Here is a 144,179-nt window from a genome sequence, read left to right on the forward strand (position 1 = left end):
AGTTGACACGTAAAATTAACCACCACTAAATGTTAGCTGTTTGGTGGGCAAGGCACTGTGCTTGATGCTGGGATAATGCATAAATACAACAGAATTCCCTCTCACAGAACAAGGCAGTTCTGCGAAACTCAGGTAAGTAGTCATCGCTGGGATTGTCTCCATAATCCCAACTCTGTACTTTGGGGTGAGTACTAAGGGGAAACAATGAGAGGCATTCATTTTATATCTCATTTGCATAGAGTTATTAAGAAATAGGAGAAGTTTGTCTTGAGGAAAGAGCTAATTTGAATGGAAGCCCAAAGAAAAATAACTTCCCTTCAGTCAATGTCCACCAGCCCTCTGGAAAAACACATGCCCTGGGAATTGCCTTTTCTGGCCTGTGTTGTAATTGCTTTCCAAGTGGCGTTGATTCCTCTCACCAGAAAGGGGATGGAAAACATTAATTCATTTCTAGTCCCTTTATACTTGAGATGAAATTAAAATTTAGAAGTTCAAATTTAAAAGGTCAATACACATTTCCAGCTCAACATATCTTCTCATTTCAAAAAGGCTCTTCGCAAGCATCGAGTGGCTTAGTTGAGTGGCCCGTGTCATTTTTTGCAGGGGCCACTCAACTGAGATATGAATACAGCCCTGAGGGCTATAGCAGGTATAGAAGGGGGGAGCACCCAGCATTATTTGGGAATTTTTAGAACTGCGTTTTCCCTCTACCACTCAATAACCTTTCTTCTCTCAGTGAGAGAAATTCATATGTAATTGGCTTAAGCAAACAAAAGGAACTTACTGGCTCACATTAAAGCAAAAACCAAAAACATCCTGAGGTAAACTGAATTTAGGGGGTAGCTGGACCAGAGCAAAATGCATATTATTAGAGCTCCATACTCTGCACATGACGGACGGGCATGATGCTCCCTATCAGTTCAGGTGCCCCACCCTGCTGGCCGTGAAACCCCTGCGGAAGATACCAGGTACGCCTCTCCACCTGAACCAGCTCCCTCTTCTTGGGCCACATGCCCAGCTCTGGACTAATCTCTGCGTCCAGGGGGCTGGGGCAGAGGTCATCTGCCTACCCTGAGACCAGCACTAGGGTGTGCTAACTATGAACAAAAGGTCTGAAGACCCAGGATTGGATCTCAGTTCCACCACTCACTAGCTGGGTGACATTAGGCACATTCTTTAGTCATATGCAAGCTGTGCCTTAGTTTCTTCATCCGGAGGATAAAGGAACTAAATTGTACCTATCTCATCACTTTGCTGCACAAGTGAGTTAATACACATAAGTGCCTGACACCGAGTAACCCCTCGGCAAGCATCAGCAGTGCAGCTTCCTGGGAGGAAGAGGGGGAGGAAGGGGCAGGAAGAACCGGTGACTGGAGCCCTCACCAGAATCACATGGAGCAGAGGAAGGGAAGTGTTCAAAGGAACCGGTTCAAGGCAAAAAATCCCCCCAAACGAGCAGGTACTTGCTTCTAGCCCCTTCATCAAGCTGCTATCCTCTGCTTTGTTCCCTAATAGACTCCCACATGGTCTGGGTGCTAGAAAGATAACCTAGGCTGTAGTAAGTGAATTTATGTGGGTGTCCTGCCTTGGTGATAGAAACAGAAACGTGTTGCTTCTAAGCTTTTGAAAATGAAGCACTTTGACAAGGTAGAGATAGGATTTCAGGCTCCTGCAAGAAATTTTTCTATTTGTAAATCTTGTCAATATGCACATGGCTAAAGCAATGATGCTACACATGACGGTGTTGCAGGGTGGGGGAAAAAACCCTGCATCAGACATATCTTTATTAAAAATAATGTTACTCTCCCTAAAAAGTTCTCTCTTGCAGAAAATGGGCTGCACCTTAGTTGTGCAGGCAGGGAGGCGAGAAGCGAAATAAAGCCCCTCCCGCCGGCGCGCTGGAGCCGCGGCGCTAACAAAGGCTTCCCGTCCGCACGCGGCGCGCTGGCAGAGGCCCGGCAGGCCTGTGGGTGTGCTCAGCTGTGCGGGGCTGATTATAGAAGATGAAAGGGCTTGGCAATTTATTTCATCTCACACTGAAGCACTGCTGACAACTGAAAGTGAGGACAGAAGGATTCATTTGTTCAACTTCTGTTTTAAAAAGCAGACTTCAAATGATACCATAGAGAAAAAGGAGGAAATGCTGTGCTGTAATAAAATGTCTTTTTTTTATTTAAAGCCACTAGCTGCAGCATTTGTATTTTGTAGATGGGTTTGGAAGGCAAATGGGGTTGGCTTTTTTGTGGTCGTTATCAATTCCAGGGAATGAAATGTATGTACTCAGGATCAGTGACCAATCGGAAAGGCCAAGTTCACCTAAGCTGACCAAAGCACTCATGTCCATTCATCCCTGAGTCCAAAGATCAGGCAGAATTTAAAAAACCCTCACTCTGCAGTGTTTAAATAGCTCTTAGGAAATTGAAAATGGAAAAGATTTTATGTATGATCTTTATCTTAAAAGTGAATAAATATATCCTACATGATAGAGAATATATTTTAAATTTTATAATCCTGGTCTTTTTAAATTTTAATTCAAAAACCCAGATTTTCTTCATTTAACTTTATCATTGTGTTTGCTTGAAATTTTAGGAAAAAATGTTCTACTTCCTTTTAAATAAAGTGTGGTATTACTTTTCATCAACATATTTAGTGTTTGAGAATGAGGAATATTTTTCAGTTCAAAGACTCACATAAATTATTATGAAATCTAATCTACCTAGCAAAGTAGTCTTATCCCAAAAGATTTATAAAGATGGGTAATATCCCATACTGGTAGCACATTAGTTATTTACGGTTAATACACAAATACAGATGCAAATGTTAATGACAACGATAAAGAAATACATTCTGCCTGTGATCATTAATATCAAACTAAAGCATCAGCAACCTGTGCACATCATTCCTAAGCAATTTCTTTCTTAGGCAATTCAGTTAAGTGACTGATTCTTTTCTTTGTAATTTATATTAGAAATTTGGTTCTTTTCACTGTGTTTTCAATTTAGGGTGGTTGTTTTTTTGCAAGAAATCAGCAAAGCAATAAAAAATAGAAAAGATTATGGCTCAAATAAACTCATTAGCTACTTTAACCTCTCAAAACCATTGAATTCAAGAGTTCATTTTTCAACAAATACTTCTGGAGCACCTGCTGTGCCAGGCACTGTTTTAGGGACTAGGAACACCAGCATTTAGAACACCCCCGGAATTGTGAAATGTACAGCCCTGCTTCCAGTCTAATAGAGGGAGACAGAATATGTACAAGGAAACTATCAGGCAAATTAGATAAGAGTTATGGGTTCAATAAATATAGTAACACAGGTAACACTATAAAGACCGACTGAGGCAGGAAAAGGGAATTGCATATGGGAATTTCAGGAAAGGTCTCAACAACAAAAAGGGGGGGGGGGGGCGGATATACTGCCATCTGCAACAATGTGAATGAACCTGGAAGATATTATGCCAAGTGAAATAAGCCAGGTAAGGAAAGACAAACAATACATGATCTCAGTTATATGTGGAATCAGAAAAAATCAAATTCATAAAAGCAGAGTAGAATGGTGGTTGCCAAGGGCTGAGAGGTGGGGAAAATGGGGAGATGTCAGTAAGAGTACAAACTTTCAGTTATGCAGGATGAATAAGTCTTGGGGATCTCATGCACAGCATGGTGACTATAGTTAGAATACTCTATTATACAGTTGAAACTTGCTAAGAGAGTAGATCTTAAGTGTTCTCACCACACACACAAAAAAAGTGGTAAATGTGTCAGGTAATAGATTCGTTAATTAGCTTGATTGTGGTGTTTATTTCATAATGTATACATATAACAAAATATCATGTTGTGTACCTTAAATATTAATTTTATTTGTCATTTATACTTCAATAAAGCTGAGAAAAAGTAAAAAGAAGTAACATTTAAGCTGGACTGAGCGGTAAGAAAGATCCAGACTCTTGAAGGTCTGAGGAAGAATGTTCCCAATACCCACACAGAAGAATGACTTTGTCACTCTCCAGGGTCAGAGAGAAGGCCTGAGCAACCAACCCGAGTGGTGAGCAAGGGGGAGAGAAGCAGCACAAGGTCAGGGGAACACTCTTTAGGGGGCCTGATGGGCCCAAGAGTTTGAAAGTTTTCTAGAGACCAAGGGAAGCCCCTGAAGAGTTCCTTCCATTCAGAAAAGTGTCATTAGAGTTCTGAGTAGCAGGAGAACAGCTAGCTCAGATCGAGGCTCCTGGTCTTGTCCTAGATGATTCAGAGCATCAGATGATGGAATTTGAAAGTAAAAAGAGCAAATATGAAGATACATTATAATTAAATGATGATTATTGTACCGATGTTCTAACTGTAAAGTCACAGTGATTAAAACCCGGTAGGGGCAAAACTCAGGCGGGGGACACTATAGATGTGTTTGTGTGGCTGAGTAATTATTTTTCAAAGACACTTGAACACTAAATTGTACATTTTTGCTCTGCCACAATGAATGTTTAAACCAAATAGAAGACAACATAGTCTGAAAAGGGCCTGTTACAGGAGGTGGTCCAGGCACCAGTAAGCTCTGATAAACCCAGCATCTTTTACTTAGGTTATAAATAGATTAATATTGAGTACAATACTGAGTACTGAGTATACACAATACTATTTCAGTATTGAGTATAGCCTTATTACATACAGCCTAATGTTGACTTTTGTACACCACATCATATAAAAATGCAATCACTTTTCTATACAAGCTAATATTAATACTGAAAAGACCAAAGATATCCAGAAATAGGTAAAGCACATAAAATCTTATACCTTCTCTTACAGTAAGTAGTTAATAAATGATGAATGAATAAATGAACACCTAGACTTCAATCATTTGTCATTCAATAAAAAGGCGCTATTTAATTGAAATTACTTGAGTTACAAGTTAGTTTGAATAATGTCTCTCAATTTTTATGACAAAATTTAAACCTATTGATATAAGGGATGTGTGATATTTTATTATACTTTATAGATAAGGAGAAATTATAAAAAGTAGGCTTTAACATTAGCAACTCCGTTCTAATACATACAGTGGTCCCTCGGTTTTCAAATGTGATCCATTCGGGAGACTGCTCCAGCTCTGAAACGTTCGCAAACCGAGGCATCCACAGCCCACAGCTGGGCCTCAGGACCTTGCCCTCAGCAGAAGTTGTGGGGCCTGTTCGACTTCCAAGGCGTGTTCGAAAACAGAAGCATTTCCTTCCGCGTTTATGGCATTTGTAACCCAAAATGTTCGTCAACAGAGACATTCAGAAACCGAGGTGCCACTGTAACATATTGGGCTTAATTATAGTGATACTTAGTCTGGGGCATAGATTTTACTTCCATAAAGACAACTTGGGGGAAGTATTGATTGATTTAGTATTTTGATAAAGCCAGTAATAAAATACACTTTTTAAAAATTTGCCTTCACAAAAGAATTAAATCGGAGAGACATGCTTTAAATATATGCCTGAAGATGTTCCTTACGAATAACCAGAGACGTTATAAACAAGTCATTGACTCAAGCGCCTAAGAATATCAACACACTACGGGGGCAACTGGGCAGCGCTCCTGGTCATTTTCCATGCCCTGCCTTTCTTCTTTTTATAAGGTATAAATTACACATAATAAAATGTGCTTTACCTTAACATTGTAGTTCAATGGGTTTTGACAAATGTATACGCCCTGTAAACATCACTGTACCACAGAAACTTCTCTCAAGGTCATTTCCAACAAATCTCCTCACCCTTCCATTTAAGGCAAACATTTTCCTCTCACCACAACTTAGTTTTACCAGGTTTAATAATTCATCAGGAAAATCATATTACTTAGCAATAAAAAGGAATAAATTATTGATAGACACAACAACATGCATAACCCTCCAAATAATCATGTTGAGTTAAAAGAAAAACCAAACAAAAAAGTACATACTGCATTATTCCATTTACATAAAATTCTAGAAAATGCAAGCTAACCTCTAGAGACAGCACCCAGATAGATCACTGGTTGTCTGGGGACCAGGGAGAGGATTAGGAAGAGAAATTACAAGTAGACATAAGGAAATTTTGCAGGTATGTTCATATGTCAAAACTTACCAAATTGTACACTTCAAATATGTGTAGTTGATTTTTTTCAGTTATATCCCAGTAAAATTTAAAATCATAACTCAAATAGTAAAGCAGGGCTGAAGAAGAGAAGTTTACTTTGCAAGTCACACTGAGCTGTTATATTCAATAGGTAATTAAACTTTCTTTTTTTTCAATTTGGAAATTTTTTTCTCTAAATATTTTTCTCTAATGCAATTTTTTCTCCCCCTTCTATGATTCAACTTTATGTATATCCTATGTCTTTGTATTGTCCCACAATATAAAGGTCAATACAGCTCTTTGTATTTTTCTCACTCTGGGCTATGGTTTGGCTTATTTCTATTGAGTTATCTGCAAGTTCACTGATCTTATCTACTGTCCAATCTGTTGTTACGACCTCCAGTGAATTTTCCCATCTCACTTCTCAAATTTCTATTTGATCCTTTTTGAGTTTGTATTTCTCTACTGTGAACCCCTATCTGTTCATACATTACATACATCTTGACCTTAAATATTTGTAAATATTTATATTATCTTAAATCCTTTGAGCCAAAAGTCTGTAAATTTTATTTAAATTCCAAAACAAATATGAACACACAGTCTTAGTCTGAGTAGATAACTCCTTCGCTTAATGTTTTATGTAGTTTTGATGTACTACTCAAAACACAAACACTCTATTCTTTAAACCCAAACCTTTGCATCCTGTTTATCTAACAATTTGAATACATGAGATGTGCACTTGACCTAAAATTAAAAGTTCTGTGAGAACCACCATCACTGAAAGAAGAAACTCACTGATCTTCTAAATATTTCAATGTGGTTTCAATCATATATTCAATTATATGTTACTGATTGGTCTACTAAAATAGGATAGCAAAAAGTCTTGCTCTACCTTCAGAACCTTCTTTTTTCTTTTTTTACAAGTTGCATGTACCTATTATCTTCTGTTTTAAAGACACAAACAAATAAAATAATGTCTTAGTCCAGATCTGTTTTGAATGATGCTGCACTTTAAACTTTTAAGGTATAAGTCACATAAAATATAATGCATATACCTTAAGTGTGCAGTTGCATGACTCTGACAATTGTATACCTTCATATAACAACCACCCAAATTAATATAGAGAACATTTTCATCACCCCCAAGATTTCCCTCTTTCTTCCTTTCCAATTAGTTTGCTTTGCCCCAGAGATAATCACTTTCTGATTTCTATTAATATGAAATAGATTTGCCTGTTCTTGAAACTAATTTAAAATGAAGTCATACATAAATGTTCTTTTGCAGCTAGATTCACTCACACAAATAATATTTTTGAGGTTTATCCATGCAATTTCATTAATCAAAAGTTTATTCTTTCTTATTGTTAAGTAGTATCCCATTGTATAAATATACTATAATTTCTTTATCCATTTTTATGTCGATGGACTTTTGGATTGTTTTCAAATTTTGGCTATTACAAATAAAATCTGCCATGAACATTCTTGTATATATGTTTCTATGGACATATGTTTCCATTTCTCCTGGCTTAATATCTAGAAATGGAATTGCTGTGTCATAGGATAGATATATTTCACTTTATCACCAGCTTACTTATGCTTCATTTTTTTGTGGTATATCTTTTTCTAGTCTTTTAAATTTAATTTGTGATTTTAAATGTTATAGAATGCAGATGGATCTCGCTTTTTATCCAGTCTTATAATTTTTATATATTTTTTACTTATTTATCTTTATTGTTGAGAGTATTACAGATGTCTCCCCTTTTCCCCCATTGCCCCCCTCAGTGTTTAATTTCTTTCTTTCTAATGGAGTGTTTAATCCATTTACATTTAATGTAATTATGGTTTTGTTCAGATCAGTTTAATACTACTTTTTTATTTGTTTATTTTTTACATTTTTCAATTTGTTTTCTATTTGTCCCATCTGTTAGTTGTAGCATTGTTCATTTATCCCAGTGGGGTGGAAGGTGGACAAGGAGCCACAGCACTTCCTCCTACAATTCCAGAACTCTTACCACTGTCAGAACATTATTTAGCCCTCTGGTGAAGCTGTAGGCTGACTACTATTAGGAACTGAAAAAGTCCCAGACTCAAGACATCACCATCAGGTGGGAACTGGGCTGAAACAAGAAAATCGCCTACTTCACTTGGCCTAAGACTGATTCTGGTAATGAGGAATTAGTCATACTTTGGTTCAGAGATGTGCAGGTCATACAGGGGGTGATATGTGCCAGCGGTACAAAGGGGACCTAGTGCCTAAGTGGAAAGGGATCGGCCACATCATCAAGGTCTCTGATAATTATGGCAATGAGATCGCCATTGAGCTGCAAAGGAGTATGGGTGCACCTGTGCAAGTGACTCATAACTTCCGGGTGGATTTCGTACGGGAGTCAACTTCATTCAACAGCTTAATTTCAACCTTCATTGAAAACGTTTGCTGTGAACGAGACCTTGGTGTGGGGCCAACTCTACCACAAACTGCTTGGCAACAAGGAGGACATGATCATGAAGTGCCAGCTGCTTAAGCCCTTCACAGCACAAGGGCTCCCTGACCTCAACCACTCTAGAGTTTACTCTGTGAAAAATGAACTGCAGAGACCTCTAAACCTGATGCAGAGACCATTCCAAGACCACCAGGCCACAGGGAAGATGGTAACCTTGGCCACCATCATCTGCCACCTGGCTCAGCAAGACAACCCGCCTCTGCTCGTCTGCTCAAAGTAACAGAGTAGTGGATGAGCTGAAGGAGAAGATCCACCAGACCCGGCTGAAAATCACTTGGCCATCGACTCCCCAGTGTCATTCCTGACCCTGCACTAGATTAGGAACATGGATAGCATGCCAGAAGGAGTCCCACAGGCTGCAGCAGCTGAAGGATGTGACCAGGGTGCCGTCCTCTGCAGACAAGAGCAGTTCCCAATCTTGAAGCACATTGCCGAGGGAGCAGCTCATGAGAGCAGACATCATCTGCTGCATGTGTGTGAATGCAGGCAACCCCTTGGGTCACCAAGATGCAGTTCGGCTCTATTTTAATAGGTGAAAGCACCCATTCCTGTGTTCTAAGAGGGTTTTTATTTACAGAAAATGTGGTGTTTGGAGTTTCCAGTTTTTCACGATTCTTTCAAAGAGTACTGAAAAATATTCTTTCCTTGTCTTTCAAATCTTAATAGTGGATGTGGGAGAAGGGAGAAGCCTCCAGAAATGAAGTTTATAAAAGCCAACACAACTCGAATTAAGGATCAGCACCTGTGATGCAGTTGCAGGAGGATTTTTGTTTTCAGTTTTAGCTTCCAGCTGCTTCTCCCTGCACTTCAGGGTGGTGAGTGGTGAGGAAGCACCGTTCAGGCTAGGTGGTGCCAGGTCCTCCCCTGGACCCTGACGATCAAAGTTCTTCCCAGTGCGGTGGGCTACCCTCCCCACCCCCCACCTCCCAGCCTGCCAGGGGCCTCAGGCAGGACTGGCCATGAAGCAAGAGGGCAGGAAGGTGGCTATTCTCAAGGATTTGATTCTCAAGAGGGCCAGGGATCACTCATAGTCCCTGTGGCCCAGTGCAACCTTTTCTCCACCACCCCCAAGTTTGGAGCTCTACCTGTGGGCACAACTTCAATGAAGTGTTTATTTCTGCCTTTTAGGGGAAAGGGAATAAAATTCAAAATAAGCTGGTTCTGTATAGAAGGAGCTGGGAGGAGTTTGTCACATCAGCTGGTAGAGGGGCCACCCTCCTGGTTATTGTAGCTGGGAGAGCCAGCCCCCAGCTCCTCACACCCTGGTGATGGGGTATTAGTCTCCCTGGCCACCACCTAGTTGGGGACTGTCCCCTGCCTACCCAGGCCCAGGTGATCTTGAACCCTCGTGTGCCTGACAATGGCCCTTATCACTGAGCCTCCAGATTCCAGCTTGTACACAGGAGAAATGGGGACACACAGGCAGCCTTCCTTCTGGAAAGGACTCCTTTATTACCACTGCATTACCATTTGGCTTTCCCTTCTTTTGGTAGGACAGGCAGAGTCATGCTTTGCCTCAGCTCTGTGCTGTTTTCTTTGTTCTCTGTCTTTGTTGCAGCAGTTACTTGAGTTTGCCAAATCCAGGGACATCTGTACCAAGGCAGCGCAACTTTTGATTTTTGGTCAATTTGTTCTAAGCTCTTTTGTCACCAATAATATGATAAACAAACAAAAGAGCTACTTACAATGACAATGTTATGAGTGACAATGACAAAGTAGAACCACCAAAATTCTTATACATTGTTAGTGGGTGTACAAAATGGCAAAACCACTTTGGAAAAAGATCTGACCATTTCTTATAAAATTAAATTACACATTTTCCCTATGATCTAGCAATTCCACCCCTAAATATTTAACAAATAGAAATGGACATATGAGCACAAAATGACTTTTACAAGGAAATTCATAGCAACTTTGTCATAGACCTCTAAACTGGAAAGAGTGCAGTTGTCCAATAACAGAATAGATTAAAAATAAACTGAAATATTCATACAATGGAATATTATTCAGCCATAAAAGGGAATAAACTATTGTTACAGGTTGAATTGTATCCCCCCCAAAAAGATACTGTATGTTGAAGTCCTAAACCCCCAGTACCTCAGAATGTGACCTTACTTAGAAATGGGTTTTTTTTTAGGAGTAATCAAGTTAAAATGAGGTCTTTAGGGTAGGTCCTAATCCAATGTGGCTGGTGTCTTTATGAGAAGGGGAACTTTGGATATAGAGACAGACACACAGAGGGAAGATGATATAAAAATATGCAGGGAGAAGATAGTCATGTGACTGCAGGATTGATAAAGGTGGCTGGCAAACACCAAAAGCCAGAAGAAGCAAGGAAGGATTCTCCCCTGGAGCTATCAGAGAAAGCATAGCTCTGCTAACACCTTTATTTCAGGTTTCTAGTCTCCAGAACTGTGGGGCAATACATTTCTGTTGTTTTAAGTCACTCAATCTTTGGTAGTTTTTATGACCACCCTAGGAAATTAACACAACTACTAATATAGTTAATAACATGGGTGAATCTCAAAAGCCTTAGATTATGTTAAAAAAAAAAAAAAAAAGCCTTACATGAAAGATACATACTGTATTATTCACTTTATATGGCTTCTAATCTATGGTGGAAAAAGTAAGAACGGTACTTGTTTATGGGTATAGAAGTTGGGAGTGACAGGGAAGAAACATGAGGAAACTCTCTGGGGTAATGCTAATGTTTTATATCTTGACAGGGGCTTGGGTTATAGAAGTATCTGTATTGGTCAAAACCCAGCAAATGAATATGATTTGTGTATTTCATTGTATATACATTCTACTGCAAACAAAACAAAAACTACATAAATATAGAACTCTAGCTAACAAGATACATGCTGAGGTATTAAGAAGGATGGTACTGATGTCTGAATTTTAATTTGAAAAGCATTAAAGAATAAAATGGATTGATGAATGACTAGAGAGATGGATACATGATGATCCAAGTATAATATGATATTAATGGTAGAATCTAGTTAGTGTATATATAGGTGTTCAATGTAAAATCCTTTTTGACTCTTCTGTATGTTTGAATATTTTCAGAATAAAATGTGAGAGAAGAAAATAATGTAATATAGGAGTTTACTAGCAAATTAGACCTAGCTGAAGAGAGGTTTAGTCTAACTGAAGCATAGAGTTTTAAAAAGAATTGAGCCCACCCGGGCGTGGCTCAGTGGTTGAGCGTGGACCTGGGATTCAGGCGATTGGGGTTCGATTCCCGGTCAGGGCACATGCCCGGTTGCAGGCTCGATCAATGACTCTCTCATCATTGATGTTTCTATCTCTCTCTCTCCCTCTCCTTTCCTCTCTCTGAAATCAATAAAGATATATTTAAAAAATAAAAATAAAATAAAGTAAAATAAAAAGAATTGAAAACATAGAAAGAGGCACAAGTGAGAGTAGACTCAGTGATAAAGAATAACATAGGTATAACTGGAGTTCTAGAGGCAAAGGAGAAAGAGAATAGGCTAGAAACAATTTTTTAAAAATTATAGTTTTTGAGAATTTTTAAAGCAGATAAAAGACTTCAAGCCACATATTCAGTTCATGCAAAGAACACAAGCATTTCCTTTGAATACAAAGGGAAACAAAACTAGACACATCTAGTTGAACTGATGAAAAACAAAACCTCTTAAGGCATGCGGAGGAGCAACAATAATACTGAGAACTGACTTCTAGACAGAATGACATCTTTAAAGTGAGACACATGGATAGAGGAAGCATTTATTAGCAGTTATGTGCCAGGCTCAAGGCTAAACCCTTTACAAACATTATCCTATTTAACCCTTACACTTTCCCAATGAAGGAAAATATCCCATTTTAATAAAAAAAAAAAGCAAGGCTTTGAAAAGTTAATTATTTGCACAAAGTCAGATAGCTAACCAGTGGCAAAAATTTCAATTATTTGTGACAGATCCCAAAGATATTTATCTTAGATACTCTGCTTTCTCCTGTATTATAAATGTTCTGCTTTTTTTCTCCATTCCTGTGTATCCGCCTAGGCTCTAGGTCTCAGTATTCCCTCATTTGGGAAATCCCCCTGCCAAGTCTTGTAGTAATTTTGACAGTATGCTTGGGGTTAATATTTTAAAAGGAGAGGGGGGGAGACTAAAAGTGGTAGAACACTAGTATCTAATATTGGATATCAAGAAGACAGATCACATTATTGTATGGTACTGGGGCACTGACTATAGAAAGAGTACACTTAATTGGCACCCCTTCTTTGAATGCAGTATATCTAGTCTCCATTTTGACACTATAGTGGATGACTGAAATGCTACCTTGTGTCTTGTTAGCATCGTATTATAAAGTGTATATTATTATAGAAAATTGACAAGGTGATGAGCTGTCACTTTAGCTAAAAGAATATCCTATTTTAATGAATATTATTTCATAAGGAAATGTGCTGATGACAGCTTATCTCAATGGAAACTGTTGATGCATAACCTTTTGCTAGACATTATATCAGTAGTGATATACCTAAAAAAATTATACTAGAAATGTTTGCAAGAAAAAAATTTGAAAAATGAGTACATAAGAGTAAGCAAAAATATTTTAATATATTATGTTAGTATATATATTATGAGAGATTTCATGGGGGATATTTTTATGATAAAATAGTAATTTATACCCCAATAGTATTTTTTACTTTTTTTCTTTAAGCCTGTGATAAGATATAAGAATATGTGTTCAGAATAAATTTACATGTGTGAATAAATGCACAAATGTGTATAAGTATTTACTGATACACATATAGATAAAAATTCTAAAATCAGTACTTATGTATCATATAAACACATTCATCTGGCATATAAGCACTGATCTTCCACTGGTTACTGGAATTAGAAGAGCTAAATTCAAGTCCTGGTTCTGTCACTTTTATTGTATAATCTTGGGACAGTCCCTTAATCTCTTATTTAAGATGATTTTACTTCTCAGTTAAAATGAAGAAAATAATATTGTCCTACATACTTCACAGGGTGGTCAGGAGGCCTTTGAAAGAAATAATGTGTATGAAAGAAATTTGATATTGCAAAAAGATAATACAATTAGGTATGTTATGTTATAAATATATAATATAAATTAAATATAATTATATATATAAATACAAGTATTAGGATGACCTGAGCTTTTCTAGGAATCACTAACCTGTGAGCTCAAATAAGGTCATGTTAATAATAGAAAATGAATTTCACCATTCCACTGCCCACATGCCAATGAAACACCTCAAAATCTGACCTACTTTGTTCTAGGACAGTGAAGGGGACTGAGTTTTTGTGAGTTCATCGAGAATCTTCTTGTTCCTGCTCTTTAATACTTTCACGGCATTAGCGAAGGAACTGTGCCACCGCTTCACAGCCCACCTGCTCGTGGGCCAGCGCATCCAGGCCGGGGCTGCCCTGAGCACGGACGACTGGCACCTCACCACTGACCACTTTCTCTGAAGAGCTGTCCCTCACTGTTCAGGAAGAGCTTTGCCCATAGTTACAGCTCCCTCCTCCCACGGCATCCTGCCATCAGTGACTGAAGTGCACACAGCACCACTGCCCGGGCCCCATGGCCTCAACCTGTGATCAGCACGGGTGCACCCACGCCCTGAGCTCCCCGAGGCCAGCCGCGCGAGCACTCGCACCCGAGGCCGCTGCAGGCGCCGCCTCTGGGGCACCAGGCCCGGGGGAACGTAACACACAGCGTTAAAAACCCTCCCGCCCGCACTGGCGTGAAACATCTTAGTTTATTGCCGTGCTTTTCTCTAATTAAAATATATTGTTTGTACTGTAAAAAAAATAAATTATGAAAAGTTTTAAAATACTAATGTTTCTAAATTATTCTGTATAGGCTCTTGTGTGGTACAAACTGGAAGTTAAATTTAAAAATATACAAAATAAAAAGTTTAAAGGAAACATTTAACGTATTTTGTTTTAATAAAATCGTAGGTGTTTATTTATATAACACTAACATTATTTTGTACACTTCAAGTGAAATAATTTTGAATGCGGGTCCTTGCAATTTTCCAAATTATTAATAATAAATTATTTCCTGACACTAGTTCAGGTCTCTTATTAGCACTAATTCTAGAGTTTTATATTAGACAAAATATAAATATTAATTGGAATATTATTGATCCTTTCCTCCTTTCTTCCTATAATTGCTTAAATGAGCATATATTCACTTCTAGATACACTTGAAAGGGCATATAATAATATAAAGCAAGAAGGGCTTCATTTTCATTGTCATTTTTTTCTGTTTAGCCATATCTAAATCACACAAGTCTACACAAAGAAAGGCTTGAAAATTTGTGGAAATTTTTAGTGTTATCTATCAATACTTAAAAATTATTTGCTTTAATATTATTTACTTTTTCGATTACACATGCGCGCGCACACACACACATATCTCATATATATATATATATATATATATATATATATATATATCTCCTAGGCATATTACACTAGTTTTTCACTTAATCCTCACAGCACCCCTTCAACATTATTTTTATTCAAAATTGAGGTCAGAGATACTAGGTACCTAGGTAAGATCTTATGCCTGAGGATGCTGTATCTGTCCTATGGTACAGTGATCGCCCTGGACAGCCCCTTCCTTCCTTTATAGTGTTTAATAGTCAGATTTGCTACTTTCTCCTACAATATCTCTTATGCCTTTCTTCATCATGTCTAATAACCAAAACTGATAGTTTTCCCTAAATAAAATGGCAAATCCTTATCTAAAATAACCAAAATTCAAATAACTTATAAAGGAAAGCTTAATAAAGGATAACATTATTTTAAGGGCATCCCTCAGAGCTATAATGATAAATGAAATTATATTACATTTCTCAATAAAGAGGAAACTATGTTATCCAAAGTGCATAAAATTAGTTCCGAAATTAAAAATTCAGAAGTTAGACTTAAATGAACGCCATCAATTAATTTTTATAAAAGAACTAGAACCATTTTGGAAAAGTTCAATTGTCTTCTAAATGAAAATTAGATAAATAACTTCATTTTATTGAGAAAAATTATTATGATCTGAGAGATAAAAGTAGCTGGATTTTTAGCCTTCAATTAAAAATATCAGTCCTCCAGTGTAGTCTCTCAAGTCATTCATTCAAAAATGAGAACTCAAAGAGAACTTCACCTAGAGAGCAAAGAAGCAGCAGTTGAAAGAGGGGCTGTTTTTTATTTGATTCTATTGTTTTCAATGATAATGAGATTTTTAAAAATACCCTAATATGATCAAATAAATACTTACATTTTAAAAGCTCCAAGTAGTGTCTTGTAAGTTGTACCCTACCATCTGACAGAACCTTAAAACAATAAACATATTTCCCATGTATTTTAGGCTTTTTTAGATATAAGTGCAATCTTATAGACATTTGAAAAGTCTCTGCCTGTTCAATTCTTCAGAAAGGGAATAAAGAATGAAAAGAACTTATCTCTTGGTTTTTGGCAAGAGAGCTATAAAGACAATGTGTGGGTTCTTAATCACACAGTGAGACTCTGACCAGTAATTTGGGAAGACCCAGCATTTTGACCTTTGTATAGTGTTCCACATTTTCATTGTCACTATTTTTCTTTGAAGTACATTTTAGAAAGAAAACAATATTTCTGTGTCTCTGGTCATCCTGTTCATTGACTCTGCCTTTTCACTACCAAAAAAAAAAGCACCTGTCAGCGTATGGAACTGATATAAGAAACTAAAACCACTTATGAACACTACAAAACGTTGACAGAGTTAAAAGTGACCAACCCATTTGTATTTGTCACCATCTTCTCAACGGCACAAATGGCCTAAATATCCCAAATATCATAATGTAATCGAAACAAGACAAAATAAACCATTTTCTGTACAGTATCACTTTTTTTTTCCTCCCTTTTTAAAGACATGGAAGCATTTGCCCAAATGTGGTATCTGTAATAACAAGCCACAGGGAAAAGGGAAGAAAGCAAAACCTCCTTGCCCAGGGATGCCACACTCTTACATTTAGCCTCCCCACACAAATTGGTCCCAGCAGTTTTCTCTTTAATTCAGGATTTATGGAAACATCTGAGATTATAAAATTAACCAAACAAAAACAGATGCTATAATTGTGAGGGACTCAATTCTTGGATGCATACCAGAGCTAAACATTAGTATATGGAGTGGAAACATTTTAACTTAAGTTTTTATATATCAGTTTACAAGCTGATGTGGCGATTTCACATGAAAATAACTATCTTAAACAGCTTGGAGAAATGAAATTATGTTCACATAAGTGGCTCATTTTCCTCCCTTTCAAAAAGACTACAAGGGCTATTAAAATGATAATTTCCTCAAGTTTCTTAATAATATAAAATCTCCCACCTATATTTACAGTTTCTAGGAAGAACTGGGGGGGAGTCATGTCTTAGATATAGCATCTTTATATTTGAAGTAAGAGTAACTATTTAAAGGTAGTAGAAAATACCCTTCGATACTAGGCTATACTTAGACCTTTTAAAAGACCTAGAAATTATCCTTTGGAAAAAGAAACATAAAAAAACTGAACTTTGCTAGTCATATTTCCATTTAAGGACTGAATGAGGTTGTAGCAACTGACTCCTTGTGGCTATGCCTTTGCCCAGACTGTTTTTAAGGTAAAAATACAAAGAAAATTAGAGACTTAGAGTCAATAAAAAAATGTCTTCTTTTTAGGAATGAAGGGCCTTTAAGTGATCTTAGATGCTTTTTCTGTAAAGTAGTGGGTTTCAAGAACACATGGCAAAGGCTATGGTTGGAGGAGTGGGTAAAAGGGCTTTGTAAACACACTTAGAGAAATGTCAGGGAAATACCTCCCAGGGACCTTGGCCAAGACTTGTTTATTGGATTTACACAATTGAACCAATCATGATTAAATTGCCTCAGGGCAAAAGTTCAAAGGCATAACAATCAGAATGTATAAAAAGTAGAGCAACAACTGGCATATATTAAAATAAATAAGATGTCAATGGAAAGAGATGTGTCTTTCAATTCCTTACAGTTCTCCTTGTAGAATCTGGTCATTAGACGACTATGGTGAACAAAGAATCCCACAAACAAGGGCCTAGACATCTAATTTCTTCTTGAGTTCTTTAGGGATGAAATGTGTAACTATTAGCTGGAGCCCTCCAACTGATTTATAGTTCTATGCAATTGAATAAGCAGTGTTCCCACAGCGTATTCCAGGGAACACAAAACTCATGGAATGTTAATAAGTGTTAGTTAGCCAAATGCCCTACTTTCCCACCAAAGTGAATCATCTAGTAAGCATGGATGAAAATCTGGTTTACAAAATTGCCCATTTTCCTCAAATCCAGATTTCCCAAATTTATTTGACTTCAGAGTCCATTTTCTGAGGCAAATCTTGCAGGAACAGTGCTCCTTTGGAAAACCCAATTTCAAGCTAATAATGTACAAGCTCTGTACGTAGTCCTGGGCCCAAAGGTAAAGGAAGCTTGTTGCTTGGTCCATACTGGCTCCCAAGTCCCAGTCAGCCCAATATTCCTTCCATAATAGGCAGCCTTCCCTCCCACTTAAGAGCTTAGCCCCCTCCTATTCTTCTCTATCAAATTCTGACCTGACTCTCCTTAAAATAAGGTAAAAATGGTTGATAAGAGCTTGAATGTTTTCCTTCACATATACATTTGCATGCAGCAGAATAGAGCTTTGATGTGAAAGAATATAATTTTTACCCAGATATTTTAGGGGAGAACAATGTTTGGAGCACTAATGAAGGTATTTACAGGATGCTTGAGCCCATGTGCCATAGACAGTCATGCCTGACAGTGACCCAGCCCAAGCTATTGAGGGTTTGGAAGCCTGAAGTTAGCATTTTTAACTGGCCTGAGAGGTCTCTGAAGCATTTATATCTCAAATCCCCTGTATCTGACGAATTCCAGGAGCTATCCAACAACAGCCTCACCGTGACTTCCACATTTAATCTTCTAAGTGTCCAACCCAGAAGAGAGCAGTACCATGCCTGATATTGAAGACCTCCCCTTTTCACAGAGTAGCCCTTAAGAATTAGTGATTCCACTCCTAGGAATGTATCCTAAGAATCCTGAAACATTCATCAGAAAGGATATATGTACCCCGATGTTCATAGCAGCACAGTTTACAATAGATAAGATCTGGAAACAGCCCAAGTGCCCATCAGCAGATGAGTGGATAAAAAAGCTGTGGGACATTTACACCATGGAATACTACGCAGCTGTAAAGAAGAAGGATCTCGTACCCTTTGGGACAGTATGGATGGGCCTGGAGAATATTATGCTAAGTGAAATAAGCCAGGCAGCGAAAGACAAGTATCACATGATCTTGCTTATACGTGGAATCTAAAGAACTTAATAAACTGATGAACAGAATAGATTCAATGACATGGAAGCATAGATGAGACTGACGAATGTCAGTGGGATGGAGGAGGGCGGCTGGGTGGAGGGGGAGAGAGTAACTAAAGAATTTATGTGCATATATACACAACCCAAGGACACGGACAATGGTGGGGAGAGGGACTGGGGAGGGGGAAGGAACGGGGTGGAACAGGTCATTGGGGAGAAAAAGGGACATCTGTAATATTTTAAACAATAATAAAATTAAAAAAAAAAAAAAAGAATCACTTACGACAGAAATTTCCCCAGAATAGCCTTCTGATAATTTCCCCATATATCCTACTTATCAGTTCTAGTTCAAAATTTATTCTACCCACTGGATGGATAATTGCATAAAAGAGAGATCACCTCTCATTTCATTTTTTCTTCTCCAAGCACAATATCTCCATTTGCTGTATGGCAAAGCATCAGGGCCCTCATGATTCTGGTTATCTTATTTCAGATCTTACCTTGATTGTCAATATAACTCAAGTTTGGCATCCAGAACAACATATGTGATACTCAGCACAGAATAGATGAGCTGCACTGTATTGAGTTGACAATCCTATAGATTCTTTATTCATTTTTTAAATTATTTTTAATTGCAACTTCACATGTCTCGTTCTCACTTTCTGGCACCTCTTCAATTCTGCATGACCTTTCAAAAACTGTTTGGCTCTGAGTTCACACCAATGTGATTGTTCCATATCCTTGACTCATACTCATCTGATCCAGAATAATTTAATTAATAATTATCTCCTCAACTAACCTGAGCTGGAATTCCTTTCTTAAATTTTTGTTATATCCTTTCACTAAAGAACAAATCTTTACAGAGCACTGCCTGTGTCCCAGATACTGTGGTAGGCATCAGATAATGATGTCACATGTATCACTAAAGAGCTACAGTCTATATGGGAGAGAAACATGTACACAACTAATCATAATGCAGTGATATGACATTCACAACAGAGATGGGACAATGGGACAAGAAGGGGGGGATGGTAATTAGTGGGAAGATCGCTTTGTGTCTCAGTTTCTTTATCAGTAAAATAGTAATAATATACTTGTTCTGGGGATAATTGAGATATTTTTCAGTACTTATAGCAATGCCTGTCATATACTAAGGGCTTAATAAATATCAGCTCTCATTAATAGTTAAGACTCTTGATATTAAAAGCATCCAAAAAACTTTAATAAATTAAGAATTCTATTCTTTGCCCATCAAGAAGGTAAAACTAGGACTCATATATGGATGGGCAGATTTGGGGTCCACTTTAGGGGATCTTCCTAAAATTTAGTATTCTTCTAAATGCTATTCCTAAAATTTAGTATTCTCTTAAATGCTAAGAGTAAAAGTGATGATCTCCTTCTGTAAATATTACTCAGGTAGATGCTGAATGATCTGTATGGCTTTCTGCATTCAGTTTGAGGGTGGATTAGCTCTGGAATGACAAAGATGTCACTTCGGGTCAGTTGGTTTTGGCTAACTAAAGTACTGTGTATGCGAAGCTGTGTTTGGATCAGTGGGAAAGAGTACTGAACAAGTAGTCATGTCATTCTTGGGAACAGGAGGGGAGATGATGGCATCAATATCATTTAATTGGTTATCTTGAACTAGATGTTTCCTACTAGAAAGGCACCTGGTACCAGAGCCACCCAGCTGGCTGAGGCTCAGCTGACAGTGGATGCTCTGAAGTTTGTCTTGGCTTCCAAGGGCACTGCACTCTCCAGGCAGTGTTCACGCAAGCTGTTAGCACCAGAAGGCCATGAAGTAACAGTTCCCCAAGGTATCCAGAAAGTCAATACTCAAATGCCCACGCGGAAAGCCAATGAGCATCTTGACTCTTTTCCTGCTACACGGTTTATTCATTCTCTAAACAGCTACTGAGCCATGTGGTTCCAGGTAATGGAAATGGGATAAAGGACAAGACGACTAAGGCCCAAACATTCCCGGTGCCTGCATTTTCGTTAAGACAAGACCGTCGTAAAACAAATAAACAAGGGATTATCAAGCAATGCTTAAATGAAACAAATAAAATAAAACCAACTGACGTGAAATATAGTGACGGGGATATTGGACCAATGTTCAAAGAGAGGACTCTAGTATCTAGAGATAAAAATGACAGGGTCTTAGAAGGAAGCTGAGATATCTGGTAAGAGAGTGGGACAAAGGTAGGAGTATAGGTAGGATCTTAATATGTGACCACAAGTGACCACAAGTGGGTGAGGGATTCAGGAAGTCAGGCACTTAACAGAATGGGGGCGAGGGGTGCAACGTGGCTGCTACTCATTGATCATCACTGAGCATGCGAGGAAGGTAGTTGCAGATGAAAAACTTATAGGTCAACATGGGGCAGCAAATGCCATTTAAAAAGCATGCAGATTAAACCTCTACACCAACTAAAATCCCTATACCAAAGGGTTGCTGTTTGATTTTTTTGCCCCTGTTAAGATAGATCTGGGATCAGAGCTAAAGATATCCCTACGGCTTGAGAAGATAAATGAAGAGCCGGAGCCAGAAGCTGGCATTTTATAACTATCAGATCAAGTGATTATATCCTGAGGATTCAGCTATGAGAGAGCCATACCTCATTTGCTTATGGTGATAGCAGCCAGAACTCAGCTGGATTTTCTGACTACAAATTCAATCCTGGCTTTATATATTTGATATATTTCCTGGGCTGCTGTGATGGTTATTTTTATGCATCAACTTGACTGGCCTAAGGGGTGCCCAGATAGCTGGTAAAACATTATTTCTGGGTATGTCTGCAAGAGTATTTCTGGAAGCAATGAACATTTCAATTGGTAGACTGAGTAAAGAAGATCCACCCTCACCGTGTGGATGGGAGTCATCCAATCTTTTGAGGACCCAAGTAGGAAAAAAAAAGGTGGAGAGAGGGCAAACTTGCTCTCTGCTCACCTTCTCTTACTCTCTGACATTGGACATTGGCACTCCTGGTTCCCAGGCCTTTGGACTCAGACTGGGACTTAAGCTATTGGCTCCCCTGGTTCTCAGGCCTTTGGGCTTGAACTAGAACTTACAACACCAGCTTTTCTGGTTCTCCAGTTTGTGAACAGCAGACTATCTTGAACTCTATAAATGTTAAGCTAATATCTCATAATAAATAAATAAATAAATAAATAAATAAATAAATAAATAAATAAATAAATAAAAATATATCCATATCCTATTGGTTCTTTTCCTCTGGAAAATCCTGGCTAATACAGCTGGTATAAGAAATGGCAATTCATCAGCTTCGGAGAGAATATCACATATGACAAGTGGGCTAGGTCAATATTTGATAGGACATGCGTTGTCTTTTGATGCAAAAACATTCATCATTCAATCTCATTAACTTAGCAGTTATTTGTATTTAGGCTATAGACTATCTCCTGTGAAAAACAGATAGTCAAAAATAAGTTTTCTACATATAAAGATTCTGGAAAATTCTAAATTTTCTAACTGGTGAAAGATAATATTTATAGAGATTATATTTTATGAATATTTAAATGAAAGTATATAATTTTAAATACTGTCTTGGGAATATTATTTAAATCCAAAAACTCAGACTAGAGATTAAAGCAGGAAGATAAATTAACTTCTGAGGGATTCTACATTACAACCCCTTGGCCTCATCCGTAAACAGCCCAAGAGAACAATAGCAAAATTAATTGAAGCAATTGATTAAACAGGATTTAAAACCTGTTTATGGTATGTCCCTAACCCTCTTTACTTTGGAGTGAATTAGAATGGAAACAAATTTTTACCATCCATGTCTTACTCTGCCTGTCCATGTAATAAAATGTGGACCTGAGAACTTCAGAAGTCCTACCTAGAAATTATCTTAAGGGTCAGGTTTTATCTGACCTATGTCCTAAAATGGGAGGGGGGAAGGCAGGGAGAGAGAGGGAGGCAGAGGGGGGATGGAGAGAGGGAGAGAGGGAGGGAGAGGAGGGAGAGAGGAAGACTATTATTTGTGGTTAAAGTATAGAATAAAATAGAAAACAGATTTAAAATTCACTTGACCAAAAACTTGATTGCACTTAATGCTTTACACCAAACATTGATGTTTTAGAGCATTAGTGTTTTCAACATTTGCTCAAAGTTTACTTTCTATTTTCAACAAACATTTACTAAATGAAAGGCATTACTTTCTGTTACATTCCATGAAAGATAAAACTCATGCAGTTCTGAACAGGCCCTTTATATATGTTTTATAGGGTACAAACCCAATAGTATAAAACATACTTGGTGCTATCAGAGCAGGCCATGGTGTAGCTTTAGCCTCTACATAATCTCCACCAGTCCCAAAACCTGGTCTGAAAACTCACGATGTGAATAAAAGTAGTATGCTTCCTATGCATATACAATTTTAGTACATTCCCTTGCCCTCTGTTCCAGTTTGCTGCCTTTAAGTTCCTCCCTGTAGAAATTCTAGACCCTCCGAAGGATCCTTTCCTGTGCAGCAGAGGAAGGAAGATCAGCCCAATTTTGGAAAAAAGAGCATGAGCAGAATGTGAGAAATCCTCAGAGAGGTGAGATGACCTGAGTGTTCGTTTATGGCTCTGTTAGGTTTCCACAAGCGGGGAAGAGCATGGCATCTGATGTGGAATGAGGAGGGACTGTGAGTGAGACCAGCCAAGGCATCTGCAGTGTTAATTTTGTCTCAATAAAAATTAATAACCACCTCAAGCAGAACACTTATCGTGGGAGCAGAAAAGAATGGGAAAATAAAATGGCCGGAAAGAGTTGAATTAGTGAAATGCTGCAACTGAATGAATTTGGAAAGAGAACATGATCTGAAGTTTTTTTAAGTCCTGAAGATCATCTGCCAAGATAGTACACACATAAAGAAGATGCATTTTGGGAAAGTGGTTGGATGCCGACCAGAGAGTCGAGATGACTGGCTAGGTTTGGATATCAACATATCCTAAATATGTTTAAGCAACAAGTGACGTACAAGTAAATTTAACACTCACTCGGGCAAATGCAGGTGAGATCTGGAAAGCAAGAAAAGATTTGAATCCGATCTTCTGTCTCTTATTAACTTCTAGCAATTCCAGATCAGGTGAATACATTATATAAATGAATTGATGTCAGGCTTGGAAACATCTCTACCGAGATTCATCTTGGAAGCCTTACTCACTGGGCTACTCTTATGTAAAACACATTTCCAGAATTCCCAGCCACGCCTTGGGCACCAGGGCCCACTTCCAGAGCTGGGGGTGGGGGTCTACTTCCAGAGCTGGGGGGCATATCTAGTTCCTAGAGAGTCTCTGGAAGAATCCACCCCAGTCTTTCTGTCTGAGTAAAACTGAAGGCAAACCAACCTGGCATCAAGTCTCCACACAGCACAAGCAGAACTGTTCCTGGACCCAGCTCACAGGGCCCTCCTGATGGTGCCCCTAGCCGCTTGAGTGTAACTGTCAGCAAGCAGCAGCGTTAGCTAAACAGAGCTTGTAGGGGATCCAAAATGGGGAGGTAGAAATTATGCATGGATTCTGACATTTTATGGTGCTTATAAACAACTTGGAGGGAGGAGAGCAGTTAAATACTTGACCAGCCATTAATGACCCCCATTTAAAAAAAAAGAGTGATTGTATGGACAGTCTCTGACTTTGGCACTGCTTTCTAATTCTTGCTTTAGAGTAACTCACTTTTTACTGTAACTCGAATTCCTCCACTATGGATAGCAATATTGATTGCTCTGCATGGGTCTACATTTGAGAAAAATAAAATAACAGCTCTTTCCGAATACAAAGTACTCTGGAAAGACTAAATAATGATAATGTCCCCTCCAGCCTGTGTGCTTTGGTGAATGCTTTCTGACTTTGCTATTTTTCCTGGGGGGCTATTCAGAGAGACTTGTATATATGTGTCATTTTCTATGGCTTCATTTGTCTTTCTCTTTCTACCGTAATAGCCCTGTCTCCAGTTCTCACTTCCACTGATATCAGAAAAATGTCTCCCTGTTGCTGGGTCTGCAGCTTCCGTTCTGCAGATCTCTCCATCTCTGTTAGTCCATCTTATTTAATTTCATGCTCTCTCCAGACCTTCCCTTATGCTGTCATAGATCTTACTTTGAAAAATCTATTGTGCTTTTCAGGTTCTCTCCTCAACCCTGACTTGTCCACCTCTCTGACATCTCATTTTCTTTCACTGCTCTCAATGTACCTTGCTCTGCCTTTATTTAATACTCCAGAAAGGGTGGGAAAGGAGTGAGCTTATAAATTATAGCAAGAACCAATCTCTCTACTACTAAAATGCTGTTCTACTGATCCAATTTGTCAATATATTGCTTAGTACCTCGCAAAATCAGACATGCACAATTGGTAGTAAAAATTGACCAAATTGGAAGACGTAAATTCCCTCTGATCTCAGGTCCAGGAAGCGTAAATCCATAGGCTGGAGTGGAGAAATATTGATGGAGGTGCATCTATTAAGGGCTTACAATCGTATCACTGACATTCCATGAATGTGTTGGGTGCCAACTCCCTGGGTGCATTTTGAAGAACGTAGCAGTGCAATTGTGACAAATGAAACCTCTAAATATGCCTCGGTATGTACTTATCCTGAGCGGCTACTGTGTGTCACGTGAGTGTGGGAGAGATGGACAGACACACTCCCAAGGACAACATAAACCAAATGTATCGCAGCTGAGCATGATACAGACTTCCTACTGGAAGTGAGTATTTACCAAAAAGACAGGTGTTTATCCCAGGAGTTGCTATGGGTGTGCCGGGTGCCCCTCATTTATGCACCGTCTTAAAATGCAAAAGTAGGTTTACAGTTGTTCATATGGAAAATAATGCAGTAATTAACAATACTACAAACTGTGTTTTGCATACTCACAACTGTAAACCTACTTTTACCCTATCCTGTATGGGCCTTGCACATAAATTATATTTTAGCTAGCTTTTTGAAACAGTGAATGCCTTCACCGTTAAAAAATATATATACATACATACATATCAGTGAGGAGTTCTAAAATGTTATGATCAGGAAAATTACCACCACTGTAACTTTAGAACAGCTGAATGTTCTTTTTTGGACTGTGATTACCCACACAAATCGATTTCACCATTTTAAATGACTTTGTACGCCATAGATTATGTAAAATATGACAACAAAAGTAAACTATTTTACAGTGGCTTACAGGTGAAGACCAAGCCTGGATCTTTCTTCCCGTCTTTACTTTTCTCCTTACTGCTTCCTTTTTATTTCCTTTCCCCGTCCCCTATTTTACACTCAGTTTCTTGATAAACTTTAACTACATGGACACGAGTTATCTGTGATCCAAAGTTACAATTCTTAAATCTTTCCCAGAAGATATTTCCAGGGAATTGTATAAAACAATGGCTTGTTTCTCTATAAAACATGTTAATGGTATCTTCTAACTCCATGTTTTCACAAGCTTTCCTCTCATCCATTACAACTAATCAATGATTTATCAGATTCAGCATGCTTGTAGCGTAAGCTTTCCTGTTTCCACTAAATGCTACAGTGTGCCCTTTAAAATGATGCCATTTGGTCTGTCCTAAGGCATCGAATTGCTGAGAACCAGAGAAGCCCTTCCTGTTTAAAAAAGAAAAGAAAAAAAATGTAGGTAAGGAAAATAAAGGAGCACGTCTCAGAAAGATGAAGAGAGGCAAAAATATCATGTAATAAATTATTCTTCCAAGTCCTTATTTCATTTTGTGTAGCTTCCCTGAGCTTCCAGTTTCTTGAAGACAGAATATAAGAAACAACTGGACCACAGTAGAGAAAAGATTAAGTGAGGCCATTGTACGTTCATGACTCCTATATATAATAAAAGCATTTTCTGGGCAAAATGAGGACTGTTATCAGATAGAGATGCACATGTACATATATATATCTCACAGGGTGATCTTTACACACCCTGACTTTTCTACTACTTGATTAAAAGACTAGACATTCCCCCTTGAGATTTGTTCCCCTGCCTAATGTGCAATAATTGCACCAGAGTGCCTGGTACAGCAGCCACGGGCACCGTTCTGTGATAAATCTGGGTCACTGCAGAGTTCAGCACAGGCCTTGGCGACGCGAGATAAAGCGCTGGTTGGCGCCTCGCTAGCGCCCAGCCGCGGCGTCACTGGCCCTCCTCCTGATGAAGCCCATAGATCTAAATGTACGCAAGTTGCCCACGTCCTGGGCCTCTCCCTGCCCGCCGTCTCCATACTATTCCATCCCTAGGAAACATTTCTTATAACAGGAATGCGAATCAGAAGTGTGGAAGTGTGAGTTGCCAAGAAAAAGATAATCACCCTTTTACTGGCTCCTTTTCTTTATTACCCTGTATTTCTTGAAATCAATATTTTAAGAATCTTTCAGTTCATTTGTTTTTCTGGTGGAAAAACAAATAGAGCTCAGTGTAGGATTTTCTAAAGTGCTGACGGCAATAGCCAAGTGGTGGAAAAAGCTTAGTGAGTTCTTTTCTCGGGAGAAATGTTCCTTCGCTTACTTCATCACTCTCACACTTCAGAGTTTCCTATTTTCAGATGGCGATTCACAGGAATTAATTTTCGCCACCTCTAAACACAAGCGCAACCCTGTGTTCAGTCCGCAAGGCTTTCCACTCATTCCCTTCGGGCTCTTCTATGACCCTCTCGTCCCTCCACCCTGTGCTGTGCACCAAGAAATCAGCAGGCTTTCATTCCCAGGATTTTCTTTGTAAACTTTTAAAAATCATTATTGTAATAAAATTGAGGGGGGAATCAATAAAAGGGATAAAAGCAATGGAGCAGAAATCAGAACCTCACCCCCACCCCCCCAAAAAAAATAGAGGCTGAACGGCTTCCTTTCAACGCCAGTCATGGATTTCAAATTGGTGAACTCCATGCACCAGGCTTCAGACCCAGGGCTGAGACATGCGTTTTGCTTTTGAAGATCTTTGCCTTAAAACGCGTTTGAAGCATTTAATAAGTGAGTTAGGACTGTGTAAATCTTGTTAAAGCAAGTGAACATGAAGTGCACAGCCGAAAAGGCAGCCTGTTCACGCTTGGAGGGAAATAAGTGTCCTGATTCTGCTCTTACATCAATATCGCGGGTGAAGCAAGAATGAGCGCTTATTGCCTTGCTCCACAGTGGTGAAAATTCCCCACCTCTCAGAGAAAAGATGCTGCCGTCAACAAACATCCCTGCCTGCTAGTTATTTATTTATTTTTACAAGAACCTTTTTTTTTTTTCTTTTTATAGGGCATTACAAGATTTCTTTAATCCTATGTAAATGCAGAGTATAACCTCGCTGGGCTGTGACCAGGTGCAGAGAAAATCCTCATGACTCAGACTTGCAATTTTGAATAAATCCCTCAAAATGAGGGGATAGGCTGAAAACAGCAAAGGACCATCCTCAAGTGCTTTGTCATCAAGAGCAAGCACAGGAAAATGTCCCAAGGCTGTGAGTACCCAAAGAAACCAAGAACCAAAGCCTGGGGTGTATGGAAGTTTATCAAGGTACCAGAGAACCAAGTTCCCAAAGTCATATGTGTCACCAGATTTTCCCCCAGACAAAAATATCCACTTGGTCCTAATTCCAGTTGGCACCAAATGTTCTGAAATGAGCACAAATCAGTAACAATTTTCTGTAAGCATATAACCACAAGTTTTGATGACTAACCATAATTTTTTAAAATTTATCTTCATTGTTGAAAGTATTACAGATGTCCCCTTTTTTCCCCCCATTGACCCCTCCACCTCACACCCATCCCATCACCCCAGGCCTTCAGGACACTATTGTCTGTGTCCACGGGTTATGCATATATGCATATAAATTCTTTGCTTAATCTCTCTCCTTCTCAGCCCTCTTCCCTCTGAGATTTGTCAGTCTGTTCCATGCTTCCATGTCTCCGGATCTATTTTGTTTGTCAATTTATTTTGTTCACTAGATTCCACATATAAGTGAGATCATGCGATACTTGTCTTTCTCTGATTAACCATAGATTTTGAAGACAAGAAAACTTATTACTTACAGGTGACCTTGAACAGGTATCCACTAACACATTTCAAGTCCCTGCTCTGAAACGCAAAAACCAAACCGTGTCTCATCTGGAGAAAATACATTTTAATAATATTGGCAATGGACTTGGAATTTTATCAAGACATAGCCCACTTTCAACCCTTTGTAGACTCTTAGAGTGCTTATTGCAGTGAGTCTTCTTGTGTGTGTTTTCCTTTTTCACCAAAAGAGATGCTGGAGTCATTTATTTCCTTGCAGGAGCACTGTGGATGTCTTTGTAAGTCTGATAGCATTATCTGACAAATAATCAATGTTTGGCTGTAACCCGAAGGCCTCCAAAGCCTGAGGACATTACTCAGCATTGTATCATGGGGAAGGAGGCAAAGTCGGTATCAATTGTTTTCTACATAGAAATTATCATGTGATTCTTGCCCAGGACTCTCCATCATAACACTTCCTATAGGATTACATTCAAAGCTCAGAATTATTTTGATTATTCATCATGTCACCCTTTTTATCTCGACAGCTTTTCTTTCACAAACCTACTACAGCGTGAGCGAGGCTGAATGTTTTCTGACGGGTATCGGCAAAGTGACAGAAAAGCCATATGTCTTCATGCTCTTCATTTGGCAGAGAGGTTAAAGTGACCTTTTAACAGACCCACAATAAAATTGGAATGTAAAAAGACTGGAGGGCCCAGGTATAAAACACTCTCCAACCTAGCTGACATAAATACTAATAGGATGGAATAATTTGAGTGAACACAGTAAAAAGAAATCAAATTCACTCACACTTAAATATATAAAACTACTGTAGAGACACAGACCATGACTAAAGATGTGATTTACTTCTGCCAGAGCCCAGGACAATTAAAATAACATATTCTAACCACCTTCAGAAAAGCACGTATGTTTACAAATTTTTCCTTGGTCCTAAAATGTTTTTTTCTCCGTTAACTGCTAACAGGGAAGCATAAGAAAAATTCCCTGCTATATTCAGTGAACTGTAAGAGGAGTGAGCATGTAATTTACATAAGGTCTTGTGTTATAAATACATGATCTTCTCTTGTCTTAACTATCTGATTTTATATAATGTACTGCAAATAGAGAGCTGGAGTTAGGCAGGAAAGTCTTTAAACTTGAATATGAATGGGCATAAATAAGCACTGCATAATGAGTTCTTTTATACCTTGTATACATAAGCAGATAATTATACAGATCTGGGCTGTTTGGGGGACTGCAGCTAGTGTTGTGATTACTTTGAGGGACCTGTAAAATCAGAGCCATTGTTGAAACGAGAATTGAAAGATACAATAAGACATCCCTACTGAGATTCGATAGTTAGGGAACAGCAGAGGAGTGGGGAAAGGAAAGTTCAGGGTGTACTGAGGTCATAGGAAACCCCAGAGAGATCAGTAATTATTAAGAATTAGCACGCCAGGAATGATGGCTGCACTTACAAGACTATCCTACACTACAGGCTTAAGAATTTAAGTCCTTGATCTAGAAGATAGCGGTCTGCAAACTGAGCTACCTTTCAAATGTTAACTTGATAAATTAGGTTCTGAATTCCTACTCTCTCAATGCTGCAAACCATACAAGAGAGACTAAAGTGCTAAGCACCCCAGATGCAGACTCCACTCATGGACTTTCATGCCGGGGCCTGCATTTGCAATTCAAAACAAAGGCTGTTCTCAGGGCAGCCAGGTTTCAGCAAATAATCTTGGCATTTTAAGACATGTTTAAAATGTTTTGTACCATTAAAACTCTTTTATTGTTTGAACTGAGAAGAGCATTCTGAAGAATATGGGAAGAATGAAGCCAGCTGTGCAGCAAAGTCTAGGTGACATAAGAGGCTCTTGGAAAGTCTTAGATTGAAAAATTCAACATGGAGTGTCCTGTAGAAACTACAGAAAATGGAAAACTTAATTTTTTTTTTTCACATTTTGAAAACAATGAAATTTATAAAAGAAGACATGTAATCTCTCTTAACTCTGGGAGCAAATCAAAAAAGGTGATTATTTAGCCCAGCCCGGTGTGGCTCAGTGGTTGAGCATCGACCTAGGATCCAGGAGATCAGGGTTGGATTCCCAGTTGGGGCACATGCCTGGGTTGCAGGCTCAGTCCCCAGTGAAGGGCATGTAGGAGGCAGCCGATCTATGACTCTCTCATCATTGATGTTTCTATCTCTCTCTCTCCCTCTCCCTTCCTTTCTCTGAAATCAATAAAGATTTTTTTTTTTTTTTCAAAAAAAGGTGATTATTTAACAAAGAAAATATAGATGAATTATCTCAAGAAGCCCATCTACCATGATTCATTTGAGAAAAGGCACTTATTAAGCACCTACTATAAATGTTTATTGAGCATCTAACATTACACCTGAAGCAAAACTATAGAACACTGCTCTCGTGAGAAACAGCTTAATTACAAATGAATGACTACACTCAACAGTCTCTCTCTCCTGGCTCTTGATTTAAGGCACGTGCTTGAATTCATTTTTGGTCTTCTCTGTCCACAGCATCTTAATTTGTGTTCCACGTCCTCCCTAAGGCAGTCACACAGGTGCACTTCAGTTCAGCCACTCTAAAAATGTGCAGATCTATTTGAGATTCTAGAGGCTCCCAAAATAAATTGTGCACATGCCACAGAGCGTATACTTTAATTGACTGTCCCAAATATACCCTTTGAATTCAGTAAAAATCCATGTCATGGTCCTATGTGTTATATAGCATGAGACTAAGAGACAGAAAGTAATATTTTATTATATATGGATATCTCCCGTAAGGGTGATCGTATTTGACATCTATTCACTACTATGTCTTTCTTCCACATGCAGAACCAAGTAAGGTCAGGAAATCTATAAAAGTGATTTCTGCATCACATGGCCAGTTGGAAGAGTATGTAGGTTATTGACCCAAACATTAGCATTACCTGGGCTCCTTTGTGAAAACACAAATAACCCAGATACCTTCTCTGGAAACCTGGACTCAATAGGTTTAGGGGTCAGGCCAGGATATTTTTCTATTCTCTAGTGCTATTGGTGTGCAGCCAGGGCTGAGAAACACAAAGCCAGGAGAATTCTTCAGTTCCACGGAAACCTGTCACGCATAGTTCCATGCTATGTGTGTCAGAGCTGCCTGGGCAGAGAGGCTGTGCTGGAGGGCAGTGAGGAAGGGGACTGAAAGACACAAAACATGGACTTCGGCCCCGGAGCATCTGGGTCCCCACAAGGACCCTAGGGTTCCCTGGGTTTCTAAAGGGGTAAAAGGAAGTCATCATCTGCCTCGGATGGGGTTAAAAAACACCAAAATTAATTGCCTAGAGGTAGAACAGTCATCTGCAGATTAATCCCGAACACTCAGGTATTTGGTTAGTGCCTGTCTTGCCCATCTAACACCGAAACGATAGCAGAGGGAGGCTAAAAGTGTGGGATAGGGTGCCACAACCTGAATCAGCTCTGAGCAAGCACGACTCAAATTTGAGCTTTTAGAATTCTTCAGGTTCTTTCAAAAAAAGACTGCGGACTCTGGAAAGGTCTCTGCAATGACCATGGCCTTTATTTAGTTGTTAGTTGCAGCAAGGCCCGCCTGTGTTCTGTAGCATGCAGCATATACACTCAGAGAATGTGGCAAACAGGAACAACTGGTCCCCACCGCCACACATCAACTTGATGGCAGTGGCTGAAATGGGCTGCCGATGTCCGGTCTCTACCCACTGCGACCCAGGGCCAACTTCCACATTGGGCACAGTTTGGGGCCCACAATAGTTTTAGGGCCTATGAAAATGATTTAATTTCTTTTAAAAGCAGAAGAAAATGAGGTCAAATGAAATGTTTAATATGTGTATCTTTATACCAGTGCAGTTGTAAAATACAATGTTTAATGTTTTTAGGGAAGAGGGGGGCCATGAAGGCAAAAGTACATAGGACCTGGGAAGGTCACAGGCAGAACATGTTGTCCTTGATCATCGCTAGCTATATAATTTGAGGGCTTTTATGCAAAATGAAAAGTTTAGGGCCCCTTGTTCAAAATATTATGATTTCCAGGTGGTAGCGTTGAGCACTGAATCAAACATGGGGCCCTCAGAGCTGGGGCCCTGCGGGTCTGCCCTTGTTAGCTGGCTGAGGGCACCATTATATTGATAGGCACCAGTACTTCACAAGCTAAGACCAGGGTCTTCAGTTTTGTTTTCACCCTGTCTTTCTCTGTTTCCAATTCCTTTCTTTCTCCATGCAACTCCTTCAGCCAGAGCTAGCCAAGAACATAGGAGTACTGAAGAAGAGTGTGGCTGTTCTGGGCACTGGGTTGAGAAAGTTCATTCTCTTCATCACTATCATTACTTTGTTGATACTTTAAGTTCCACCCTGTCATTAGGCAGAGGATCTTTCTTTCCTCTTCACCCACATATATTATCTTTGGTGACCTTGAAATATAAGCCTTAAAGGCACCATACCTTTTCTTAGAATATATCACTGTCACCAGGTAAGCATCCCACCCCTTACTCTTGCTTTGAAACATACGATGGTGGTAAAGGAACTTCTGCTGTTAAACCTACCTCAACACGACGTTGGCGTTATTTATTTATGATGTTACATGAATCATCTGCACTTTCCCTGATAAGCCCTGGGCGGTGTGTCTTTCATTTCAACTGACATTTGGCTGCCATTTGCCAGGCTAAGTAACTACTGTGCAATCACTCTGAGCTGATGCATGGTCATTGTTTTGCACAAAATGGATTTTTAAGTCAGCTGAAAGGCTTTCTGAAGAATATAATTTGACAAAGTAAATTTTTGCCCATACAACAGAAACCAGCCAGGGCTGCACCAAATGTATTTTTTAAGATAGCTAAAAGGATTTCTGCAGAGAGTTTGACAAAGTATTTTACTTTTGTGCACAAAACAAAAATTGATTAGTTTTGAACAAAAAGGATTTCTCGGGGCGCAGAAAGGCTTTTCTCTGGAATTAAATATATTCTTCGGCTTGCAGGATAAGATATTTGAAAGTAGTGTCTTTGAGAAGACAAATAGTTGTCAGTGACATTTCTTTTTTTTCAGGAACATGCTAAAAGAATCTACTTAAATGACATTTTCAACCACCTAAACCTGGTTTGGCTGCAGATGTCTTGCTGCTCACAGAAAGATGACCCATTTTCCAGTGGATAAGGCTTATTGCATGATTCATCGCTTGTTTGATCCTGCTCCTAAATGGATAGAATCACTGAGTACATTCCACTGAACACTTTCCCCCTTCACTTCAACTATAGAAAACTAGACATATGAACAAATTGGAAGGCACAGAGTTTTAACTTAAATTGTTTAGCTTCAGGGAAATTTTGCTGACAATTTTCCTGGTATCCACAGTGCTTCTATTTGAGGAGAGGAGGTGATATGAAAACATGCAACTTATACAAAACTGAATCAGTTTTTCTAAAAGCATCCGTCTGCTGCCATGGAAAGTTTTAAAGTTAGAAGATAAAGACTATGACCTACTTATCTGAAGCGTTACAAGAGTTCTGTACTCATATTGAGAGGGTGGGGTGGAGTATAAGCAAGTATGTAGTGTGGCTGACACCAACCAAATGTTTGAGTAGTGGTCCTTTCCTAAAAACAAACAATTTTTTGGAGTACACATAAAAGTAATAATTTACAACAACTATATTTCTGTATATAGCTTGAATCTATCTATCCTTGAGCTTTTATAATTCACTGGTATAAATCTGGTATTTCTTTTTCCAGCTCACTTTGTAGTCTCTGCCTCAGATAATACAGGGTAGGGTCATGTTATCACTGCCCCTCATTCAGTGGTTATGTCACTAAATGTTCTTTATTAAGAATACATTGCTGGCCCGGCTGGGCATGGCTCAGCGGTTAAGCGTCAACCTAGGATCCAGGAGATCGGGGTTCAATTCCCTGTCCGGGCACATGCCCGGTTGCGGGATTGATCAATGACTCTCTCCTCATTGATATTTCTATCTCTCTCTCCCTCTCCTTTCCTCTCTCTGAAATCAATAAAGATATATTAAAAAAAAAAAAAAAAATACATTGCTGAAGCTTTAGAAAGTAGGTATGCTATTATCTATTTAATATCTAGAAATTAAGGTCAGCTTGTTTCTTAACAGTTTCATTATTTAGCAAGACGGTATTTATATTTATTAAATGACTGAGATTTGTTTATGTTTAGTTGACACAGAATTTCGAAATATGTTATCCTATTTTTGTCCTTTTGGGGGGTTCTGAAATCAAGGTTATTTAAAGTAAATAGAATCCTCTTATCTATGAGATGTTCTTTATCATGATTTTTTAAAAAGCAAAGATATTTAAATAAAGGAAATGAGAATCAATGTGTCACCTCCTTTTCATTGTATTACTCGCCAACAGGAAGGGCACACACCTACCCACCTGTGTTCATCAGCATTATTACAGCTCCACTTCCCTGAAGCTGGACAATGGACAGCAAAAACCATTTCTTTATTTGACCAAGTTCTTCAGCCTACTACCAAAATAAAAGTATCGCGAACCTATGGGACTTTGATCGCTAACCTATTTTTCTGAAGAGGCTAACACAACATACCATTCATCTAGCGTCTTGACTAATTTCACACTACGTCCTAACCATGCTGTAGCACAAGCGTGTTCAGGAGTGTTTCCTGTTCACGGCTAATCCAAATAAGGCCATTCGCTGTGGACGTCAAATGCAGGGGACCACAGATGAGTGAAGTACCCTGGAGGGTAACCCTTGGCAAGTGGTTTTCCTGGTGTGTGGGTGCTTTACCCCAGAGACAACAACAGAATGATGATGATGCACAACAGGCATCTCTAGTTTCCCAAACTACCTGAGAAGTGCTGGGGTGGGAGTCCTGCAAAGCAACACCAAGCTGTTACGTTCAAATGAATATTTGACACTGTATTAATTATGAGAGTGAGTCATAAAGACCAACCCTTCAAATTGAAAAAGCAGAAAAGGAGGCATATATCTTTAAATGTGTCAGAAACTGAACAACTTAACAGCAACATGAAAGCAAGATGAGCTTATAAGAGCCGAGAAAGAGCTGAGCACTGATAGAAACACAGGGAAATGTAACTGTCCATGAGGGACTACTTCATGATGACAAATCATAGCATTTTCTTGGGAAATGGGAGAATATAAAGCGTCTGATTTGCTGAGGAATAAATAGTCATGGAAATGCTAGATCATAACCATTGCTCACTCAGAAGCTGCGACTAATGTTAAGAAAATCACCCCGTGGAAGTCGGGGCTTTCTCCACTCAAATTCACAACTGTAAACATGTTCAAAAGCTGCAGCTGCTTTTAGAGGTGCTGGTAGTGAATTAGTTTCTTTATAACTTGCGTGATTTTTTTTCAGTGCCGCTACCCTCAAGGATGAGTGTGCATTTCCACCTTTCAAAAAAGTGACATTAACTCATATTTACTCAAATAGAATGGCCTTGATATCTCTACATACCTGGGGCAAAGGAGAAGGAAATCTCAATGAGATAGTGAATTTTCTGCCAAGTCTTCAAAATATGGGCTAGAATCAGACTTAGCTTGATTTTGGAAAAAATAACAAATTGGGTATTTCTGCACCGGAGCATGGAATTTGCAAATGCATACCCATCACACTTAGATCATTGCGTGCCAGGCACGTACTAGGCCCCATGATGCAGAAACTAAGACTCAGAGACGTTAAGTAATTTGGCAGAGCCGGGTCTCAAACCCAGTTCTGTCTGAAACCAAAGCCTCTGCTTCTCATTTTGATGCTCTAATGTGACAATCCCATTGCTAACACACATTAGTTATGCGCCCTTAGAGGAGTTCTTCATTCCTTCTCCATTACATAGACACTTTAGTTTACTCATTTAGAATGTGGTAATAATAATGTTTTCCCCATGGGATTGTTATTCTGAAGATTAAATAAGAAAATGCACATCACCTGGCACATTGAAATGGTGGCACTTCCCATTTGCTCAGTTATGGTTCGGCCAGGCCAGGGGTCCCTGATCTGGGCCGAGGGGAGCATAATAAAAAACAAAGGCTAGAGCTGAACGGGTTAAGTTGTGTAGGTGCACACATGTGCATGTTTATAGTCCATAGCTGGAACGTGGGCAACAAAGAGCTGACTGAGAAAATAAGAACCCTACCGTCTAGAAAAGTATGTGCCAAGATTTCATTGAGGCGAGAAGGCATTGATCCTTCAGGGAGCCCGGGATAGTTAAAGAGACACTTAGATCACTTTAAAACTCCTTTTATACCAATAAAAACCTTAGAGCAACCATTAGTCAATTTTTCCAATTGAGGACCAGACTACTTTTTAAAAATTAAAGAAAAATGGCAATCAGAACTGATTCTTCAAATTTCCTAGATATGACATTGAGGCCCAATTGATAAGATTCTATTGTTGATTAAGCTTCATTCTCTTATTCCTTGTCAAATGGCCTTTCTATAAAACTCCAATTTTGAAAGGGGGAAAAAATGTCCACGTCAGGTTTCAAAGTTCCAAGTCAGGTTTGAAAAATCTCCCACACTTTTTCAAAGTTCTGCAAATAATAAATAAGATGGAATTAAGTTAAATTATTAGCACGCTGATTTTTATTTGGAAGTTGCAAAATAGTGATCTACTTTATTTTCCTCCTGCACTGTGTTATTAAAATCTGAAGATGGCACAGAAAAATCCTGTTTTATCTTCCCTTGAAACACTTAACCATCTGCTAACATGCCAACACAAGGCCCACATTCTCAAGTGGCAACAACTGGCTGGAGTTGAGGGGCAGGTGCCTCTATTAGTGTACTCACTCTCCAATTTGCCACCCTCCCCACCATTCTCTTATGTCTTACACTATTTCACTTCACCTATTTATGCTACCTGCATTTGGCCTCTGGTAGAAAAACTAAAAAGGATTTTTTAAAAATAGCCATGGCTTTTCCTACATTGGGATTTGGTTCATCTATCTAGCTAATACTGCCTTAAGAATTGAACTGTCATAAATTTCAGTTTAGGTGATATTCTTTCTAGATTGGCAGTTAGGAAATAAGGAGCAGTATCTATGCAGCAGTAGCAATAGAGATTAGGAAAGTATTGACAAATGATTTTTTTTTTTCCTAGCATTCCATACATGTTTGCCTAACACCAATGTGGATGATCATTAGATAAAACTATTTCACCACTGACAGTAGAAGATAAATCTTGGACTGAGGTTTTATGTGCTTCCTTCCATAAAACTGGACTCTGGTAGCACTGAACACTGAATGCACATTTTCTCCGCAGTTAATTCATTTACTGAGTAAATTACCTAAATTACCCTTAGGTAATAGATACTGGGGACAGAGCAGGAATAGGAAAGATAACTAAGACATGATTTCTTCTCTCATGGAGCTTTCAAAGTAGTGGAGAAAACTGACATGAAAACAATTAAATGTAATTGGGGACAGATGGACGTACCATGACTGATGTGAAGGAAAGATCAATGGGGCAGGAAAGATAGATTGGATACTGGAAGCTGGATACAGAAAAGGGGGATGGTGTACACCTATTGGAATACTTCAGAGAAGAATTGAGAGGCTGAACTAGACTAGAACAAGGCACTAGGAATGGAAGGAAGTCTCAATGTTTTTAAAAAGTCACTGGGGAGCTCATTATTCAAAAGAAAGGCCATTTTATCCAATTTTCCATAGCAGAATGCTGGTCATATTTGGAGACAATGTGAAAGGGTGGTCCTTTAGACCTTTAGAGCTAATCATACCCCCACCTATTGCACTTGCTCTCCAGTTCACTCCAGTCCCCACCATTCTCTAATGTTCAACACCAGTTCACTTCACTAACTTAAACCTTGTTTAAAACAACCACATTTAAAATCAAACATGTTTGGTTTTTTTAAGTACTTTGTCAAGTCCCAGAATGAATCATTATATTTTGACCTGAAATGTCATTCTCTATCAGGCTTCCTGGGCATCTACATCCCCTCATCCCAATGTTCCACTCCTCCTCTGTGTTCTGACAGCAATTTTGCCATGTCTGTTTCCTAGCATTAACTATACTATGTTATAGTTACTTAAATGTCTTTCATACCAGCTCAGGTTCAAAGCATCCGGAATATAGGAGTATAGAGGGATGAATGATGTTCACCACTAATCTGATCCACCCAAAAAAAGATTATGTGCACCCAGACACTGTGAATGTGATCTTATTTGGAAAAGGGGTCTTTGAAGATGTAATTAAGTTAAGAATCTGTACATGAGATCATCCTGGATTATCAAGTGAGCCCTAAATCCAATGATGTGTCCTGTGAGAGGCAGAAGAAGGCCATGTGAAAACGAAGGCAGAGATTGAAGGGTCAACAGCCACTAGAAGCTCGAAAGGATTCTCCCTTAGAGCCTTCAGAGGGAGTGCAGCTCTGTCAACATCTTGATTTCTAAACTCTGGCCTCCAGAACTGTAACTGAAGAAATTTCTGTTGTTGTAAACCACCCAGTTTGTGGCAGTTTGTTATGGCAGCCCTAGGACATACAAGGTGGTACTCAATATATTTCCTTTAAATAGTCATTTGATTAATTGAGTAATCAAGGCTCAAGCTTCTCCTCAGGCCAAGGATTGTAAACTAAGGGAAGAAATTGTCAGTGCCTCAAAAATAAGGATGGTAAAATCCAGTGTCATAATCAGATAAACATGGGTGCTCTCTGCAGTAATGAAAGCCTGGAGTATCTCTGCCTTCCTCTAAGACCTTACAGAGGTACAGAAGTGGAAAACTGAGCACCAACCTAGGGGAAATTCCTGAGTTGGCTCTTACAGTTCCTAGGGTCACTGTGCAATGACTGGTGGCCCAACGTTGGTGTCCAAACTGGCAGCTACCACCTCTCTCTACTAGGGGCCAGGAAAGCCTCTCTCCACTTGCTGATGCCTAAGAAGAGCTACACCTAAAGAGATAATAATTATGGGTTTTCTAACATCTTTTTGTTCTCTGGGAAGGACTCTTACTCTCCTACCTCCACTCTGATATGAGTCTCCTCTTAGACCTAACATTTGGCTTTCAAACACATTTTTCAGAAACATTTCACTTAGAAAATTATGGAACTACTTGCATACTGTTAAATGACGGGGGGAAAGGTAAGTTTAAAATAGTATGTTCAATTCAGCATCACTTTAAGAACTTTAAATAGAGATTAGATGGACAGTAGTGAGAAGTAAAGGAAAAGGGAACTGAAATAGTGACTATTTCTAGATAGTGAGATTGCTGGTTATATATATTTGGAACTGTCTGTTTTTCATATTTTTTAACTGACTATATTTCTCTATTAGGTAAAAACAACAAGCATTTTAAAAATATAATGAAAACACAAAGTAAAGCATATGACATCTAAGTACTCAGAAGCTGAGATGAGCATTGATCCAGGAGGCTCGTGTTTGTATACAGGTTGCCCAGATCATGAGCACATAGATTTAGTACAGTGTGTAATGTAGCATCAATCCCCTGAGGGAGGGGAGAGGAAATGCAAAGCTCTGGTTAGAAGTTCAAGTTGTAGAGGAAAGCAAACCTGACTTGGAATTTCAGTCTTTTAATAGCCATATGACCTTGGGCAAATATTTTAACCATTCAGATTAAATAAGATAATGTATAAAAATCACCTGGCATAATATCTGATAAATAATAAGCTTCAAATAAATATCAGTAATCTACTAATTATTAATATGTAGGTTATCTGTAGTTTAGTTTGTCATAAAAATTAATTTCCAATTGATATTCCCTCATAGAATATTAATTCATTTCATATTAAGATAAGCAGAACAAAATTGGGAAGGTAAATAACATAAAGCTAAACCTTAATATCTCAGAGCAACTCATACTTTATCTCATAGTCTTATTCTGGTCTGTGAGAGTAGATATTTTCTAGCTGACCATGTCATTACATGACATTATAATCAAATAACCAAACTTTAACTCATGAGGAGAAAGTCTCAGGTTAGGCCTTTTATAATAACAGGCAAGAATAATATTTTTTTAAGATGCAATGTCCATATTGCATTGTTCACTAGGGAGGAACTTTTGAAACTTTTTAATACAATTCATTAACTAATTTTACAAAGGAGAAACTGAAGACTGGTGTGGTTAACTGATGTCCCCACAGCCACCCAGTTAGATGCTGGCAGGCAAGTCAGCCCTTGCATTTTCTTCACCAGGCAAGATCTTTCCATTGGGCCATTTCTGTTTATCTTTGTCATAGAGGCAATCACTGTTCCCATTCTGTTGCTATAATACTGATGGGAGTGGGGAACAGTCAGCGCAGTCTCCCGGAGACGATTCATGCTCAGACAAAGAAGTTAGTTACTTGAAGTCAACCAAGCCTCAGACGATTAATTGGTAAACAAGTGACTAGAGAATCCATAAGATGTTCTCTGAGATGTTTGAGGTCTGACTTTTCAACTGTAAGAATATAATCTTGTGTTTTTCAAATAACCTTTACAATAAATAACCAATATTGAGATATCCTAAGCCCCACTTTTGTAAGCTGAAACATCCTTACTAAAACAATTTATTGGTATCATTGCAATTGGTTCCATTCTAATTTCATAGTATATTTTCCAAGTACTATATGAGCCTGTTGAGCATCTCTATTCCATAGCCCCACTTTCCCTCCCACTGAATGCGCCGAATAATTGATGACTTCTTTACTCCAGGTCTGTTAACATTCCCTGAAATCATCAGTATAAATACTTTATTAATAATTTGTATTTATACAACATCTGCCTCCCAAAGAGCTCAGAGCTGTTTACAAACATCATCTCATTAATCCTGATAGCAACCCCTTTTCTATAAGGTGGGAATGTGTACCAGCTAATGAGTATTGTCATCTCCACTTGACTCAAGGGAAACTGAAATCAAGGGAAAAAGTAACTGAAGAGTTACTTTTTCAAGGCCAAACAGTAATCGGAGAAATAGCACAGAAATATAATCCAGAGCTTCTGCATTCTAGTACTTTATGTTCTCCCCTGGAAAAACTCTCATTTCATGTCATACACAATTCATTGGAAGGCACCAGTATAAATTTTTTTTAAAGGCAGCTTCTTTTATTGGGGGTAAAAAAAATCCCATTAACTCAAGTATGAAAACTCAGTGAACTTTGACTCAACTTTTCAAGAGGTTATCATGACAGTCAGAGCCTTGAGGAATGATTACATTCTAGAACTAGACAGCATTTCTACTGGCATCTTAAGCCAGTAAAGAAGTTTCTGCTTGGCATCTGACTGTGCTCCTTCTCCATATTAGAAGGAACAACTCCAAGATGACAAAAGTCAGAGCAATAAGCATTTTCAAGAAGAATGCAAGCAATGGCACCCTCAATAATGTGATTTGTTGAATAACTGTTGCATGCCAGACACACAAATGCATTATGTCGTTGCAACCCTATGAAGCTAACATGTTATCTTTATTTTGCTGGTGAGGAAATTGAGGCTCGATGCAGTTAAATAAATGGGGAAAACTGACTTTTTAGCCCCCTAGTCTCTGCTTCTCTTATCTGGGTTTAACTAACACCACACAACTAGTACAAGCTGCTGCTGCTGCTTTTATTGTTTTGAATGGTGCAATCCTGGAATCAGAGGGCCAGCTGACTGTAGCATGCTGCAGCCACCCTAATTCATGCTTTATGTCAGTTACAGAAACATCTAAGAAAGGTCATTAAACAGCAGTCTTTGATAGTAAAAATTCTTCAACACTATTTACAAACCTAGACCCTGAAATGTAATTGAGCTGCATGGAAAAGCCCACCATTAAGACAATTCTACACCACAATGGTATGGTTGGTAAAATCAGAAAAAATGGAAACTCTCAACTGATTACTTACCACTCATGAAGTAAGAAAGGGTCCAAAGTTTACTGTGAGCACACAGATCCACATGAGAATTTCACAAGACACCTAGAATATATTAAGAGAGTACATTTGTTAACATTTATAAAAAATTTCCCAACTCCACAAGCTAGATATATAGTGAAAACCACTAGGCGAGTCTTCAAAAAATTTCTTAAAGCAGGAAATTTTTATTTTAACCATAGTTTGCTATGGACAGAGAAAATCTAAAGACTAAAATAATCATCGCTAATATTTACAAAGTACTTACCATTTGGCAGTCATGATGCTTCACAGATACATTCATTTAGCTTATGAAATAGGTGCTACTATTATTCCCATATTACAGATAAAGAAACTAAGGACTACAGAGGTTAAATATCTTATCAGTCCTGGGATAATAAAGCCAGCAATTTCGATTAAGAGCCAGACACTTATGTATTAGTTTCCACTTATCTTTGGGAAGCCCACAGAATTTTTATGAATATGCTCTTTACATAATAGGCATTAATATTATATAAGTGAATCCCTGAATAGTGAATAAGGCTTAATAATATCATCAGAAATGCAGAAATAATTGTTGATAGTGTCTTGTCTTATAGTAAAAGCACAATAGTCAATGATACACTAATCAAAAGAAATTAACCAAGTCAGAATGGCCCTTGGGACGCATGGACCTATGGTGAGTGCGAGGCAAGCTGTGTCAGATGACCATTCTCCTTCGTGTGATCTCTGTAGCTCTGATTACCTGCTTCTGGTCTCAGCAAGAGGACCTTGAAGTCAAGGAAACAGGTTGTATTTTCCAGCACCAAAGAGAAAAGAAAACCAGCTCTGTTGAGTTTACTGAGGCCCACTATCCATCTAAAACCCACCTGGGGGTCTGACCAGGAAGGCCTGTGAGATGGTGGGATAAGCCAAGAAAAAACATTGTTGACTTTCAGTATTTTGTTTTTGCTTTTAATAATGACCCTTATTTCAAATATATGTGATAGTATAAAAAAATTAAAGAACTGTATTCATACCATGTAACCATCATTCTGATTTAACAAGTATATTCATTTTGCCAATCTTTTCTCTCAGAAATTAAATGCTGCTAACACAGTGGACCCCTTCCTCTGATAGTCTCTATTCCCTTTTCCCTTCCCAGAAGGGCCATTGTCCTGAAAGAGATACGTGTTCTTCACAGCGATGTTTCCTACCACTCCTGCAAGTATCTATAAACAATACGCAGGGTGGTTTTGTGTATACATGAAGTTTACATAAATTTTCTCTAATTCGTCCTTCTGTAACTTGCAATTTTACTCAGCTTTTCTTTTATTGTGGCAAAATATATATGGCAAAATTTACCATTTTAACCATTTCTAAATGTACAGTCCAATGGCATGAAGTATATTCACCTTGTTATTTAACTATCATCACCATCCATCTTCTCTCTGATTCTGTGTACCTACTAGACAATAACTCTCCATTCCTACCTTTTACCTAGCCCCTGGCTACTACATTCTACTTTCTGTCTCTATGAATTTGGTTATTCTGGGAGCCTCATATAAGTGGAATCATACAGTATTTTGTCTTTTTGTGACCGGCTTATTTCACTCAGCATAATGTCTTCAAGGTTCATCCACAATGTAGCATGTGCCAGGATCCCTTCCTTTTTAAGACTGAATAATAGTCTGTTATATGTATACACCATGTTTGTTTATGCATCCATCTGTTAATGGACACTTGGGTCCCTTCTACCTTTTGGCTATTGTCAATAATGCTACTAACAGGTGCATAAATATCTGTTCAAGTCCCTGCTTTCATATCTCTTGGGTGTATAACCAGAGTAAAACTGATTAATGATACAGCAATTTCTATGTTTAATGTATTAGTCAGGGTTCTCCAGTGAAACAGAACCAATAAGACACATATAGGTACATGTATAAGAAGATTATTATAGGAATTGGTTCACATGCTTTTAGAGATCAAGAGGTCCTACAATCTTCCATCCACAAGCTGCGGAACCAGGAAAGCTGGTGCTGTAATTCAGTCTGAGTCCAAAGGACTGAGAAGCAGAAGAGCTGGTGGTGCGAGTCCCAGTCCGAATCCAAAGGTCGAAGAACCAGGAGCACTGATGTTCAAGGGAAGGAGAAGATGGATGTCCCGGCTCAAAGAAAGCAAGCAAACTTGCCCTTACTCAAATTTTTCTTCCATTTAGCCTTCAACAAATTGGACGATGCCCACTCACATCAGCGAGGGTGATCTTCTTTACCCAGCCCACCAATTCAAATGCTGGTCTCTTCCAGAAAGGCCCTCACAACACACCCAGAAAAAAGGTTTTACCAGCTATCCAGGTATCGCTTAGCCTCATCAAGTAGACACGTCAAATTAACCATCACTCTTAATTTTTGAGGAAGCATCATTCTGTTTTCCACAGCAACTGTGACATTTTACATTCCTGCCAGCAATGCTCAAGGGCTCCAGTTTCTCTGCATGATCACCAGTGTTTTCAGCTGTGTTTTTGAGATTTGTCCATATCAATACAGGTGGATCTAATTCATTCATTTAACCTATTGTACACTATTTCATTGTATGACTATGCCGTAATTCATTATCCATCCCCTAAGGTAACATTTAGGTTGTTTCCTAGTGTGTTGTTATTGCCATCGATGCCACATTAAACATTTCTATATATCTCTCTGTCCACAGATATGAGAGTTTCTCTGAGCTACATACTCAGGAATGGAATTTCTGAATCACAGAGCCTCTGTAATTTAAACCTTAACATACAGTGCCAAAATTCTCATCAAAGAGGTGTTTCCCTGTTTACACTCCCACCAGCAGAATATGAGGGTTCCTGTTACTCCACACCCTTGACAATAACGGCTGTTCTTACTGTTTACACAGCATTTCTCAGCACTTAGAGCAGGAAGGAATTCTGTGTCTGCTCAGTTCACAAGTTTACAATGATTTTCTTTGTTAACGCTTTTTCGTTTTTGTTTTCTCTCTTCCTAGCCCCAGCTATATACCCTTTTCCTCTTTTGAGGCCAACTTTGTTATAACACTAATCTTAGATCTTTTCTTTTTTTCCCCCACTTGTAAAACTGTCAGAAACTCAGCTAATAATCTCTTTCTTTACAGGAAATATAAAGTGAAATGATTTAAAGACCACTTGGGATTTTCTCGGTGATGAACTAGCATCCACACGTTTCCCAGCCAGAAGAGTAAGCCTCTAAGCCATTCTTTGGGAAAGTTATGAGGGAAAGTCTAGGAAATGGACTCATGGACTGTAGAAGCAGAAAGGGTCTGGGAATCTTGTCTACATATTCAGGACTGGGACTAGGGTGAGGAAAGTGAGGCACTCGGGAGCAAAATTTAAGGGATACAAAAAATTCAGGAATCAAGAAAAATAATACTTTAGAAAAGTATTTTTTAAACCAAATTAATGCAAAATCCAGGATAAACAAAAATCAAAATTATAAATGAAGACAGGATCAGTATTATTATCACCTCTCTATTGATTATAGCCATCTCAGTCTAATCTGATAAATCCTTGCTTTATATTAAGAATGCTTTTCACATTTTTTAACAAGAGTTGATTAGGAAAAATAAAATTCACATAAAGTCCTCATTTAAAAAATGCAAAATAAAATAGTTTTATGAATCCTCTTGAACATAAGACTGCCAAGGAGATAATTGGAACAAATTTTTAGCCAATGAAACAAGGACATGTTTGAAGATTAGCATCACAGAAGTGGTTTTCCCATCTATCAACTTGAAACTAACATTGACAGCCATTTATAAACTTGGTGAACTAATGGATTACTCATCACTAGTCTATTAAGATTATGATTGTAATAGAGATTTTCTATAATCAAGCAAAAGGTAGCCCATACTATCCAAGCAAGGCATATGTATTTGTTAGAGACACTATAATGAAATACCACATCTAGGTGGTTTAAACATCAAAAACTTATTTCTCACAGTTCTAGAAGCTGGAAGCCCAAGATCAAGGTGAGAGGGTTGGTTTCTTCTGAGGCCTCTCATCTTGGCTTACAAATGACCACCCTCTTCCTGCCTCTTCACATGGTCTTCCCCCTGTGGGGGCATCCTTACTGTTTCTCTGCACATCCAATTCCTTCTTCTTATAAGGATTGGGGTCAACCCTAAAGGCCTCATTTTAAATGAATCACCTCTTCCTAGGCTCTATCTGAAAAAGCAGTCACACTGTTAGGGATTAGGGTGGTTAGGACTTTAACAAATGAATGGGGGTGGGGAATAAATAGAATTCAATTCATAACAAGGGAAAAATAAGACATTTACCAGAACAGAGATGAAATTTTCTCCTTTAGCACCTAACCAGGGGCTGAGAGAGGAAGCCCGCCCTTGTTCTAAAATAGGTATTTCCTCAATTGTGCAACCAATGGAACAACACAGCAGTGCACTCTGGTTCAAAATGAGTACATAGAAGCCAGGAAGCCTGCAAAACCTCTGGAGCTAGCACTATCATCTAATCCAGTTCCCTGAGTAGCACATGGACTTTACCAAATAGCATTCTGTAGCAGGACAAAATCCCCAAAGACAATTCATACAATCCAGCCAGTCTACCAAACAGCGCAGTGTCACTTACATCACAACTCTGCTCTAAAAAATGGGAGCCTGCAGGACACCCCAGCAGCTGCAGTGATGTAATCCCAGCTGAACATAGAACCATAGCTTCACGTAACACAGCCCATTTGTAAATGGCTGGGGAATTCCAATGCTTAAAAGTTCAGCTCTTTCTTTCTATATAAAAACATTCTTTTTAAGCAAAAGTTTGATACTTTCTGTAAATCTAAGAGATAACATCAGAAATATTAAGGGACCTTTCACTCAGCAAGCCAAATTACCACCCAAAAGAGCTTGTGCATCTTATTTAAGCAGCATTGCCTGAAAAAAAAATAAAAACAAGAACAATATGTAATGGTTTCCCAAGTCCCCTAAATCTAATGGAACAAGCAGTTACTTGAGGACTCCTGTTGCTGTTCTTTTCTAAGACGCCATGTAAACTTGACATTCTTGAGCCACCACGCTTGGGAGGTAAGGCTCCCATTATCAGTGAGAATAAGAAAGTCTGTGGGTGGACTGACTGCTCATTTATAAACTTCTTCGATGCTTTAGAAGACAAAGGGTTGTATGAATCTGGAATAATAGTTATTACAGCTTCCTTTGAACGAGATATGTTTCAGAAAGCCAATTGCAGAAGTCAGTGTTAACAGAAACCATTGCCCATTTTGTTATGTTTGCCCCCCTGTGAGATACTGGAATCCCGAAGTCCAAGTTCATGGGGTGTGAATTTGGACTTTGTTAAGGACGGAGGATGTGGCTTGATTGTTGTTTCTAAAAATAATGGTTATTTCTCCTTTATGCAGTGTCTGGCATCTTGATAAATGTGAACATGGCTTAATAGTCAGGCTGCAAAATCCCTTCTAATGTCAGCAGTAGGGAACAGAAAACTGCTTTTCTTATTACCATTCATTCTTAATGCTTTTTAAAAAAATTAAAAACCTGGAATAATACTCCCTACTCGTCTCACCTACTTGTTAATCTGGAGTCTGGAGTCGGTTAAAGGAAGCACAGCGTGGAAAGCACATTGTAATGGGTGAATAGCTGTTGTAAAAAAACGAATGGGGTGGGGGAGGCAGGACGTTAAACTACAAATGATGCAGGCTTTTGCTCTTCGGAACCTGGGGCAATGTCTTTTCAATGTCATTCTTTAGAAAAAGTCTTTGAGACCCCTGCATGTCCTTTTAAACAAGGCAGGCCAGGAAAGAAAAAGAAAAAAAGAAAAAAGAGGGAAAAAATAAAAGAAACAAAAAGGGGGAAAAGATAGGAAAAATGGGGTAGGAAAAAAGCTTTTATTTTGAAAGCAAACAGCTAAGTGATTTGCTGCACACTTGCCATGAATAATAACGAGCTGATTGGTGGTGTGTTCCTCTTTTTAATTAGCACGTTGCCTTCTGCAGCAGCACCCTGTCTTATTACAGGGCACCCAGAGAGCCCCCCTTGAAGCAATGCGCAAAGATGGGCAGAGGCTCCAGTGAGTCACCGTGCAGTAGGCTTAGAAAAGGCTTCATTTTTCCTCTCCCCACCTTCACTCTCTTTTATTTTTATTCTTTGTCCTGAAATGAAGTACACTTACCAGTGTCTAAGAGTTCTGACTAGATTATTTTGTTTTGTTTTATATAGAAAACACCATAGACATCCAGGAACCTATCTTAACTTGATAACCTCTGAATTACTGCTTTGCTCTTCCAACCATAGAGCTAAAAGCCCAAGCATTTCAAAAGGCAGGGAGAGTGCACGGCCAGAGATGGAATGCACTCTAGCAGGATCAGAGGTGGAACAGAGCCCTCCACACAATCTGCACTCAATAAAACAGTGTTAAAATGGGAACACAAACACTTCCCACACCAAAACAGCTACAGTGCTTCTTAAAGACTTCTGTTCTGGAATCCTTATATTTGGAAGAGATTTAGCGGTCTAAAGTAAGCATCGACGTAGAAGAGGCAAGAGAGACATTTGGCTAACTTTGGACAACTTTATAACTTCTAGCAAGGGGAACTTTTAAGTGCAATGTGTCAGAAATAAGTAAAAAAGAAAGCAGCTGGAAAAATGAAAACCAGTCTTGCAAATCATACTCCCATCTGTAATTAAAAAGCATTAGCAACCTCCCTGTCAGCAAGCCCTGAAATGCACGTTCAAATGCCAGCCAGCTCCTGCGTTGCTATAGGATCCTGTTTGCGCGCATACATATCTAGTGCAGAATGCTAATTTGTTTTCCATCACCAGGAACGGCAAGCATGCTGACACAGCTAGATGAGGCAATCTAAAATTGTGCCAGGATTTGATTTTCATGTGAATGCAGCCTCCAGCTGCATTTGATAGCGTACCACATTGATATGACACCTTTCCTACAAGGTCTTTGGTGGAATACATCTGCGGAACAGAACAGAAACAAAATATGTACCCTGACTCAAACTTGTGGCAGGGAGCTATCAAAGTGGAAACCTGCTCAAATTCATTTGCATAACATGCAGATGAACATCTAATGAGAAAGGTATATTGACAGGCGTTGCTTTGTTAGCTGGCAGTGCTGTGCATAACAGTATGTGGTACCCAGACATAATCTCCGGTAATGGTATTTTGCAATTTAAATGTTTTTTCCCTCCTCCAAAAGAAGACACACATCAATAAGTGCCAGGCATCAAAAACTGACATTTGAGATAAAATAAACTGCACTGGCTCATTCAGAGAGGACCAGCCCAGTTTATTTCGGGACACAGCTCTCCGTGTCGTGTGCTATTTACGGGCTGAAGAGGAGGGAAGGGCGGTGGTCCCCAGTGCTCACTGATGCCTCATTTTTTACTTGAGTTCCAATGGCTGCTCTTTCAGCTCTGGTGACAGTTCTGAGTATATTTCAAGGAACATTACTGAGAACAAAATCGAAGGCCATCAATATTAATGATCTGAACCAGGAAGATAGCTTTTAGTGTGCAAATTAATTACCCTAATCACAGGGTTTTTTGTATCCATTTTAATGAAATAACTATTTATTTCATTGAATCTGTGCTTTTCTTTTGCAAATAAGGCACATTTACATGATAAATACATGAAATTTAAAAGGATGACTAAATTAAATTGAGAGAAAAAAAGACCTTTTTAAATACAATTTTCTTAGGAAAAACAGCTAGATTAATGGGTTGGTTAGCTGACTGGCATCTGTGATTAAATCTTTTTTAATGTACGTCAAATAGAATTTAATGGACCTTGAGAAATGTCTACACAGTCAGTAATATTCAGGGAGTGGGGAAGATTCCAGTTGTCTCCTGTCATTTGTTGCTGAAACCCTGAAGCCTTGGCCTTGGGACACTGCTTGACACGGGACACACTTCCAAGTCCCTGCTTTCTCACCAGTTTCTCTTCCTTGCCCTCTTACTCTCTTTTCTAGACCAGGGTGTCTTTCTTCTCTTACAATGTAACCAACCCATACACATTTTAGACATGTGGGCAAAAAACAACGACACTATCAACAAAAGCATTAAAGTAGTATAAATATGTCTCATAGTTAATCATCTGATTCGTATTTGTTTCCAGTTGTGCTGGCCTTGGCAATGAGAGAGTGAGAGAGATGGGGGGGTGGGAGGCAAAGAAGAAAGGAGAGAGAGGCTGCTTTAATTCAGAGGAATTTTCAATGAATCTTTTAGAGTCTATGGGTTTTGAAAACTGTATTTATTGTGGGTAAGCTTTGAAGGGCTGCAAATTCAACAGAAGAGAGATTTGAAACACATTCTGGCTCTTTTTTTTTTTTGTCTTTTTTTTTTTTTGATAACAGACCGAAAGAACAGGGCATCTTTCTGTGCTGTTTCCCCCCCCTCCCCTCCCCTCCCCGGTTGTGCCACCAGAGATGTCTCCCTTCCCTTTGATTCGAAATGATCAATTGCAGCTGTGGCAGCCGGGCAGGCGGCCCCAAGAACACCAGCTCTCTCCCCAACACTAGGATTTACATTTCAATGGCTGCCACCATTTTAAAGATAATTATAACCTTTTTAGATTAATAATTTTCTGGGGCTCCTCTAATATTTTAACAACATAAATATTAATTTAGCTGGTTTAAAAGGAAACATCTCCCTCCCACTCACCCACCCTCACTTCTCTCTCTACCTTGGAAAATGCAAAACAAAGGCTTCAACCCGAGTCTGTTTGGGGCAGGGCGGTGTGGGAAGGCAGGATGTTGAACCAGCAGATACGATTAAACTACCTGGACCCTAACCTGGCCCAGATCTCATCATTTTAAAGTAAATCAAATATGGCAGATTTGGAGCAGGTTTTCTGGGGCAAAAGACAATGAGGCTCCTTTTCACGTGGGCAATGTTTCTAAAGCCAGAATTTTTTTTTAAGTAAATTGTTTCTAGTTTTATCTGACTTAGAAAGTGAACTCGCCAAAGCCAGCAGATGGGATTCACGTTTCTTGGATCCTGTTCCAGGTGTGGAGGGAGATCTCAGAAAGATGAAGCTGTCTTGATGAGCCCAAAGTCTTGAAAACAGAAAAAGGGAAATTGCCCACAAAAGATACTGAGACTATAAAGAGGCTTATATTTCACTGTTACTACAAACTTCCTTTCTACTTATTACCATTGCAGCGCTTTATTTCCTACCAGCTGACGCAGCTGGGAAAAACATCACACTGTATAAACAGATGTCGGCTCGCTCAGATTGCCCCACCATGCTCCATGGACCATGATCTATGTTTTGCTGCCCCGTAAGTGTGGAGCGTGTTGTAGGCATGGGGATCTGACTTTTTTTTTTTTTAATTCATTAGGTTGCTACAAGTATTCTCTTTAGGACATATCGCATTATATCACTCAGCATCATTCAAATAATTTGCACTGGGCAAATGAAATCAGAGAAGCCTGTTTCCCATATCTACTGATAAATAAGAGGAATCATGTATATTAAGAAAAAAAATTGACAATAGTGCTGGTCAGCTGTTGCGAGCAGGTCACTCGGTTGCTCTCCTTGATAAAGTGCAGAGCTACAGTAATTGCTCTGAGATCTCTTTGCGAACACGACCTTTCTTTCCTAGGCACCAAAGCCATGGGATTGAGCATCACTTGAAAGTGACTTGGGGAATAAAACTGCTCATGAAACATGCATGACTAACACATAGGCTGCCAGGGGAACTTAGTGTATTATGTATGACCCTTCTGTAATTGTAAGGAAATGATATTCATTTAAGTGGATGTTTATCACAGTTAAAGGTGCACCTAATGAAACAAAGGTCATGAGCCTAAAAACGTAAGGCTAGAGCCCTTTTATTGCACCATTTCTCTCTCTGTTTGAAAAGACCTGGCCTTTATTCACAGCTGTTTTTCTAACACCTGTGTGCTCTGTTTATGCAGCTTAAAGAGTTCCTGTCACCCATATTTAAATGCCAAAAGGACTATTACATTAAATGCTCTTCTAATATTATGTCCGCACATCTGGGAAATACCAGACAGCATGCTACAATATATATCAATTTGTGCTAGACTTTTTAGCTACTGACATCTGGTTAGCTAAAGAGTTTTGGTGTTTTTCTCCCTTAGTATTTCTGTATGGGAAACGCCTACCTGTACATGCAGATGAAAATTTGGCTTTTATTCTGAGATCAGCATTGATGTGATCCTTCTGGAGTAGACCCATCTCTCAGGCAAAACTAGGAGGCAGCACTGCTAATGGATAGACTCCAGGATTTGGGAGTCAAACACCTCAGATTGGAATCCCAGCTCCAGTCCTCACCAGTCCTGTGACCTTGGGCAAGCGACGTAACTACTCGGTGCTTCTGAACAAATGTTCATCTATAAAATGAGACCCATAAATAGCTGTGACCTCACAAGGTTGCTATGAGAATGAATGAATATTTGAAAAGCACCTGAATAGTTCCTGGCACACAGGAAATGCTATGCGTTTGTTGAATAAAGTAGACAGTTTGTATGGTTGGTTGGTCACACTGTTTCCTCCCCCAGACTGCCGTTTTCTTTTGTAACTAATTAACTCCCTCCTGTCCGTGTTCATCTTTAGGTTTCAGATTGCTATACCACACGTCATCAGCCATCCCACCTCCCAGCCAAGGCCAATTGTGCACAAAGCAAGCCTTGGTGAGGGTGGCCATGAGCCATTCGAAGGGGGCTCCCGTGCTTACAAACAGTAAGTACCTTTGGACTTTCCCTATATCACTCACATTCGCCTGTTACATTCACAGAGTGCCAGGAAGCAGGTGGGGGGGAAAATTACTCCAGAAAAACATGCAATGGAGAAAACCCCAAGAGTCTTCATGAGCTGAATCCAAATTAATAGCGACTTTCCAAATTATCTTAACGTCATTTTGTTTTGCCTCAGGTTGTGAAACAGAAACATAGAAGAGAAAATAGAGATGCCACCTTATATGGGGAATATATGTTAACTCTAGAGAGTTTCAAAGATTTCAAAACTACCATTTGTGATGGACAGGGCAGTCTTCACCATACCCAGAAGATTTTGGGTAACTTGCAAACTCCTGACTTTCTCTTCCAAAATGTGATTCCTTACAATGATCAAAGTTGATATCAAATAAAATAAAAGCTGTGAAGTCAGGGAGGAAGATAGGATTTTTATAACTACTACTAGACAGAAAATAATCTAATAAAACATAAAAAATCACAAATCTTGAATTCTTAGATTTTAAAATTACTTAGATTTTAAAATCTTATATTTTAAAATCATTAACATTTTAGATTTTAAAATCACGTTAAACCTAGCAAAAGGGTTCTGAAGCTGGCTGGCCTGTGTTTGAATCCAGGCTCTAGTCCTTACTGTGTGACCCAGGGGAAGCTACTAAACCTCTCTATGGCCTCAGTTTCATCTGCTGAACAGGAACAATAATAGCCCAGCTCATAAGTTTGCTATGCTTTATTAGCAAGAGAATGCACATGGGGTGTTTAGAATAACGTCTGGAATGTAATGAGTACTCTCTTATTGTAAGCTATTATATTATTACTTTCAGAATGAAAGCCAGCATTTCAGGAAGTTTCTGGCAATCATCATACTATCACCAGTGTTTTATGTTCAGAGGAATTGTTCATGACACCTTTGATAGTGTTAAAACCTGTCCACAAATTCTTTGACACTCTTCCCTGCAAAAAGTAGAACTCATTTCTCCTCCCCTTGAATGTGGGCTGCACCCAGTGACTCACTTCTAATGATTCGAATGGAGGGGAAGTGCTGGTGTGTGAACTCCAAAGCTAGGTCATACAAGGTACTTCCACTCCTGCCATGTTCTCTGCTGGATCACTAGCTCTGGGATTTGCGGGGAGGAGAGTTAGCTGCCATGCTGTGAGGACACTCAAGCAGCCCGAGGGAGAGGCCATGGGACTGAGCCACCTTAGAAGCACACTCTTCGGCCTCGGTCAAGCTTTCAGATGATTTCAGCTTCCAGGCCTAGGGTCTTCCAGATGAGGCCCCAGATGTGTGGAGCAGAGATGAGCTATTCCCGCTGTGCCAAGTCTGAATTCCCAACCCAACTGAAACCATGGGATAAGAAATAATTATTGGTGCTTTAAGACTCCCCCCACTACAGAGGTGGAAGCTTCACTTGCTAAGCTGTGGAGTTGCGTGCATAGGAATGGGGAGTGGAGCACGGCTTAGAGAAGATCTGCATGAGCATAGGCTATGGTGCAAACCAGGAAACCTTTTATGTACCTTGGAAAGCTTTCACCTCTATGCACCTATTAACACGGACATTGTTTTTTATTTTTCCATAGCAAAGTAAAATAATTCAATCCAATGGGTAGTTCTTATTCCTAGGATGACCAGCCACCCCGGTTGGCCCAGGACTGTCTCTGTTTTAGCAATGAAATTCCTGCTCTATCTTTTTCCTGCCTGGTCAATAACCAACATAGCCCCCAACCATGTGATCTGTCATGCAAGCAGGAGCAAACTAGACAGAATATTTATTATACAAGGTTATGTGATGCAGAGAATTGCCACACCCAGAATAACAAATTTCAGCTGCTTAATTTCATTGTGGACACATGAGAATAGCTTAACTGTAAAGAGTCATTCAATTGGAAATGTACCAGGGTTATGAACACAGGAACTTGTAAGTAAATTAATAGTGTTAGCAAGAGACATGTTAGCTTACACAACAGAGTAGCATTTGCACCTAAACCATACATATATAAATTATAAATTGTGCTCCTACATTGTTAAAGCAATCATTTCCTTCCCTTGTCAGGAGGGTTACTCACTAACCTTGAAAGGAGCAGCAATATTCGTATCTAATATTTAACGAGCAGTTACTACGTGCCAAGTACAATGGAACTAAACATACATTAACTTAATCAATACTCAAAACAAGTCTGAAGACGCAAATGCTACCAGATTTCTATTTTACAAATGAGGAAACTGAGACACAGGCTAAATGATGTCTCCCAGGTCATACCACAGGTAGGTGGCCAACTCCAGGTTCACACTCCGCACATAGACCCTGAGATGAAATCAGCCTCTGATAACTCAAAGTTTTCTTCCTTCACATCGGGCCCTCCTCTCCCAGTTAGAGTAAATTAGCAAGTTAAATTGCCTACTGGTAATGGTGACCTCGGACCTCCACAGAGTCCCCCCACTCCCCCCCACCTGCTGGAAGCCTCACTGAGAACAGGGATCTTGGGCCAAGAAATGCAGATTAGGGAAGGTGGAAAGATAGCAGTGGAAGAGATGAAGAAAGAAATCTGGGGGAGGGGAGGAGCACAGGAAGGTGAACCTCACAGAGGAAGGACAATACAATGGAGAAAGAAAGGACAAGAAGAAAAAAGAAAGAACAGAACAGGTTAGAGGGGATGGGAGGAAGGAGAAAGGAGGAAACGAGGGCTGGCAGAAGTGGAGTAGAGACCATGTGGATGCAAACAAGGGGTCTAAATACAGATGCTATCATTATTCTATATCTAATAGATGATTCAAATACCCAAATAAGCTTATTATAATTAAAGCATTTTTAATAAGAATTTTTCCTTTAAAAAGTGATTTTAAAGGTAAAGGGGGAGGGTGTGGAATACACATCAGAAAAGAAATTTTTTCCTGGTCCAAGGTTTTGTCTGTGGCCTCAGGATTCTCACCGCACAGGAATTAAGGAAAATCTAGGAAGTGTGAAGCGATGCAGCCGGTGGCAGAAGGCACACTTCCTGAGAGCATTCTACTGAAGCCATGTCTTTTTGAACAAATTTTAAGGCAATACATGGGCATCACGGCTGTTAAGAGAACGATAAAAACAAGTGCAGTGGTTTCGATCCTGGTGATATATCAGAATCCCTGAGGGAAGCTTTAAACAGCACCGCTGAGCTCACCCACCCCAGCGTGATTACAGCAGAATCCTTTCAGGGAGAAACAGACATTAGAATTCATCAAAAATTCTCTCAGGTAAGTCACTGTGAGAAATTCCAGGTTAAAGAAGTGGCAGAAATGTTCCAGCAAGTTATTTGTGGATATTGACAACCTGATTTTAAAGTTTAGGTGAACAGGGAAAAGACCCAGAATAGCCAAGACAACATTGAAGGGCAAGAACTAAGTTGGAGGACTGATGCCACCCAATTTCAAGACTTATTGTAAAGCTACAGTAATTGAGACAGTGTGGTATTGGCAAAAGAACAGACAGACAACTCAATGGAACAGGATAGAGAGCCCAGAAATAGACCCACATAAATACAGTTAACTGATCTTTGACAAAGGGACAAAGGCAATACAATGGAGAAAACAAAGTCTCCAACAAATGGTGCTGGAACAACTGGACATCCACATGCAAAAAAGTGGATCTAGACACAGACCTTACACTTGTTACAAAAATTAACTCAAAATGAATCATAGACCTAATGTAAAAGACAAAATTATAAAATCCCTAGAAGGAAACATAAATGAAAACTTAGCTCACCTTGGGTATGGAGATGACAACAACCAAGGAACTATCCATGAAAGAAATAATTGATAAACTGGATCTGATTAAAACTAAGACTTCACCCAGCTGGCATGGCTCAGCGGTTGAGCATCAACCTATGATCTAGGAGATGAGGTTCGATTCCAGGTCAGGGCACATGCCCAGGTCGCGGGCTCGATCCCCAGCAGGGGGCGTGCAGGAGGCAGCCGATCAATGACAAACTCATCATTGATGTTTCTATCTCTCTCTCCCTCTCCCTTTCTCTCTCTGAAATCAATAAAATATATTTAAATTAATTAATTAAAGACTTCTACTCTGCAAAAGACAATGAGAAGACAAGCCACAGACTGGAAGAAAATGTTTGCAAAAGTAGTAGTAGGAATGTAAGATCATGAGAAAAATGGGAATATTTTAGAGAATTACACTGTAGATAAGATGCACCCCACTCCCAAAGTTGAAATCTGGGTAGGATAGGGCAGAGATAGGGGTGCTTCTGATCTTTCAAGATGACGTTGTCTTATTGTTGTCACCACTAATTCGGGTTTTCTTTTCTGACAGAGTCCCCAAAGCCTCTTAATTCCTAACAAAACAAAACATGGCATCCAGCAAATGGGCGTAGTGTGGGCTTCGGAATTGTGGTCGCTGCTGGCATGCTTGTTATTTCCTTGCTCTTCATGTCTGCTTGGGTACTTTGGAGCTTGCTTTCATTTTCCTCCAGGAAAGCCAGTTAGGTGAAGATTGCTAAAATTCCAGCACATTCTCCCCCACACAGCCTCTCTCTAAAACTCCCCTTGCAGAAGTTCAGCTGCTATAAAAAGCATGTCAGCTCCAACCACCCTTGTCATTTCCATTTTTCATACATCAACTCTTGGTGTGCAGTATGCATGCTTTTCCTCTGTGCAGTTTTATCTCATTTGCCCACTGCCATAGGCTACAGTGTGGAACAAAGTTCACTTTCAAATTCAATCTCAAACAAAATAAAAAAGCAAGAAAATCATGAAAGGGAAAGCTGGCCACGGCCATTAATATGAATCTCACTGCCAGATCCTTCTGGTTTATCCATCAGATGTGAGGCAGGGGAATCTGCTCCCTCACGCAGCTGCAGAAGCCCTGACCCTGGTTACAAGAGTCCTGTCAATCACAGGAACAGCTCCTAAGACAGCCCCGAGTGAGTGCTGGCTGCCAGCTGCACACAGCCAGACACACTATCAAATGACGCCCCGAATGGCACTGGACCTCTTTCTCTGATAACAGTAGCAGTCCTGGGACCTTTCAACAACACAGTGGAAACTACCCTAAAATTTATTTCCGACACCAAGTTTAGGATTAAGGGAACCAGAGGAAATGACAGGGTTTCCAGAGGGAAAGTGTGCATTTTCTTTAAAAACAAAAAATGTTTTACAACCCACATAGTGTTCACATCTCTGCTTTTAGAAAGGGGCCAGTTCAGTGTTCTTTAAATACCTCAGTGGGGCCTGCTGAATTATACATGTGGTTGGAATTAGAGAAGCCTGCGTCTTATGTCTGTGTTTACTCTGACTTGCTGGGTTATCTTGAAAAAGTCAGTAAACCCTAGACAAAAAGGAACCAGTCTGGCCACACACACACACACACACACACACACACACACACACACACACACATTCTAAAGGTTAGAACTTCCCTATAAGCGGCTGGTATATAGGGGACATAAAAACTATCCCATAATTTTATCTTAATTGTCCCTATAACAAAGATGGCAGAAGTCCTTCATCGTAGACCCAGAAATGACCTGTTGCTACTTCTGTGAAATCAGGCAACATTGCTTATTAGCTCAAAAAATTCTGAATGCTTTCTAGTTCTTTCCCCCTCCATTTGAAATAATATGGATTGGATATACTCAGAGAGCTAAATGAATTTGCTAGACACTAAGAGTCCTAGGCTATCTGTTTCCTACAGAAGTGCTCTCTCCTACCTGGCATGGTAAGATGTTTAATTATAAAAGAGCAGGAGAGGAAACAACGAGTGGCTGCAGTTCAAGTTCTAGTTTGTCGGGATGCACCACTGGTGCCAGTGGGCTGCCTCTCTTCCAGAAATTATATGTGATTGATCCTCTTAAATAAATCTGGCTAGCTAACAAATAGCTTTCCCTTGCCAGCATTTTCTCAATATGGTCTCCAGACTCTTTATGGTTTAAAAAAATTACCAAATAAAATTCATGAAAAGGCAACAAGAAACATATCTTACAAAATTTCTGTACAGAATTCAAACACTGTTCTTGGGCCAGGAACACACAGCTGTGGGCCTGACGTAGCAGAACCATCTGCTATGAGCCCCTCGCTGTAGCTGCGTGAACGAGGCAGAGTTGGGTAGGTGTGTTCTTTGTTGGAAACACACAAACACCACAGCGATGGAGCTTCCCTATTTTTTTTTCCCTTCATTGCCGTCTGTCCATTTGGACAGAATTGTCACAAGAGTGTTATATGCGCAAAATGGTGCAGGTAATGTGGGCAAAATACAATTGCTTAAAACAAACCAATGTTTGCACCCTCATGCTGAAGCTTCGCTGATTTCAACTGGTTTGGGATCATTACACCTACAGGAAAGATGGAAACACTCAGAACATGAGCACTGAAATGAGTGTTTGTCAATGTGGTGAACAGTTAAATCCTTCCTGACCAAAAGCATGAGCCCATAGTGTCATTTCTATCCATCTATTGCCTTTATGAACATAATTATAAACAAAATAATATTTTATATTAATATGTTTTACAGGTCCAGAGGAATCTCATCAATTTATGTTACTGGCTAAATGTACTAATAGAGCCTCTTTGACAGGAAGAGTGGGATTCCTCCCTAGCTACACTCCCGTCTGGCTTGCAGGATTCAGGTCCCAGGCTGCCTGTGGGAAGCTTCCTGCAGTCACATCAATAAGAAGTGCAGGCAGTTTTGTTTTGTTTTTTAATCATCACCTGAGGATATTTTTCCTATTGCTTTTCAGACGGGGGGGGGAGGGGGGGGGGAATGCAGGCAGTTTTAAGAGTGACCTTGGCAGTGGCATGTGCCCTCAGAGCAAGTGTGTCATCTTAGAAGGCTCTTTCTGAGTCTAAGATAGGGCATCTCAGCTGGTAAAGTCCTTAGACCCCTTCTGAGAAAAATGTGCTTACATGCATAAAATAAAGTGCAGAAGAATCAAAAGCAAATCATATATGTCAAAATGTCTCAACAAATCCATTTGTGCTATCGTAATATATGTGTTTATTTATTAACTCATTGAATAAAAGAATTGGGCAGAGAGTCAAATATCATCAAAATTTAAGTAATGGACATTTCTGCAGAAACTCTAAGATGATACAAAAATATCTATGACTTCCATTGGCGACAGTCACAGATGCTTCTAACACAGATGTGAGGTTTTGCCTACATTCGTAATTGAAGGAAACATCAACTTTCAGTTAGAGATTAGTAAAAAATACAGCATTCTTTATCCCCACCCAAGTTCATAGGCCCCTGAATTCTAGCCACAGATCCTTAAGGAGTCTCAGGTTAAGATCCCTATTTTGTTCTGTTTCTCTTTGTAGACAATTAAGCCTCTACACATGATAAAAAAAAATATCTTGCTGTCCAAGTAGCAAGTGAACGTGTTACATGAATATGGGGGGTAATGTGCTTCTGGATTCGTGGCTCCTAAACTTTCTCTGTAGAAGAAAACCAGTGGGCAGCTGTTAAGTGTCAGTGTTAGCCTTTCTCCAACTGATGTTACCTTTACTCCATCATCTCCTTTCCATGCCATTTCAGCTTCCAAATGTCTTTACCTTGGTTTGTTCTTCCCTGTTCTCCAAATTCTTCAATTCCTCCCTTGTTGGGCTGTTCCTTTCTCCCTGATTCTAACATCACTTATGTGTTATTAATCATTGACAAATGCACTGATCTCCATTATTTATCTAATAGTCACATTATGCCTTTCACTTAAATGATGCTCTAAGTATTCTGAAGACCCCCTTCTCCCTGCTTTCCGCCACCCTCCCACCAGTGTTCCTGACCATACAGTTATGAGAATTCACCTGGGAACCACTAGCAAACACCATTACCTGTTTTTGGAACATATTCTCAGGGAGATTAAAAAACCTGTTCTTTGCTCTTGAGAGCTCTGGTAAACTGTAAATTATAGAAACTTGCTCACTTCTCTTAGATATAAGAGCTACATGCAGGAAGGGAATCAGGTCCTAGGTGGACAGTTGACTTAAATGAACTCACTAGTCTTACCTACCTTTGGAATGCTAAGACCCCTGTGGCAATTGCATCCAAACAACTCAAAACTTCATACCCAGATCCTGTACCTGTAAATTGGTTCTGACTGGTGTCTTCACAGACTTGAGAATGAAATAGGCAATAGATATTATTGACTATTCGTGTTCGTTGCATATATGAGCTTTGTTTTTATTTGGTTGTCAATCTGCTTTTATGTTCCTGCTTCATTTTGCTATAGAAGAGCAGGGTCAACCTTCATCTAAATGACTCTTAGGTGTCTGGAAATGCCTCAATCACAAGTATACACTTTGCAAATGCTTTCTGATACTGCTAAAGAGGATGCAATTGAAAAGTTCATCAATAAAAAAAAAACTAGTAGAAGACAACTTTTGTCAAAACAGATTTACCTTCTCCTGGTACTAATAATGAGACTCTTAAGAAATTTTAAAATTAGACAGAGACACACACATACAAAAAAAAAATGTTTTTCCAGATTTACTGAGATGTAATTGACATATTACGTTGTGTAAGTTTAAGGTGTACAATGCAGTGATTTGATACACTGTGTGTATATTGCAAAATGATCATCAAGTACGGTTGGTTAACACATCCATTGTGTCACATAGCTATAATAGGGGAAAAATGTTTTCAAGCCATATAAAAGTCTATCACCCAGAGATGACCCTAGTTAATTTATAAACAACCCTCTAGACATCTGTCCACATGTATAAATATATATGGATATTAATATCTGCAATTTTATAAAAATGGAATAATTTTATACATGTTATTGTGTCATGAGCAGCTTTCTGGGTGAATAAATATAGAGCTGCATCACCCTTTCTAATGAGCTTTTAGTATTCCATTGAATAAAGGTACCATAATTTATTTAGCCAACTTGTCTGTTGTTATTGTGAGTACGCTTTCAGAAAACCCAAACTTATAGATACAGAGAGCAGATTGGCGGTTGCCAGAGGCAAGGGGTGGGGAATGGGTGAAGGGGGTCAAAAGGGACAAACTTCCATTCATAAAATGAATGTCATGGGGACATAATACACAGCATGGTGACTATAGGTAATAATAATGTATTGAAAACTTGAAAGTTGCTAAGGTAGATCTTAAAAGCCTTCATTACAATAAAAAATAAAAAATTATTTACAGCTATATATATGGTAACAGAATTAACTAGAGTTAGTGTGGTGATCATTTTGCAATATATAGAGATAGTGAATCATTATGTTGTACCCCTGAAACTAATAAAAAGTCAATTATACCTCAATTTAAAAAACAAACACTTTCAGAAGCTAAATAATATGCTGGTGTCATATCGCACTGTCTGAGGAGCCTCTGCGGAAATCCCAGCAAGCCTCACACTAGACAATGTCAACATTAGCCCTGCAGTCACTTAATAAAAGAAGCAGATAGTTACTGGGTCAGACTCTGAAACACCAGAGTCCACATGTTAAAGGCCAAACCATATCAGAAGATTTTTAAAGAATTATAAAGGTATTCATCAAAAAATAACCTCCCCTGAAGACCAGAGTAGACATTTTTCTGAGGAATACATACATAGGGCCCACAGACACATGAAAAGATCCTCAACATCATTAATCATTAAGGAAATGCAAATCAAAGCCACAATGAGGTATCACCTCACACCTGTCAGACTGGCCGTTATCAAAAAGGTAACAAATAAGTGCAGATGTGAAAAAAAAGGGAACTCTCCTGCCATGTTGGTGGGATTGTAAATTGGTGCACCCTCTATGGAAAAATAAATAAAAATAGAACTACCGTACATCCAGCAATTCCACTTCTGGTATTTATCAAAGAAAACAAAATCATTAATTCACAGAGAAAGATGCACCCCTGTGTTCACTGCAGCATTATTTACAATAGCCAAGATATGGAAGCAACCTAAGTGCCAATCAATACATGAATGGATAAAGAAGATGTGGGGGGTTAGGAGGTATATATACACACACACACACAATGAAATAAAACACAGCCTTAGAAACAATAAAATAATATCTTACCATTTGTGACAAAATGGATGAACCTAGAGGTTACTATCCTAAATGAAATAAGACAGAAAAAGACAAATACCATATGATTTCATTGTAAAAAACAAAACAAACAAAACAAAACAGAAACAAACTCATAGATACAGAGAACAAAGTGATGGTTGCCTAAGGAGTTGGAGGAATGGGCAAAAAATTGAGAGTATTAAGAGGTACAAACCTCCCAGTTTTAAAATAAATAAGTCATGGGAATGTAATGTACAGCACAGCGAATATATAGAAATGACATTGCAATGACTTGGTATGCTTACAGATGGTTACTAGACCTATAGTGGTGATGACATTGAAAGGTATATAAATATCAAGTCACTATATATCTGAATATCAAGTCAGTTATATATCTGAAACTAATATAATATTGAATATCAACTATACTTGAATTTAAACAAAATAAAAAAGAAATAAACTCCCCACTGCTACTCATTGCAATCAAGACACCTGTCTCCTCCTCCTCTTACTGGTGGGAACCAGGATGAACAACCAGGCTGCGGGCTCGAGGCCCTGCTTGGTGCCATAAAGGAGAGAGGAGCCTGTCCTCAGGCACACATGGTCATGGGTTCCTGGCCAGCCTGGCACATGGGGAAGGGCAGTCACTCTTCCCAGATGGCGTTTTCTATCTGTATTTATAGCCAAAGTAGGAAACGGCTATGCCAGCGTTGGCAAGAACAGCATGTGGTTGGCGTGGAGAATTAGAACAGTCTCAAAGTTGGAGGGTTTATCATTTCTGTGTAATCAGTATCCCTTATGTGCAAAAAGAAACTGAGACCATGGTCCCAGTTTCACAGGTGAAGAAACTAGGACACATAGCTACACAGAATGTGCTGTAGGAGTAAGACTAAACGAGAACACCAAATCCCCAGGAAGAAAAGATCTAAAACTGAGATAGAGCCTGGGTATATAGGTGGACTTATATAAAAGAAAAAAGAAAAATTGAAAAGTTAACCCACTACCCACTCACTTTCAGGAAATCCTGATGAGACACATGGCTTTCAGTACTACTGATAGCATGCAATTTTATGCAAGGCCTCCCTTTGACTCTTGTTTCCTAATGTAATTAGAGCTCTGATGAAGGGAAAGCCCAGCTTAGTGGGGAACCTTCCAGAACCATTGACTAGGGTGCATTCTTGGGCCATTAGCACTTCCAGTTGTAAACTGACATAAGATTAGCGCATAAGATTGTTGTAAAAGTTACTCAGACTTGGAAAGGGTTAAACAGATATAAAAATGCACATTTTTCCTAAACCTATATGACAAACATTGAAATGAATGTTCATATTACCCAGGTGAGACATGTGGCAAATATAGTGGCCATTACTGAGTACCAGAGGTAACTTGCTCAAACTCTCACAGAGGTATGCACTTTGAGAAAAGTCCAGGAGTCAGACACTCTCTTGAATATGCCTGTCTGAGCAGAGGTAAATACGGAATCTTCTTTGAACTGCTTTACATGTCCCAGGAAATGGAAGATGCTCGTTTAAGTGGTCAAGAAACCCTGAATCATAAGGGCCAGGGATGTCACCTTTCCCTGACTATGAACACAACCAGAGAACACAAAAATAATGTTGAATAAGGGATGGGGGTGGGGGAGGGTTTGTGATTAATTCAGTCCTTAATGCAGATAATGTTAGTTTTAAAAAGCAGACATGTTTGGGTGTGTCTCTTTAAATATCCACATTTAGTAGAGAGGAATCTGATTTGTTTATTCCATTCTAAGCAGACCCTGACATCCTGTTGCCAAAAATATCCTTGCCGCCCCCTCCTCCCTTCCCAGTATTGTCTGCAGGTGCCTCCGTCCTGAAAATGAAGTCCTCTGCGTGAGGCTGCGGCTGGGTCCCTGGACTGTTTGGCAGCCAAGGCTGCTTGGCCCATTTCTCACTGCATTTGGGCGATTTCCAAACAGATGCATACGCATCTTCCCTTTCTTGGCAGGAGGGCTGAGAATTTAAGGATTCTTGTGGGGAATTTATGCTGCTCTAAAAACTTAACCCATCGTGAAAGCAACATAAAAGAGTTTGTCTAAAAGACATGACCTTTCGCCTCCTTTTGGAGTCTGTTGCTTGGCCTCCTGTGTCTTTGTTGCCTTTCACTGAAGCTTCAGTGACTTCCTTTGTGCAACTTTCTTTGTGAACGGGTGATTTTCACTGTCCTGAGCTCTCTAGGGTCTATTTTATTTTCAACAATGATTTCCATTTCATCTGAATCTATTGTCCTGGCCAAAGATGTGTTTCTTTATTCAGAAAGTACCATCAGTAGGGATGAAAATAAAATGTTTGAAAGCCATTTGGGGGCAATTTAACCAAACAGGGTTAGATCAATTGGAGTAAGCTGTAATTTTATTACCTGAAGTTAGGTACTAACAAGGACAAAACAAGAAGTTGCAACAATGACTTGGGTGTGCCAGGAATAGATCACTGGCCCGATTGGCAAATCCTAAACAATAACTCCTAGTCCTCTGAGTCACTTAATCCCCAACTGAACAGAGAGAACAAAGGAAGCACTTGCAAATTAGGAAAATTTTATAATTTCATATCTGCCTGTATTTGTCTGAGCTAAATACAGCCAAGAGCTTTTTGATATTCTTCCCAAAAGAATTCTTTGAAAACTCACCAAACAGAAATTACCCTGTAAAAAGGCAGAGAAATACAATGCTCTGCAAACAGTCTTTTCTTAGACTGAGTAAAACTGCAAATAAAGAAAATTAAACAGTAGTTGAAAAGAACAAGAAAGCAGCCCAGCCTCCTTTACTTGATACCATGAGTGATTTAAATATGTTTTGCCCAATTCTTCTTTGATAAATACTCTGAGGGAATGGATTTTTTTTTCAATGTCCGTCTAGATGTTCCAGGTCTTATTTTAAATTTGCTTCCTTGGCTGTGCTCTTACTCACCCTGCATTTCCTTGCCCGCTTCCCTCCTTCTAACCTGTGGAACCTGATTATACCCTGGCTCAGATTCCTCCCAGCACAGCTTTCTCACTATTCGGTGACCTGGAGTACAGTCACAGACGTTTATAGATCTGTGCTGACACTCCAAATCTATTCTTCAGCTCAGTAGGATGCCCCGAAGAAAGGTTCTCAAGTAGGGTCTAGCAGGATCTTTATGAGTTGGGAGTTTATTTTTTCCTCTTTAGGGTAACCGCTTTGCTACGAGATGGCAGAGATGCTGAGACTCCCACATCAGCACCCAGCACCAGGGACTTAGGATCAGCCAGGACCAGGGAGCGCCCCCATGGGGGACTGCTCATGAGGCTTGTAAAACAAAGGAAGCCTCCTCAAGCAGATTATCTGCCTTAGTCCCACTTGATTCTATATAGCCTGGTGCACCAACAATTCCACCTACAAGAATAACAGTGGCTGAGGAGAACACACTTCCAACTGTGAGGCAATTAGAGTGCTGTTGAATGGCTGATTGCTTGCGTGTGGTCCCCTTAGTTCCCTGGTGGAGCTGCTTATAGTCCTGCAATTGGATAAAATGGATTGGAATGAGCTCCGTCATATAGAACTGCCAGCTGTTCTACTGTTAATAAAGACACTATTTAGCTATTAATATATCTCATTCTTCCATGTTGTGCCCATTCAAACAAAATATCTTTGTTTGTGGAGGGGGTGTGACTGCACCTGTTCCCGATTCGGGAATCTGTGGCCTGTGGAGGACCCCTTGTTACTGCTCTGCAGCAACTGTAGCTTCCAAGCAGTGTCTGCTTGTAAAAGAAACAGGGCAACCAGACAGTGGGATTTAAACAAGGAAAAGTGAAGCTCTAGAATATATAATAAACATCCTGGTTTACTGGGCAAATTAGACTTTACTTGTAAGCAATGCCATGTGACTAATGATCCTTCCCTTTTGCAGGGAGTTAGCAAGTTTTAAATATTCCTGGGTCTGAAGGCAGGACTCTCTATGGTGATATCAGCAGGTGACAAATGCTGCCTAAGGCTGAGGAACTAACAGGAGATAACCCTTGGCAGATAAGCAAAGCACTTTCTTCTTACCAGTAAGAACTACACTGGGCTCTTTGGAGTGCTGTCTTCAAGGAATGTATAATGAGAGTAGAAAGACAAGACTTACATACACAAGAGAAAATAACCCCACATGAAACAAGCTATGTTGTTTTCACTTATACGTGGATGGAGAGAAAACACAACAGGATGTCAAGTGGGATCTATGCTAAAATTGCAGTTAAGGCCCAAAGTAGAAGCACCAGTTAACTGCTACCAGTTGGACAAAATTTCCCCAGAGTTTATGAGGATGCTGCCCTACTACCGACAGTACCACCATCACTATCACCATCACCCAAGTCTGTATGAGCAAAGGATAAAAGAGAATCGAGAAGAGGAATTTCAAATAACCATCAACCTGTAGAAATCAGATGTTCATAAGTGCATTAGTCTGCTGAGCTCCTATAGCAAATTACCAAAAACTGGTTGCCTAAACCACATATATTTATATCTCATAGTCTGGAGCCTAGGAAGTCCCAAGATCAAGGTGCCAACAAGATAAATTTCATTCTGAGGCCTCTTTCCTTGCCTTGTAGGCAGCCCCCTACCTCACTATGTCCTCACATGGCCTTTCTCTGTGTACATTGAGGGAGGAAGGGAAGAGGGAGGAAGCTCTCTGGTGCATCTTCTTATAAGAAGCCCCTATTATATCTGGGCCCCCCTCTTATAGCCTCATGTAGCCTTAATTACTTTCTTATAGTCCCTAACTCCAAACAGAGTCACATCCAGGATTAGGGCTTCAGGGAGGGAATTCGGGTTGGGGGGACACAATTCATTCTCTAGCACTAGGTTGTAATTTTTTCTCTTTGTTTTTCCTGAGGGATGAGTGGAAACACATGGCTCATCATCCAGAAATGTTGGTGAGTTCAAAAAGGGGATACAGCCTCTCTCTTCCCTGGCTGGAGTCCACTTGGGGCATAGAACCTACAGGCTACACACTCTCGTCAGTGTTGCTTCCTGAGAGGGGACTGGTGAGGGGTTCTGAAAAGACTCTGACATGGTTTTCTGAAGTGTAGGATGTACACTTGGATGTGGAGACAGCGCCCTTTCTGGTCTAGAGATTTGGAAGGGATGGCTGTAAAGGCATAGAAGACATGAGTATTAATCATGATTTTTATTTTCTATGTTTGATGATGTTTTGATATCTTAAATACCTTGCCAGCCAGGGAGACTGATCCTCCTGGGGATAGCCAATTCTTAGAGGAAGCATGTCTTTCATATGTAAACCACCAATCCCAAACCCAAATTCCCCAACCAACTCCCCTATGTAACTCTCACATACCAATCCAGGGGACTGTTTTATATCAACCCAAGGCCACAAGTGTCAATTGACTAGAGACCACCTCTATAGCCCAGAGTCTACCAACAATATTCATACTAGCCAATCCTAAGCTGTTTACTCTGTCCTACCTTATCTTTTCCACGGAAACCCCAAAAAAGTTCTGGACTAGGCTTTCCCTTCATTCCTTCTTCTGCCTCTTGATCAAAACCTGGTACTTCCCCAGGTGGCATGGCATAGTGTAACCCCTTCTCTCAGGAACTGTAAGTAGTTCTTCTTTTAATGGCATTGATCTCTTTGTGTCTCACTCAGTCGCCAGCATAAATTAAATAGGCTCCTTTTGAGGCAGGGTGTCACCTCAGCAAGCATAGGAGGTCTCAGTGGTTCTTGTGACTCCATCTGAGGGGCCTAGAGTTAGAGAAGGGCAAGGGCAGCAGGGCTCCCCAAGAGGTTGTTGGGTCAGTGGACCACAGATGGAGCTGGAGGATTAGCTGTGCCTCTGAGGCATCTCTGGTGACAGAGGGGCTGGCTGGCTCTGAGCATTCTCCCAAGGCAGCTACATTCACCTACTGAAGACCAGGTGAAATAAGGTAGACTCCACTGTTCTGGGTCTGCAGTCATTGTCATCATGGGATAAACTTGGCATCCAGCACCAACTCTTCCCACAAACAGTTTCATTTTTTATTACATAGTTCCCTCACCTTTCATTATGACAGTTGGGTCTCGCTGATACAAAGAGACAAGAAAAATGAATCAAAAGAGGCCCCAAGAAGTGGTGCTAGAGAGCTTTTAATCCAAGTGGTACGGAATTCCTCTCCTCAAATATGTGGGGTCTCACACAAAATGTCAGGGTAGCCTGATGATTCCAGCACTTAGGGCCAAAAGTGGAACTGACTATCCAACAGTAAAAGAGGTATAGAAATGTGATAAATGGACCAAAAAATAAAAATAAATGGAGGTAAAGCTTCTCTCTAAATACATTTTACTTCTTGTACTCCCTGATACACATAATATAAAGCTTTAAAATATATTAGGTAGTCAATAAATTCTTACTGAGAAGGGAAATGGAGGAAGCATCCCTTAGAATCCTTTCCATAGGAAGAACCTGAAAATTCACATTAAATTGGCTTAGCTATTAAGGTAATTATTGGACCATATAAATGAAAAACCCAGAAGATGTGGACTTCAGAGGGCTTGGTCAGTTCTGCCTTCGCGTCTCTGGTATTTCCCTGACCCTGCCCTCTTCCACGGCTTTCCTTGTGGTGGCCAAATGGCTTCTTCAGTGTCAGACATTCCATTTGCACAACCTCACCACCTAGGCGAAGAGAAAAGGCCACCTAAACAGGGAAGGTTAGGCCCTACTTTGAACCAATTGCTGGGACAAGGGAGCTGAGAGTATGCTGAATGGCTTAAGCCAATCAAGACCCAGGTCTGGACCAAGGGACAGCGCGGACCTCAACCTAACAACCACTAGGGAAATTTGTAGAAGCTGAAAACAGAGAATGAATGCTGAGGAGGCCTTGAGAAAAATTTACACCAGATAGGGAGCAGAGAGGGAGAAAGAACGGTCTGCAGCTAGGGAGGAAGAAAGAAAACAGAGAGGGAGAGAGAAAAGGAGGAAAAGAGGGAGGAAGGAAAGAGAAAATTCTAAATCCTGTTCTAATACCCAGTCCCTAGGCTATTCAGAGAGGAAATGATACACTCTATTGGGAATGAGAAGGAACGCAGCCTGTATTCAACTATCCTGGAGGAAAATCACTTCCATACCACTGTACTCCACTGGCATATCCTCTGTTTACATCTCCAGGAGCAACCTAATCGGTGACGGTCTACATCAAGATGTAAGAGGGAGTTCTTACCCCCACTCCAGGGCTCTAGCTCTATGTCTTGATCACAAACAAAGCATGCTGGTAGAATGGAATAAGTACAGAAAAATACCGTGTGTGTCAAAAGATTCAAGTTCAAGTCTGACCTTCCACATACTGTATAAATTTGATTTACATAATTTCTCTGTGTTTTCTTAGTCTCTTTATCAATAAAATGAAGATAATACCTACCTCACAGCATTATTGTAAGGATTACATAAAATAAACTATATATGTGTGTGTGTGTATGCATATATATATATATATACATACATATATATACATATATATACACACACACACATAATATCTACTATAGGTATTTAATAAACATTAGTTTGAGTCCCCTTAAGAATTTCCTCTGAGAATGGATTTTTTTAAACCAGCTGGGACATTCAGTCTGAATTATTAAATGTAGATATAATATTATCTGATCAGATCTTAAAGGCAATTGATCTCTTACTCAACGTCCACAACAGGAAAAAAAAAATTCTACAAATTCTCATGATAAACTACTGTCAAATGTGTTCTCCTTCTCTGTAGCTTAACTTCTCACAAAAATATTTATTCAATATTTCGCAATAGCCATTTCCCAGCATGAACTAGATGAAGGAGGGAGAGGCAGAGGAGGGAGAAATAGAAGAAAGGAGAGAGAAAGGGTGAGCAGGTTATTTATAATATAGTAGGTTTATTATCATTCTCATAGGTGATTATCATCTAACTCTTATATATTGGTGAAATATACAAAAAAATAGTCCTGCCCTTGCTTTTTTTTCTCTCTCCCCAAATTTTAGGTTGTTATTGTTTAAACTTCAACAAAATGCACCAACTTGAATGATGAATGGAGCTTCCAGGCCCAGGAGCCGCTGTCTCAGTACTTGCTCCCAGAATATCTTTGGGCCAGTTTTAGGAATAGTAATAGTCCCCAATTTGAATCTTTTTTTCAATTTTGCCAATACAGTCATAATCTGCTACCTATTACTTATCAATAAACTAACTAGATAATCTTCATATTTACTAAATATTTAGGTTTTTCGAATATCTTCCCATCCCTAAACAAAAATGCCGCTATTGATTTTAACTTTTTACTCCCTCTGTTTTTGTGTGTGTGTATGTGTGTGATAGTTCACTTATTAAGGCTCAATTTGGTTACATTTTAACGGTATATCAGTAATTATACAAAGACCTTCCTAAATTTCCAGCATATAATAAGTATGCTATTTGTACAGTTCACTTACTCATTAATGTACTTATGAGTAACAAGTGATAGAATCTGATAGAATATAATGTATGAAGATGCTTCTTGACCTAACTTCAAGCAGCAGAAAATGCAGCAGTAGACAGAACGTCCAATGCTCATTTGTAATTTCCTTATGGAGAAGGAACATTGAAACCTATCCGTTTGGTACAGGGTTTGTGAGTAAGATGTTACAATGCATACGTTATAAATTACTGGTAAACTTGTTAACTGAATGAAGGTTATTCCAAGACAAATATTATTCAGATAAAATGTTTTTAAAATAATGGCCAAAAAATTTCCTTCTCTTCTCTTGCAAAGTAATATTCATTCAAGAGTTCCTAAAGTGTTTTCCTTAAATTACCTCATTTGAGAAGGTAAAAGAGAAAAATTCTGTTGTCAAATAAGTATGTGAAAGGCTATAAGCTTTCATCTTTGGAATTCAAAATGACTTCTGGCAAATCAAGGCTTTGAGAAATCCTACAGTTAAAAGAAACAGATAAAACTATTTGATTTTGTTTTTATTTCTTATACTTGAGTACTTTTTCTCTGGTAACACTTATTAATATCCAACACTTGGGAAATATTTCCTCAAGAGGATTACTCTCTTCCATAAGGGGGAGGATCCAAGGGGATTTCTAGCAACAAAAGGACATGTCTTTTGAAGATAGAAGAAGCAATGAACATCACTATGATCTCAGACAAATCAGAATAAATATTTGTAACTCTTAACAACCTTAAAGAAAAGTGATACGCTCTTCCTCGTGGTGTCTATTATAGCACCACATTCTTTATCACTACTTCTAGAACACTACCTTGCATTTAGTAAACTTTCGATAAATAATTATTTAGTGGAAAATACATCTGAAATTTTAAGGATATTCAATCTTTATATCTCACAAGGAAATACTAGGTTTTCCAACTTTTTCCAGATGTAGGCCAGTGGAGATATTGGAACAGGTATCTGGAATGAAGCAAAAGTAAAAAGTTTGGGAAAAGTATGGTAAATGTTGACGAGAGATATTATTTACCTTGATGGCAACTTCAATACATGAAGAGTGATTATGCAATGAATATCACAGCCACATATTAAATAAAACCTCTGTCAGTTCTCTAGTAAACACAGTCTCTCTCCTTTCCAATTTGTTCTTTTCTTTTCTCCTAAGACATACACTTGTATTCCAGTCGTTGCAACTGAATGCAACGTAATACCCTGCAATTCCACAAATGCTTTATTGAGAGCTGCTAAAGGTGGGTTGTTGAGGTAGGAGGTTGAAAGCACAGCATCTAACCCCTGAAAAAGTAGAGAAAGACACTTAAATGGAGAGCAGTGTGCCAGAGTGGTCAAGAGTGCCAACTGTGGCATCATATGGCCTGAATCTGAATTCTGGCTTTGATGCATACCAAATACGTGATTTGTACAATTTACTTAACTCTTCTAACATGAAATTTCCCCATCAGTCAACAGGACTACTAATAAAGCCTGCTTCACAGAGTTTATGTAAAAGTTAAATGACGGTGCACAAACACTTAGCACTGTGCCACGCACTTTACATGTTCAACAAATGTTTGCAGTGTTCATTAGCTGTCAAACGACTACATGGCAGTACTAGAAGAGAGGTACACATTTCTATGTGAGCACAGATGAAGGACCAGTTTATTCTGACTGGAGGGTGCATGCTCAGGGAAATGTTTTTCAGAGTTTTTCCAGGCCTTAGAGTATGAGTCAATGGGGGGAGGAGGGACACCAAAAATCAAGAGAGTGGCATGAGCAAAACCAGATGGCATAACAAGATATGGCCCATACAAGAAAAAAAGGAGCCAGGTGGTGCATTCATTTCCTAGGGCAGCCGGAATAAAGTACCACAAACTGAGTGGCTTAGAACAACAGAAATTTATTGTCACACAACTCCAGAGCTGGGAAGTCCAAAGTCAAGGTATCAGCAAGGAGGAGCAGTAGAAGGAATGCAAGGGAATCCCTCCTTGCTCTTCCTGTCGTCTAGTGGTTTGCCAACCATCTGTGTCATTCCTCAGGTTGCCGATCATTCATTCCAGCCTGACGTCTTCTCTTGATGTTCTCCCCCTGTCTTCACATCGTCTTCCCTGTGTACCTGTCTGTCTCTATGTACAAGTCTCTCCTTTTTATAAGGACACCAGTCATATTAGATCAGGGCCCACCCTAATAGACATCATCTTAACATGTAAAGAATCAATTTTCAAATCAGTTCCTATTCTTTGGTACTGAGAGTTAGGAATCCAGCACATATTTAGGGGGACACAATACGACCCATAGCAGGTATTACTGCTTGAGCATTAGAGAAAGAGAAATGGGTAGCAAGCAGGTGGAGGGAGTCAACAGGCCAGAATAGACCTCTGTGATGCTGTGTAGCTTGCACCTCATTTTATAGAAAATAGAGAAACACTGATGGCTTTTACCCAGAGGAGCAGTTTGATCAGATCTATATTTTAGAAATGACCTCAGTTGGCAGCGTTGATGGTGAATTGGACCATTATGAACCTGAAAAGAAGGATATGATGGTGGATATTACTGCTGTTCAGGAGAATCATGTGGGGTCCATCCTGGGGCAAAGCCCATGGCTGGAATAGGAGGGAACAGATGCAGGAGAGATTTCGGTGGCAGAGCAGATGAAGCACGACTGTACATTCTTCCATCTTCTCTACAAAGAGGTCCTAGAGGGCAGAGTCCACTCCTTACTCATTTTGAATCCTTTCACAACATCTAACACCATGCCTTCTGTTTAGTCAGCTCAGGCTCCATAACAACATACCATAGACTGTGGGGCTTAAATGACAGAAGTCTATGTTCTCACAGTTCTGAAAGCTGAAAATCCAAGATCAGGGACCAACATAGTTGCTTCCTGTTCCGAGACCTCTTCTAAGTGCCCACCACCTTGCTGTATGCTCACACGACCTTTTCTTTGTGTGTGTTGTTCCAAAGAGGGAGAGTGAGAGGAGAGAGAGAAAGAAAGCAAACACTCTGGTGTCTATTCTGACAGGGCACTAATCCCATGGCAGATGGCCACATCTAACCCTCATTACCTGCCATAGGCCCCATCTCCAAATGCCATCACATTGGATGTTAAGGCTTCAGCGTATGAGTTTGGTGGCTCACATTCAGTCCATAGCTCCTTAAACATAACATTTTGCAGAGGGTTCAAAAAATTTTAACAATCTGCTCTTAGCGTTGGGATTTAGGTTGTCAGATAACATACAGGACACCCACCTGGGTGGCATGGCTCAATGGTTGAGCGTCAACCAATGAATCAGGAAGTCACAGTTCAATTCCCAGTCAGTGAGGGGCATGCAGGAGGCAGCTAATCAATGACTCTCATCATTGGTGTTTCTATCTCTCTCTCCTTCTCCCTTCCTCTCTCTGAAATCAATAAAGATATATTTTAAAAAAATAAAACATATTTTTTAAAAAATACAGGACACCCCATTACATTTGAATTTTAGACAAACAACAAATAAACTTTAGTATAAGAATGTCCAATAACTAAAAAGTTATTTATCTGAAATTCAAATTTAACTGGGAGATAAAATATTTTTATTTGCTAAATCTGTCAATCCATAGGTTTATATGTATACTTTTTAAGTGTATGTTTCCTGATGCAACAAAACCTCTATATATTTGAGACATGCAACATTTGAGATACATTTATACTTTTTTTAAAAAGCATTCATTGTTTATCTGAAATTGAAATGAAACTGGCCCTGTATTTTTATTTGCTAAGTCTGACAACCCTAATTGGGACAATTTGCTGATCAGTAGGGTTGGGAGTAATAAAAAGTAATAAAGAAAAATTCCAAAGGATATGTAGCAAAAAAGAGAATTTACTTTCCCATGTAAATAAAAACGGCAGGCTCTCTACTGGAGCCTGTCAGTAGGAAAAGTATATCTTATCCCCTTCCCCAAGTACCAATAAAAGCATATGATAAGTACTAGCAAATAAGCAGTTATTGGAGTTCCCAAGTGCTCTGAATTATGAGAAGTTCCAACAGACATGAATAGAATCACGTGACTACCCCAACTCCACCTTCTCGCATTCAAGAAGGCTCCAGGTCTGCAGTCCAGATTGGAACCAATGGGTCCTGGAGGTTTGGGAACTAACAGAGGAAGATACAAATCTTAAACCCTCTAGGCCCACAGCCCTGCCTGGCCGCCCACCAGCTCAGCGCCCTGTGGCTTATGCCCCGTGGAAGGTCAGGCAGCACCACTGGCCCACACGTTTGCTAAGACGCCATGTCTGCCCGTGGCTCCCTACCTCCCCACAGAGCTCGCTGCCTCGTTGTTCTCGCCCTTGCTCTGCCCCGGGCTCCTGCGGCAGGCTGGGCTGGGTCAGTCCACCTCGTACCCAGGGCAGGAAGCCCTGATGGGCAGCTCCAGCCAGAGGGCGGGCTCTGCCGGGCCTGCATCTGTAAGGATCTGACATCCTGTGGTCCCTCTTACTGACCTGTGCCCAGGCTGACTCCGCTTTTCCATGGGCCCTGCTACGTGTTCACTTGACACATTTTCTACTTATATTTAAGCCTCTGAGATCCAGGCAGATCCTAATCCTGGAGTTTAATATATTAGGTGAAATGTCGGTTTTGGACAAGAATTTGAGACCTTGAAAGAGCCCACAGAAACCTTCCGTTGTCCATTATCTACTTAAGTGATTTCCTACATTAAGATAAGCATGGATAAGGCTTTAAAGACTTAACTCAGAGCATCCAGGCCCATGAAAATCTCATCTGACCTGGATTTCCCCTTTACCTACTCCCACCCCAATAAACAGATGCTGGAGAGAAAGGTGGAGCCAGGGAGCAGTTCCAATGACTGTGTACCCACTCCATCCATTCAGCTTCTTGCATATTTTCTCACCTCTCTATTCCAGTATCTTTAAGTAAAGCACTTTTGAGGAACAACCTTACAGCTGGTTTCCAATATCTGTTTCCCTGTAAGAAGTCCCTGACTGAAGTGTATTCATCTTTCAAATGAGTGCAAGCCCAAAAAGGGAAGTCCCTGGGGAAGGGCTGACAGGGGTTCTTTTCAATTTTTGTTTCCAATAAGCCCTAAGAATTATTTTCTGACTACGATGATAAAAATAAAAAATCAGGTAATTGCCTCATCGAGCACATCAAGTCACTGCCCAGAGAAGATGATAAGCTTTATAGAAATATAACAGCCTAGTGGTGAATAGAGTCATAGGATGTATATAAATAATGTCAGTATGCTCTCTAGCTCCACCAAGAGTAGTCTTCAAAACAGAATTATAAAAATATAAATAAAATATTCCTAATAGGTGGGTGTTTTTAAAAAGAAAACAGACTAAATTCCTATGGAAATATTATGGATTTCCTTACTTGAATTTGTGTCTGTTTAAATGGGCTATTTCTGTAAATACAAATCTCTAGAAGAACCCTCCTTAAAATCAGAATAAGCACCTAATGACCTTTTGAGAACTAGTCTTTTTATCCTATGAAAATTTTCTGTTTTTATATTCAACTCTTTTAAGCTTGCTGCTTATCATTGAGCTCTTTTTAAAAAAATCTCATCAGAATGTTCCCAAATTGCCTCTGTTGGTAAATTATTCATATAAGGCAAAAGCTTTTAAATAGTTTTGACGTGGCAACTTCTTTAGCAAAGTCATTAAGATAAGAGACCTCAGCAGGGTTGGACATCATTCAGATTAAACACAAAGCCTAGCTATGTGAGCCCTGATTTTTCTCTTCTTCTCTCCCTTTCTACCTCACCTTTTTTTTTTCTTTTTTTTTTTGGTATCTTTAACAAAATGTCATTCTGTATAACAAATCGCCACTTTGCCACAAGTAATGTAGGTTCTCTGGCAGTGTGTAAAACCGTTTCACCTGAAGCATAAAGAAACACTGAACACAGAAATACAGCTTGAGGAAAAAAATTCACTCCAAGTTCAGAGGTGATTTTAGAGGCAGCGAGCATGAAAGGTAACCTTTCAGGAGGTTCTGATGACAGCAGTAATAAAAGAATTAGCTGAAGACTGGGTGCAGTATGTACGTCTGCCCAAGATAAACACATGAATGGCATCCTCTACAAGCACATATGTGCTTATTTAGACAATATTTTGTGGCTGCAGAGCTTTCATGCTAACAAAAGACATATGTTTAAATGTCAGTGGTACCAGTTGATCTTCAAAATGCACTACCAACCTGAACGCAAAAGAATCAACACAGTTGATCCCGTGGGGCTTTTAGGCAATAAAGTTTAAGGCGCAACCTGAGTAGGGAAGAAGTTGTATCAGCCAAATGATGATATTATTTAGGAAGCAAAACACAAAAGGGAACGAAGAACTTCAAAGTTTCTGCCCAACAATTCAGAGAGGTTCTTCGCCATATATAATTAATTAATTCAACCCCATGCATAACTATAGGCAGTTTACATTAAACCTGGTGTTAATGATTAAACAATGCTGACCGTAGAACTCTACAGCCTCAATTTTCTTTATTAAACTGGAAAAATAATGCAGGTTTGACAAAATACCTTGTTTGTTCATGACTCATCCATTATATTGTTACAGTCTTTGAAGATTCTAACGTGTCAAAAACTGTTTTAGTTCCCTTATGAAAAGAAGATTCGGTGCATGGAAAGCAAAGGCCATTCTTCCTAGATCACGTAGATCTCAGGAAGATCACCTCCCGAGGTGATTCTGTGCTGAGGAAGAGCGGTACAGACCGAGGCAGGAGCAAAACATGATGAGAGGGATGAAACAAAGGACCAACCAGCACGGGCAGCCAGGGTTTTCCTCGGTAGATCATTAAATGCCCCTTTTCATTTTCCATATCGCCACTGTCTACCATGAGAGCAGGCATTACGACACCTGAAAGATGGTGCAACTTTATTTTCCTTCATAGCATTTTACGCCTTGGAAGAATTTTAGATGCTCTTTATGCAAAGGTCACAAAAAGTCAGTCCACAGATCAAATATAACCTCAGATGTGTTTTGTTGAGCTCACGAAATTATTTTTAGTGTGTATTGTAAACTTTAAAATTAATACAATTTCTTATATAAATATCCATGTCTGGCTCTTTTTGAATATCTAGAAGTAGGAGTAACACTTGAGGCTTAGTTATTGTATCCCCTGTAAATCTATTACACCATTTGCTGAGGTTTCAATCCAGCACACAAGCTGCTTTTACATGCTTAGCCAACCTGGATCCTTTGGCTTTCTAACTCTCTGCTCTAGCACAGCCCACTAATGTTTCAAATAAGAGATCTAAGACACAGAGAGGGTGACTTTTCCAAAAGTCAATAAGCCAATACCAGAGCCAGGCCTAGAACCTCGTTCTTTCTGTTGTTTCTCTCTACCTCTACTTTCTGATATCCTACCTGATTATGATTCTGAAATGCTGATTACAATGGCACATTGTAATTACAATAACCATAACTATGAAATGCATCTTTTTCAATGAGCAAAATCAAGGGGTTATAAAGATATAAAATGTAGAAGAGAAAGTAAACCTCAAGATTGGCAACACTTATTAACTCGTGATTTTTAGAGTTTTCGCAATAATTTTAAGCAATAAAATATGTTGATTAAAGCCATATTTGGGGCCAATATAGGTAGAAAAATGTAAGCAGGACTCAAAAGAAAACCCAGAACTTCAATGTTTCTACCCAGCTGTCCAGAGAGTCCTCTATATATAATTATGTGTTGTTCATTAGAATTTGAAAAATATGGAAACTAATTTTTGGTTTGAAGTCTTTTTTTTTTTTTTTTTTTTTTTGGCCAATAGGATAGAGCATGCCTTTTTCACACTTTTGGACTGATTTCTGTTAACACAAGGTATTAAACCTGATGCATGTGAAAAGTCTATGATTCTTTCATTGTTGGAATATGATTAAAATTTTATTAAGACCACTCTAGTTGTTAAATATAGATCACTGTTTACAATGGACTGATAGATTCTTCCTAAAGCTGTGAGTTCTTGGTGTCAATGCCCCCCAGTTGCACCTGTATAATTCCACACGCTCACAGCCTGAGGTAACCATGGACAGGGTCTTGGAGCACTGCCAGGTCTCTGAAGTCCAAGCAAATCATTAATCACTGAATCCTTCTAACTCTGAGAAGCCCCAGTTTTCCTTTATTCCCACGCTGGGGTTGCCATTTGCACTGGGCGACCAACAGACCATCTAAAGACTCCAAGGCTCTCAAATTCAAAATCAACAACCCACATTTAATAGGTGTCCCCTGCTCTCTTATGTAACATAGTCCCAAGCTGTCAGGGATCTGGTCTGAGCACTAAACTATTACCATAAAATGTGTTTTATTGCTTTCACCCTTTTGCCCACTCTTGAGATCACACCCTTTTCTCCCTGTGTTGCCAGTAGGGAATAGTGGAATGCAGAGGGAAAGAAAGGCATACAAGAGACAGAGACTCAGAGGGAACTGGGAGGTTGGCATTTAGGCACAGACTCCACAATAAGTTCTGGTTTTCACTGGTACTTTCTACTTCACTCTCTGACCATCACAACCACATGTACATAACCCCATCTTTCTATTAACACAGCATCCACAGTTCTGCTTTGAAAACCATAAGATGTTATAGCCCAGGATTCTGTAATTGGAATATCACAATTTTCTCATTCATCAAACGAAGAGCTTGAACTGATCCCTAAGATCAAAAGGCAAAAGTTCTAAGATCTCGTGAGCTATTAGTTGTTTAGCAAAACCCTACTAATTCAGAAATTCTCTACACTTTGACACTGTAGAGAAGATGCTGCTGTGTGGATATTATTCACGTTAAAAAAAAAAAAAAAAAAAGGCTATCGTTTTTCTCTGTCCCAACAGAGGATTTCAGAGATTATGTCATGTCTTAAGGTCAACTCAACAAACATTTCTTTAGCCTTGTTAGATACCGGGGCACGGATATGCAATCAACCATCAACCATTCCACAAATATTTGAGAAGATAACATATGAGTTGACGCACAAATATTGGGTCTAGGCAGAGAAAACAGCAAATGCAAAGACTCTAAAAGTTTGGCATGTTGGAAAAGTTAGAAGAATGTGAAGGCCAATATTTGTAAGGAAAGAGTGGGAGATGAGGCCCAGCAGGAGGTCAGGATTAGATCCCACAGTCCAGTGAAAGGTTGCAGATTTCATTCTGAGAACAACTTGAATTTTATTCTATGTGTTGCTGGAGAAGCAGAGAAGAGAAGCATCTAACTCAACAAAATTGATGGGCTGAGGCAACCTGAATGAACTGCAAAAGTTTATGGCTAAGTCTTATAGAATTAACATGTTTACCAGAAAGGAGAGTAGAAAAAACGGTTGGAAGAAAAAGAGAAGTAGGAGTAAGAGAGAAAGCAGTTGAGGTGGAAGAAACACAATGAACAAGGACATGAGGTTTTCATGGTATTTGGGGGATAGGAGTTGAATCTTGCTAGGGCATAAAATAGGAGGTGGGACAGGCAGGATCTATTAAGGTCAGTGGGCCCGTGCTGGACATGTTGATACTGCCATCATAGCTACTCAGATGTATAAAACACATGTGCTGTATGTATTCTATGATTCTATATTTTATTACATGACACCTATGGCCCGAGGGCTTACAATCTTATGCAACACACTTTTCCACTCAGCATTTAGTATAAGTGCTAGTAGATATTTGATAAATACTTATAGTTTAAAGACCATTAAGTAAACCTCACTGACAGTTGCTATTCATTTCTGCCAAATGTTTCACCGGGGTTTTCACCAAGTCAGGTAGATCAAGAAAACTTGTAGGCATTGATAATTGCTGCTTAGACTTTATGGTGAAACAACATTCAAAGGGCCCCATCACCTCCCTTATTTCTGGCCTTTAAAATTAACAAGACATCCGATTTGTTGAGATGACTGTCTTGCTTGAGTGATGCTTTATTACTTTACCTGAAGGGCAAAGCCACTTCCTTAGCGAAGATTTCACAGGAAATATTAACTTACATATAAAAGCTCTATAGTTTTCAAAATGCTATCACATATGTATGTTTTATTCTCATAGAAACTCTTTGAATCAGGCAAGGTAGCTATGATCATTTCCCTTTACTTTTATGAAAACTGAGGCTCAGAGAGGTCACACAACTAATAGACTAGAGCAGGACAAGAACTGAGGCCTCTGATTCCCGTATTATTGTCACCATGTGCTTTCCCTGGTGACAATTTTAAAACAGACAAATGCACCATAATTTTATTATTTAGGTAGAAAAGGGGCAATGAATTTGCTATAAACTAACCTTCCTGATTTGGCCAGTACCCAGACAGATCAAGATGGCCTCATTTGTTTTAGTGTTTCCTGTTACTATAGTCCTTACTGATTACCCATCACTCCAGGTCTGGGCAAGTCAACTACATATTTTCATTGGGCCTCAATTTCCTCACAAGATATTGATAGAACACATAAACTAAGGTGTCTTTTAGCTTCAATACTCTTAAAAATGGGGGGATCTCTTTTTTCAGTATTTTCTATGAGAAGGGACTACATTTTGGGGGGCAATATAGGGTGTCTCCAAAAATTAGAAATGTTAGGATCATGGGATATGTGGGGCTTCCCCTATATCCGTGCCCTCCACCAAAAGCATGGAATCGCTGACACATCTGTCACAAACTCAACTTCAGTCAATAACTTGCTAACATTCAGAAAAATGGGACCCAAGAAAGTTCTACCTTTGGGGCAATCCTGGTTGCTTTCTTATGATGCCAAGGAGGGCTGTGAAGCAGGATGCTTGGCTCTTCCCTTCTCCAACCAAGGCTTAGAGAGCCAGGTGGATAGCCCAACCCTGAACTTGGCCTCTCTGTGTCCTAGCTTGATCTCTCCAAGTGTGTGAAAGGTCTCACTTATGTCTCATTGTCTCAATATTTACCATTATCCTTCTTTCCCTTTGTTTTCTCAGGGGAGAATGCTACAGAGACTTTGGGTGATACATAAGGTGCATTCTAACCACCACACACTCTTGCCTCTGTAGCAAAAGTCCAGTTGGGGAAACAGGAACAGGATAAGCACCCAGGTGGAGCCCAGGAAAAGACAGTGACCCAGTGACATCCAAAAGCATTTGGCTCCTCTCGCAGATCAGGGTTCTGTCCAAGTTGATGCAAGGAAATGACTGCTTCCTGCCTCCTATTTCACTGCCCACTGTTCCTCCCAACTGCCTCACTTCTCACAGTTGTGACCCTGTCACTCAGGCCTCTACCTTCCCCTTCTGGGTGAATAGATGATCCAGTTCTCTGTGTCTCTAACCTCAGCTACCCTCTTAGTGAATATAGCTTTTCTATGCTCATCCCTCTCTCCAACTGGCCTCATGCACAGGACCTGGAAGAGATGCATAACTTAAAAAATAGATAATGCTTCTTTAAATTTCTATTCATAGAAGCCTGTGATACCCCATTTTATTTCCATGAAGATTATTTTTATGGGACAAATTAGTCCCAGGGCATAAGACCTAAAGCAGGCTTAGTGTAGTTTAAGGCCTACTAGACTGCCAGAAATTGGGGGGGGGGGGGGGGGGGGGGTTGTGTGTGTTTTTTTTTTTATCTCATTCATTTGGACTTTGTCTTATCTGGTTTCTGTCCTTATTTTCAGGTGTCCAAGGAGTATTTCTTCTCTTTCCTCTCCCCTTTCACCTGTCTCTCTTCCTGTAAGTTGGATTGTTAGATGCAGGCCCACGTAGATCCTTGGTTACTTCCTCTACAGTCCTGTATTTCTCCCAGTGACTGGTGGTTTTTGCTGGATATGCTTATAAATGTTTGTTTGCATGTGGGAGGGGGTTGCTATTATTTTTAAAGCAAAAAATCTCTATAGCACTGTGCAGCCCTTGCCAGAGGAAGTCACAATCTGGCTGCCTCTCTACCAGAAACAAACTACCCTGGCGTTCCTTGAGCCATGGCCAGAGCCAGCATGTGGCACTGGCCCGTGGCCAACAGGCTCTGCTACTGGCAGGGAGGTGGTGACAGACTGAGGGGGACTCAGAATCCTCTCACCACACTTTCTCAGGGAACCGAGTCCAAATTCATTTCCCTGTTTCATACATTCCACTGTCGTCAAAGCCAGCAAGCACCACATAAAATGGAGATTTTTAAATACACTTAAAACTACAGGGTTGTTTTCTCACAATTGGGTTCAGAAAATTACAAGGGAGAAAAGATGCTAGGAGCTTTCCTTGGGCACAGAAATGTGTGGTTATGCCTTTTGGATCGAATGCCCGGTAACCTGGCCTCCGGGTGGAGGTGAGGAGAGGGAAGATTTAAGGGGGTTCTTTGCCAAATAGGGGTCTGACTTGCCAAGGTCTTCTTGGAGTAGCTCCTGCTTTCCTGAGAAGGTCCAGGTTCTAAATGGCACCAGCCAGATGTGAGAAAACCCTTCAACCTGCCCGCGGCCCCTCCTCCTCGGCTGAGAACTGGAATGGTGAGTCCACCTGGCTGTGTGAAAACAAAGAGGTCCTTCTCTTTGCCTGTAGTTTTATGGGTTGGCAGCTCCGGAAAAGCCTCCCTTTGATCTTGAGCTTTGAAGGGATCAAACAAGCTGCTTTAATGGGTGGGAATGCAGCTCTGAAAAATCCTACCTTTTGTCAGTAAAGCGTTTCTCCCTCTCCTCCTGGGGCAGGTGCAATCAGAGATGGAGTCTGCTTTCCAGGCCTTGAGCCAGATGTTCCTTCTCGCTACAAGTAGAACAAAGGAGTGAAAGTGAGATCGGGGCAGCAACTGACAAGGCCTTGTCCACAAATGAGCTCTGCCGGTTGGGAGTTACTTCTTGATGTGTTCCTTCCTGAAACCTGCGTTAAGTACACTGCATTTTACAAAGGCCAGTGATCAGCTGCTTTGCTGTTAACCGAGCTGATCATGACTTCTTGCAGCTTTTAGATTTTGTTTGGAAGAGGGCTCACCTTGAAGCAAATGGGATTTGGGCTAACATCTTTTGATTTATGAGATGTGTTTCCAACCCTTTTCAGCCTGTGATCCCAGACTCCTTCCGAATGCCAAAATGCCCTTTAAATAACCACTTTTATTCCCTCAGCCTGTGCTGCTACTATGACACTGAGATAGAAAAAGAAAAATTGGATCACGGTTTATTTCCTGAGGACCATTCCAGCATGACTCTGAAGACGTGCTGTTAAAATATCCCATCAGACAAAGAATTAAAACATTTCTCAAGCTCACCTGAAATGAGCAAATTCAGCACACTCTCTAATTCCTGGATAAGTTTATCACTGTTTCTGTTTAAATATTCTCCAGAAATTGCCTTCAATACCTTTAGGGAAAAGATATTGGTGATTATGCCTCCAAATGACTCCGTAACTGCTCAAGCTACCAGCTGAAGTTTTCCTGGTGATGCTTACATTTTATTAAGCATCCTTTGGAACTGGATCTCCCAGGTATATTCTGCAAATCCCTAGTCTCAGGAGATACTCACTGAAGAGGGAGCTCCATAGCCAGGAGTTAGGGAAACATTTGAGTGCCAGTGAAATTCTCACTGAGCATTAAATTTAAAGTCTCTTAGAAGAAACTCGTTAAATATTATTTAACCCACATATCCCTAGATTATCTGACCAGGGGGCATGTTTTTTATATAATGATTAATATCCCATCGAACTAACTCTTGGGGGAACACACTATGAGATAGTCTGCCTTAAAGCACACTTATAGGATCTACCTGGATGCCCTGGCTGGTGTGGCTCAGTTGGTTAGGGGTAGTCTCGTGCACTGCTGGTTCAGTTCCTGGTCAGGGTACTTCCCTGGTTAGGGGGCTCTATCCCTGGTAAGGAGTGTACAAGAGGCAGCTGATGGATGTCTCATTCTCACATCAGTGTTTCTCTCTCTCCCTCTCCCTTCCTCTCTCTTTAAAAACTCAATTTTAAAAAATCTTTTTTTTTTCAAAGGATATACCTGGAGCAATTTTTTAACAGATTTCTTGGCCCTTCCCTGGGATCTGACTGGGTAAATCTGGAGAGGAACCTGGGAACCTGATTTTTAACAATGATGCCGGGATTCTTATTGATGAGGCAAGTTTCAGAAATTCTGGCTTTCTGTATACCTACCTTCTTGAGCCCCTGACACTCACACACACACACACACACACACACACGTATGCCAGTTATAAAAGCACACCATAAAATTTATAAACCCCTGAAGGTAACAGAGATGATTTCTTGGAATAAAAAGGCAGAGATAATGTAGACAGTGGCATTCTCACTCAAGTTGAAGCATATAAAGTCAGTCTACCTTTTTATTGCCAGGCCCCTAAGACTATCGAACGCATCAGCCTAAGAGAGAGCAGGAAGGGCCCAGAAGGCAGCTAAGTACACAGACATGGAACATAGACACCTGGGTTTGTGATCCTTGATCCGCTGTCCCCCATTTTTCAAGCCTCTATTGCCTCTTCTGTAAAATCAGGAATGATAAAAATGATAGTATTCCCCAACATATGGCATTATAAAGGGTTACATTAGACAACATAGGTAATAGTATAACACCTGTCATGCCACAAGTGCTTGATAAACGTTAGGCATTATTTTTAAGCGAAGATTCTAGGAGGCATGGAAGTACATGAAAGGAGGGGAAAGAGACGGCGGAGAGAAGACCGGGGAAAATCACCCCAGCAGAAGGCTCTTCTGAGTAAGACAGGAACTAAGGCCCGGTGAGTTTACTTTTTGCCTTTTCTGTGCTGCTATCAGCAGCTCTCAGGCTCCTGCAGTGGGAGCAGGTTAGCATTTCTGGAAGCTTCCCCCTGCTCCCTGTGATCTTCAACCTTCCACGTCCCAGGCCACCAGGGCTGACCTCGCTTCCACAGCAAACAAATGGGAGGCAGCTCAAAAAGGGTTACAGCCATGTTTCCAAACAAATAAATACTGCCAAGGCTTGGTGCTGATATGAAATTATAATCAACACATTCATGGGTTGGTAGTATTTATCATGTTAGCATTGTAAATTTGTACCATTGTAGATAGGAGTCACACAGCTTGGGGCCCTGTACCTTCACCTATTGTTTTCCCTGTGTTATGATAAATTTCCAGCAACACTTGATTAAAACTGCCAATTTGTTGGGAATAAAGAGAATCTCTAGACACCACCAGGACTAATTACGTTGTCCTTGCCAAAGGGGTAGTTGAATAATTGCATGTGATTATTGCACAGGCATGGCGCTTTTCACGTCAGTAGCAGAGCAATGAAGATTGATTCCCTTTAATTAATCATTCAAAAGTAGCCCCCTTGTATCATTCCCCAAATAGGAGGGAGCATGTTCCTACATCTTTCTTCCAAAAGGCACCTGGATGCAATTGGTTTCCTGATGAGATATCGAAATGCGTGTGCCTGTCTGAGATAGGAGGACCTCTCTGTAACTGATTGTGGATTCTGTTCTCCCGATTCTTTATCCCCAGCCCTGAACTCTCTTTGTAATCTTAACAGCCTGGAGCACATTTACATAGCTTTCATTAATTGTAACTCTGGCTTCTCATTAGAAAGGAAGGCAGCAACTCTTATCTGATCCAATCTAGGCTTCATTTTGCATTTCTACTAACGTGATATATAGGGCTTGAGTATTCCTAGTGTTTCCTTTGAAGGACCAAAGGCACTGTAGGACAATACATTATTAGAAGGCATTGATATACACTATTATATATTATTTGTATTGTGACTTTCTTGCTTTTTATAACAGTATCCAAATTGATCCTAGTTTATGTTTTCGAAACACCGATGTCTACTTTTTTTAATTTTAAGATACATGAAATCAATCTCTTAAAATGTCGTTTGGTTTTTTCACATACTCTTATCATTAATGTGATTCCAAACAGTCTTTGCTCTGGAAAAAGATTTAATCAGCAATGTATGTGGATGGTCTTCTGCTGAAGAGTCGTGCTTGATGCTTTGGAGCAATGCTAAAAGTGGGAGAACTGCACGGCTTTCTAACTGGGAAGCAAAATTGTGAAGCAGGAAATGTCCGATTTGGGCACATCTCCACTTCCCACACCCTGCTCTCACCAACTGTTCCTCTCTTTTCCATTTTCAGAAAACACCATATTAATATGTTTTTATGTAATATCATTTTCAACTTTTTAAATCACTAGAGGCATAGAGCAGGTGACGGTCTTAGTATGTCATGTCCTCTATTTTTGCTCTGAACCTTTCTACCCAAAGCTCCTTCTCCTTTCCACTGCCTCTCTGCAGAGTCCTCACTGTGAACCAAAGACCCTCATCTGTCACTTTTCAAGGCTTAGTCCATCCAGCAGAAAAAAAAAGATGAAAAGAAAACAGAGATGCAGTATGTGGGGATCACACCAGGCTTTGTTCTGTGTGTATCCAGATGCTCACCAATGTTATTTTTGTTTCTTTATATTTAAAGATGCATTGTTTGAATAAACTTCAAGGGCTAATTGGCTGAGTAGATGCTTATGTGGGGTTCCTTTTAAGTAAATTATAGAAACATAGAGCTTGACAGTACCTCAAACAGCATCTGTCCCAACACTCTGAGATGAGAAAACTGAAGTCTCCAAAGAGGAAGAGGTCCTTTCTGTGAGTGTCCAGCAGGGCATGATAAAAGAAAGGCAGGCAGGGGAGGGAGAGAGGATGACGCAGGGGCAGAAACACAGCATAGGGCAGGCGCTTCAGGCTTGGGAACCAGTCCTCTCTTGGAACCTCAACTCTGGCATTAATATGTAGCCCCCGAACCTCAGTTTTCACCTTGGACATACAAAAATGGCAACATACTCCTATAGGATTGTCATTAGAATGAAAAACCATAGAGCTCAAGCAATAGATACCAAAGAGGTTCTTATTAAAAGACTGTGAAAATGACAATGGTGATACCAAAGTGTGGCACCTGCTGCCATGTTTTCCAGGCCTCAGTGTTTTGAGTCTTAAAAAGAACTTCAATTCACTAATCAAGTGTTCATCATTTCCTCCTAGGAATTTAGTTTTACTCTGGCATCAGTTGGGAATACAATAATATGTTTTTTAAAAAAGGATCCCCTGTGGCTCTCTAAGCTTCTCCCTCATCACTCCCCTTCCACTCCCCTCCCACTACTAGATGCACAGAACAGAGCTGGAGTGAGGAGAAAGATAAATATATATGATGGGTAGCTGGGAACTGGCTAATATAAGTCTTTGTGGCTCTGAGCTCCTCGTTAGATGTGTGGATTACTGTGACATCACTCAAGGAACTCCCAGAAGAAAGCGTCCATTGACCTGCTCTGTCTTGGAGAAACATGGTAACGGTGAGAGCCAGAAGCTTCAACTATGGAACCCAGCTCTTGAACTCTCTACCTTAGTTGACACTGAACTTCACCAACTGCCCTGAGAGATACCCTACTCATCCTCACTATAAATTGAGATCCCTCCCTAGACAGATGCTTCCTACTTGATACCATGCATTGGTAATTCTCAAATTTTAATCTGCATTACTTGGAGATCCTGTTAAAATGTAAATTCTGATTCAGTAGTTCTGAGGTAAGGTCCAGGATTTTGCATTTCAAATAAACTTCAAGGAGATGCTGATGCTGCCGATCTGTGGACTATAATATGTGTGGCAAAGGTATATATATATCACTGTCCTCCAGGCACTGCCTCAACATCCAACTTAAATCTCAGTCTCAGAACAGTTTTCGCTAATATGATCTCTCCACTCTCCTAATGAATCCTTAAGAACGAACATATCTTCTCATTTTAGATATGGAGATACTACATGTTATGTTTGTAATACCAATAGTCTCTACTTAATTTTTTTATATCATCCGCCTGGCAGTAGATAGGAGGGGCAGAGGGAGTTTACGGCTCATAAGACAGTGAGAATTTTCTCCCAAACTCTTCTCCCTAATAATCACTCCTATAACATCACTGGTAAGACTCATCCCATCCCTGAGCTAGTGCCTTCTCACTATTACACAATTGTACTACAAGAAAAAAATGAAAATGGTCTTTAAAAGTGTAATGGCAGTACAGACACAAAGGAGGGGCTAGATATGAGAATTTCAGTGGAAGGTCAAACACCATATAAAACAAATCGTTTATAATTAAGCTAATATATTATCGAAACTACCTGTAATAGTTTGCTGGGGTTGCCATCATAGAGTACTGCCGACTGGGTAGATTAAACAACAGAAATTATTTTCCCACAGTTCTAGAGGCTAGAAATCAGACATCAAGGTGACAGGGCTGGTTTCTCCTGAGGCCTCTCCCCCTGGCATGTAGATGGCTGTCTTTTCCCTGTGGTCCTTCCTTATGTCTGTCTGTGTCCTAATTTCTTCTAAGGATACCAGTCATATTGGATAAAGGCCTACCCATATAACTTCATTTTATCTTAATTACTTCTCTAGAGGCCCTGGTTCCAAGTACAGTCTCATTTTGAAGTACTGGAGGTTAGGATTTCAACATATATATTTTGAGGGAACACAGTTCAGCTCATACAACTACTGTTTTAGCTCTCACTAGTTCTGCCCCCAATACACTGTCCCTATCTAGTAATCTCTGTAAGGGAGCAGGATTTTGTCATCCCAAAATATGTCTCTTAGGCATAGGGTTATTTTAGGCTGATTATTTTTAAGAAACAAAAGACTCAGGAAGGGCTTTTTGCCTGCCCCTTAACTGCCTAAAAGAATTTAGACAGGGAGCCTGTTCCAGGATGGAGCTGTCATAAGAGATAACTGCAAAGAATCTGAGATAGATGTAGTGGACTGGGAGGAACTTTGCCAGGCCTGCTTGTCCAAAGTCCTCTCCATGTCCCTTTGCCTCTGCAAGGCATGACAAACATTTGTTTACCAAAAATTTCTTCTTTCCATTTTCCTGTAAATTGTGTTCCTCCCCTTTGTAGTCCCAGACCCTTACCCTCTTCTCCTTAGCTCTGGATGGCATATAACCTTCAACTGCCTGATTGTCTTTGGGTCTCATATTCTCATGGAGCCCCCATATATATGAAATTAAACTTGTTTTCCTTCTGCTACTCGGCCTCATGTCAATTTAATTCTTAGACCAGCCAGAGGAACCAAGAGGGATAGGGAGAAATCTTTCCTTAATATCTCAAAAACCTGGCAGTATAAGTGTCCTTTCAAACACACATGCTGGGTTAGAGCAGCTGGGTCAGAACCCCTGGAGCAGTTCACATATTCCCACTGGGTCCCCCAAATTAAAATAAAGTGCAAAATAAAGATGCAATAAAAGCTTTTATAGTCATGCATTTCTGAAATGATAGCTCTTGTTTCTGAAAGAGAAGCTTAATTCAGGAAGGTCAGGTGCAGACAGATTGGATTTGAGATCTAACATGAGCAGTGCCCCCGAAGCCTGAGAAGTACTCAGGATCCCCCATATGGACAAGTCAGAGCAAACTGGGCAGACTGAAGACTTCTTCCCCTGTTTTAGCTGTACTATTATAGATCTGTCCTCAAAGGAAAGCATTTTTACAAACACTAGCATTTTTACTAAAGAAATGCAAAGTCTCACACACACACACACACACACACACACACCTCATACCCCATCCATATACAATATCAAGAACCAGCCCCTTGTGTCTAACTAAATGCACCAGCATGTGCCTGACTGCATTACCATGTTTTTAAGTCCCAAGGTTGCAACACCTGATAACCAATATTCGCAGTGTAATTTTGAATTCTGTGCTATTTTCCAGAAGACCATTAGCTTTTAAGGTTCACATTAGGCGGTGTAAGGCTTCCTTTGATTTGTCAGTCACTATCACCCCTAGGTCCCCTTCTGCCTTCCTGCATCTGATGTTTCTCCCACCTGCAAGGCCTGGACAATGCAATGGCATGCTATAAAGAAAAATAAAGTACTTTTCAGCTCCCCAAATTGTCTCTTCTGGGAGCCTATTTATCAGAAGTCTCAACACAAAAGAGAGGAAGTGCTGTAGGTAGATATTATAAATTCCATTGGGGTTTCAGAAGTTGAACCATCTATTTTATTCTAGCAGGAGATGTTTTCTATATATCTGCTGATTGCACATTCATTCTTTAATCTTTATACATGAAAAGCTAAAAGCAGAAAGCATGGACTGAAATTTTCTCTGTAAATTGTTGAACATTTGCAACAGATATAGAAAATCACAGTGTGAAAGCTGTTAAAGCTGTGAAAAAATAAATTGGAGGCACCGCAGGAAATGAAGGTTTTACATAAGGACAAGGAGCCAGCCAGAGTTTCCAAGTCCATCTTGTAATAAAGGAAATTACGATCCACATAAAGCCCACTTTGGGAAATTTACATTGTGATGGATAATGCGCTTATAACAATTAGTATGAAATGTTTCTGGTTTACCTACGACATGTTTCTAATAGATAGTCCACATGCGTCTTTAGCGGAATGTAACTGCTAATATTTGAAGTGCAGGTAATTCCTTGGTTCTCGTTTAAAATACCATAATGCTCTCCTTGCTCGGGGCAGACGAAAATAAAATCTCAATTAAAATGAAAGCAGGCATGGTTCCAGTTAAGCAATGATCATTTAGAGAATTAATGCAATAAAGCTTTTTCCATAAAGTGCGCAGTCAGCGTGGTGTGGGAGCAATAATACCAGATTGGGATTCCAGTCCCCGGATCCAGACCAGCCTCTCTTCTACCAGGCTGTTTAATCTCACGCACTTCACTTCACCTCTCTGAGCAACGGCTTCCTCAGTGATAAAAAATGGAAGGCTTGTACCTGTCATCTCTCAGGCCTCATTTGACTTTGAAACACTGGGCTCTAGGCTCTAAAACACTTGTGGAAACCCTTGTACTACTGAGAAATAAGACTACTCAAAGGGGCTTGGTGTCCCTACACTCTGAACTCAAGAAAATTATGAAAATGGTATAGTAACTAGGTACAGAGGTCACAAACAAGAAGGTCGGGCTAAATTTGGATTTCAGCAACTTGCCTGGCTAACAGCATTTTAATTAAAAACTCCAACAGCAACAACAAACATGAAAAACCTTTCAGGTGTCCAGTTTGCCACAGCATCCTGCTTCTCCATCCTCCCCTATCTGGCTGATCCATTCATTTATGTTGTCTGTCTGACCTCCAGGGGAATCTGAGTTTATGACTTGGACATAGTATTCATTAATTCATTAAACAAATAATTTGCTGAGCTCCAGCTCTGTGGGTCAAGCACTGTTCTGAGTACTGGGATTATAACGGTAAATAAAATAGAATTTCTACAGCATCAACATCTAGTTGGATTATTTACTCTGGAGTGAATTTTGAACTTGTTTGGGAGTGGGAGTTGACAGATAAAATGTATTTGGGGCTGCCTTTGTTTCTAAAATAGAGGCCATAGATGACTCAAGGCGCTGTAGCAGTTGTGACGGTGCCTCAGAAAATGCAGAATTAGGTCAGTCTCATTATACACTTTACCAGGTACCTGGGCTTTATGAATTGTTTCCACTGGTCTCTCTGCTTATGGCAAACGTTTTCCTCCTCCCACACCCCTAGGGGTTAAGAAGGTTTCACAATGTTGGTGAACAAGAAACCCGAAGGCAGAGGAACTGGACCTTGTGTTACCTCTTCTGGCTCTGTGGCTGCCTTGTCCCCATGTCCCATTTCTTTGTCACTCATCCACCCGTTTTCCATCCCAGGTCTCTTTTCAGTCCACTGCTAATCCCTGAATGTAAAGATAAGGCAGAGCTTCAAGTATCAGTGAAAATATCCCCAAAATTTGGCTTTCCAGTCTATCTGCTTATCTCTGGGAGTGTGTGTGTGTGGGGGGGGGCTATTAAATCCAAGCATTGACATAGTTGGTATCATAGTGGGAAGTGAAACTAGGAAAAGAATAAATGTAATCATGACACCAACTGCCCACCAATGTGAGGGGGAAAAAATCAGAACTAGTGAAAATTGTTCTCAGGTTTTCCTGCCCATGACCTCCCATTGGAAAGAAAACTGGACCAATATCTAAACTCCAATATCCTGAGTCCTTGCTGAGTCTTAGCTTCTATTTCTAGAAATGAAGAGAATTGTTCTACACTCATGTTCAACCATGACATGTTAGAAGGACCTAAGGATTTTTTTTTTTTTTTTTTTAATGCAGATGCCTACACCTCACCCAGACCAATTAAATCAAATTCTTTGGAGAGAGGGCCCAGACAACAGAATAACTGACTGCTCCTCAGTGGATTCTAGTGGCCAGCCAGTGCTGGAAACTACTGGCTTATAGTTTCTATCAAAGCAACTTTTAGGTAGCTGGCACTAAATTAACGTTGGTTAAATTGAATGAAATAAGCTCAAAGTTTCTGACTCCAAAATTTTATAATTCTTATTATGCTTTGTAGTAATTTATTTCACTCTAAAACCATTTTGAGCTAAAATATCTTTCCGATTACTGAAACCTTAGAGTTTCAACAGAACTAAAACCAAACCAAAATAACAGGAAACAAAACAAGATGTAGATGACTCTGTAGATTTAGGATATGGAAGTTATTCTAAATAAAGTATAAGAGAAATCTACACTGAATGGTCATGGATTTGAATATAAAACATCTAAAGATTTGGCATATCAGAAAGTATAAAATGCCGATAATAAATTGGCAAAAATATTTGCATACGCCAAGATATAGAGGACTGTTATTCTTACTACATAAAATGTTCTTACATTTAATAAGTAAAATATAAATAACATAATAGGAAAATGAGAAAAGGATGTGAACCTTTATACATTACAGAAGAAATATAAAGAGTTGGTAAATGCTAAGTAGTTTGAAGTTGGTAGTAATTGTATTTTGTTAGAGAACCTTTTTAAAAGAAATACAATTTAATGAAATATTTGTATCAAACAAATTTGAAGGATTAATTTTTTTGTTTCAAGAAATGATCAAACACCACATTAAAATAAAAAGGCTCCTGTCTTTGTCTTATGATTTCCTAATGCTCTTGCTAAAATAATCACTCCCCAAATTTTCAAATATGTAATATGCACAGGTTTGCTTCTTAAACGTCTTTAACAACCTCAAAAATGTGTCCCATGTGAACATTAACCATTAACCTTCTTTTCAAATATTTAGGAAAATGAAGAATCTAAAGTTGAAGTTTCCACCCTGAGGAGAGAGAGCAAGTCGAAGAAAATGAACCCAGATTTCAGAATGACATGCCTGCTGGGAGAGAGAGAAAACGCATGAACCTGGGAGGAAGGAGCAATGAGGTCCGGGGAATGGTTGGTCTGAGACACACCTACTAGGTATAAGGAAAGATAAATAACAATTACCAAAAGCCTTCTCCATTTTCAAATCTTTCTTGGTTAGGAGTACCGCATGGCACCCCGAAGGCAAGAATCAAGAATTACAAATGATAATATTAGAATGGCACTCAATGAGCTATGAAGACTCAAACATAGGGGAGAAAGTCCTCATATTATATACACTGCATGCAAAAGAAAATGCACCTTCAGGAAGTTTACCGCTTTCACGCTATTTCCGTGTCTATTCCAGGTCTTCGATCCTTCTCATGATAAGGAGAGACCCTTTCTCAGTCTTCTTCCAAACCTATCAAATTCCAATTAGCCATACCTCTTACTTTTCTTTTAACCACAAAATGAGAACATTAGCCAAACTGAGGCCAATATTCTAACTAAAGATAACACTGAATTAGAGATTGAAGCCTTTCCTAAATAGCATCTCTAGAGGACCTTCTCCATTTCTTCACGTAACAATTTAAAAATGGAAGTTTTTATTTTAAAAAATGATTTAATTTATAGATGATAGATGATTGATAGATGATGATGATAAATAGATGATAGATCAGATAGATGATAGATAGATGATGATAGATAGATAGATAGATAGATAGATAGATAGATAGATAGATAGATGATAGATGATGATGATAGATAGATGATAGATAGATGATAGATAGATAGATAGATAGATAGATAGATAGATGATAGATAGATAGATAGATAGATAGATAGATAGATAGATAGATAGATAGATAGATAGATGATACAGAGAATATCAGGCGTAGGCTTCCACTTATCACCCACAAACCCTATTGATAAGACAGAGCTGAGTCATTGATTACCACAGTTAGGGCGTACGGCATCTCAACAGAGCTTTGGTAGTACCTCAGAGGTGGAAGACAAGTTCAGAATTTATTTAGAAGTGAAAGTTTGAGTTAAATTAGGTCTTTCACTGTGGGGACTTGAATAGGTTGGGTAAGGATCATGACATAACAGTTTGTAATGGTGTATAGGGGAGGAAAAACTTTTCCTCTACTCTCTGTTTAGTGATTGAGGCCCACAAACTTAACTGACAAAAGATAGATTAAACAGAAGAAAAGATTTATTTGTTTGCACATGGAAACCAACAAAAGAAGTAGCTGGCTCACTAAATGGTTAAAGTTAAAGGCTTATGTACCTAACTTAGTAGGGGAAAGGGAGATGGGAGCAAAGGCTTCTAACTTATGGGAAGAATGAATAGGTTTCTTCAGGAAAAACACTTGGGTTCTTAGAACAATGGGGAGATAAAATGTGTGGTAATGTTTATGTATAGAGTATGCAAGGTCTTTCTCCTTCAGGGCCATAAAATTCTCCCAGAGAAGGGATTTGGGGTAGGTTTTATTCACATTTGCTCTCTGGGAGTAAATCTGCCCAAATGAAGGAATTTATGGCAGCCTTATTTTCCAGGAGTTACTGCTTTTTGTTAGATAAGAGAAGCTCTGAGACGGCTTCTCTCTGCCTCTGTTGATTCTCAATTCTCTTCAGCTCAAAATAATTCTGAAACCAAAGTGGCATATTTGGGTGACACAGTTCTGATCTCCGTCTAGTAGAAACAGCAAGTCAAGCATCTTTGAGGCAAGGAATTCAAAGAATTTTGGATTTTGTAAACGACTGATACTTTCCATTGAAGAATTAATTGGTGAGTCTTTTTGTCAAGTTTCTATAGTAAATAGTCAAGTTATCTGCCTGTGCAATATTGCAAGATTCTCCTTAGTAAAGTTTGCTACTAAAGACAACAGAAAAATAAAGTCCTCCCTCTTTCCCTCCCTCCCTTTGTGGAAAGGCATTAGGCAGGCCTGAGCTAGGAGGCCAGCAGCGTAAGCAGACCTGAACCCAGCAGGCAGGGAGTGGGAGGCGAAGGGAGACTGGCAGGCTAAATATCAGGATATTAAAATAACGGGAGCCAGGTTTCTCCTGTCAGAAAAGAGAGGTATAAATGTGAAAGGAAGAGGCTACAATGAAATCTTGGGGTGCTGCCTTGGAATTGGAGACACTGATGTAAATTCAAGGTTTTCAATATATATATTCAGATAAGTATAAAAAAATATACCTGTCAACATGCACATATATGTATATGCATGTATATATACTTGTATACAGGGTGGGGCAAAAGTAGATTTACAGTTGTATGTGAAACACAGTTTATTCTTCTATTATTATTTATTAATTACTGTACAATTTTCCATGCAAACAACTGTAAACCTACTTTTGCCCACCCTGTATATATCTCAACTCCACTGAAAGGGTGAGGGAGCAGGGACACTCTAGCAGCTCAAATTTTGGTTTCCAAGGACCACCCTAACTGGGCCAGAGCTCCTTGGAAAATTGATGCTCACTGTAGCACAGATGTTTGTGCACAAGAGGAAACTGAAATATCATGTGGTCCCACAAAATAAGGAGATGCTCAACGCATAATGGGGTCATGTCAAAAAGACATAAAGCAAACTTGAAGGAGCTCCCACTGACCAAATATGGGGACAATTAAGCATCAAATAATAATAGGAATGGATTATAACCCACTGAATAATAGCTATATTCAGGAGATAAGAATCTATGTGGCTACACTGATATAAATAAATAGACAAATAAGAAGAAAAAGCTATTCCTTATAACAGAAAAGACTCTAATAAAATTATGTACTAAACATAAAGGAAATAATGGCATTAAGAAACCATCTTTTGCCAACTATTATCGTAATCATTAATTTAAGCAGGAAACATCTAGGGACATTAAAACTAGTAAGGAAACATGAAGTGAGAAACAGAGTTTTACATGGTCTTGAAGTATCTGCCCACAAAATATTAGTCCATATTTTTTTAAAAAGTAACTTACAGTGGAAAAACCTGACAGATATTTGAGAAGAGAAATATTCTGAGATCTAAATTAAATTACAGTGGGCTGGAGAATGAAGGAAAGAGACAAGAGTAGCTAACCAGTTAATAACTGTGGGCCAGCTAACGAAAGCCTCCTCGCACCCCTCAATGTATGTTGGAGCTTTGAATCAAGTTCTGTAGTGACCATCAGATACCACCTCATCCCACATCTGCAGGAGCTGTCAGGGCTGTTGCCTGGAGCCAATGAAAAGTAGTAAATATTTCAGCCTTACAGACTGCTCACCTGCCCTAGAACGGCCTAGCTTCACCTCTCCCCTGCCCCCCTTATCTGTGGCCAATGTAAATTCTTTCAAAACATTTGACATCTTTCTTCCCCAAAACATAACGTATAAAAGTGCCCATCAACTCCAGGTCAGTGGGCGCATTTGCCTTTCCTCCCTCCTTGCTGCTGATGGTTTAGACCACACGCCCAGGACCTGGCCTTTTCTGGCTAGCATTTGGTTCGATGGAAGCTTTCTTTCATGTCAGAAACCATTTCAGACATGGAAGTTTTTTATTTAATACATCATATAAATCAAATGATAATTGTAAACACCACCATGATGGAAAAATAGACATCATGTGCCACCCAATAGAATATAATAAGAGCACAGTATCTGTAATATTCCAGCCAAAAATATATTACCAGGATCTAATAATGAGGAAACATCAGACAATCCCAAATCAAGACACATTTTATAAAAGGACTAACCTATAATCTTCAAAAATGATAAGATCATGAAAATCAAAGAAATACTAAAGAATTGTTCCTAAAGAGACTAGAGAGGTGACAAGTGGAGCAATGCATGACCCTGGCTGGATCCTTTGCTACGAAGGACATCGCTGGGATAATTGGTAGAATTTGAGTTCAGTCTCTGGGCACGGGGTATGCAAGCATTCTATGTACTATTCTTGCAATTTTTCACTAATTTTGAAATGTGTTACTTTTCTCCCTGGATTACAATTATTTATTTGTTGTCTCCCTTTCTGGCCCATCAGCTGTTTGACTTCAGGATCCACAGCTGGGCTCAGTCTGCTATCCATCCACAGCATTTGGAGCATAGTAAACCCTCATAAATGTTTGTAGAAGACAGGAGAGGAGGGAGATAAAGAGGCAGGGAAGGAGGGAAACTAGCCAAAAGCAGACATGTTACCTCCTCTGCCAGACAGTTCAGCTGGGCTAGGTTCCTAGTGACTCTGGGCTGGATAATGACCGCGGACAATTCTATCCTTGCTTTACTTCAAGTGTCTCTGGAGGAAAGAAAAATCATTGAAGTGCATTTTTGGACCAGCTTGTCATTAAGCTGGAAAAAGCTATTTTGTTGCCTTAATTAGTTTTATTGTTTTGACATTTTAGCTTTTTAAAGGCTTTGTGCTGGAATTCAAGTACAGTATTTCATTGCCACAGAGTCTGTTTTACTGAATGATTATTATACAAATGAACCTGGTAATAGGATCATTTTTTCCCAGAAAATAAACAAAATCCACATACAAATGCTCAAGGGTCCATACTTTATATTAAACCTGTGTTGCTGTCTTCCTTAAAAACAAAGAAAGACCAAAAACAAACAGAAAAACACCTGGGTTCTGCTACAAAAATCTAAGTGGAAGTTATTGACACATTAACTGACACATTACTAATGCAAAATATTTAATAATGAGATTGTCACATTATTTTTTTCTTGGCTTAGAAAAATAATAAAATAAGCCTGATAAAATAATACATTAGCCTAGGATCCTCAACTTGCTTAGAGCAATCTTTCTACCTGAAAACCTAGCCTTTTCTGTGTGAACACTCTATCCTCAGTGGCCATGCCTTGAACAGGAGGCCAACCATATAAAAGAGGAGCTCTGGCTCCTGGAAGAAGTGCCCCACCCACCTGCTCATAAACAATAATAGCATTTGTAGGAGCTAAGCCTCCCTGGACTTCACTGAACGTGGCATTACCACTTCCTAGGGGGTGCTGTGGCAGATTACCCAGCAGGACTCCAGTTACAAAAGCATGGCAAACAATTAGACCTCATTTACATTTTACAATTAGGTTTCACTTACATTTTACTGTTATTTTTACACACATCCAAGAATTCCTTTCACATCTTTACCAAATCCACACACCATGAATTTAAGCATCCCGTATTTTTGACATGTATTTCCACATGCTAAATGTCAGTCGTCCACATTTGGTTGAACAAAGGCTAAGAATTATACGAGAGTGTGCCCAAATTGAAATGAAATGACTCTGAACTCTAAAAGCTCAGCTAAATCACTTACAGCAGCTTTGTAAAAGCCTGAGAGATGAAATGCAAATTTCCTCGGGTGTTAAATAAAATATGTTTAACTCGTGTCATGTATTCTAAAGGTCTCCCTGGATAGATTTCTGAAGGTCTGTCAGTTTATTAGGACACAGATGATATCCATCAATTGGAAATCAATACTTACTGCTGGGTTGTAATGATAAATTATTGGGAAAATGCAGGTAGTAAATAGGCAGGGCATTTCTTGCTAATAATTTAAAATAAACTGGTTTATGTGAGTGGAAAGTTTTTTTGTTCTTATGTATTTGCTTTTAATTCTAATTTTTTTTCAAGGTTTGGTTGCCAGAGGAACAGTTTCTCTCTATGGATTATTGCATTTTAAATTCTGGAAAACAGTGCTCTACAAATCAAATGTGATGGTGTTCACAGGAAAATAACATGCATTTACATTGTATTGGTACAAATAGGAAGGAGCTTTCCTGCCTCTTCTCTTTCCTTTTCATGGTCATTTTACTCTCAAATATACAACAGTGTGTACACCTTAGGCTTAATTTATTTTTTTGTGCAGAACTTCAATTGCTTTTCTTTTTCCAAGTTCCTCATCCTGCATTTATGCCTATACAATAAAGCGTGCCTCCTTCCTTTGTGTAAGGATATATAAAAAAATTTTACACTCAGCAAAATGAGTTGAAACTTCACATAGACAAGAGGTTCTTTTTTATATGGGCTGTCTCATTTCTACACTATATTATGTCACTAATGTTATTTATAACATATGTAATTACTTTAAAAATTGGCTTTGTTTGCCTTAGCTGCAGAGGAGAGGGACTCCCCACCCAGGACTCATTCTTTATACTCAGCATTTGCATTAGATCCTGGGAGCTTTCCCCGAGTACCTGCTATTGATTCGTTTGTGCCTTCAGGCCAGAATTTAGTTGGTGGCCATGTACCATGCACCAGGCACAGAAAATGACAGCTTCTGCCCTTGTGGTACCCAGAGTCCAGTAGTGAAACATGACAACAAAGAGTGACAGTCATTGTAACAAGGGATGGAAAAGAGGTATTGGGGAGTGTCATGGGAATGTCAGACAGAAAGCACCATATTGGAGGGGAGTCTGCAGTCTTTCCACTAAGCAGGCCGTGAAAATCAGGGAAGTAGGTAAATGTAGAATGTTCTATCTAATCTCCCTGCTTGTCTATTATGAAGAGGTGAAAAAAAAGAGACTCAGACTAGAGGGGTGGCCATGCATCAACTCAGAAGAATTGAGGATACAGGGCTATACCCTTAACTCAAGCTCTGCAGAACTGTAATTAGCAAGTGGGTGATTAGGCCAAACCTCAAATACCCTCCAATGCAAGCAAGTTACTTAAGATCTACCCTCTCTTTTTTGGCAAAAGATTCAAAGAAGACCAAAAGCTATAGGAAGTTATTAATAATTTATTCTTAGTTCATGTGCAAACAATTCTACTCAGAGTCCAATATTATGGAACTATTTCATGTTCAAAATATAAAAGTATCAGATCAGTTCAGTCCATCAATTCATAGCTCTAACCAATTGCCCAAACATTTTATTGCACAATATAAAATATCCACATATACACACATGTACTATACACCCACATACACATGTATACACATCAAACACACAGACATATACACATAGGCATTATACATATATGCACATGGAAACACATGCAGACACAAATACACCCAGATAGAATATCATTTAAAAATAGCATCTTAGTCCTAACATAAAAAAAATTATACACTCTCTAATCTAATTTCAAAATATCCTCAAATACATTATTCTACTAATCTTTATCAACTTCCCTCTTTGTTGATGTATCCAAAATTACTAAAAATCCAAACACAGTGCCTACATACCCAAAGTACATATTGCTCTCCTGCTCCAACATATGTTCTGATATTGGGTGACACCTTCACTGACTCTGACTTTAACTGAAAAGCAAACTAAATAAAAAATAAAGGTTAAAGATACAGGGAAAGAAAAGCTAGAACAAGACATACCTCAGTGGTCAAAGAATCTAAACCACAAAGTTCCTCTTGGAACCATTTTAGAAACGTTTATTCTCCGGATGACTAACCATTAAAAGGCTCACTTACCCATCTATGGCTGATGGGCTGTTTCTGCCATCACCTCTTTAAGCTTCATTTAGGCGAGGAAGCACCACCCTCAAGTCCCTTGTATGAGGGTTCAGATAGAGTTCCTTGATGCTGTATAAAGTAAGGATTTTTGTCTTGTGCACAAAAGTATGGTAGAAAGACATGAAATGAGAAAACCTGGGAACCAGTTCCAGACCCATCTCTTAATAGCTGTGAAATACTGTATATGAATCTTTTCTGAGTCTCAGTTTCCTCACATATAAATATCATGTCTGTCCACCCTTGAGTTTTGTAATGCATATCAGTATGTGTACATCAAAATAAAATAATGGACATGAGCACTTAATAAAGGAGAGAAAAAAATGTTTTTCCTCCACCCATCTTAGATTCTCTGACTGGGGCCCTGTAAATTACTGAGGCCCTGACAAAAGACAGGTTAACAAGAGAAAAACAGAAGTTTATGAACATGTGCATCCCACATATTCCTGGGAGCAGCACCCAGCAATAACTATCTCAAAGGGGCAGCTAAAACTTGGGCTTAGATAGCATCTTAACAAAAGAACAGTACATTTTTAGAGAAGTGATAAGACAAAGGAAAAAAACTTGGAGCTTTACTAGGGGCAGCAAATTGTGAGGAGACAACTCAGTGGGGAAGCTACCGGAAGATGAGAGCTAGTTTCAGCAAGGTGTGTTACATAGGCTCCTCTGGGGCTGTCTCTGGGCTGACAAGGGTCTAGAGATGTCTCTTGTGATTAACTTCTCTCCTTCCTGGTGGAAGGAAGTGAAACACCTTTACAAATTTATATCCTGCTTTTAGACAAGTAGAGGGAGGGCAGAGAATTTTCCTTGTATCTGCTTCTTCTCAGTTGCCCTTCAGCTCAAAATAATCCTTACGTGAAAGTGATATATTTGGGGTGGCATATTCTGCTACTCTTCAGCTTCACTGGCTATAAATTCGACACGTTATTACCCCTATCCCAATCACATTATCATCACAGTAAAAAAGAGTGCCTAAATATGAATAACTCTATGGCAGATCTAAACAGATGGAAATGAGCACAGTCTTACCCTGTGCAGATCTACATTCTAAAATATTTACACTCTGATAAGGTTAATTCCCTCAACTATAGTATATTTTGCCTTCTCTTGACCCACTACTTACGCATGTCCTTTAAAAACTCATTTATCAAAGCGTTTTAGGGTTACAGCAATTCTGCAAAGTTAAGAAATGCTTTCTAGAGCACACCCAGCTTTCCTTTGTTTATAGGAGTAAGCATTACGTTTGTCTAGCAATAGATGGGTTGTGTTGCCAGCCTAACCATCCTCTTTTTTTCTTTCTCTGTAAGTTCATCATTTGAGGATTATCACGTGATTCTTTCCATTCCTGGTCACAAGAATAGTGATCTTTTTCCCTCTCTGATCAGATACTCAAGCTTACAAATTGGCTATGGTAGCAGTTTTTCTCCATCTGGCACGTAAACAAGAGACTCTGCAAATGTGGGTTTTATATTATTCAGCTGTGAGACTGACAGCCTTGTGAGCTCAGAAATGGATAGAGTAGATTCAGCTGCCATGTCGTATCAGGTGGAAAGTCTATCATTGTTTGTGATCTTATGAGGACGGAGGAGTCAGCATTGTGGTATTACATTCTCCAGTTGAAATCGAGTGATAGAAATTTATAACTTTCCCAAGGTATCATTTATCTAGTCCTGCTAGTGTCTATGGGAAGAGTTCCTCAGCCTTACGGTGTTGCGTTTCTACAATGCCTAAAGCCATGACTCTCCGATCACAGCAACCACAGCTCCACAAGACTTCCCATGGACCATCAGATGGGCTCTGAGGCTCATATGAACAGTGGAGGAAGTTGGAGCATGAATGATTTTTGTGAATTCCATAATATATATCTGATACATTCACTAGTGAATCAAATGGTTAAACTGAGAAAAAAAGTCTAGAATTTTCCCCAAGGAGGGCTCCACCTCTGGAACATGCTGCCCCTACTCGTTTGATGGCCCTATTTTCCCCTAAATAGGAACATAAGTTTAAAAAAAAAAAATCCATAGGATCAATCATGAAAAATATTAAAACATATGAACAATGATCCTAGTTCAAAGATCTCCATCACAGATTAGTAATAACAAAAAAGAAAAAGAAAATGTCCAACAACATGGAAATGGATAAATGCACTGTAGTAAGTACTGTGAAATATAATGGTGACATTATAAATACTTATAGTTAACTTTAATGGTGAAATGTATATTGCTAAGTTAAATAAGTCAGGATATAAAACTGTATGTTCCTTATAATTTTAATTATGGACGAAATCTGTATATGTGAAAAAACACTGAAAAGAAAATATACTTAAAAATGAGTAATAGTTATTATCTGTAGCAGAAATATCCATGGTTGTTTCTTTTCTTCCATATAGTTGTCTCTATTTTTCAGTTTTTTTCCTACATGTATCCCTTTTTTATTCAGGAAAAAAAATGAAGGAAACTAAAATAATGTCCTTTAAACAAAACTAGTATGATGATTGGCTGGCAGGACATTGTGTATATAAGCTTGCATATTGTTACTTATTCTTTAAAAAAATATATCCTTTCATGAATTTTAAAAAGATAACATGCTCTTTGAGGTATTTCTTAATTAAAAAAAAAAAAAAGAATAGGACATGAACAAAACAAGCACACATTTCTACTTTTTCCAGTTTCAGTGATGAGAAAGAACCATCACCTTTGCAACAGCCCATATTTCCCCCAGCCGCCAGGCACTTCTGGACAGTGGGTTCTGGCCCGGCCCCCAGGCAGCAGGCAACCCCAGTAGGCACTGACTGACCCTACTACTCAGTGGCCCGAGGCAGCCTGCGAATTTCAGACCTCTTCTAGTCATTTTATTAATCATCAAAACTTTGTCTATGAGACATGCTGCTCTTGAAATAATTTCACCTATGGGGTTCATTTTGCTTTAATCATTAACTTCACCTTTCAATCTCTTCCCCTTTATTCCCATCAGAAGACTCCTCGAGCCTCCGGTCTGGCATGGAGATTAGCGTTGAGGCCTGTTGTTTCAATCAGCCTGTGTGCTTCATTATGGTCCGTGACATAATGACATGATGTGATATGCCCCAGTGCACTCTGAGGTGACTTGCTGTTGTGGTTCAGCAAGGCTGCAAGAATTTCTGAAAAGCCGCATTCTTGTTTGATATACTTTTTAAAAACACCAGATTCCTCACTGATTTTGCAGAAAATTTAGTTTCTATATGACTAGCTCCAGCACTAGACAAACATATGTGCTTGTTCATATATACAGCCATGCTGGCTTACATTGAAATCTTAATTATTCTTATTTTGTACAGATTGCTTAACAAATTTTAGGTTATATTTTTTACTCAGTTGTGTGTGGGGGCGGGGGCATTTGTAGAAGTTCAAAGATGAAGGAGGGCAGATGAAGAAATCATTTTTAAAAACACTGCTGAAATATGTGTTGAGCTACATTTGTTGTTTTCTGTTTATTATTATACACATGCGCTTACCCGGCACTGTGCTTTCAATGGCAGGAATTAAAAACATGCATTCAACATTTTAAATAAAACCACAGAATTTGACCCTTAAAATTGTGTTTCTTTTGGTCAGCTACAGGCAATGAAAGCACAATATACTTTCAGCCCATTCACCTTGACTTCTCATTGACCCAGTCATGACCTCCAGGCAGATCTCAGAAGGGTGAGGGTTCACTTGGTCTTCAAGGATATGCCACTACTTATAAGACTTTCCTTTGGATCTAATGGCATTGAGTCCTGTTCACACTCAGCTCCAGGATAATGGGAAAAACAGAAGCAGAGTGGTTGTTTTCCAAGATGCCAGATCCCTATTTTTCGGTTAATTGCCTTTTTCCCTGCACCACTATTTCAAATCTAAACAGTTTTTTCTCAGTTGTTTTCTTGTCTTACTTGTATATTTTTGGTAAGGAGTCGCTAGTCAAACATAGCTCTAAGGTCATACAGATTTATTTCTCTTCTTTATATAGTTACTTGTCCTTTCTCATATTAATCTTATAACTTAAAGCTGAGTCTTCTTTGAACCTGAATCATTGGAAAACAGAAAAAAAAAAAAAAACATGCCTAAGTCCTTTCTGCATTGGTAACATGCTATTTTTAGCATTGAAAAATGTTGGAAAATGGGTCACAGCATTGGGCACTAAAACTTTTCTGTAGATACATTAAGTACCATATTTTTTTGTTGAGATTTAATATCAACAAATCTAGTGTAGAACTTGTGTTTGGTCATGGGTGGGCTTCTTGTGTCCTGGCCCATCTCTTTGAGCCATCAAGAAAATCGGTGCACTTTTGACTATTATACGCAAATGGTGAGAGTGAAGATAGATAAAATGTGTGAGCCAGCCTACACATTCTTTGTCCAGCAACAGAACTAACTTTTGAATCAAAAAAAGAATTTAGATTAGGTGGAGTATGGATGTGACTCTATTGCTAAAATTTAGACCAAATGCCAAGAAATATGCCAAAATAAAGTTCATTTTCTAAACTTTTCTGAAAGATGCACTGCTTAATTCTAAGTCAATTCAATTGAAAATTTTCATGGAAGTAGACATAATGCATTTGAAACTAATGCTAAGCAAAATGTGCCTTCAGAAAGTAACTAGTCTTGGAAAAGGAGGAAATCTGATGCAATGCCTAAGAATCAACCCAGAGCTTCTGAGAGCACACCCACAGTTCAGTGTTAGGCCACGCTGACAGCAGTGGCCTGCAGCCAGACTGCCCGGATTCAAATCCTGTCTCTACCACCTACTCCAAGAACTTGGATAACTGATTTAATCTCTCTTAGCCTCAGGTTATTGGTAGAATGAAGATAATAATCTCTCCTACCTCCTACCCATTAAACTATAAAGAAGATCCATTGGCTGTTACAACTGAAAATCAACAGGTATGGTGGGCTCCAAAGTTAGTGTTTGGCTGTCCTTCCTCCTTTCTTATCATCTTCCTTTTCTCTCCTATCCCTTCCCTTTGTTTCCTTTCCTTTCAGTCCCTAACAGTTCAGTCCAAAAGCCAAGAAGCAGAGCCTGAGCAAAGTAGCCCCTTGTGTAGGGAGGGACAGATGGGAGCTGTGGCAGCCCAGAGCAGTGGTGAAGCCTGAGAGCAGCATGAGGAGGGCTTTCTTAACAGGTGGTAGGATGCTTTATGCGGGGTGGGGAAGCCGAGGCGAGAGCATCAGTGCAGGCATCGGGCACCACGCACGGGATGCAGTGATAAAAACACAGCCTTAGTTCTGTGACATTCTTGCCAAAGACACATAACCTAAATCTAACCCTGAGCAAATACCAGACAAACTCAAATAGAGGGATATTCTACAAAAGAACTGACATGTAATCTTCTAAAGCGTCAAGAACATGAAAGCAAAGAAGAACTGACCTAGATTGAAAGAGGCAAAGAGACATAAAAACTAAACACAATGCAAACTTCTGGACTGAATTATCTTGCTATAAAACTCATTACTGGCACAAGTGACAAAACTTGAATGTGATCTGAGGATAAGATGAAAGTAATGAATGAATGTTACTATCCTAATTTTTATAGTTCTGTTCTGGTTATTCCAGAGAATATCCTCATTTGTAGAAAATAAATTCTAAAGTATTAAGTTGCCATCATGTTGGCAACTTACAAATGGTTGAAGAATAAAAACTTTTCTGTACTGTATTTCCCAAAAACAAAACTTAGGGTTTGGTTTGGTGGCTCAATAACATCATTAAAGATTCAGTTTCTTCCTGTCTACTCTGCCTTCCCCTGTGTCAGCTTCATTCTAAGCAGACTCCCTTTCATGGTCACAAAGTGGCTGCCAACACAGACAGAGGACAGAGAGGGGGTGTGGTGGGGGCAGCAGCCTCCGGATGCTCTCAAGAAGAATCAGAAAGTTAGGAAGCTCTTTCCTGGAAGCCCTGAGAAAATATCTTCTCTAGTATCATTGGTTTAAATGAGTCACATGCTGACTCCTCAAGTATCCATTATGTGCAGGGAATGGAATTATGTTCATTATTTTAAGCTTGATCCACTTGTTGCTTTTCCCAAAGCACACGGATTTCACAGGAGGGAGGTTTAAATAGTTCAATGAAAATATGAGTAGTTATCAAAAGACAGGGGAATGGAATGTTGAATAGGCAATTACAAAATCCACACTGAGGGTCAGTATGCCATTGTGGTTAAGAGCTTGGTTTCTGACTCCAGAAAAAATCTAGCAAAATCTTGGTTCCGTTCAGTTCTAGCTTTAAATCTGTGCAATGTCTTTAATCTCTGCCCAAATTTGTCCATCTACAAAATGAAGATGTTAATCTTAGCTACCCCACAGGAAGACCGTGAGAATGAATTAGCAAATGTGAAACACTCAGAATAGTGCCTGGTGCACTGTGAGAACTCAAAAAGCATTAACTACCATTCTCTCATGTGTTACAAGATCCCATTTTATAGATATATTGATTCAATAGATAATTACTGCATGCTTGCTATCTATCACGTTCTGCTCTAGATATTGAAAATGTAATAATAATCCAGACAGACAATATCTTTATAAGATGAAGTTAAATAAGCAGCTTGTTAGGATCAAACAGCTAGTAAACGTCAGAGCTTGGCTTTGAGGTCGGGCTTCTCACATTCTCACTTTCCCTTCAAGGACCAACTACTGTTTAAGTGGAGGAAGTCCGATTACATAGTGAAACCAGACAGAATGTTACAGAAGTAGTAATGCCTGATGTGGCATTTTCCTCCAAATTTCGCATGTCACAGCATACATTTGTAAACTTTGTGAATTTTTAAAATTGTGACAGTAATGTGAAACTACACTGGAAAGGGGGAGTTTAGTTTTGTTTTTAGCCAACATTTATTGAGCACTTACTTTATACCTCATACTATACAACAACTCATTTCATCTTCAGTACAACTCTGTAGAGTCAAGGTTATTATCTCCATGATACAGATGAAGAAATGAAGGCTTATAGAAATAAAGTAGCTTGCTCAAAGTCACAGAGCAGTCACTGATGGAGCGACAAATCAAAGCCAAGTCAGTTCAACTATTTTTTTTCTCCTCCCTGGTTACTATGGTGCTTTAAGCAGCAGCAAGTAAATAATGCTTAATTCATTAGTATTTGTTGAGCAGTTACTATTTGCCAGATACTGTTTTAAATACTATGGGCAACAGAAAGCTGGACAATTCCTACCTCCAGCAGTCTCCTGCTGGTCTAGTACATGCAGTACACATGTGAATGAAGACCACTGCTATTGTGGAGTTTTCAATGGTCAAGAAAGTCTCCCATCGCTGCTATTACTGCACTGCCCCATCTGAGGGTAGGCTCAGCTTATGTGGCAAATGTGAGTGTTGATTTTTTAATATATAGCAAAATTCTGTGTACATATATTGCAAATATAATGGCAAGAGAGGCAATAATTTTAATGAGGGTGGCAGAGAAAGTAAAACAGACTTAATGGTGAAATTCTCTAGTTCTATCCCATTTCCTTAGAGTGCTCTTTGGCAGAGTAGGAAAGTGGTCTTTAGAGAAAATATCGAGTTTTGGTTATTTATCCACTCACTCCTTATATGCTCCCTTTTTCTCTTTCTCTGTTCTCTATGCTCTTACATATTCCTTCCTTCCTTTGCTTTCCCCTTATCTTTCTGTACCTTTAAATTTTTCTCTGCTTCTGCCTTAAGCCTGGGAGTGGCCCTTGGGGACTTTGCCTTCCCTGCAGCTGACATTTGGGGCTAAAGCGTTTGTTAAACCTGTGTTCTGGGTGATAGGGTATCAAATGGAATCCCTGACTAGTTGTGATTATTAAGGATCCTGTGGAACTTCTCACTATGGTGTTAACTGAATGACCTGGCCCCTTGCCCTCTGAGCTATTGCTTTGGCCTCCTGCAGACCCTTGTTTGCAGTTTCATTTGAAAAGCTATCCCTCTCATCTTCAAAGACTCTTCCACTGATTTGCCACAGTCAAGGCCATCTCTAGTCAAAAAATTCCCATTGGCTGCTGGACTTTGGAGTTTTTCTCCCTAACCCTAGCCTTTCCCCTCAATTCCCTAGTGATTTCAGGCCATTCCTGGCTGCCTGAGCACCCCCAACCGGAGAAGTGCCCCCAACTCTATCGTCTGGGTGACATCATATGCTCTGAACTTGTTATTTTATTCTGTTCCCATTCTACTACCCAAACATGCTAATCCTACGTCCTGTTCTCTTGGGACCTCTCTGTCTGCTTGGGGACAGTTATCTAAGCTGGGAAACTAATCCATGTTAAAGGAATAATGCTTGCAAATGATCAATAGTTTGTTTGTTTTCTCACCCATCCCCAAATTCTCAATTCTCTCCCCAGAATTTTATTTCTAAATCACAGATAATAATGCCTCTATTGAGCAGTTAGCGGGTATTGAGCACTTATGTAAGTGCTTTACATTGACTTAGTGATAACCTCTAATTACTATGAATACTATTAGTATTAGCCCCATTTTATAGATGGAGGAACTGAGGCACAAAGAGGTTAAATAATTCACCCAAACTCACACAGGGAATAAATAACAGCCAGGATTTGCTTCCAGGTAGTTTGGCCCCTGAGCCTCTGCTCTTCCCATCCCCCAAGCCTGCCTCTCCCCTCCAGTGGGAACACGATGCTCTGCTCCTTAAATACCCTCAAAGGTCACATGATGAAGCTGGAACCACCCACGAAGCACACAGACCCTTCACAATCAGGCCCCCACATTGCCTTCTAAAAATGACCCTCCACCTCTCCACCCCACTGCCGATGTCTGGCATGTCCACTCCCTTGACTCAGGGCACACCCTGGCGAGCCTGCCCTCAACCACGCCATTACCGCTGCACGAATGCCTTTTCCAACACAGTCTGACTGAAAAATCCTTGCTTATCTTTCGAAATCCACCTCCAAGTTTTGCCCTCTTTGAAACTGTCCTGAAGGCAGATAATTAAGTATTTATACTTTTTTGCTCTCTACTATTTTGTAATGTATGTGACAGGATAGGGAGGTGTCGTGGGGGGAGGTTATCCTAGGGCTCAAAATATGTAATCAGAGTTTCAGCTTGCTCACTCACTGACTTTCTCTTCATTCCCTAGAAAGTCTCTCCCCACATCGCAGGCCTGAGGCGATGGGCAGCTCAAGACTCACAACCTACTAGTTTAGTATTTCAGTAAAAAGAAATCCCTTTCTCCTATAGTGCTAACAGAAATGTCTCAGAGAGCATTCTAATTAGCCTGGCTTAGATCCCATGTCCACCCCTAACCGTTAGTCACTGTGACTAAGGGAAAGGAGAAATTTAGCATGAACAGCCTATATAATATGCTTAGCCTATTTGTGGAGAAGGTACTGGGAGAAAATGCAATGGTGACCCCACACAAAACTGGGTTCTTTCTTTAAAAGAGGGAGTAAGGAATGCTGGGAAGATCACAGATTTCCATTACATTTCATCCCTAGTCTGGCTTACATTCATATCATTCTTTTTCTCATACAAACAGTTTCCAAAACACATTCACTAGGAACTCTTCTACTAACTACAAAAAGCACAGTATTCAAAAAAGATGGTCCAAAAGTTTGTTAAATTACTATGTCCAACTCCATGTTCAGAACCTCTGGTCTCAGTCAAAGCAAGTGAGGCTCCTAATGCTATGGCAGCCTGTGAAATTAACATACTCCATATATAGTGGTGGAGGTAAAACAAGATAAATATTCCATGAACGACCATTGAGAAGCCACCTACCATGGTTACTGTTCAAAAACATATATCCAATCCTGCTGATTGGGATTGCGAAGATTTCTCACTCAGGCAGTACAGTGATGTCAGTTAATATAGCTGCCCTCATTCTGTTCTCTGGGAAGATCATCCATGTCCATTGTTCCTCATGATCACAAGGGAGAAAGTATTGAAGAATGTTTCTTTTCTAGGGGCTTAATTGCCAGAGCAGCCCAATCCTTGTCTACAAAATTTGGGGGATAAGAAATTGCAGGCCTAGACCTTGCAAAGTAAGTACCTTAAAAGTTCCCTTGGCCACTGCAAAAATTAATTTTCCACAGACTAGTCACTGAAGTCAGAAAATTTGTCAAGGTCTCTCAGTGTGGGTTAGGGTCAGGGTTACTCTTTTCACTTCTATCTCTTAGTGAGAGGCTTCCATGACAGCCAGCCTCATAGCCCTCAACTTAAAGCATTCTCACAGCAGAGCTCTCTCCTCTTTGCCTTCAGGTGGTCCAGCTTAAACCCTAGCTGGTACCTTTTTTATAATACCTTATTGAGGTTGTACATGTGTGGAAATGGGAAACTCTCTGTGCTTTCCATTCAGTAGTACTATGTACCTAAAACTGCTCTAAAATTTAAATTGAGTTACTTATTAATTTTTTTCAAAATAATCAGCAAATTCCAAAATTTTTCCACAAAACATTCCATAATTGCAGCTTTAGTAGGCATATTTCTGCATCAAGAAACAACAAGCACTGACATCGTAAAAGCTGCCTTGCTGCCACTTAATGGGTATCGCCCACTTCTCAGTCAGAGATGGGGGAAACCTCAATGGCCCAGCCCCACCATGGTTCAGCACATTCCATCGCTGAGCTTTGGTTATCTGCTGTACTCTACTCCTAATAGCAGTTTATACAGCAGTCAGGGTCTTCTGGTTTCAAGCAACAAAATCAGACTCTAGCTATCAGATAACACACAATCAAAAATAACAACAAAACAAAAAAGGGGATAAAAGAAAAATACAGTTACATAAGAGAAATTCATTGATGAGCTCAAATTCTCTCCTAGACCTGCAGAAGGAATTGGACAGCAGGCCTCCAGAGGACAGGAACAGTCTAGTTCTAGGAATCCTGGTGATGGAGAGTGAGCCATCTCTCCAGAGTGTTGCCATCAGAAAGAAGCAACCCCTCCTGTTTTCTACCCTGTGCCCTTTAGCCCAAGACTCAAACTCCTGAGAAAGAGAATGCAACTAGTTTGGCTTGAGCCACGTGCCCATTCCTGAATGAAGCCAGGACTAGGTGGGAGGTGAAAGAATGTAGTACTTTCTCTCTGATTGACTAAGTCTCTGTTTTGGACCCATACCTGAGGTTGATAAACTCAGGATCATGGACATAACGGGTTCCCTACAAGAAGGGGAAGGGATGATGAGAGGGGGAACTTAATCACTAGCCTCTGCAATATTAAGTATGGTAGTTATCTCTTTGCTGGACTTGTTGCTTTAAATGATGCCCCAACGTTTACTTGAAAATTAGATACATAGAACTCTCTCAATAAGTGTTTTTTCTTTGCTAGCTTAAAGTGTTATCCATTCAAGATATACTACCAGGTATGTTCTAGTAATATTGCCCAATTTTTTGAGTGATAATATAAGTTGCAGATAACATGTTAGGAAGAGTGGTTTACTACACAAAACAAACCACTTGGAAACTCGTGGTTCACTTTCTAGCCTCTTTCCTCATCTTCACATCGACTCTATCATGCCCACCCTACATGGCAATAATAATATCTACTTCACGGTTGATGTGAAGACTAAATCCAATAACATTTATGAGGTATTAGCACAGTTTACGGCATATGACAAAACTCAATAAACAGTATAGCTTTTATTAAATCTGATCTACCATTAGATTTGACACATGAATATTTCCAGGGGATTTTTTACAATAGCCACAGATTATAAATAACCTAATAGAATAATCATTTTGGAATCTTTGCTACTTTGCTCGCTCTGATCCCATTAACGATGTGTTATCGGTCTTATTAATGATCATTATTCTATCCCTTACACAAATATTAAGTTTTGCCTTTTAGCCCCAGGCCCTTTATTCCTGTGCTCATTAACTTTGTACTGTTATAAAGTCATTCTCTGTCACTTTTTATTCTTGTTCCTCTAGGTGATTTTATACTAATAAGAACTCCTTGCATTTAGCAACCTTGCCATGAATTTTGCTTTATCTTTTATCACAGGTGGGATGTGCTACTGCCCACGAGGCTTTGAAATTGAGCTGTACAGATTAAAAGCATACAGTTTGTAGAACTTCTACAATCACCAAATGTCTCTGTGCTCCCGTTCCACTTTTCTCTGTTCCTTTCCCATTCTCCCCATTCCCTGCCTACCTGAGGGAGAGGCTGGACGTCATGCCATGTCAGTATTCTTCGAGTCTAGCTCCTAGTCCTAGAGGCAAGAAGGACCCTACCTGCTGTGGCCCTCCCTCATCTATGTCCATGTGAGACTAATTTGGGGTCCTTTGCAGACATTTAGAATTGTACCAGGCCAACAAATTTTCTAACCTTCCCTTCTCTCATTCCAGGTCTTTCTGGGAATGTTCTAAAAATCTTCAGAATAAAAAGATAAAGTTGAAACATAGTTTTTCTTAACTCCTTGAGTGAAAGTCATGTTATATTATTATTATTATTTATTGAATGGTGGTCTACTGATAATGTAATGTGCATTCTTTCCCCAACCTTTTTAAATATTCGTTTATCTTTTCATTCAACAAATATTTACTAAGCCTCTCCTTTGTTCTAGACAATAGAGACATAGTAGTAAACAGTGCAGGTCATGGTCTATGCCCTTTACTCATACAATCAAGTATGGAAGACTGGTAATTAAGCAAGCCACTGTAAAGAAGGCAGTAAGCATTACTGTAGAAGACACGCAGGCGCATGGAAGTATACAGCAGGAGCCCTTAACATGGAGCCTATCAGGGAAGACTTCCTGGGGGGACATCTAGGAGAATGAGTGAGATTTAGCTATATTGAAAGGAGGGTGGAGAAAACAAAAAGTGAAGACAGAGGAAATATAAAGGCACATCCAAAAGCCTACACATGAATATCTTGCTCAATGCTTAGTATGTAGTAAATGCTCAATACACCCTTGTTGACTGAAAGCGACAGAAAACGCATAACACATTAGATGAAATGAAATAAGTTTACTACACTAAAGAGTACAAGTTGGAAAAATAGGCAAGAAGCAGAATCGATAAGTAGAAGCCAGGTCATGTAACGCACATAAAAGAAGTCAAACTATTGCCTTTTGCGGATTTTAAACAAGACGATGACTTGGATAGATTTTTGTTTTAGTAAAATTACTTTGCCTGCAGTGCAAAAAGTGGATTGATGGCAATACAGGAGATAAAGAGACCGGTGAGAAGTCCATGGAGTAATCCAAATGAGAAAGACAGTGATTGGGATTAAGGTATAGGGGAAATTGGATGGATCTGAGAAATACTTAAGGTTGTGTGAAAATGTCTTGGAAACATTATATGAGAAGCACTGGCTAGGCAAAGGGGCCAAGGAGGAATCTCAAGCTATTGGCCTGACCAACTGGGTAAACTATGGTGCCATTCATGAGATAAGTAACATGGAAGAAAGAACAAGTCTGGAAGAAAAGATAAATTTTCCTGTACCGAGTTAGAGATGCCAGTACATCCAAAACAGAGATGAACATACACATGGAGATAACTAGGTCTAAAGATCAAAAAAGACGCATGTTGGACGTGAAGATTTGCAAGTTGTCAGAACGTGGATGGAAATTAAACATACTGAAATGGATAGGATAACTAGGGAAAACCTAACCAATACCATTACTAAAGACCTAGGAAGCTGAAAAGGAGAATCCAAAGAAATTTGGGAGGAAATAAAGAGTTATTGGGGCAACCAAGAGTATATGATGCCATGTATGTAAATGAGGAGATTTTAAGATAAAGGAAGTTATCATGAGTGTCAAATGCTGCCCAAATACGACTATGCCTATAAAGTGTCTATCCAATGAATTTTGCAATAAGCTCAGCCCTTGCGACCTACAAGAATAGATTTAGAAGGGCAGTAGGAGTAAAACCCAGGTTACTCTGGGTTAAAGAATGAGTGGGAGGTTTAAAAAAAAGGAAAGAGTAATATAGACTTTATTTCAGGAAGATTTGCTGTGAAGAAAAAGAGAAAGATATGTCAGTAGCCAAAGGCAGATACGGGGTCAGTGGAAATGGCTTAAGCATAGATTAGAAAAAAATCACCAAATAGAGCAAAGTTAAAGACATAAGACAGAAGGAGCACAATGACTAGATTGAGATCTCTGAAAAAGCATAAAAAACAGAAACAAATTGCTAGTAGAGAGGGGATGTCCACTTGGGAGAAGAGACACACGTTTCACAGAAATATTGGAACAAGATGGGCAGAGATGCCAGGTGTGGGTGTAGAGACAGGAGAGTGAGGGAGACCTTGGCAATGGCTTTCCTTTTCCCTGTGAAATACAGAGTCCAGTCACTGAATGCGAGTTAGCAGGAAGGTGGGGGACAGGATGCTGAAGGAGAATGGACGCTTGAGGAAAAAGAGCACATTAGGCAAACACAGAAGGACGACCAGGGAACACTGAGAGCCTTGTGGAAGTTGGAGATCTTAAAGGTGCAGTTGTACCAGCCTTCAGAGTTGTGTGATTTTAGCAGTTTTCAGCACCCAAGGTGCAGGCATAGAGAGGCTGGCAGCTGGCTGTGCCCACCTGGATTATTCTTCCAGCTCTGAAGGCAAATAGCTAGTGTTTTCCTGGGCATGTAGGAAGGAGTCAAGACTATGAATTTATGTAAAATCAACATATTACCTAAAGTTGCTACCACCCCAAGGCCATGAAAATGGAAGGGATAGTGGAAGCGGCAGTGGGCTAACAGTTGAGACCTGAGTTTGAACCATAACTCTGCCCCAAACAGCTATGCTTCCTTTGTCAAGTTGCTGGGGGTCAGTTTCCTAATTTAGAAAATAAAACAATTGTATAAGGCATTCAATTTAGAATGATCACCCCAAGCCAGTGATTAAATTTCTGTGACAACATTGCTGCTCACCTATACCAGGTATGGATGTATCTCCACAGTATTACCATAAAATGCAGAACAGATGGTCCTATTCCCCATTTCACAAACACACAAACTGAGGGGGAAACTTCTAGAAATGCTTTTATATTATAGGACAGAAATTCCCAGACTATCTCCTAACCCTTATCTTGCTCACATTCAGAAAGCCCCTCAGAATGAGAGTCTATGGAATCTATGGTATTATCTAGAAAAGTAGCTCAATTTGTTAGCACATCACAGGGAGGAGGCAGCATCTCAGCTGTGCACAGTGACTGGCCTGGGAAATATCCACAATAAAAACCCCCCTCAGAGAGAAGACAGATTAGCGGGCAAGATTAACAAACCTTCATCTAATTCCAAAATTAATTGACACACAAAGGAAGCCAAATTAAAAAAAAAAAAAAAAAATTTTAGGTAACTTTCCTAGAAACTCAGGCCAGAGAGTAGAGGAGGGATTTTTCTTTCATTTTCTTTCCCTGCCAGATGAGTAATTTCAGAACAACCACTGAGTGCTGAACAATAAGACATTCAAGGACCAAAACTAGAGAGTCATTTTTTTCAGCACAACACCCTCGGGTAGCTGTTCACTGTCTCTGGCAGACAAAATTATTTTCCAGCCGGCTCCTGGAGGACCATCTATAAACAAATTAGAAATTTCAAAGGGTTTGTTTTCTGCCTTCTGGCTGCCAGTAGGGGCCGTTCCCTTTGCATCCTTCATATGAAAAAGTAATTTAACAAAGAAAAAAGAGTGTGTCCGGGTTCAAAACAGACCAGCATGTCCACCGCCTCCCCCTCCCTTCCTTCACCCCACTCTGCCCATTGTCATGTGCGGTCAGTTTTCTGTCAAAACAACTTTTATTGTATGCAGCTTTCAGTCCTGCGGGGCACTAGGAGCTTGAGAGACGAGCTGTTTTCCTACAGCACTTCCGTCAATAAGAAGAAAATGGAAAATGAGTACTGACTGATGGCTGCTTCCCCCCTAACAAACAGCCACAGCAAACACCCACCACCAGGCTACGGAGGGAGGAAAAGCGGAAAGTGTGTCCATTTCCCACCTCACTCAGATGCTGGCCTCAAACTAAAAGAGATGTCCCTGAACATTTTACAATGGCTTATCAAGCAAGGCATAGGGACATATTTCAACGGGAAGAAAAAAATCAAGTCCACCTCACTATAACTCAGGAGTTAAGTTTTTAAAAACAAACACCTTTCCCCCAAAAATATCCCAGCTGGTTGGAAGCACTGGAAAGATGAGTATAAGGAATGCATCGCACTCCACATGAGAAAGCTAGCAGAAATTGGTCCCCAGTTTACTAATGAGGAAACTGAGACCTAAAGAGTAGGGAGGATCTGTGTACGGTGACACAGAGCACCGTCTGGGGGGCAGGAGCAGCAGGCCAGGGTCACCGCTCCTTGTTTTATGGGGCCCAGAGTCAGCATATGGACAGTGCGACGCTCTCCTGAGCTCTGGCATGAAAAGTTTATTTTCTCCTTATTATCTTAGTTTTCGTTCTTTGGGATTGACTTGGGGCTTGGCTGGCAATCAAACGCTGAAGAACAGGAGGCTCACAAATACAGCTATTTCTAGCATGCTGATCCGCTCTACTAATCATGGCTTAAGTGGCGTGCCAAAGCTGGACTCCGCTTTCCAGAGCCCCGTTCGGAGGTTCGCACTTTAAGGTGAAGAGGCCTTAAAAGCCTTCCTAGCACAGTGCATTTCATTTAAGAAAATTCTTGGCTCGGGAAAACCAATTTCTAACTCTTGGGAGTGTGCCAATAGGGAGAAAAATACTGTGCGGCTTAATTTGGCTCTGTGTATTTTTTTTTTTTTTTATTAAAACATGTATTTTGCATACCTTTACTTCCAATTCCAGGTCTGAATTCTGCAAGTAAATTGCCAGCAGCAGTTCCAGCCTTGGGGTCAAGTAAAGAATGGAAAATGGCTCCCAGGAGGAAAAGCTTCAGAGCCGTCAGAGCCCAAGACTGGCGCGCATACGTGTGCACGCATGTGTGTGTGTGTGTGTACTTATCCCTGGGGGAGCTGGGCGTGTGGGATGCGAGTGAATGAAGACGAAGGACAGAAATGTTATGCCTCAACTTGGCTAAGGCTCAAATACCATCCCATAACCCCGATTAAGTCAAATTCTCAGAACAACCTCTAAGTCACGAGCAACAAAGAAACCATTTTCTCAGTGCCCACTAACAAGACTCTCACTCATGCTCAAATCGGTACCTTCCATACGTAGCCCGAAATGCACGTTGGAGAGCTGGCTCAGAAACAAACACTATTTCAAATCCATTTACTTTTTTAAAATCACATGCACAAGAGACAAATTCCTAGTCTGTTTCCCATGAGGGAGATGAAGCCGTCCCTTTCTGCACGTTACAGAAACGCATAATCGTGGAAGTACAGAAGAGGAGTCAGGTTTCAACGAGAGCGTTTATAGTACTTGGGCTGAGATGACCGACCTCGGCTCAAATGACTAATAGAGAACAGACACATATTCCTTCCCTTCCCTTCCCCCAACAACATAAAAGAATATGATCCTACGCCGAAGACAAGATTTAATAAGCCTAAACACATGTCATGTAAAGGGGATGAAATGTAAACCACAGAGGGCGTCTAGGTAGTGTACCCAGCACCATACAGCAGTTTTACAAATTGTTTATTTCCTTCACCAGATGGGCCTTTTAAAATTTCCTCTCTGTGTACCTTCGTCCTAATGGCAAAGCCACCTGAGTGGCTTCAGTGCCTGCGAGGCCCTTTCCGGGATCCTGGCCAAGTGCGGCACAGGCAGGGTTAACACCAGCGTTGAGCAGCCCTCTGCCCCGGGTAAGGTTATGAAACAGGAACATTTGACTCATAATTTGTTCTCCTCATGTTAAGTAGATTGCCATAACTCAGCTGTCCAGGATCTGTTTATCAATGCTCTGTGGCTTTCAGCAGCAAATATTTTATAACCACTAAGTAGATGTTCAGACCACTCATCAAATGAAAATCTCCTGTACTCAGAGCTGGTTTTATCATCATAACCCAGCAACTGGAGAGCCCTGGAGAGGCAGTAACCCTGCCCCAGAGCCTATCAAGCTTAGCCAGATCCTCATCTCAGGGAATTCTCTTACACTAAATGACTTCATTAGAAACTGGCCCACCCTCGGAAGAGGCAGTAATGTTTCAGAGATTCTTCATTGGCCTATCCAGTCCAAGGAAATTGTCATTTTATTTTATTTTATTGTCTCTTATATACATTGTAATAAAACTGAAATGGGGTGTGGGGAGTAAAGAGGGGTGAGATGAGGAAAGATGTGGATACAAAGAAAGCAAAGGAGGTAAAGGAACAGGGAGAGAAAACAGAGGGGAGCTCAAGGGGAGAAGCAAGGAAAAGAGAAAAGCAGGTAAAACAGATTCTACACAACCTGCATTATGTTGATGCTGTAGCCCTAAAAGTAGACCATGTGAAATGAATGAAAGAAATTATTACTGCCACAGACAGGCTTTCTCCATAATAATCTGACTTTTGTTAATGAACTGAAGTGGTTCTGGTGTTTTTCCATTTAGCATATAAGGTATTATCCCCAAAATGAAGGTGTACAACAATTTAACTATAGGATAATGGCCAGTTGTTAAATGAGTAATGAAGCCATTGACCTATCATGCCTACAAGGAACCTATTAGATAATGCAACAGCATAAGAATAGAAAGTTGACGTTCATCATTTTCATTATTAAATGAAACCCACATGTTGCAAAAAATGCTTGATTCAAGTTTTTGAAAAAACTCCTTGTAACTTTTCAGTTACATAAACAAATGAATTGCCTGTATTGATTAAGCTTCTTTAAGGTGGGAGACTGTCCCTTGCAGTCAAGAAGTATTGAGTAATAGTGATATTGGCACTAGGAGTAGGGTTCTATGGTTGGGTCATCCTAGGTCACCTGCCCACCTAGAATAGGAGAGAGGTACGACTGAGAGGCACTGGGAAATAACAGCCCCTCAGGTCTACATAGCATGTTAGAGCAGCATTTCTCCAAAGGAGCGGGACCACTGAGAGCAAAAGACGAGAAAAGAAATGCAAGGCAAAAAAAATCACAGATAACTACTGTCCTGAAATCCTCTCTCTCCCTGTCTGTCCCTATTTTCTGTGGGTTACAATAGCCACATTAATCACAGAGTAATAGTTCCATCACTATGACAACTACTGAGTATCTCACAAAGAAAGTGATTTACAATTAGAAGAAAAATGTAAAGATTATTAGAGGAAGTCTCTCACAAGGAAATAATATTTAAGCTGAAACTTGAAGGATATAATGAATTAGTAAGACAAATTCAAGAGTAGAAGCCTTTGAAGATTAGGGAACCCTAAATGTGAAGTCTCTTAATTCTGAAGAATTTGGAAAATCCTGCACTAAATCATATGCAGAAAGGCACAAAAGACAGGGCTCTCACTTAAACCAACAAAAAGGCTGATGAAAGCTACAGAACCATAGTTTTTAAAATCCCATCAGAAGAGGACTTCAAGAAATCCAAATGGGAGCCAAATACCCAAAATGATGAAACCTTTATAGGAGAGAAAAGACTCAGCATTGCTCTCATACCCAGAAGAACCAGCAAAAGGAGGGATCCACCACACACCTAGCAGCCAAAATTCTAATGACATTTTCATAGCCTCATGTGGGAAGCATGACAGAGCAAGTCTCCAACCACTCACCATGCCTTTTCCATGGTCTTCACTGAGTGTGTGGAGTAGTAGACCTAAAGAGAGGAGAGAGGAGATCTGAGAGAGATACCCCTAGAGATAGTATCTATCTCTATCCATCTGGCTATCTATCCATCTATCATAAATATATGTGATACACTCATATACATTTGTTTCATATAATACAATATGATTGTACACATATGACTTCTTTAAATTATATAATATGTATTATATGTACATATAAACACATAAGTATATGATTTCTTTAAAATTCTTTTGAATAAAATAAAACTACTAACATTGATTATGGTAGTTATAGCATAGGTAGTAGTAAAATATAAAATAACAAGAACGCAAAGTGTGGAAAGGGATAGAGGGAATTATTTTATTTGAAGGTACTGGTGCTATTCATTAAAGAAAATGATAATTTAAAAATTCATTTTGTACACCCTAAGGCAATTATTGAAAACAAATTTAACACAAAAAAGCATAAAGATAACACATAAAAGAAAATGGAATACTAAAACAAATGCAGTTCACTCAAGAGTACAGCCAAAGAACAAATAGATTAAATATAAAACAAACATTAACTTGGGAGACTTAACTGTAACATGCCAGTAACTATATTAAATGTAAATGAACTAAACATACTTATTAAAAGGAAATTATTAGATTGGTTACAAATAATAAGACCCAATTTTATGCTGTTTCTAAGAAATATATTTTCATTATGAAGAATAGCCAGTTCGAAGTATGGAAAATGGTATAACATATGTGGTAAATAATCTCCAGAGAAGGCCACCATCAATTTCTACCTTGTCTGGATAAGCATGCGGCTGCTCACATCAAAAAGTACAATTGAATTCTCCTTCCCTAAAACGTAGGCTGGCTTTAGTGACTTGTTTAAAGCATATAATATAACAGGTATGACATTCTGGGACCACCTTATCATAAACCTTGCAGCTTCTGCCTGAGGTTCTTAGAATGCTTACTTTTTGGATATTCCCTGTGTGAAACTAAGCATCATACAGTGAGAAGACTGGGTCCTCCCCTGTGGAATGAACCAAAGGGGAGGAAGGGGGAAAAGATTATACTATATAAGATCCTCTCACCTGGACAGAAACATCTGGAATAAGAGAAGTATTTTACCATAAAATTCCCTAACTTTGGATTTTCTTTTTCTTAACACACTGGGCTTAATCGTTAAGTATATGGTCAATTGGGGGCCCAGGAGAGGAGTGGGTTGCTAGCACACTGGGGTAAAGATTGGTGTATATCACAATAACCAGTCATGAGGTCATTTCCACAATATTATTCTGTTTGGGGTATTGTCCTGAAATCAGTGGGAAGTAATATTGATTCCCACCCCCCCCACCATCCCCACTTGAATGCTCTAAAATGAGTTTGAATGATGCAGTAATTACATTAACTTCAAAGCCCTTCTATATCCAAGGCTGAAAGCTCATTTACTATTCTATTTCTCACCTTAAAGTATGTCCAGGCACACTGTCTGACATAATATATCAGAGAATCAGTAATGAGATTAAGTGACAACATGAAAATATCTAATAAAATGCATAGATACTTTAGTTAAAAAGTCAACAATATAGAGACAACCCACTTTTAATATAAATACCCTCTCATTATCATATTAAAATTCAAAAGCATTACATTTCAAATAGATTAAAGTACAAATCAAATTAGTTTTGCCCTTGCAAGTAAAAGTTAATGCAAGTCAAAGTCTAAAGGGATTAACATTAAAAATCAGTTTTTCTTGATCTAGTGAGTTAATTCTTAAGTCTGAAATTCTTAAAGTTCAAAATCCATCCTCCTGAATTTAGTATCTTTCATCTTTCAGGTAAAGGACTTCTTGATGCCTCACTAAAGTTGTTCTTTCAGCAGCTTCATCCTGGGCTGTGTCTCTCTGGGGTGGGTTTAGTTCTTTCTGTGCATCAAGAGTGGTATTGGTTGAGTGCCAATTCTCTGTACACATCCCTCAGATTCTGAATCCAATTCTGATGTGTGCAGCAGTTTTTCCACGCCACCAAGAAATTCCTGGACACAAGGTGGGTGTCCTACAATTTAACTCAATATGACACTATCTACCAGGAGATAGAATCAAATTCCACAGATTACGAGCTCTGTCCCACAAGACTTCCCTCCACTTCAGATGCCAATAATGAGTCCAGGTTGTTACCTATACTTCTGGTCAACCAGCTATACATTAGAGGTTCCTATGACCCACTTTGTGTGTTTGATTAATTTGCTAGAGTGACTCACGGGACTCAGGAAACCTATTTGCTCACTAGATTACTAGTTTATTAGAAAGGATATTAAAGGTTTTATCTCCAGAAGAGCCAGATAGAAGAGATGCATAGGGCAAAGTATGGGAAAAAGTATGGGAGCTTCAATGCCCTCTCTGAGCACACCACTCTCCCAAAATCTCTGTGTTTACCAACACAGAGGTTCTCCGAACCCCATCCTTTTTGGTTTTTTAGAGGCTTTGTTACATAAGCATGATTAATTAAATCATTGGCCACTGGCAACCGATCCAACAACCTCCAGCCCCTCTCCCCTCCCCAGGTTTCAGGGGAAGGAACTGAAGATTCTAACCCTCTAATCCCACAGTTGGCTCCATTGGCAACCAGCCTGTACCCTTAGGTACTTTTTAAAATAAACCTCATTAACATAATAAAAGACACCTTTATTTCTCTCTTTACTTAGGAAATTCCAAGTGGGAATGATAACCAAAGATACATGATGCTATAAATTGCAATTTCACAATTCCTTTTCTAAGACCCTGAACACAGAAGATTATTCTAACCCTGGCTCCACAACCACCAAATTAAGAAAACAAGATGATCTCCAGCCTCTGGAATAGTTACTGCAGGTGAAAGTATATTCTGAGGACCCATTCTAAGAAGTATTAAAGGCCATCAAACAAAATTTAATGTCTGTGGGAAGGAGCATTGATGAAAACATGTTTGCCTCAGCATCACCACATGCAATCAGTTGATATTTGTAACCCGAATCCATAGACTGTGGACTCAAAATCAACTGGGAGAAATCTCCCAGCAGAATGTTTACATTGGCACTATTCATTAGCCATTTCTGTGGTCATCTCTCTACATTTACTCATTTCTCAGAGTGCATTTGAAATAATGCTGCTTGCTTACAAAGTTTAGAAAACTGAAATGATAGAAACCCAGTCGCTAGGTATCACTTGAGTGCCTGTCCTTTCCATCCATTGCATTGAACGACTCAGTTTCATTTGCCCTTTTGTCCTGCTTTCCTGAAACGTCAGTGCTCCCTGAGGGTGAGTTCTGCCTAGTAACACAGACTCCGTATTATTTTACCAGAAAGCATTTCCAAGCTTGTGCGGCTACCTTTGCCTCTTGTATCAGAATTGCTTAGGGAAGAAATTCACCTCCGCACTGAATATATTCAGCACTATCAACTGGGTATCTACTTGTGAAAGAATAAAGCTGGACCCCCACCTCATATCATACACAAAAGTAAACTCAAAGTGGATCAAAGCTCTAAATGTAAGAGCTAAAACTATATACAAATTAAAAGAAGCCAAACACAGAAGGCCACATACTGTATGATTCCAATTATATGAAATGTTCAGAATAGGCAAATCCATTGAGACAAAAGTAGATTAGTTGAGGGAAGAGAGTTTAAGGGAGTGGGGAGTGATTGCTAATGAGTATGGGGTTATAAAAATGCTCTGGAATTAGTGGTGACGGTTGCACAACCTTGTGAAATATACTAGATGGTATACTTCAAGAGTGAATTTTATGGTATTGAGTTATAGTCAAATTTTTTTTTTAAAAAAAGTACTTTCAACATATTCTTGAACCAAAGCTGCTGCTAATACTTCACAATCCCCTGCCCCTAGGGCCTAGTGAGGACCAATACCATTACTACTTCCTCAAAATACTATTTTTTCCTGTCCCATAAATTCACCTGGCACACTGTCTTGGAACCCGTTGTATCAGGTTTTGCATAACCACTTTAAAAAGCAGCTATTTATTTAGCTCAAGATTCTGCAGTTTGGCAAGTTGAACCAGGCTTAGTTGAGCAGTTTTTCTGGTCTTGGATGGTTTCATGTATCTGCAGTCAACTTCTGGGTCAGCTAGGGACTACCTAGTTTAGGGCAGCCTCAGTGGGCAGGTCATCTTTGCTCTACATGGTTGTTCATCCTCCAAAGAAGCTAGGGTTGTTGTCTTCATGGGGGCAGTAAGGTTCCAAGAGCGATGAGATGGCCCGGCGGGGCGTGGCTCAGTTCCAAGAGCGATGAGATGGCCCGGCGGGGCGTGGCTCAGTGGTTGAGCATCGACCTAGGGTCCAGGAGACCAAGGTTCGATTCCCGGTCAGAGCACATGCAGGAGCAGCTGATCAATGACTCTCATCATTGATGTTTCTCTCTCTCTTTCCCTCTCCCTTTCTATCTCTGAAATCAATAAAAATATATTTTTTAAAAAAAAAGAACGATGAGATGAAGTGTCTGGAGGAGCAGGCACGTGTCACTTGCATTGCTTTCTATTGGCTAAAGTAAGTTATGAGGCCAGCCAAGATTCAAGGGAAGGGAAATAAATGTCACTGCTTGATAGGAGGAGCTGCGAAGACACATTGTAAGGGGTGAGGGTTCGGGGAAAGGGGAAAGGGGAAAGGGGAAAGGCGAGGGGGGAAGGGGAGGGGGAGGGGGAAAGATACTGGGCGTTTTTGTAATTTACCACTTCCTAAAGCAGAAGTAGCAGGACAATAGCTGTGCAGCGGGACTAGAGAACAACCAGTGCACATCAGAGAGGGAGGCTTCAGTGTTCCAGGAGGCATTCCACAGAGGGAAAGAAAAGGAACGGATAGATAACCTGATGTGTCAGACTAGATTGAAAGGACTTTCAAAGTTCTTTGAGAAAGTACTAGTATGGATTACAGGATCATAAAAAGCAATTCCTTCAGGGCGAGGTGGATAATATAATTGTGTAAAATGGCCAAATGTCAGCAAAGAATAAGCTGTAAGAGTGTGTGCTCAGCTTAAAACATTCAAATTACTAGTTTCAGGAAAAATAAAAAGGGTTTCAAATATATTAAATATAGTATAATATAGAGTTCATTATATACAGTTTATGGTCATATTTACTTACATATTTACAAAGTCATAATAATCCACACATTGAATATTAATTTAACAACCCAAAAAAATGTAATGCAAGCACAATAGGGGAATAAAATGTGCAGGGAGATATGCTTTGGGATGAGGGAATGATGTGAAAGCTGGGGGTCAAAATCCAAGGATCAATAGAAAATTCAAGACATCCCAGTACTGCTGGTAGGGACTGAAACAAGTCTTTGATTAACTGGGAAAATCCCAAGATGCAAGCTAAAAAGCACAGATGTAAAACTAAGCAGTAAATCTTAGAGACTTAGAATGTCCTATAGATTATTAGTACACTATATTTGTCTAAGAATAAGTTTATTTGAGAAAATCTGGGCAGAATAGTGCAAAGTTTAATTCAAAACACATGCTAATTACATTTAAATAAACATAGCAAAGTAGTTTTAAGATTTGCCATTGTACATGGTCAATCTTTGTGGCTGCCCTTAAAAATAGTAGTTAATGTAGCCACAGAATGATAACAAATGATGTTAAAACCTCAAAGTTCATTGGGAAGGTTTCCAAAATGTATCTGTATTTGCTTGAGATGACTCTATCCATGAGCATGGCTTCAAAATCATCACAGGACAATCACCCATCTCCTCCTTTGAGATAAAGTTGGGAACTTCACGTTAAGTAGGGCCTTCTATTTCAAGGACAGCCATGAACTTCATACTGAAAAAATTAGTATGTGTAATTTCATACAAAGTCTACAGTAGTAGAACACGAAGGCAAACACATTCCTGAGTGACAAAATAATCTCATCATCCTCTAGTTCTGGTCCAGGTACTTATTTGTAGCTCAGAGGCTTTATAATTTTTATAAAATAAGATTACCCATAAATCTTCCTTGTCAGAAAACCAGCAGTAATTGACAGAGTGTTTTGGATCTTGGCTTCCTTAAAGCGATTCTCTTCCAGTTTCTGAAAACCACATATCAGGGTTGCTCCTTGAAGCCAATTAGATTGATGTATTGGCTAGTACAGATGGGTAACCTATAAAGTAAGGAACTGGCCAGAGCCTTCGTTCCCACTGGCATACCCTTGAGGTACGCCTGAGTTTCAAGACAGTCTTCACTGTGTAATTTCCTCATGTTAAGTAGAGCTTGTGGATAATAAAAAAATGCACCTCAGTGAGAAAGTCACTCTGTCCTCTTGAACAGACTACATCTTCAGGGCCAATGGGAAACCAAGCATCTGTTTTGTGATTTTTGAGGCCAACAGTAAGAAATCAGACCAATCTGCCCAGCCGGGCCTGGCTCAGCAGTTGAGTGTCAACCTAGGATCCAGACAACCGGGGTTCGATTCCTGGTCAGGGCACATGCCCGGGTTGCGGGCTCGATCCCCAGTAGGGGGCGTGCAAGAAGCAGCCAATCATGACTCTCTCATCATTGATGTTTCTATCTCTCTCTCTTCTTATCCTTTCCTTTCTCTGAAATCAATAAAGATATATTTTTTTAAAAAAATCAGACCAGTCTGTAATTTTTGGCCTTGGTATCTCATCTCTCACTTCAAAATTCTAGATGGGCAATGGAAAGGAGTTGGATTTTAACCAAGCCTTTCTAATAGTTTTAAATTACATTGGTATGAAGAGATCCTATTTAAAAACAAGATGAATGTGAAGGTGAAAGACAAATCTTTAATGTTTTAATTTGAGTGGACATCTATTGGTATCTACTTTGTAAAGAGGCCAGGACAGGAGAGTGAGGGTTTGCTAAGGTGAGTAGTTTGCAAGCCCAGCCCTGAAGATCTTACTTTAGTCATAGAATCAGATGTTGAGCCAGGCAGGGTTTGCAAACTCGTGACCTGCAGGCAAATTTGGGGTACAGCCCTGCTTTGTTTGGGTGTTTTGCCGAGTTTCTACTTTAAATGCTTTAAACTGGGCACGCACTCTCAGCTCATTCTTTGCTGGCTCACATTTGACCACTCCATACAATTATATGACCCACCTGATGCCTGAAAAAATTGAGTTTGCAACTCTGATGTAAAAAAAACTAAAGATATCAGATAAGAAATGAAATAAATTAGAAAACAATGTGCTGTAGAGAGAAACACTTTTAATCTGAAAGAGACTCATGAATCCTGGTTGGGCTGCTTAATATCAATGTGATCTAAGGAAATTAAAATACTTCTTGCTCAGCCAGTGTGCCTCAGTGGTTGAGTGTCAGCCCATGCACCAAGAGGTTGCTGGTTCAATTTCCGGTCAGGGCACATGCCCAGGTTTCAGACTAGACCCCCAGTAGGAGGCGTGCTGGAGGCAGCCCATTGATGTTTCTCTCTCATCGATGTTTCTATATCTCTCTCCCTTCTCCCTCTCCCTTTTTCTCTCTCTTAAAAAAGCAATAAAAACACAGTTTTTAAAAAGAGTTTTAAAAAAAAATGCTTCTTTGAGCTTGAGTTTTCTCTATCCATAAATGAAGCTGAAAATACTATTTCACTGTGTGTCTGTAAGAATTAAACAAGACAATACATCTTATTCACATAAGATCTGTCACATTATGAAGTCTCTCCATAATTTGGCACCCATTCTTTCCCTCCTCTGCAGTAGATACCTACAGAATTTCAGAGGAAGGATCCTTTCATTCTGGCTGGGTGGTTGGGAACACTTCACAAAAGCAAGTGTCATTTGAACTGGGCCATAAAGGATGGAAAAGATTTCAAAGGACAAAGATCTGTGGGGCTTTCTACGGTTTCGGGTCTTTTGTTTTGGGAAGGTGGAGAGCCAGGTCATTTGATGAGGTCTCTGTAGGGCCAGAGATGGTAAAGAATATCTCTATAAGCTAAGCAGAGAACAAGTCTGCAGCAGACATTGCTGCCCATCACTTGCTTTCACATGCCCCTACCATGTGGTACTAAGAATTGCCAGCTATAATTTTAGGGTCTGGGATGGACCAGAAAGTAATCCCCAGGTCCCTGCAGATGAGATCTGGAGTATGAGGGCTTAGAAGGCCACTCATGGCAGAGTTACAAAAGGGAGTATTAGGCCCTATGGACCAATCCTATAGTTCTAAGCATACACAAATATTTCTTGAGAACAAACTCAGATGCCATTTCTTATTTAAATGATCTCTCTTATGGTTCAGTGACAGGCAAATTATGTTTTACATGGTTCTTAGAATTACTGGAGCATATCATGTAAGGCCTTCTGAGTGGTCTGTAACTTCTACAGATTGTAGCTAACTACCTGAGATGGTGGAAAAGTTGGCTGCTAGAATGATGGAATTGTGGGTAGATGAGTAAGTGTGTTGTTCTGTGCAACTTCTGTAGTGTCTGAAGAAGTCATGATTTGTGTAGGGTAAGAGGAGTAGGCCATTCCTGAGGGACCTGCTGCATTATTCCATCAGGTCATCAGTCTGTAGCAGGTGATGATTAACGTGTCTATGGATATGAAGCAATTTGAACAGTGCTCTCAAAATCCAAGAGATAAACTTGGAGCAAGTGTCTGAGATTGGGAAGATTGGTATTTCAAGTAGATGAAACTCTTCCTTCATGACAAGGGTTGCAAAAGTTATGAATGTGGGGAAACTAGGAGGACGGTGAAGTTCAGGGAATAAAGTGTGGCATTTAAGAAAGTGCATTCATCATCATGACTACAGGATAGATGGTGTAAGATCTAAAAGTCCACCATGAGAGTGCCCAGAGGGGTACAGAGTTTAGGAGTACGGGGTTCCCCCACCAGTGGTCATGGTTATTATTTCTAGTGACCTGCTTTCTGTCTCTCAGATTGGTGACTCAAGCACTCAGCACCTGACCTCACCACACCTCTACCTAATGATGCATGCTGCTTTGAAACTTCCATGAGAAACCCAACAAGCAGCTACTTGAATGGTGACATTACATATCCCTAATTCAGTGTGAGGATTAGGTGCTATGATGTGACTCTTGGCAAAACTCTAGTCTTGTAGAAATCTATAAATTCCAAGAACTTGGAGGATTCTAATAATCTAGAAAACTCAACTTACACTTTTCTAAGACCTTTTCTAACTTTCTAGTCAATGTGTTGACCAATTCTACTCAGGTGACTAGGTGAGAATGCAGAATTCAGTGGATGGAAGTCCACAACCTACCCCTTAAAGAGTTAACTCACAGCACCGGCCATATCCTTGCTGATAAAGCTGTGAAACATGACTATCCTCTGGTTCAAGAATCTGGGGTCAACCCTGCATCCAGAGTCACTCTCTTAGAAACTACAAATCACCCATCACTCCACTGCTTCAGAAAAGTAGCACTTCATTGCATTCTTCCTTGATCACTAAACCTTGGGTATCCATAGGTAGCTGCTTTTGCCATTATATGTGGGAAAAACTGATGGACTCCCGCAAAATTTCGCAGAATGCAGGAGTATGAGCAGGTTTCAGCTTCCAACATTTGGAAATCATCAAATAGCTACCTTGCTCCATTTCTTTTCTCTTTTCTTTTTTTCTTTTTACCACAGTGCTGTATTTCCTCCAAGTAGCACATGGGATGTGGCCATGGATTCCCCCTAGATAACAAGCAGCTGGATCTGGAACCTTGTATAGCACATGGACTATTCAAATTGCTTTCTTCAGGGTATGCTATATGTGCCTATCAAGAGTTCTGTTGGACTGAAACTATCAGAGAGGCTCTAATTCAAGTAGATCCTGAACACACAATAAACTCACATGACTGTTGGTGGCTTGCAAATACACCCATGAGAGCATCAAATGAAAATTCAAATTCTCAGGTACTCTGGAAAATAATCATTTAGCCCAGCTAGCATGGCTCAGTGGTTGAGCACCAACCTATGAACCAGGAGGTCACAGCTCCATTCCTAGGCAGGGCACATGCCCAGGTTGTGGGCTCAATCCCCAGCACAAGGCATACAGGAGGCAGCCGATCAATGACTCTCTCTCATCATTGATGTTTCTCTCTTTCCCTGTCCCTGCCTCTCTCTAAAATCAGTAAAAACACATTTAAAAATTTCTTAATAAATAAACATTTAAAAACACAATTTCTACATTCCTACATGGTAACAATCCACTAGACCTAAATAAAAACCACCTTTACATTAATACGTTCTCTCCAAATGCCACAATCTTCTCTCCCTGTTGTGTTATACGGACTACTTCCCTCATTTACATTTGTATTTGCATATGTTAATTTAAAAGGAGAGAGAAGACAGAGAAAGTAGCATGATAAAAAAAATGGAGGTATAAAGTGTGAATTATTTAAAAGGATATATACTAAGCTATGAGGATAGAAAGACAGGTTGGGGCCATGATGGAATGGGCTATGAACACCACCCTAAATGACTGAGCTTATTTTTAGGTAATGTTTAGACATTGAAGGTCTTTACTTAAGGGTTTAACAAAATGTCAGCTGCTTTAGAAAAGTAACTTCAGAAGCACTGTGGAGGACACAATGTAAAAGTTAAAGACTAGACAAGAAAGTTATTATAGAAGAGTGCACAGTTCTGGATGGGTGGTTCGGTTGGTTGGAGTGTTATCCCATATACCAAAAGTCTTGGGGGTTCGATCCCTGGTCAGGGCACATACCTAGGTTGTGGGTTCAATCCCCAGGTGGGGTAACCTACTGATGTTTCTCTTTCCTTTCTTCTCACTTTCTAAAAATCAATAAAAATATAACCTCAGATGAAGATTAAAAAATAAAAAGAATGAACATAAAAAATTAGAGTATGACCTATGGCCTTGCCCATAGTGATGGAAAGGGGGAAAGGAATATTGGAGAAAACTCAGAGATGGAATTCACAGAACTTAGTAGGCAACTGGCTAGATAAGAATGAGAAAATAAAGTCAAGTATAATGATTCCATCCTAAGTGTCTGAGAGAATAACATTATCCCAGGATAGAGTTCAAGGAGAACATAACTGGGAGGAAGATGAGTTCCATTTGTGTTAAAATAGAGGGAGTGGTGGGCCATTTAATAGGGACACATCCAGCAAAAGGATATGGGGAGAAAAGAACCAGATATAGGGACTTGGAAATCCTCAACATAGCAATGATAGTTGCAATCAAGAACTAGGTGGGACTGTCTAGGTCAAGAAGAGGGCCACACAGTCTTTAGGAACACTGTACTTACAAAGATGGAGATGAAAGAAGTGCCAGCGAGACTAAGAAGAAAACAGGAGAGAGGTGGGGATGTAGTGGATATTTTCCATTTGCCCTTCAAAAGCCACTTTTCACCCAGCTCTGTGCCCAGGAAGGCTGACCTGTAGGAGATGCCTGCATGGGCGCCTCTGGCATTGGGTCTGATCTGGCCAATGGGAAGCACTGGTGAAGATCAGGGGGCTGGGAAAAGAATGAAGTATTTATTCTCCTAGCTCTTTCTTTAGGTTATCCCTCTCTCTGTGAAACCCACAACTAACTGCCCCCACCTCCTAACCCTAGCGGTGGTCACAGCTCCACCTGCCTCTATGCTCAGCATACTGCCCCATCGCCATCTTTGTAAAGAGCCCCTCGATTACACTCCCTTCAATTACTCAGTGTGAATGTGCCATCTGTTACCTGCTGGGATCCCAACTGATTCAAGGGGTAAGTCAGGAGGGTGCAATATCCTGGAAGCCATGGGAGAGTTTCCATAAATGCTACAGACCACATAATGGAATACAGGCTAAGCAGAAGCAGTGGCATTTGCTTTCAGAAAACTGGTGTGGGGAAAGGAATGGTGAGAGAAAATAGAGGCAGTGAGTAAAAAACATTGCTTCAAAAAGGCCAGTGGTCTAGGGGAAAAAGGAGATAGAACACCAGTTTGAAACGGAACTAATCTATGCCTTTAAAATGAAGGAGAGATGGAAATAGCACTATAAAACTTCTTTTTTGGTCAATTGCCTCATTGTCACATGACCCAAATGGCTTCCTTAAATTAGCAAGTCACCTTCTCCCTGTGATTTTAATTTGACAGAGAGGTTTCAAATATGACCAAGAGACAACTAAAGATGAAATATCTAGTTCAGGCATACCTCTCTGAGTCATTCCAGCTATTAATCATTTATAGGACACTATAAGCCACCTCTAGGAAAATGATGATTCTTTATTGCTTGTTAAAAATATTTACATTTTCCTCTACCAGCTGTATATAAGGAATTGATATTTTCTGAATTGCTAAGTCAATAACATCTTCCTCGAGCCATCAAAGGATTTGATAAACCAGCAAAACACAAGAGCCTCTGCTGCAAATAAGTGGGAGGCACTCAGGCTGTCAGGCAATTAAGTGGACCTGAATAAGCTGATGTAATTAAGCCTCTTACTGCATAATTATCTTTATTTTAAATGTGTCTTTTGATGAAACATCTGTTCCCTGCTCCAGATACGAAAAGAGGGACCTATGCTTATGAAGAAAACAGAGCTTGCGAGGCCCTCACACATGCTGCCTGGGCTCTCAGATCCAAGGCGACAAATGTTGTCATTTGTTCCATCTTTGCATGCAAAAGGCAGGTGTCCTCACATCCTCAGCCTGCATTTGCCTGACCTCTAAGCTCAAAGCAGCTGCCTGGAACCCTGTGACACAAAACAGTCCCATGGTGCGGAGGGGACAATCAGGAGCAAGGGGGGCATCTAGCTGTAAGAGCTGGTGCTTTGAGCATCTGCAAAAGAAAACAATCGGGTGTTCAGCAAGTAAAGGTGGGCTACTGGTCAGCAGGGTCCCCTCAAGTCCCTGTCTCCAGGCAGCAGTGCCTGACCCATCCTCTTAATCAAAGGTAAACATAGTTAGTGAAACCTGACTAATACAGGCAGCATTAGCACGGCGAATTTCTGTGTGGTGTTTTTGTCCTTCCTCAGTTCGTAGGCTCCAAACTTGTCTGTCAATTTCCTGTTTGTCTGAATCAGGGATTTGGGGTCACACTAATGGACATTTAAGTGAGAGAGTCACAGGCTTTAGCTAGAACTAGATCTGCTTTTACATTCTGGTGCTGCCACTTCAGGGCTAGGTAACCAACCACTTGTTCTCTTTCAGCCTCAATTTATTCAACTCTAGATTATAAATAGTAATACCTATCTTACAGGGTGATTGTGAGAATTAAAAGGTAGGCAGAGAGCCTAATATAGTGCAATGAACAGAGCAGGCGATCTGAATAAACGTTAGCTCGTACCCCCCCCCCCCCCCTTTCTCTGACCCACCTCTTTCCATTGCCCAAGCAAGAGCCTAAAAGCCTGTTTGCTAATTACTGGTGAGAAATGTACTGTCAAGAACATTGACCAGGTCTGTCTTCCAAGATGATGACACTAAGAGGATCCTGAATTTGCCTTCTCCCACAGTCACACCAAATCTATAGCTACATATGGAACAATTTTCTCTGAAAAAAACTGGCTAAGCTACTCCTACACATTAGGGAAACAGGAGAAGGCCCACAAGGAAGTGGGTGGGAGAGGCAGGGACACAGTCTTGCCATAAAACCCAAACCCTGCACAGCAACCCACGTTGGAAGGAAACTCAAAACCCGGAGCTTCTCTCTGAGGAGTAAGGAGTTCAAACCCCACATTGGGCACCCCCAACTTTCAAGACCTATACCAAGAGAGGAGCCACCAAATCATCTAGCTCTGAAAAACAGTAGGTCCCTATATATATTTGCATACTTTAAATTTTTTATGGTTTTTTATTGATTTGAGAGGAAGGGAGAGGGAGAGAGAGAGATAAACATCAATGATGAGAGTCATTGATGGGCTGTCTCCTCTATTCCCCCTACTGGGGATTGGGCCCGAAACCCAGGCAAGTGCCCTGACCACAGAATCGAACCGTGATCTCCCGGTTCATGGGTCAATGTTCAACCACTGAGTCATGCCAGCAGGCCTATTTGCCTACTTTAAAAACTACTCCATGAGGGTCTGGTTTCCAATCAGCCTGAATCTAGTGCAAACTGAGATATTCCCCTTTGGGACATGGACAGGTCTTGGCATACCTTCAACTACTGGAAGCCACTAAAAATGAAATAGGCTGCTTGAACAAAACAAAAGTTTGAAAGACAATCCAGAGCTGGGGCAGGGTGGAACAATGAGGTTCATCTTTTACAGGAGGCCACTCCTTCAGGACTGGGAGAGGTGGCTGTTTTATCTAATGCATAGAAATCAACCCAGAGAGCAAAGAAAAATAAAGAACAAAGGGATATGTTCCAAATGAAAGAACAAGATGAAACCTCAGGTGAACACTGACCAGCACTATTTTTCTTACAGCATCCATCAAATTGGAGAGCAACGAGTCAAATGATTGGGATAGGTGTTTACTGGGATCCGTAACAGCCTGGTGCATCTGGAGGAAGCAGCACCAGCCTCAGTGCCTAGAGGCCACACCTCTGAGCCTGGGTCACAGCTTTCCTGGTTAATCACGAAGACAAACCTCCAGTGCTTTTATCTCCAACTCCTATATTCTGTATTTTGGGTAGATCACTCTCTTTATGACTGTTTATCTCCTTCAACATATTATTCATACTAGATCAGCATTTGGCATGTTAATATCTTGAGCCAATGCCTTAGTCTCTCTTTTTTTAACATTGAAATATAATTCACATATTATACAATTTATGCATTCAAACTGTACAATTCGGAGGAGGAAACAAGCTGGCGGCATAGCTAACAGCTGCACCCGCCGCCTCCCGCAACCACATCAAAATTACAACTAAAATATAGAACAGAAGCCCTACAGCCAGGGAACTGAAGAAACATCGAGAGCGGGAGGAGGGGCGGAGACACAGGCGGATCGGGGCTGAATCGCAGAGACCAGCCGCAGGCCCACACCCGGTGGCGGTGCTGCAGTTTAAACCCGGGAGGGAATCTCAGTGGTGGGGGTTTCCCGGAGGAGGGAGGGGTCCCAGCCCCACAGCAGGCCCCCAGCCCAGGGCTCCAGGGCCGGGAAGAGAGGCCCCCACAACTTCGGGCTGTGAAACTAGCGGGGACTGTCTCTGAGGGACACTGAGGCTGCGGGAGCCCCAGCAGCTCCTCTAAAGGGCCCGCGCACGGACTCACTCGGACGCGCTCCCTCTGAGCCCAGCGCCGGGCAGCAGCCTGAAAGGACCCGGGACACTCGGGGAGGAACTAACCTGCCTGAGATCCGGGCGAGAGGCGGAGGGGCGGCTTCCTCCCAGGCAGAAGGGCTGGCGGAGGCCATGGCTCCTTTGGTGAGTCCTCCCGCACACAGCCGGCAGGCAGGCGCCATGTTTGAATCGCCAGCACCTGACTCCCACCTTTGGCCCCACCCCGTGATTCCCGGAGGCCCCTCCCCTCCCCACCTGCAGCTCATCCAGGCCATTTCCAGGGGCTTTTCTGTGCAAGTGGCCTCTCAAGCCTCATGCTTAGGACTCTCCTAAAATCTCTCAAGCAAGCAGCAGCGGGCCCCATACGGCTTGATAAGCGGCCCCATACGGCTTGATAAGCGGCCCCAGGCCTGGCACTAGCGGCAGCTGCATTGGCTCAGAGCTTGGCCTCTCCTGGGCACCTCCAAGCCCAGCACAAGTAGCAGCCAACTACGGTTTGCTGTGTAGCTCATGCTGGGTGGCCCTGGGCAAGGCACTGGCACAGGCTGACTTTGTACTTCCTGGGAGGCCCCAGAGACAGTGCACCTGGTGGTCAGACTCAACCATGCTGGATTACAACCCTACCACGTCCACGAGTGACACACTCAAGGGGTGCACTTGGTGAACACCAAAGCTCCACTGAAGTAAATTCTGCTCCTTAGGGGTGTCTCCAGCACAGCAGCTCTTTGGCTATAGTTGCAGCTGGTCCTCACAGCTGATTCATCTGGGGGTCAATTCCTCCCAGTGACGCCAACAGCAATCAAGGCTCAACTACAACAGGACAGAGCACACAGCCCACACAGGGGAGCACCTAGAAGGCCCAGCTCAGGTGACTGGGGATGTTGAGCCACTGACCCTATAGGACACCCACTACACAAGGCCACTCTACAGATTCCAGGAGATATAGCAGCTCTACCTAATACACAGAAACAAACACCTGGAAGCAGCCAAAATGTGGAGGCAAAGAAACATGTCACAAAGGAAAGAATGGAAGAAATCTCTAGAAAAGGAACTAAATGAAACAGATCCAAGCAAGCTAATAGATACAGAGTTCAGAATAATGGTTATAAGGATGTTCAAGTATATTAGTAAGAGTATGACGAAAATAATTGAGAAAATCAATGCTACACGAACTGAAATGAAGAATAATTTACAGGGAATCAACAGTAGAGTAGAGGACGCTGAGAATCAAATCAGCAATCTGGAACATTAAGAAACAAAAAACACCCAACCAGAAGAGCAAAAAGAAAAAAGAATCCAGGAAATGAAGATAGCATAAGGAGCCTCTGGGACAACTTCAAGAGGTCCAACATTCGTATTATTGGGGTGCTAGAAGGAGAGAAAAGAGAGTAAGAAATTGAAAACCTATTTGGAAAAATAATTACAGAAAATTTCCCCTACCTGGAGAAAGAAATCGACTTACAAGTCCAGGAAGCACAGAGGGTCCCAAACAAGAGGAACCCAAAGAGGCCCACAGCAAGACACATCATAATTAAAATGCCAAAGGTTAAAGAAAAAGAGAGAATCTTATAAGCAGCAAGAGAAAAGCAATTAGTTACCTACAAGGGAGCACCCATACGACTGTCAGCTGATTTGTCAATAGAAACTTTGCAGGCCAGAGGGAGTGGCAAGAAATAGTCAAAGTGATGAAAAACATGGAACTACAACCAAGATTACTCTACCCAGCAAAGCTATCATTTAGAACTGAAGGTCAGATAAAGAGCTTCCCAGACAAGGAAAAGCTAAAGGAGTTCATCACCACCAGACCAGCACTACAGGAAATGTTGAAGGGTCTTCTTTAAGAAGAAGCTAATGAACAAAAAAATCTGATGAACTAAATAGGTCCAGAGACATTGACATATGGAACAGATGATCTTATTTCAGAGGGAAGAGGGAAGAAGGGTGGAGGGTGGGAAGAGATTAACCGAAGAAGTTATATGCATATATGCATAACCCATGGACACAATGATGGGGTGAGGGCCTGGGGAGGGGGTGGGAGCAAGGTGGAAGGGGTCAATTGGGGGGAAAAAATGGGACACCTGTAATACTTTCAACAATAAAGATAAATTAAAAAAAAGAAAAAAAACTTGTACAATTCAATGGCTTTTAGTATATTCACACAAACTTGTGCATTCATCACCACAGTCAATTTTAGACCATTTCATAACCCCCAAAAAACTTATACCCCTTAGTAAGCACCTCCCACCGTCTGTGTTCCCCCCACAGCCCTATGAAAACACTAATCTACTTTCTGTATCTATGAATTATTCTACTCTGGACATTTCATAGAAGTGGAATCATATCCTTTATGCCTGGGTTCTTTTATTTAGTATAATGTCTTTGAGGTTCATCCATGTGGTAGCATATATTAGTACTTCATTCCTTTTTATTGTCAAATAATATTCCTTTGTATAGATATACCACATTTTATTTATCCATTCATCAGTGATGGACATTTGGGCTGTTTCCACCTTTTTGGCTATTATGACAATTGCTTCCTTGAACATCATGTACAAGATTTTGTGTGAACATATTCTATTGGTTATGTATCTAAAGGTAAAATTGTTGGGTCATATGGTAACACTATTTTTATATACTGCTAGACTGTTCCTCAAAGTGGCTATAGCATTTTAAATTCCCACCAGCAATATATGAGGGTTGGAATTATTCCACATCTTTTCAACACTTGTAATTGTTTCTTCTTTTGATTATAGCCATTATAATGGGTATGAAATAGTATCTCCTTGAGGTTTTGGTTTATACTTCCCTGTTGGCAAAACGTCTTAGCCTTTTGCAGAAAACATTTCAGTGACACCCCCCCACACACACACACACTATAAACCACAGCCTCTGGACGCATCTTGTTCTGGCTCCTTTGTCCTGCGTAGAGGACTTATGGCAATATAGGCTTCACTGCAGTAAGACAGCTAGCTGCCTAAGAAGGTGGTTTTATTGCCCAGACCTTTGTGATAATGTGAACCACATCATTCTGCAGTAGGAAAGAATATAAGGTATATGCTAGGAATTACTCTTATTCATCTTAAAGCAAGGACGTTAAAGAAGTAAACATGTTAACTAACAACACACCGAGGGAGCATCTCAGGGGCTCAGCCAAGAGAAAAAGCTGAAATCAAATCACATAATTAATTCACTACTTAAAACCAAGTTTTAATGCCCTATCACCAATAATTTCCATGATATCACATATTCACATGTCACTTATACAGAAGCAGAAGCCTAGAAATTAAAAATAGCATCAAAAGAGCAGGGTATGAGACCTGCTTCTAACTTGATTCTAATTATTTTAAACAAGTTACTAAATTTAGGTTAAATTTTTCTAGAATATGGAAAAATAATTTCTCCAAGAGATTATTTTGAGGTTTAATTCAGATAAAATTGTTCAGCCTGCTTCATATATGTATTTTAAAACACTGTGTCAATTATTATTAGCTAATATTTATTAGTAGTCAGAATAGTTCACATCTACTGAAAATTTGTTTTGTGATGGGGCTGTCCTTCAAATCACCAAATATGGTGTCTTAATGGGACTTAGAAAAAAGAATCCCAACCTCATGTGACATTTATTCTTAATTCAGTACATCATTACACAATCTGTATAACCATCAGTGGACAGCAGCCCTGGCCGAAGTCATAATCAGGTCAAAATACTCACACATACCCCAGGTGCCAAGGCGCAGCAAGGCACAACTCTCATACTTGGTGACCCTAATTGTGTAAATGGAGGAGGGGGCAGGTTTAGGGCCTCTGAACGAAGCAGACTGCCATAGAAAAAGCCTCGAGGAAAAGCCTCAGGGAAAACTCAAAGCACAGTAAGATAAGGGCTCAGCCTCACAAACATCTGCTTACCAAGAGAGTAACTTGTATGCCCTTCCAAGCGTGAGTGTGGCCATGTAGCAGGTGTGGATGTATCACCGAGGCTTTCGCATGTGGTTGCACTCAGCTGACAGATCGACTGCGCTGCAAGGACTAAGGTGGCTTCACTCACATGTCTGGCAGCTTGCCAACCTGTTAGCTGGGGCAGATCATTTCTCCTCTGTGTGGCCTTTCATCCTTCAATAGACTAATTCAGCTTCCTTTCATGATGGTGTCAGGGCAGCACTCCAAGAAGGCAAAGGCAGAAACTACATGCTCTCTGGGAGCCCAGATCCCAGAACTCATGCGTCACTTCTGCTACATTCAAAGTCAAAGCTAGTCACGAGGCCAGCCCAGATACAATGAGGTGGAGGAACAGAATCTACCTCTTGCTGTTGTACAACATCACATATCTGTTTTTTCATCTTTATTAAGGTATAATTGACAAATAACATTGTAATACATTTAAAGTATAGCATGTGATGATTTGATATATGTATATATTGTAAAAGGGTTCCCACCACCAAGTTAATTAAACCATCCATCACCTCACATATTTACTTTTTTTTTTGGTGAGAACACTTAAGTTCTACTCTCACCATATTTCAGTTTTCAACTGTACAACACAATATTATCAACTATAATCATCATTCTGCATTACATCCTCAGATCTTACTCACCTTAAGTAGGGTGACAAGTCATTGAGGTTTTGATTTGTATTTCCCTGATGATATTGAGCACCTTTCCACGTACCTTTCAGTCATTTGTACGTTTTCTTTGGAAAATGTCTATTCAGTTTCTCTGCCCATTTTTATTTATTTTATTTATTTATTTATTTTTATTTATTTTTGCTGAGCTACATGAGTTCTGTGTATATTTTTTGTATTAACCCCTTGTTGAATATGAGGTTTGCAAATATTTTCTCCCATTTCATAGGTTGCCTTTAAATTTTGTTGATGGTTTCCTTTACTGTAGAGAAGCTTTTTAGTTTGATGTAGTCCCCCCTGTTTATTTTTGCTTTTGTTGCCTTTGCTTTTGGTATCAAATTTAAAAAATCATTTCCTAGAGCAATGTCAAGGAGCTTAACCCCTCTGGTTTTTTTTCTGGAGTTGTATGGTTTCAGGTCTTACATTCAAGTCTTTAATCAATTTTGAATTGATTTTTGTGCACAGTGAAAAATAGGGATCCAGTTTCATTCTTTTACATGTGAATATCCAGTTTTCCTAACACCATTTGTTGAAGAAACTATTCTTTTCCCATTGCTTAGTCTTGATTCCTTTGTCAAAAATTAGTTGACCATATATGCATGGTTTTATCTCTGGGATCTCTAGTCTGTTCCATTGATCTATGTGTCTATTTTTATGCCAACACTGTACTGCTTTCCTATAGTTTTGCAATACAGTTTAAAATCAACTTTGTTCTTCTTTCTCAAGATTGCTCTGGCTATTCTGGGTTTTTTGTGATTCTGTATGAATTTTAGGATTCTTTTTCTTATTTCTGTGAAAAATGCCACAGATGTTTGCATTGAATCTTTAGATTGCTTTGAGTGGTATGGATATTTTAACAATATTAATTCTTCCAATACAGGATCATGAAATATCTTTCCATTTATTTGTGCCTTCCTCAAATTCTTTCATCAATATCTTATAGTTTTCAGGGTACAAGTCTTTCAACTTCTTAAATCAATTCCTAAGTATTTTATTATTTTTGATGCTATTGTAAACGGAATTGTTTTCTTAATTTCTCTTCCCAGGAGTTTGTTCTTCCAGTACAGAAATGTAACTGAAATAAGCTCAGTGAGTTTTTGAAATAAGCTCACTGTAACTCCATGAGCTCAACTATTGTTTTACCCATTTTTTAGGTAAGGAAATTGACACCCAAGCTTAAAAGCACAGCTTGAGTGACAGATCCATATTTGAACCCAGGTCCTTCACCTATTATTAACCCTAAACATTTGAGGAAGGTAATCTTGTTTGCTATGACCAAAGCTCATATGGAAATTGCTCTCTCCTTCACCCCTCAGTGGGCCAGGTCTCAACCAAATGGCTTACTTTAAATATTTTTACCCAAGAGATTCAGCTTCCCCTTTTGAAGGTTTTAATGCCCTCTCCCCAACCTTCTAATTTTGCTCTTCTCTTGAAGTGTATTGCCATATTTAGAAATGGGTTTTGAATTGGGCCAAATTTAGTCACAGAACCATGATGGGAAGAGAACATGAATGTTCCCTACTTTCCTGAAGAGTTGATTTACTTTATTAAGCTAATGAAGAAGATGCAGAGGTTCTTTTGGCTGGGTAATAATTTAGCTCTGGTTTTAATTTTCACAACCTGTCATCTGATATTCTGATATGCTTTGGCCACCTCAATGGAAGTATTTATCCAAAGTAGTCTTTTAAATGTGAGAGGGACCAGAGAGAGAACATATCATCTACCATCTTCGTGGAAAGGTAGAAAGAACAGTAGACAAAGATTGTAAGATCAGATTCTTTTGAGCTCTGCGAATGACTAGCTACTTGATCACAGGCAAGTAATTTCACCAGTCTAGGCCCAAATTTTCTCATTATTGAAATGAGTGTTAAGCTAAATACCCTCTCAGCCCTTTCAGCTCTGACATTATTTCTCTTGCCAGAGCATTAATTTCATGATATACTCTACACATTTTCATTCCCAAATATATTGACATCATGTTAAATTAGATTGACTCAAGTTGCCCATGTAAACAATTGTGACTATGGCCAAAATTTGCTAACAAAGAGAAAACAGGTGTGGTGTGTTTCAAATTATTTTTCCTTGAATGCTCCGAGCACATTTTTGATGTGTTGAAAAACTGCAAGGTATGCTGCTCCTTATCTGACTCATTAGATCACACCGAAAATATTTCACAGAGCCTCCTTCATACCTTTCCTGGAACATCATCCAAAGTTGAACAAAAATATTTGAACAAGATGTCTTGATTAAAAAAAATACATCTGTGTCAAAGAAAAAAAGCAAATGCACAAACTAGATGTTAATCTTTCTGTTTGATAAACTGAAGCATATTGATAAGCCTCTGCCAAATAGTTGAAATGTATTATAAATGAACATAACTTTCGTTGGACAGCATGCTGGCTGAGCTGTAGAATATGGCCTGGAGGCATTTATAACTAAGTAGAGAGATACCATAGGATATAGAGTTCTCAGGGGGGTGGGGGTGGCACAACTGAAATTGTAAAATGCTTTGGAAAGCAGAAAT

Source organism: Miniopterus natalensis, chromosome 3 (genome assembly GCF_054644295.1).
Source record: "Miniopterus natalensis isolate mMinNat1 chromosome 3, mMinNat1.hap1, whole genome shotgun sequence".
NCBI lineage: Eukaryota > Metazoa > Chordata > Mammalia > Chiroptera > Miniopteridae > Miniopterus > Miniopterus natalensis.